Source organism: Notolepis coatsorum (assembly GCF_963971535.1).
Source record: "Notolepis coatsorum genome assembly, chromosome: 19".
In the NCBI taxonomy this organism is placed as follows: Eukaryota; Metazoa; Chordata; class Actinopteri; order Aulopiformes; family Paralepididae; genus Notolepis; species Notolepis coatsorum.
The window spans coordinates 92,658,798-92,796,988 of record NC_140183.1 but is presented as its reverse complement, the minus strand read 5'-3'; the positions used below and the strand labels follow the sequence as shown (position 1 = coordinate 92,796,988).

General features: G+C 43.3%; 3 protein-coding genes across 3 annotated transcripts; 1 reads left to right on the top strand and 2 right to left on the bottom strand.

The window, feature by feature from the left end:
- Positions 1-36,153: 36,153 nt before the first annotated feature.
- Positions 36,154-46,716, bottom strand: ceacam1 (CEA cell adhesion molecule 1). Its single transcript, XM_084336143.1, has 13 exons — positions 46,563-46,716; positions 43,968-44,261; positions 43,236-43,517; positions 42,594-42,857; positions 41,940-42,206; positions 41,595-41,846; positions 41,177-41,452; positions 39,582-39,833; positions 39,190-39,465; positions 38,707-38,958; positions 38,270-38,563; positions 37,492-37,752; positions 36,154-37,102 (listed from the first exon to the last, which is right to left on the bottom strand). Exons 1-13 carry the CDS (start codon positions 46,615-46,617, stop codon positions 37,002-37,004), a joined length of 3,126 nt encoding a protein of 1,041 aa, XP_084192269.1. The 5' UTR covers positions 46,618-46,716; the 3' UTR covers positions 36,154-37,001.
- A 4,932-nt stretch (positions 46,717-51,648) lies between these two features.
- LOC311246634 (cell adhesion molecule CEACAM6-like) lies at positions 51,649-101,276 on the bottom strand (the record flags this gene model as incomplete). Its single annotated transcript, XM_084336782.1, has 6 exons — positions 51,649-51,689; positions 51,945-52,019; positions 52,368-52,634; positions 55,116-55,394; positions 56,256-56,564; positions 101,108-101,276. 6 exons carry the CDS (start codon positions 101,274-101,276, stop codon positions 51,649-51,651), a joined length of 1,140 nt encoding a protein of 379 aa, XP_084192908.1.
- On the top strand, positions 100,646-122,887 carry cxcr3.1 (chemokine (C-X-C motif) receptor 3, tandem duplicate 1). The gene is made up of 3 exons (XM_084335760.1): positions 100,646-101,413; positions 115,167-115,526; positions 120,960-122,887. The coding sequence occupies exons 1-3, from the start codon at positions 101,411-101,413 to the stop codon at positions 122,043-122,045; spliced, it is 1,449 nt and encodes a 482-aa protein (XP_084191886.1). The 5' UTR covers positions 100,646-101,410; the 3' UTR covers positions 122,046-122,887.
- Positions 122,888-138,191: the final 15,304 nt, after the last annotated feature.

The following is a 138,191-nucleotide window of genomic DNA, read 5'->3' as shown; positions in this document are numbered from 1 at the left end:
TAGGATGGAGTTTTGTCTCTTCCGAGTGCCAGTATACTAGGTTAGTCTCGATGAATTCTCGTTCATCTCTGGGGGAAGATAACGGAATAGATCAAAGCATTGGCGGAGGGGTCTCACGCCTTTGGGGTGCGCCACCGGGAGCGGTCCTTTGTGTTCTGACCGTCTTGGTGGCGCCCTCTGTGATGTTTTGGATCGACGCGCGTACCTACCCCTCTCCTGGGACTGGGGATGGCGGCGTGATTAGGACACGGGACTGGTTCTGGTCGCGCCGGAGCAGGTCAGTTAACCTGTTGTCCGCCGGGGCGCAGATCTGCTGTTCTGGTACCCTGAGGGACTTGTGCTTTTTCGGGGGGGAAATGCCGGGTCGGCCCGGGCGTTGCAGGGTTTGATGTTATGGAGGTGTTCGTGGTTATGTCACTGCGTGTTATCCTTCACTGTTGCTTGGTCCATATTGTGTTGTACCTTCCGCTGTGCTAAAGGAGCCTGGTCCTTCTCCATTATTTTTCGCCCCTCTCTTCTCCTGCTTGGCGGGGCTGTCGAGGTGGTTCTTGTACCCCTCTGGCATCCCTGTATACGTCCCGGTCTGCCGGGCCCAGGTCCGGACTCGTTCTCGTCGACCTGTTGGCCTGGGTTAACCCCTTCTTGAGAATTGAAACACTTGTACTGCTGTATAGCCGGTGTATACCCGCAGTTGAGTTTTGGAGTTTTAGGAACAACCGCCTCCTGTTAGGTGGTGGTTGGTTTCCAGGTGTGTTGGTAGCGGAGTCGACTCTCGGGTTAGGCCGGGCTTGGCCCCGTCTGCCTGTGAGTGTGCCCCCGCACCTTTCATGACGTCTGCCAATCGTGTCAGCCTTCTCTGCCTCGGCCCCTCTAGAGGGTCGGTTTTTTTGTGGAGGCTGCGACATGGTGCACAGCATACCGAACGCCCCTTCCGCCGGGGTGCTGTTTTCAGCAGACCCCTTTGGCGCCTGTCTAGTCCGCAGTGCTCCAGGCTCAGGTCGAGTCCTTTTGACCTGTTGCCTGGATTGAGGGATCAACCTCTTTGGGGTTTGTCTCCCCAGTGCGCTGCCTCGTCCTGCTGTAGGTGTGTAACCCCTTGAGTGCTTCAGGGCGGCGTGCTGTAGGGGGAAAGGGGCGTGCTCTTGGATGGGCCCTGTCCGATACGCTGGCGATGTGGGGGTGGTGTCACTAGTGACCGCCTGGTGGGGTCTCGATGCTGCGGCGTTGTTGGCCTCTCCAGGCCCCCTTTTCCGGGGGGTCCAGTCCCTTCCTGGGTCTGGGTCCTCCTTCGCTCTCCACTGCTACGGTTTTGCCACAGGGTTGGGTTTTTGCCCTTGACCCCGTGATATTAGGGTTTGTAACAGGGGTTTTGTTTCTTCCCGTTCGTTCCCTAGTGGCATGTGGGTTGCACGTTTGTGTAGTCCTGGGTTCTTCTGTGGGAAGGTAAGTCCCACGGTCTGCTCACCCTGTGCGTTTGAGTTGCTAAACCCTCTTCGCACAGTCGGATCCGATTCCCTCCCGTCCTCCACTAGGGGGGTCCGGGGGCTCGGGTCCTCCCTGGTTCTGATGGTTGTGGGGTGCCTCAGCGGGTACATTTGTCGAGCTTCCGCTCTGCTCAGCTCCTGTGTTCCAGTAGAGCGCAGAGCGTAAGCTATGACGTAATATAACATACGGTTATCTATATAACCATAGTTATATGAGTAATAGCGAGCGCTCTGCGCTGGACTTGTGGTCTTCGCCTTCGGTGGTGAAAGACTTGGGAAGGAGCTGTTAGTATGGCCACACCCCTGCTTATGTAGAGGAGCGGATGGGGGTGTGGCCAGGCGGATGGGTGTTTACAGGTACATGTGGAGAAATGTATTCAGTATATAGGCTGATATGGGATATGTTCCAATAGAGCGCAGAGCGCTCGCTATTACTCATATAACTATGGTTATATAGATAACCGTATGTTTTATACCCATGAACAAAGAAAACTGAGTAGTTGCCAGGTATTTCTGAGTATTGATTAAAGCATGAACAGGAAACAATTAATCAAGGGGTGTCTTGTTTTTAAACTTGCCTCCACAAGCTTTTCCACAGCATCAGTCCAAAAACCTCTTCCGATCACACAGTAAAAGGAAAGATGAAGAGATTTCTGTTGTCTCATCTTGGCTCTGCCTGGACTGTAGTAACTGTTGGGTAGATATTATTTACATAGGGGTGAGTGATTTTGTATATGCAACGGAGAGGTGTGGACAGTGCTGTTAATGAAGCACCATCACCATGACTGATGGCAAGCATATCCACTTAGCATGAAGCAGTTTTGCTGAAGAATCTTCATGCTCCTCCTCCGCTATGTCCTACCAAATAATGAGTCACCAGTTCTGCGAGGTGAGAGACTGATGTTTTTTAACCTCTCATCTCAACACATTTTAATACAAGGGCTCAAAACAGATCTGGCACTTGGGTGCCACACATCACCATCAACAGGTAATGAGGTTTTGCAATGGAATATTTGTATTGGATGAAAGCCAAAGGACAAGAGCACATTTAGTCATTCTTGTTTTTTACTGTCATGTACAGTAGGTCAGTATCATGAGGGCCCAGTTTGTCTACCAGTCATCATTCAACAGGGCACACCTGTTATACTTGTTCTCTGCCATCATGCAAATCGGTATCATGAGGGCCCTGTTTGTCATCGTTAGTCATCGTTCAACAGCATGAGCTGTTATTTTGGCAAAGGTCCACTTTTTTCACTGACACACAACAAGCCACTGGGCAAGTGTGGAGAGACATGCTTACATAGAATATGGCAATCATTGAATGGGCCATTAACATCATAATATGAGCCACGCAACACAACACTTTATAAAGAGGCTCACTAGTCTCATCCTCACAGTAGAACCTGAAGCATCTATCTGGGCATATTGACTTCAGTACGATACGGGATCATGGATGATGAGGCTGTACATTTCTGCACTGGTATCCATCATTGATCATGGCCAAGGTAATGCATGTTATTGTGTTTTGGAATTAAATTCTACACAGGGTTCTGACTACAACATTTGATACATTAAATTCCTTCCATGTTTTTATTTAAAAATGCATATATTTCACCAAGGAATTCCTGAAACTATGCAACAGTCTTTTGAAGTCAGCGCATTCACTGATGGTATGTGATTGATTGAAAACTTTATTAACAGATTGCAGAATGGGTACAGTACAGTACAGCTCAATACATACAATTGTTAAGGGGATGCAGACCAGAGAAAGACTTTCGTCTTGTTTACATCAGGGTCCCCCATTTTCAATTCATCATAACATATATGACATACACGACATACAGATACAGTACTGCTACATCTATACATGTATGACATACCAGATTTGCAAATACAGTACTGTTTGTGATACAAAAAGTGTCCAGAAAAGAGTGTATATACATTTGACGTAGAAACTGTACATTGGAGGAGGTTGGGTAGGTGGGGTGGGGTTGGGTGGTGTGGGTGGGTGGGGGGGGGGGAACTGTACATTGGAGATGGGGGGGGGGGGGGGTTGGGTAGGGGGTGGGGGGGGGACACTGTACACTGTACATTGGAATACTGACAAAGTTTGGTAATTTACTGTACAACTGGGTTAGGACATTTGTAGGGGCCAGTTTCGAATTGCAGTCTCCCGTAGGTGTTCTTTGAGAGTGTTTTTGAAAGTGGGTAGTGATTCACATTCCTTTACAGCTTTGGGTAGGGCGTTCCACATTGATGTGGCATAATTGCTAAACGTGTTTAGTCCCTTGTTTGAGCCGAATCTGGGTTTAACATGATTTGTTGAGCTTCCTCTGGTGTAGTGATCGTGGTATTCACTGACCTTTGGGAAGTATTTTGACATGTACATGGGTACCATGGTCGTGTAGTGTATCTTGTAGACCAGGCCCATTGCAAGTTGCTGTACTCTGTCGTCTACTCTAAGCCATCCTAGGTTGTCAAAGTGGGCAGGGGTGAGGTGGGTTCTGGGAGTCAGGTCAAGCAGATGTGCATGTGCAAGCAGATGTGCATATAGATGTGCAATATCTAAGATGCAGTGATGATGGCTTCTTCACAGGATTGTTATCATTTGTCATAATTGTGCCAGTTATCTGCTTGGACCTTTTCAGTAAGCACAGTGCTCTATTATTTCAGCCTCTGTCCCGGGAGAGTCACTGACAATTGAGGATCAAATAAGCATCCACAGGCAGCATGACCGATCATGCAACTGTAAAGATTAGTGATAAGTGACTCATGAATATCCAGGAATGTCAAAATTGTTTTATAACAACTATTAGCTTAACAAATGTACCCGTTGAAACAAACAAGCTAACAAAAAACAAAAACGTATCCAGAATATCAGTCTCCTACTAACTTAATCTGTCTTGTGTTTCGGTTTTTGCTCTTGTGACTGTTAACCCAGGAAGGAGAAGAGGGGGGGTGGTTGGAAGTTGCCTTTGCCAGCGTCCTGTTCAAGCCCACCACAAGCGTGGTACGTGAGAATTAGTGAATGAGCGAAATGAGCAAAGCAGTGATTAAGTAGCATGCTGAAAACATGAAGCAGTCAAAATTGGGTCTCATTCACCAACGGACTTAGGACAAAAGATCTGAACAATGTTGGTCTTAGCACCACTTAAGAAATTTTCGGGCAGATTTTGGGATTCACGAACGGTCCCTTCTCCTGGATTCGGTTCTAACTAAGATCAGGATTTAGGATAGCTGAATAGCAGTCGTAAGTTGACAGACTGGTGCGCTGTGTTCTTAAGGGCTTTATTTGGGAGGAATCATAGTGATTTCGTTCATGTCAACTCTACAGGCCTCCTTGGAATTAATTAATCATAATTAAAATAAATTACAATATTTGTATGATAAATGACATTTTATATTTAAAGCCATGCCTCAACGACGCATTTGATGTCCGAAAATAAATAATAGCACTACACCAACACTGGAAATGACGGTGGATAAATAAATAAGAACTAAAGCTAATCGCGTGGATATATCTATAGTGGAATAGACTGTATTAATATTCCATATTTATACCGTCTTGCTGTGCACTCCTGGCCACCTATTTAGCACACACGCTCAATGTATAGCCTATACGTGTCTGATGAATGAACAGTAGGCTTATATTATTCTAATTACTTGTTTCATTAGGATTTAGTAGATACTATATGCTCTGCCCTATACGTACAGTAAGTACAGTACACATTAAGGCCACCAGAGTCGGGCGTACTGTGAGCGGACCGGACTATGTGGAGATGTAACGCTAAGATGTGTACTGTACTGTACTGTAGTGGAACTGTGAACATGACTACTATGGCCGTGCAGTATCTGTGATCTAATAAAACAAGTCATTAGAATATTAATATAAGCCTACTGCGTTCATTCATTACGCACGTAGACTATACAGTGCGTGGATGTGGTGTGTGTGTGTGCGTGCGCTGCAGCAGGTGCACGGCCAGGAGCCACTATAGGTATATATAGTGTGCTACTGTGCTGTGTAAAGAACCAAATTCCTCTGTTTATAACGTTAGACTTGATTTTACGTGGAATTGTTTTTTGCTGTCTTTTATTTTGAAAACACTGGTGGTTCCCCTCGCGCTGTGGCTACTCTTGCGTAACAACGATATCCGGTTAACTTTGCAGGGTTTAGAGAAATGGTTGACGAGAGAGTGAATAACGTAATTAATGGATAGCTCTCATTTATAACCGTTCATGAAGGAAAACCCCCTTTTTACCTTGTTAGGGTTCGTACGGGTGCTGGAAATCCTTGAAAATGCTTGTATTTCAATGTGCTGTTTTCAAGGTTTTAAATGTGCTTGAATTGTGTATAAAGTGCTGGAAAGTTATTGAAATTGCAATTGCACTTTATGCTTTCATAATAAATCGCTATCTGACTGAATAGTTTGGTTTTTAGATAAAGAAATAAAATAAGTCGGAGCGACTCGAGCGAGCCTAATTGCATTCGCCTTTCACGCAAAATGAAATGTGGCTGGGCTCGACCCGTAGTGTTATATTTTTACCTGTGCCATCTGAGAACAGCGCGCGCGTGTGTGTGTGTGGCGAACATGCCGGGAGGCTGTCGTTTTAATGAGCTCTGGCTTGGAGATATAAAATATAATTCATGGTTAAAAAGAGGAGAACATCCCAGAGTAGCCATGTGCAAAATATGCAGAAAGGACTTGCAGATTTTTACCATGGGGGAGAGTGCACTTTCGAGCCACATGAAATAACAATAATGCCAGTCCAGTACTTAAATCAAAATAAATGGCCTACCTAGTACCTACAGGAATGAACTAACTACCTTAACATTATTATCCATGTAATTTACTGTAAAGTTCACGTTAGCTGTTAGATTGCATATTCCATAAATTAACATGCTAAAATTGGCCTGGCTCGTCACGTTTGATTGATTGATTGAAAACTTTATTAACAGATTGCAGAATTGGTACAATACAGTACGGCTCAATACACACAATTGTTAAGGGGATGCAGACCAGAGAAATACATTCGTCTTGTTTACATCAGGGTTACATCGGCTCAGCCAGGTTATATATGATGCCAAGTCTACATAATTTTGGTTATTTATAGCACAATAACATCTGATTTAATGTGATGGAAGAAGTGAAATAATCATCTTGAGTAAATATTTAATTTACCACAGCCATAAGATGCTGGAAAATCTTGAAAATGCACCTTGAAAATGCTTGAAAAGTGCTTGCATTTTGCCTTGGAAAAGGTGTACAAACCCTAGCTAAACCCCCACCCCCTCCTAATAGACAGTCTCCTCCCCACCGCATGTGTATATTCTCTCCCCACCGTATGTATATTTCTCTCCCACCCACCCACCCCCTCCTAATGTACAGTCTCCTCCCCACCGTATGTGTAACTGAGGGGTACAATTCCCTGACTGTATTGTTAGATATGATATTTAATACCACTACCTCATGTACTTTAACTTCTGGCCACCCAGTACAAGATATAAGTATGATGAACACATTCCCACCTGATGAAACGAACCAACACAAATGTACAAAATCGAATATTTAATACAGCAAAAGGTGTATACAACATTCACTTAATTACATTTATGATTTGAAATATTGAATATGCACTTTTATGGCAAATGAGTATTCGTAGGTAAATCAACATTGAATGTCCAATCTCTGGTTGCGCAGGGAGTAAGTATACAACCTGGAATATTTAGGAAACGATAGCGATGGTACTTAAATGATTATAGCTGGATACACTAAGGGGGGGGGGGGGGTCCCGCTGGTTGTAAGACAGTAGGAGGGGGGGGTTAGAGAAGCCGCTGGCGGTATCCCATCTGGCCGACGGTGTCTTGGGAGAATCCAAAGTCTTGGACACGGTGCCCACAGAACCTCGGGCCGCAGACGAATACAGCTGGACCCTCTGTGGAACGGTATCTGCCGGTCCACAACGGAGAGACGTGGTGCGACCTCACGTGTAGAGCGCCGCCTCACCTGGAGTCCTCTCCGGGGGGTAATTCCAACACTCGGCAGTGTTGGCCTTTATCCATGGAATAATCAAAGCACACAAAGCATAATCCAAGAGCCGTGGAAGGCTCGCCGTCGTCAGGGTAGAGTAATCCAATATACAGGTCCAGTCGCTCTTGACCCGGAGCTCCTCGGATGCAATCACCACTAGGGGTCTGACCAGCCTGGTTAAGCGTCCAGATAACGTCAGGAACGATGGGGGTGCTGATAACTGTAGAACTCTAACCGAACGATGCACCATACATAAATAGACTATTATTAGCTTAATAGAATACGTCCAACTCGACGGTATGGTGCCAAACTATGACCATTCAACTATTAATCTACACGATATCTCAATGCCTATTCTGGGCCAAGTAGGCCTTACTACACCGCACGTGCGTCGTGGGGAGGCTTTTGCGTCTGTCACTCTGTTGGAGGGTAATAAACTGGACTAAAAGAAAGTTCTACTTTACGAGCGCCATATATATATGCGCTATGAACAAATAGTACCATTCGTATTTTACTGCGCGGAACCGGGGGTTGCCTCGACATGTTAGGCGGCACGATTGAACTTGGACCTAGGGGTATGGCAACCTGGCGCCAGGTTCTCGTCCAATGGTAGAATGAAACTATTATGGGCTGTTTAGTAGAAACGGGGATATTCAATGCATATTGTACAAGGAATATACAGGGGATATCAAACGATATACAAATACAATTAAATATATATATATAAATAAATATACATATTCGGTTTAATCTGATCCTTCACAACAGCCGCCCCCTAATTAGTCCCACCTAATTAGCTAAGCAGAGACAGATTAACCGCACTGTCTTCCACTCAAGGTCCGCTGTAAGGGTCAGTCAACTCACAAAGTCATAGGGTCATGGTCATCATCGATAGTATCTGGGAGTCGGGGCAGTTCTATGAGCCTCGCCACGGGACGTGTGTAGGTGCGCCCTTGGACGAGTACTTCAGCTGCTCGGACCTTGCCATCGGCACCGGTGATCACTTTGCTTACGCGGCCAGCCGGCCACATAGCTCTGGGTAGTGATTGATCAATAATCATGACGACTGTTCCCTCTGTCAAATTGTCTCTCTCTTTTACCCACTTCTGGCGGGTCTGTAGAGACGGTAGGTAGTGAAGTAGGAAGCTGCTCCAAAACTTGTCAGCTAGTACTTGGCTGTACCTCCACATTCTTCGGCCGTTCGCTTCTTCGGGCCTGTACATTGTTTGGGGTAGCGCGGGGTCCAGCCGCCCCATTAGGAGTGTGTTGGGGGTGACTGGGTCGACATCTGCTACATCACTGGAGACGTAACCGAGGGGCTTTGAGTTCAATACTCCCTCGATCTCCGTGAGGACTGTCATTAGGACTTCCTCTGCCACAGTCTGGGCTCCGAGTACGGCATACAGGGCTGTCTTTATAGAACGTACTTCTCGTTCCCAGGTTCCACCGAAGTGGGGTGCGTTCGGGGGATTAAACTGGAAGTCAATCTGGGCTGGAGCGAGGTGGGTCTTAAGTTCTGGGCCCATAGCTTGGAAGCTCTCTCTCAGCTCTCTTTCTCCGCCTTTGAAGTTGGTCCCGTGATCAGACAACAATGTAGACGGTTTTCCTTTCCGTGACATGAATCTCCGGAAGGCCATAAGGAATGAGTCTGTGCTCATGGTCGGAAGGAGCTCGATATGTATCGCTCTGGTGGTCATGCATTTGAATACAATACCCCACCGCTTCTCGGTGCCTCTTCCTCTCTTTATATACAACGGGCCAAAACAGTCCATGCCTGTGGAGTGGAATGGCTTGTCGCCGATTCGGAGGCGACAGGGGGGTAGGTCAGCCATCCGTGGTATGCTGGGCTGCGCGCGCCACTTACGGCAGTCTAGACAGGTTCGCTGGAAGCGCCGTACTGCTTCTCTCCCTTGCAATATCCAATAACGACGTCTGATCTCCGCGAAGACTCTCTCTGCTCCTGCGTGGTGCACATCCTCGTCGTATTTCTTTATGATCAGCTCTGTGACCTTGTGTCGGCTGTTCAAGACGATCGGGTGCTTAATGTCATCTGGTAGATCGGGGGCTCTCCGCAGGCGACCACCCACTCTGATGAGATTATGTGCGTCACTCTCTGGTGCCAGGTGAATCAGTCTGCTGTCTGATGGGACGGGGTTTCCTCCCTGTAGACAGTCTAGCTCATCGGGGAACGAGTCTCTCTGGGCTCGTTGTAGTAGAAGAAGTTCTGCTTCTTCGTAGTCAGCTGCTGACATGTCAGTGGTGGACTGAATCTCTGGGTGGTGACGCAGGAATGTTCTTTGTTGCGCACTCTCTAGGGTAATGCAATCATCTATGTTGGGGTCTGTGGAGGCGACAGTGCTCAGTCCACAGAACATAGGCTTCTTGTTCTCAGCCTCCTCGTTACTTGCTTCCCTCGGGGTGGGCGTAGGCCAATCTCCTTCCGGGAGCTGGAGGAATGCTGGTCCGTCACTGTAGATGTTGCGACGGGTTAGGTCATCCAGGGACATTCCCCGGGTGATGACGTCAGCTGGGTTGTGTTTGGTATCCACATACCTCCAGCTTGCTTCTTCTGTTAATTCTTGAATCTCGGTGACTCTGACTCCCACGAAGACTTTGTATCTGCATGAATCAGACTTAATCCATGTGAGTACTGTCGTGGAATCTGACCACAAGATTGTTCTATGCACCGGAATGGTGAGTTCACGTTGGATTAACGTGGCTAGATGCGCTCCTGCGAGGGCTGCGCAGAGCTCTAGACGTGGGATAGATTGTTGCTTACGTGGGGCTATTCTTGAGCGGGCCAGTATGAAAGCAGTGTGTATCTCTCCTCCCATCTCTTGGGCACGCAAATAGGCAACCGATCCGTAGGCTACTTCGGAGGCGTCGCTGAAGACGTGTAGCTCAATCTCGCATGTCTCTGGCCTCACTGTGGATGGGAAGTAGCTGCGGCGTATATTGACACCTGGGAGTGAGCGGAGTTCCGTCTCCCACTCTCTCCATGTTGAGGCAAGGTGTGCGGGTATTGGGTCGTCCCAGCCCTGGTCCTTGTCCCATAGTGCTCGTACAATCATCTTTGCCCTGGTGGTGTAAGGTAGAATACATCCCAACGGGTCATATTGTCTGGCGAGTGTTCTGTACACACTCCGTCTGGTGGTCGGTATCGCCGCCGACCTTCCTTGCTCTGGAGCCAAGGGTTTGTGTCTATAGTGGAGCGAGTCTGTTTTGAAGCGCCAGACTAATCCTAGTGTCATTTCTTGGGCTTCTCCTGGGATTGTCGCCATCCAGGTCTCGCTGCTGGCAGCCTTGTCTGCGGAGGAGAGGCTGCGCAATACGTGCGGGTCACTGCTGGCCCACTGCCTGAGATCAAAGCCTCCTTTGATTAGGGAGGCGCGTAACTTGATTAGGAGAGCCTCGGCTTCTTCTTGAGTCGAGACGCTTTGTAGACAGTTGTCCACGTAGAAACTGTTCTTCACACTGTGTTGGACCTCTTCATCTGCTGCTGGGTCCTCTGTGACGTGTTTCTGTAGTGCAAAGGTAGCACAGCACGGGCTGCATGTGGTTCCGAAGGGGAGTACTTCCCACTGGTAGATGGATGGGTTCTCATCTCCGATCTTCTCTCTCCATAGGAACCGTAGCAGAGGCTTGTCCTCCTCTACTAGTCTCACCTGCAAGAACATCCCTTTGATATCCCCGCTTATAGCTACCTTGTCCTGGCGGAAGCGCAGTAGCACGCCTAGTAGGGAGGGGCCGAGTGTGGGGCCGGGCAAGAGCTCTTTATTCAGATTTTGGGATCCGATCTGGTAGCTGCAGTTAAACACAATGCGATCCTTGCCATTGTGATGGACCTTGTGATGCGGCACGTACCATGATTCGGTCGTCTGATCGGCCTCTTTAATGTCAATCTTTGTTACGTGTCCCGCTGTGATTAGCTTCTCAATCTCAGCTCGGTACACACTCTGTTGAGCGGGGTCTTTGGCTAGGCGCCGCTCTGTGTTCAGTAGATAGCGCTCCGTGGCGTCTTTCTTTGCGTGAAAGGGGGGCATTCCCTCTCGCCTCAGGAGTGGAGTTGCGTATCTCATCACTCCGCCGACTGTGACTCTCTTTGTCCCCTGCTCGAGTAGGTTGATGGCGTAAATGTCTTCTTTAGAGCGAATGTCTTTCTTTTCGTTCTTAAAGGGCATTGTCTCTAGGGTCCATAGCCTCTCAACATGCTGCAGGAGAGTGGTGTCTTCTTCTGTCGTTCTGGAGTGGAAGCAGCTAGTGGCTGCTGTTCGGTTGAGAGATTTAGCGAGGGGGCCTTGCAATGTCCATCCTAGGCGGGTCTCGACTGCTGCAGGACAGCCTCGGGGGCCTGTATGGACCCGGTCAATCGGGACTATGAGTTCTGCATGGTCGGAGCCTATCAACAGGGTCGGGGTAGCGCCGTCTATGAGCGGGATAGGTAATTGACGCAGGTGCACATATTTATCCATCAACTTGGTGACAGGGTAGGTGTACTGCGATAGTCCTATTTCTTGGCTGGTGAAAGCATTTGTGATCTTGTACCGTCGCTCTGGCTGCCCGTTGGCTGCGATAGTGAAGGAGACATTCTCGCCCTTTATCGTCTTTAAATCTCTTCTTATTGTCCGAATCGTCATTTCGTTCTTGCTCCCCCGCAGTCCCAGCTGAGTCGCAGCGGAGGCGAGCAGAAGGGTCTTCTCTGACCCGTCATCAAGGACGGCGTAAGTGTCCATGACTTTATCCTGGTAGCTCAATGTCACACGGACTACCTTTAAGAGCACTTGAGCTCCGTTGCTGCTGGCGGGGTCAATGTACATGACACTTGCCTTGGTGCCGCTCCGTGGTGCAGGTATAGGCCGTCTTCCGTTACTATCGTGTAGTATATCTAGATGGGCTCCATCGCACCGGCTGCACCTTTTCTTTAGGCGGCATTCGGCTGCCATGTGGGGCCGCGCACATCGATAACAGCGCCGGTTGGACTTTATCCATTGGCTCACTTCTTCTGCATTCATCTTTGTGAATGAGTCACATTGTGACAGCCAGTGTTCTTTCTCACAGTAGGGACACGCTATCTTCCACTTCTCCTTTCTCGAGGGGGTGCTGTGACTCTTACTGCTCGGTACTGACTCTGATTGGTGCATGACAGTCACCGATCTTCTTCCATCACTTATTCTCCTGGGTCCCTCTCTGGAGCTTGGCGTGCTCCGCCCGAAGGTGTCCAGTCGTAAGCTGCTGACCTCTCTCGCCAGGAAGTCGGCCAGATCAAGGAGGGATGGCTCGGGGCCGTCGGGATCTCGGTAGTCCCTCTGCCGCCGAAAGCGCTCCTGTCTTGCGGGTGGCAGCTTCTCCAAAATCCTCTCAACGTTAGAGTTGGCGTACAGCTCATGCATGCCCTTCTCCCGTTGAGCTCCCAGCGTCCCCACCAGGGACTGCACTTTGATTGACAGGTCGTCTAGTGAGCGATTGTCTGTGGCTGGGGGTAGGCGGTCAATATGCCTTATCTCCTGGATTACGTAATCCCATATACGTCCATATCTTTGATCCAGCGCTGCAAGGGCCGCTGTGTATGGGGTCGAGGAGGTAGCATAGGCTAGCGCTATATTGTGCGCTCGCGGTACTTTCAGGTGCTTCAATAATATTGCATACTTGTGGCGTTCATCAGCGACCTCCACCATCATTGTCTCTAAGCACATCCGGAGCTCCGTGTACTGTGCTCGACTCTCATAGGCGAAGTCTGGGAATGACGGCGTGGCGTTGTATGACGCCGTGGATGGCTGATACATCGGCGAGCGTTGGGGGAGAGACCTCCTGGGCGAGTCCCCTCTTGCGCCTCGCTGTGGGCTGGTACTGGCAGGGTACCATGGCCCGCTGGTCCAGGTACTGTTCCTCGGGGCTGGTCGTGCGTCGTGCTCACCCGTAAATAGAGTCGGGGGTCTGTAGCGCAGCGCCGCGGGGGTATAGCCTGGACTGTATGGGACCTCCTGGTCCGGTGGAGTACTGTGCTGTCGTCGGGCTTGGTTCTCCTCTTCTCCCTCTTCTTCTTCTATCAAATCTTCCAGATCCTGTAATCGTTTATTTAGCTTCTCCGCAGTGTAGGCCGCTCCTTCCTTGTAGCTGGGTCTCGCTTGGACCGGTATGGGAAGGGGATCTGCGGGGGGTCTAGACTCGGTCTGTTGGTCAAGTTCAGGGTCGCTTGCTCGTTGCGGTGACGCTGCTCTTGACTGTTGTCTCGACGAGTTCCTTGAGCCCCTGGCGGAGGGAGAGGGAGTTGTCCTTTTGATCAGCTGCTCTATTAGTTGCGCTTGTAGTCTGTCTGTCTTTGGGCACCGGCAGCGGCGCGCTGGGCGTCGGCCCGGTCTCTTGCCATATTCTCTTCCATCTGGAAGCGTCTCATCTCCAGACATGTGCGCTGTTCTTCGCTCCGTTGCTGCGCTTGGAGGTGTTCGCGCTCGCCAAGCATCTGTGCTTGGAGCCGATCGCGCTCGGCGGAGGCTGTCAGGCTGACGAGGAACGCCTGTTGTAGTGTCCTCTCCGCTTCGTTGGGGGAAGGCGGTAGTGGAGGTGAGCCGCTCCTGCGTGAGCCGCTCCTGGGGGTACTCGTTGGGGAGTCCTGGAGCTCTAGTTCCTCGGCGCTCTCCTCCTCTTCCTCCGTGCAGAGTTCTCTCTCTGTAGGGTTGTCTTCCTCCCGGGGCTTGTCGGGGACTACTTCTTTAGTAGTGGCGGGGGGTAAAGGCATGTCAATTCCCTCCTGGTCCCCACCGTGGGCTTGGTCAGTTACATTAGGACCTACTAGGGCCTCTGTGGTCGGGGAAACCTGGTCGTTAAGGTCAGACATAATTTTACTTTCTACTTTTACCACGTTTACCGTTTGTCGAAGGCTAGGTAGTTGACTGACAGTGTAAGCCTCTAAGTACTGAGGTGTCTGTCGTCTGCGCCGCGGGCGTTCTAGGTTAGGAGGATCGTTTCGTGGAGTGTTCATCATAGGCCATTTCGATATTAATAACACTATATTAATATTACACTAGTTACCATCCGGCTCGAAGGACCAATTGTAACTGAGGGGTACAATTCCCTGACTGTATTGTTAGATATGATATTTAATACCACTACCTCATGTACTTTAACTTCTGGCCACCCAGTACAAGATATAAGTATGATGAACACTTTCCCACCTGATGAAACGAACCAACACAAATGTACCAAATCGAATATTTAATACAGCAAAAGGTGTATACAACATTCCCTTAATTACATTTATGATTTGAAATATTGAATATGCACTTTTATGGCAAATGAGTATTCGTAGGTAAATCAACATTGAATGTCCAATCTCTGGTTGCGCAGGGAGTAAGTATACAACCTGGAATATTTAGGAAACGATAGCGATGGTACTTAAATGATTATAGCTGGATACACTAAGGGGGGGGGGGGGGGTCCCGCTGGTTGTAAGACAGTAGGAGGGGGGGGTTAGAGAAGCCGCTGGCGGTATCCCATCTGGCCGACGGTGTCTTGGGAGAATCCAAAGTCTTGGACACGGTGCCCACAGAACCTCGGGCCGCAGACGAATACAGCTGGACCCTCTGTGGAACGGTATCTGCCGGTCCACAACGGAGAGACGTGGTGCGACCTCACGTGTAGAGCGCCGCCTCACCTGGAGTCCTCTCCGGGGGGTAATTCCAACACTCGGCAGTGTTGGCCTTTATCCATGGAATAATCAAAGCACACAAAGCATAATCCAAGAGCCGTGGAAGGCTCGCCGTCGTCAGGGTAGAGTAATCCAATATACAGGTCCAGTCGCTCTTGACCCGGAGCTCCTCGGATGCAATCACCACTAGGGGTCTGACCAGCCTGGTTAAGCGTCCAGATAACGTCAGGAACGATGGGGGTGCTGATAACTGTAGAACTCTAACCGAACGATGCACCATACATAAATAGACTATTATTAGCTTAATAGAATACGTCCAACTCGACGGTATGGTGCCAAACTATGACCATTCAACTATTAATCTACACGATATCTCAATGCCTATTCTGGGCCAAGTAGGCCTTACTACACCGCACGTGCGTCGTGGGGAGGCTTTTGCGTCTGTCACTCTGTTGGAGGGTAAAGAACTGGACTAAAAGAAAGTTCTACTTTACGAGCGCCATATATATATGCGCTATGAACAAATAGTACCATTCGTATTTCGCCCGGCATATTACTGCGCGGAACCGGGGGTTGCCTCGACATGTTAGGCGGCACGATTGAACTTGGACCTAGGGGTATGGCAACCTGGCGCCAGGTTCTCGTCCAATGGTAGAATGAAACTATTATGGGCTGTTTAGTAGAAACGGGGATATTCAATGCATATTGTACAAGGAATATACAGGGGATATCAAACGATATACAAATACAATTAAATATATATATATAAATAAATATACATATTCGGTTTAATCTGATCCTTCACAACAGTATGTATATATTCTCTCCCCACCGTATGTATATTTCTCTCCCACCCACCCACCCCCTCCTAATGTACAGTCCCCTTCCCATCATATGTATATACTCTGTCAGGATCTAGGGGTAACAGTACTGTATATTTGCATATCGTATATGTCACAAATGTAACAGTACTAAATACCTGTATGTCCCTATGCCATAAATGTCATGTATGTTGTGTATGTCATAAATGTCACTATGAATTGAAAATGGGGGACCCTGATGTAAACAAGACAAACGTCTTTCTCTGGTCTGCATCCCCTTAACAATTGTGTGTATTGAGCCGTACTGTATTGTACCCATTCTGCAATCTGTTAAATAAAGTTTTCATTCATTCATTCATTCATTCATTCATTCATTCATTCATTCATTCATTCAGCTGGAAGGCGAAGAGGTATGTGTTTATTTATGGATTGTGTTATTTGTGTTATATTTGCAATAGGGATGTCCCGATCGCATTTTTTTGCTCCCGATCCGATCCCGATCATGTGATTTTGAGTATCTGCCGATACCGATCTTTCCCGATCCGATCTTTCACATTAGTAACTAGGGGTGGGAATCACCAGTTTCATCACGATACGATACGATATCGATTCTTTGGACAACGATACGATATTTACCGATATCACAAAGTCAAAGATACGATACGATTCATTCAGGTGCCTGCGATCGATATGAGGTGATATTATGTGCCCATTTAACACAATCAGTCACATTTAGATCAACTAAAAAAAGGCTACGGAAATATCAATTGACGTTTTTATTTTTGAGCTCTTCTAGACATTTAAATGAAAAACAATCTATTGTTTTTAATACAAATAGACCTCCTGTTCACTGTAAAGGGCCACGTTTTTATATATTGAGCTTTAAACTTTAAGTAAAATGTTTTGGAACTCACAACACGCAAGCTAAAACCCCTTCCTCTCCCAAACTGTTCCTACAATTGTTTTATGTTGCATGATGATCATGTTTAAATATCAACATTATCTGTCCATCCTCAGTAACACACATACACGCACACGCGCACACACACACACACACACACACACACTGTCCCTCCCCCAGTCCCCCACAGAAAGGTAGAACGCCCCCGCCCCTCCTCCTTCCCCTCTCCTCTCTCCTGTTCTCTCTCACGGTTAGCTGCTTAGCTTAGTTAACTTAAGCAGTCAACGTAACGTTAATTTAGATCTGCCCACGCGACGTGCGCATAAAGGAATGGCGACGATGCAAAGCATGTTAGATGCATTTGACCCGTTGCGGGGGAAAAACTGCACAGACTTATATCGGGTTGCAAAATAGACGCTCTGTAGCGCTGTTCTGCTGTAATGTCTACACAGAGTTTCACACTACTGGGTGCGGGCGGATATGACTGAATGACTTGCCGGATTTTCAAAATAAGAGTATCGCAATATGAATCGATCTTTTTACGTTGCATCGATCCTATTTGATTATTGATAATAGATCGTATCGTCCCACCCCTATTAGTAACCGATTTGACGCATTTTTGTCAGAAACTGGCGAAGCGAGACAAGCCCCTCTGTTGCCTCAATAGCCCCTCGAGTGCGGTGGCTCACATTACATTCACCCTGAGACCCTGAGAATGTGCTTCATACGAGAAATATTCAAAGTTTCAATCTGTTTGCACATTAGTATACATTCACAGTGTTCGACTTATGTAATGAGTTGCTCCATTTTGGTCTGAAACCCCGACGATAATCCTCACAAAGCGAATGTTGACGTTATCCAGTTGAACATTAACTTCATTCAAGTGAGGCATTGCAATCAATACAGCTGTTTGACAAAGCACCAGCCGCCTCCCCATCTTGTTGTTTGTGGCTGTTTCTCAGGTGGCGTAATAGATTGGTCGTGTTGAACGCAGCGCTGTTCGTTCCTCTACGCGGAACGTCCGCCTTGCAAACATTGCAACTGGCTATTGGACTGGCTTCGGTTTCAATTTAAAAATGCTTCAAAACTTCTGACATTTTGTCTAGCTGCTCCGAGTCATCAGGTGGACATAACCTGCCTGTGTTGCGGGAGCGACGCGTTGTCAGCTTGTAGGTCTGCTATTTTCGACATACAGTACGTCACTGTCGTGCGATGGTGTAAATCAAAGGAAATGTGTTTGTTTTGGCAAATTATTCTGCTCTGTGCGACAATAAATAATTTAATGATGATATGTAATTTAAAACCAAAACTAAGGCCTCAGTATGAGTTTAAGACGTGAACATGGTCATGTTTGTTGAATACAATTTTAAAAAGTATTATTTTGCTCCCGATTTTTCCCCCCGATCTTCTGAAAATCATGTGATCGGTCCCCGATCCCGATCACGTGATCGGATCGGGACATCCCTAATTTGAAATCTTCATATTTTATGTATTGAGCTGAACTAGCTAAGATGCTAGCCAGTGCTACACCTTTTCTATGGAAACGTGGTCTGGATAAACAAATGACTGTATGTCTGTTTCCACTTTCAGCTCTTACGGTGTCTAATGGTGAACTTTTGTCAATAAATGGTTGGCATACTGCACCATGGCCATCAGTCTCAAGGAGTTCATTTTGTCTGAAGTAAAGTCCCGCTGGGAAATGCTACAGTAAGAGCTAGGCCCCTCATCATCCCTGCCGCCCGCTGCACCAAGGAAGCCTGGTCTACGACGACAAACCACAGGGCTGAGTTGCTACTCACAATGGACAACGGACAATTCATCGAGCAACTCGGCGCTATTCCATGGGTCTTGTAGACAAAAAGACTTCACGTGATTGATAGCTGGCTAAAGGTTTGATGCGACGGTCAGACAAAGGAAAAGGAACAATTATTTCATTAAAAGGGAACAATTCATCTTCAACAAGAACATTGATAGCTGGCTAAAGGTTTGAGCGACGGTCATACAAAGGTATGGAACAATTACTTCATTAAAAGGGAACAATTCATCTTCAATAAGAACATTGATGCTCACATTGACAGTTTGAAGAAGAAACCTTATATAGAAACCTTGTTTTTGCACTGTGATTATAACTACTGTTGTTTACCTGATCACCTTGACTGTAAAATGCTTCTATGGATAACTATGTGCTGTCTAAATTGTAACATAAATTGTAACATAAATTGTAACATTAATTGTAACAACTTGGTAAAAGATTAAAATAAAAAAAACTCTAACCCTAACTAACCTTACTGTCATACACTTGTCCTAATAAACTAACCTACACTGTAACACGCAACACTTTGATGAACATTGTTACTCAGCTGATAGAGTTGTACCCTTCCTGATGACTTGTCGTACAGAACTTGTAAGTCGCTTTGGATAAAAGCGTCAGCTAAATGACTAAATGTAAATGTATTCACTGGAATGAAAAGAAATGTTTATAACATTCATTATTCAGCACATGTGTTAGGTTTTGGTTCTCTCTGAGTAGTCTAAATAATTAGGATTCTCTGTGCAGTAAAAAATAGTAAGGATTATCTGATCCTTTATAGTAATAGTAAAAACAACGGTTTATTATTCAGATCAGATTTAATTTTGCATATTTAAAATGAAGCAAGCAGAGTACCTTTCTCCACAATTAGAGCTGGAAAATCAAATAGATAGCCTACAGCTTAAAATTAGTAAGCTTAAAGTGGCTCTCGAACAAACGCTAGAGACTACTGAGATGGAACGTATAGAGAAGGAAATTTTAAACAAAAAAGAAACCCTAAATAGCCTCAAAGGTCAAATTCATGAGGACGGCGAGGAGCACCTCCGACGCTCAGGCCGAATAAGGTATCCAACCCCTAAAATGCTTGAAAAGCAACAAGAAGAGGCACAGAGGAAGGAAAGAAAACTTGCCTCAACGTATGAAAGGTGAAAAATTGGAGTCTGTGAGCAGCTCAAGTCGGACCTTAATGAAAAGGAATTGGCATTAATGGCCGAAGCTCTGGAGAAAGAGAAAGAGGCTACCTTGAAATACGAGGTCACAACACACCATCAGTTGAACTGAGAAGCCGCATCGATACATGTGAGGCAGTTACAACGGAGATTAAGAAAATTGTCTATGAGAGGATTTTTGACATTGAAGAAGAATTCGATGTAGAACAAGTACAATGTCGTCTCAAAGAACTGCTTATAGGCAGCTATGCTCGGTCCATCTATGGATCCACTGTCTCGAGCCTCCACACTTTAGATCACACAAACACACTTTATATTTATTGATAAAGGATTTGCACTACAACTCGTACACCTACTGTAAATTGTACCTAAATTGCACCTCATCCCATTTCTGCCTTGCACTATATAGTATTGTATACTAGTACACTGCATAGTATTGTATATTATATGGTAACTCAGTTATGTCTATTCTGCATCGAACATTGTACATATGTCTATACTGAACACTGTGACCTCATTTTTTTTACTTCTAATTTACATGCTATACTATGTTATTTTATTTCATACTTATCTTGTCTTGCACAGTCTCTGGAGAGTAACAGTAAGAAGCATTTTGTATAAAAGTATTCTGTACTTCTGTATGACAACTATTAAAGAAACTTGAAACTTGAGAGTGAGTCACAAATCATTCATCACTCATGAAAGCGCCACTTTGACAGTCAAACTAGTGGACGCTGTGGCAGATCTGGCCGCTAAGGAAGAAAGGAAGAAAACAGAGAAAATAGAAGATTTAGAGGGGCAACAAAGAAAGCAGCTAGCAGTTGAGAAGCGCAAGCTTGTACGCCTACAGGCAGAGAAGGACGTGAAGACAGCCCGGGCCAGACTGCAAGTTTACAAACAGGAAGGCAGCGTCTACTCAAATAGTCCCGAAGGAATTCACTATGCCCCCTCGGCGGCAAGCAGACAACCCCCCAACGTTACAACCTTGTCAACTGATGTAAATGTATCGTCCCTAGCCAAGGCCTTCCAAGATAGTATAGCTCTGAATAGACTTCCAGTGCCAGAGCCATCTGTATTTAATGGCGATCCTATCCAGTTCCTTGAGTGGAAAGCCTCATTTATGTCACTCATTGACACAAGAGCCGTATCATCTGCTGATAAACTTTATTATTTGAGGAAGTATGTAGGAGGCCCTGCTCGTAAAACCCTGGAAGGAACCTTCTATAGAAATGACAGCAAAGCCTACAAGGACGCATGGGACAAACTAAACCACAGATATGGCCAGGCCTTCGTCGTACAGAGTGCCTTTAGAGACAGGCTCGCAGATTGGCCAAGAATACAACCAAAGGATGCAGAAGGACTAAGAGATTTTTCAGACTTCTTAAACGCCTGTCAAGATGCAATGAGGCATGTGAAGAGTCTCGAAATATTGAATGACTGTGAAGAGAATAGAAGGCTAATCCAAAAGATGCCAGACTGGGCAATGTCACGCTGGAACAGAAAGACTACAGAAGCCTTGAACAGGACTCAAGAGTTCCCCAGCTTCAAGGACTTCGCCACATTCATGGCGATGGAGGCAGAAATCGCTTGCAATCCGATCACCTCATTCCATGCTTTCCGCACCCCTGAGTCCAGCACAGAAAACCGAAACAACAGGGACCCCAAGAGGAACAAAGCGAGTGTTCTCAGTACTCAAACTGAGGCCGACAGTTACAAGCAAAGGCCAGCCAAGGGAAACGTAAGCCCCCCTTGTGTGTTCTGTCGGGACAATCAACACAGGCTACATGGATGTCCCAAGTTAATCGCAAAGACTCTGGCGGAGCGACGGGAATTTGTGAAAGAAAATAAGCTCTGCTATGGCTGCACAAAATCAGGTCATAGTGCCAAGGACTGCCGCCATCGACATTCCTGCAACACCTGCAAAGTTAAACATCCCACTTGTCTTCATGATGACAGCTATGTGAGGAGGGAAAGGCCTGCACCACGGGAAAACACTTCCCAAAGCAACGCTGTTCAAACAGAGGCTGCCGCAACGTCACTGGCAGTCACTACTGCTGGAGCAGGACAAGCCACCAACACGTCCATGATTGTGCCCGTGTGGGTGTCCTGAAGGAACACGGCAGGAACGGAAAAACTGGTCTACACCCTGTTGGACACACAAAGTGACACCACTTTTGTCGACCAGGAAGTCAGTAACACTCTAAAGGCAGACTCCTGTCCAGTTAAACTGAAGTTAACTACCATGATAGGACGAGACACAATAGTCAAAAGCCAAAGAGTCTCAGGGCTTCGTGTATGAGGTTACAGCTCCTCCCTGCACATCGATCTTCCTCCTGCCTATACCAAGGATTGCATACCGGTGAACCGCACCCACATTCTAACAAAGGAAACGGCCAAGAAATGGAATCATCTCTCCACAGTCGTAGACGAGATTCCACCGCTACAGGATTGTGAGGTTGGTCTCTTGATAGGATATGACTGTTCAAGGGCCATGGCACCAAGACAAGTAATAACAGGAGGAAATGATGAACCTTATGCAGTTCGAACCGATTTAGGATGGAGCATTGTGGGGTGCTCTTCACCGCGCCGTGACACTCCAAGCCAGGCGAGAGAATGCTTCTGGATCGCGGTAAAAGAGCTCCCACCAGTCACCCCTGCAGATTCCATTCGCGTTCTGGAGTCCGACTTCAAGGATGCCAAGGAGGATGGAAAAACAGTCTCCCAGGATGACATCCTGTTCCTAGACAAACTAAAGAACGGAATCAACAAAGAGAAGTCGAATGGTCTCTCCACAGTAATGGAACGAGAGGACGTGGAGTGCCTCATAATCAAAGACCTACAGAGACAAACATATCCAGAGGAACTGAAGTTACTGAAGAAAGGCTCTCGGCTGCCACTCCATAACAAGTTGCATCGCCTCAACCCCTTTCTAGACAAGGATGGTGTAATCAAGGTGGGAGGAAGGCTCTGTGACTCCAATCTCCCCCATGCAGTCAAACACCCTGCGATCATTCCAAAGGAACATCACATCACGAAGATGATCATCACACACTGCCATGAAAAGGCTAAACATCAAGGTAAAGGAATGCCCATAAACAAGATCAGATCAAAGGGCTACTGGATCTTAGGGATTGGTCGGGTCGTGGCATCTCATCTCCGTCAATGTATGACCTGCAGAAAGCTCAGGAGACACAGAAGAACAAAGACTGGCCGATCTCTCTCCAGAGCGTGTGGATCAATCTCCCCCATTTACCTACTATCGCCATCAGGCAACGCTGGCACGCGCCAAAGAGAAACCTCCAGATGGGTGATATAGTGATGATGAAAGATGATGATCTGCTGAGAAATGAATCGAGATTAGGTAGAGTTTCTAAAACTATAGTGGATAGAGATGGTCTTGTTAGGAGGGTGAAAATATGTCTAGGTGACAAAAAACTGGGAAAGAAAGGTGAACGTCTCACTAAGCAGTTCAGAAACGGGTCTTATTGCTAGATAGTGACTAGATGTTTACTAAATAACGCACATAAATAACGCAATCAAATAAAGATGTATTTGATTTGATTTTGTTTGAAGTGTTTGACAAAACTTTAATACCATATTTTTGGTTATTGCTTATGGTTTATTGAGAAATCATTGTGTTTGCTTATGCATGGTTTCCTACAATATTTGAAACACCAATGATTTGATGGGAGTGTAAAGAACCAAATTCCTCTGTTTATAACGTTAGACTTGATTTTACGTGGAATTGTTTTTTGCTGTCTTTTATTTTGAAAACACTGGTGGTTCCCCTCGCGCTGTGGCTACTCTTGCGTAACAACGATATCCGGTTAACTTTGCGGGGTTTAGAGAAATGGTTGACGAGAGAGTGAATAACGTAAATAATGGATATCTCTCATTTATAACCGTTCATGAAGGAAAACCCCCTTTTTACCTTGTTTAGCACCTAGCTGGAAGGCGAAGAGGTATGTGTTTATTTATGGATTGTGTTATTTGTGTTATATTTGCAATCTTCATATTTTATGTATTGAGCTGAACTAGCTAAGATTTAAGATTTAAGATTTGTTTATTAAGGACAATGCAAATTAATGAACATCATTTACATGAGTGTATGCATAACATCACAGCATGATAAGGACGTAAATATGCCGGGAATAGCACAGGGCTAATTTCCACCTGTAGTCCTAACATAAAACAAACACAAAACGGACGATACAACGTTCATTCATAAACACTGACATCACTGACATGACATTCAGTCAGTACAACATCACTAACATCCCTAATGAGTGCATATCAGGCGGGTCCTACTAATCACCCCAAAGTACCAGAAAATACCCCAAAATACCCCAAAGTATACCCCAAAATACCAGAAAATACCCCAAAATACCCCAAAGTATACCCCAAAATACCAGAAAGTACCAGAAAATACCCCGAAATACCCCAAAATACCCCAAAGTATACCCCAAAATACCAGAAAATACCCCAAAATACCCCAAAGTACCCCAAAATACCCCAAAGTATTTATGGATTGTGTTATTTGTGTTATATTTGCAATCTTCATATTTTATGTATTGAGCTGAACTAGCTAAGATTTAAGATTTAAGATTTGTTTATTAAGGACAATGCAAATTAATGAACATAATTTACATGAGTGTATGCATAACATCACAGCATGATAAGGACGTAAATATGCCGGGAATAGCACAGGGCTAATTTCCACCTGTAGTCCTAACATAAAACAAACACAAAACGGACGATACAACGTTCATTCATAAACACTGACATCACTGACATGACATTCAGTCAGTACAACATCACTAACATCCCTAATGAGTGCATATCTGGCGGGTCCTACTACCAGAAAATACCAGAAAAATACCCCACAAGACCCCCAAAATACCCTAAAATACCCCAAAGTATACCCCAAAGTAGCAGAAAATACCAGAAAATACCCCAAAATACACTAAAATACCCCAAAGTATACCCCAAAGTACCAGAAAGTACCAGATAATACCAGAAAATACCCCAAAATACCCCAAAGTACCAGAAAATACCAGAAAATACCCCAAAATACCCCAAAATACCCTAAAATACCCCAAAGTATACCCCAAAGTACCAGAAAATACCCCAAAATACCCCAGAATACCCTGAAATACCCCAAAGTATACCCCAAAGTACCAGAAAATACCAGAAAATACCCCAAAATACCCCCAAATACCCTAGAATACCCCAAAGTATACCCCAAAGTACCAGAAAATACCAGAAAATAACAGAAAATACCCCCAAATACCCTAGAATACCCCAAAGTATACCCCAAAGTACCAGAAAATACCCCAAAATACCCTAAAATACCCCAAAGTATACCCCAAAGTACCAGAAAATACCCTAAAATACCCCAAAATACCCCCAAAGTACCCCAAAATACCCCAAAGTATAACCCAAAGTACCAGAAAATACCCCAAAATACCCTAAAATACCCCAAAGTATACCCCAAAGTACCAGAAAATACCCTAAAATACCCCAAAATACCCCCAAAGTACCCCAAAATACCCCAAAGTATAACCCAAAGTACCAGAAAATACCCCAAAATACCCCCAAAGTACCCCAAAATACCCCAAAGTATACCCCAAAGTACCAGAAAATACCAGAAAATACCCCCAAAATACCCCAAAATACCCTAAATACCCCAAAGTATACCCCAAAGTACCAGAAAATACCAGAAAATACCCCAAAATACCCCAAAATACCCTAAACTACCCCAAAGTACCAGAAAATACCCCAAAATACCCCAAAATACCCTAAAATACCCCAAATTATACCCCAAAGTACCAGAAAATACCAGAAAATACCCCAAAATACCCCCAAAGTACCACAAAGTACCCCAAATAGTGTGTAATAGTGTAATAGTAGTAATAGTGTGTAATAGTGTGTAATAGTGTAATAGTGTGATAGTGTGTAATAGTGTAATAGTGTGTAATAGTGTAATAGTGTGTAATAGTGTAATAGTGTGTAATAGTGTAATAGTGTAATAGTGTGTAATAGTGTAATAGTGTAATAGTGTGTAATAGTGTGTAAAAGTGTAATAGTGTGCTAGTGTAATAGTGTAATCGTGTGCTAGTGTGTAATAGTGTAATAGTGTGTAATAGTGTAATAGTGTAATAGTGTGTAATAGTGTAATAGTGTAATAGTGTGTAATAGTGTAATAGTGTAATAGTGTGCTAGTGTGTAATAGTGTAATAGTGTGCTAGTGTAATAGTGTGTAATAGTGTAATAGTGTAATAGTGTGTAATAGTGTAATATTGTAATAGTGTGTAATAGTGTAATAGTGTGTAAAAGTGTAATAGTGTAATAGTGTGTAATAGTGTAATATTGTAATAGTGTGTAATAGTGTAATAGTGTGTAATAGTGTAATTGTTACAAAGGATCAGATTAAACCGAATATATATATTTATTGATTGATATATATTGCATAGTATTTGTATATCGTTTGATATCCCTTGTATATTCCTTGTACATATACACGGAATATCCCTTTAGTCCAGACCATAATATTTCATTCTCCTATTGGACAGCGGTCCACAGGCGCCAGAGCCATGCCTCCGGAGTCAGGTTCAAAGTCACCGTCAAGACATGTCTGTGCATGCCCGGCCTTGCCCAGGGATACGCGACAGAAATGAGTTTGGCACTAGATTGTTCGCCGTGCATATAAATATGGCGCAGGTGAATACAGAAGCACTTAGTCTTACTTAGTCAGAAGTCAAGAGTTACCCAATAAGTTGAAGCCTCACCCACGATACTCCGTGCGGTGAAGTATGGCCTGTTTGGCCCCAAAATAGAGCATTGAGACCGCGTGCGAATTAATAACTGAATTGTCAGAGTTTGGCGCTATACCGTCGAGTGCGACATATTTCTATTAAGTCAGTAATAGTCTATTTGTGTATAGTGTATCGTGCGGCTAAAGTTCTACAGTGACCAGCATCACCAACGCTTCCTCGTATCAGCTAGAGTGCTTATCCAGGCTGGGCTGCTTTCATGGCGCTTTCACCCGAGGAGACCTAGACGAGAACCGTGTGGACATGTACACTGGATTAATCTACCCGACGACTGCATAGCCCTTTGCGGCTGGATTATATTTGTTTTGGTCCTGTGATTTATGGAGCGGAGAATCGCCGACGCCTACACGTGTGGGATTTACCCTGTGAGGAGCCAGGTCGAGTCGGCGCCTCAGAGAGCCTGAGGCCGGCTAGCTTTCTTCACTGTGGAGCTACAGTCTACGGAGAACAGCTGTATTCGTCTGTGGATCAAGAGACTATTGCACCGTCTCCTGTACTTGGAGTCTCCTTAGTCATCGTTGACCAGACTCTCTACTACCGACAGATCCTCTACCCCTGCTGGCTTACAACCGGGGGGACCCTTCCAGTATCTCCCGCTATATATTACTAGTGTACCATAGATATAATTCCCTAAGATTCAGGTTGTATAATTACCTCCTGCGTAACCAGAGAATGGACATTCATTGTTGATTTGCCTACGCACATTCCTTTGCCTTACAAGTGCATTCAAAGTATAATAGAGAAGTATTATGTACCTTTTGCTGCAATAAATACTTAAAGACAACTTTGTATAGAACCGGTTCATTGTGGGAAGTGTTCATTATATTTATATATCATGTACTGTATGGCCAGTAATTAAAGTACATAAAGCGGTAGTGGTTTAATGATACCATACTTATCAATACAGTCAGGGAATTGTACCCCTCAGTTACAGTAATAGTGTGTAAAAGTGTAATAGTGTAATAGTGTGTAATAGTGTAATAGTGTGTAAAAGTGTAATAGTGTAATAGTGTAATATTGTAATAGTGTGTAATAGTGTAATAGTGTGTAATAGTGTAATAGTGTGTAATAGTGTAATAGTGTAATAGTGTAATATTGTAATAGTGTGTAATAGTGTGTAAAAGTGTAATAGTGTGTAATAGTGTAATATTGTAATAGTGTGTAATAGTGTAATAGTGTGTAATAGTGTAATAGTGTGTAATAGTGTAATAGTGTAATAGTGTGTAATAGTGTAATAGTGTGTAATAGTGTAATATTGTAATAGTGTGTAATAGTGTAATAGTGTGTAAAAGTGTAATAGTGTAATAGTGTAATAGTGTGTAATAGTGTAATAGTGTGTAATAGTGTAATAGTGTAATAGTGTAATAGTGTGTAATAGTGTGTAATAGTGTAATAGTGTGTAATAGTGTAATAGTGTAATAGTGTGTAATAGTGTAATAGTGTAATAGTGTGTAATAGTGTAATAGTGTGTAATAGTGTGTAATAGTGTAATAGTGTAATAGTGTGTAATAGTGTAATAGTGTGTAATAGTGTAATAGTGTGTAATAGTGTAATAGTGTAATAGTGTGTAATAGTGTAATAGTGTGTAATAGTGTAATAGTGTGTAATAGTGTAATAGTGTAATAGTGTGTAATAGTGTAATAGTGTGTAATGGTGTAATAGTGTAATAGTGTAATAGTGTGTAATAGTGTAATAGTGTAATAGTGTGTAATTGTGTAATAGTGTAATAGTGTAATTTTGTGTAATAGTGTGTAATAGTGTAATAGTGTGTAATAGTGTAATGGTGTGTAATAGTGTAATAGTGTGTAATAGTGTAATAGACACTATTACACACTATTACACTATTACACACTATTACACTATTATACTATTACACTAGCACACTATTACACACTATTACACTATTACACTAGCACACTATTACACTATTACACATTATTACACTATTACACTATTACACACTATTACACTATTACACACTATTACACTATTACACACTATTACACTGTTACACTATTACACTATTACACACTATTACACTATTACACTATTACACACTATTACACTATTACACACTATTACACAAAATTACACTGTTACACTAGTATACACTATTACACTATTACACACTATTACACTATTACACACTATTACACTATTACACTATTATACACCATTACACTATTACACTAGCACACTATTACACTATTACACACTATTACACTATTACACTATTACACACTATTACACAAAATTACACTATTACACTATTACACACTATTACACTATTACACACTATTACACTATTACACTATTACACACTATTACACTATTACACTATTACACACCATTACACTATTACACTAGCACACTATTACACTATTACACACTATTACACTATTACACACTATTACACTATTACACACTATTACACTATTACACTATTACACTAGCACACTATTACACACTATTACACACTATTACACTATTACACACTATTACACTATTACACTATTACACACTATTACACTATTACACACTATTACACTATTACACTATTACACACTATTACAGTATTACAGTATTACACTATTACACACTATTACACTATTACACTATTACACACTATTACACTATTACACAAAATGTGCACATTTTTGATTTTAGTTATTTTGTGGTACTTAGTGGTATATTTCCAGGCACTTTGGGGTATTTTGGGATATGTTGGGGTACTTTGGGGTATTTTGGGGTATTTTCTGGTACTTTGGGGTATTTTGGGGTATACTTTGGGGTATTTTGGGGTATTTGGGGGTATTTTCTGGTATTTTCTGGTACTTTGGGGTATTTTGTGGTACTTTGGGGTAATTTGGGGGGTATTTTCTGGTATTTTCTGGTACTTTGGGGTATACTTTGGGGTATTTTAGGGTATGTTGGGGTATTTTGGGGTATTTTCTGGTATTTTCTGGTACTTTGGGGTATACTTTGGGGTACTTTGGGGTATTTTGGGGTATTTCCTGGTATTTCCTGGTACTTTGGGGTATACTTTGGGGTATTGTAGGGTATTTTGGGGTGTTTTGGGGTGTTTTCTGGTATTTTCTGGTACTTTGGGGTATACTTTGGGGTATTCTAGGGTATTTTGGGGTATTTTGGGGTATTTTCTGGTATTTTCTGGTACTTTGGGGTATACTTTGGGGTATTTTGGGGTACTTTGGCGTATTTTGGGGTATTTTCTGGTATTTTCTGGTACTTTGGGGTATACTTTGGGGTATTCTAGGGTATTTTGGGGTATTTTCTGGTATTTTCTGGTACTTTGGGGTATACTTTGGGGTATTTTGGGGTACTTTGGGGTATTTTGGGGTATTTTCTGGTATTTTCTGGTACTTTGAGATATACTTTGGGGTATTTTATGGTATTTAGGGATAATTTGGGGTATTTTCTGGTATTTTCTGGTACTTTGGGGTATACGTTGGGGTATTTTAGGGTATTTTGGGGTATTTTGGGGTATTTTCTGGTACTTTGGGGTGTACTTTGGGGTATTTTGGGGTATTTTGGGGTATTTTGGGGTACTTTGGGGTATTTTGGGGTATTTTCTGGTATTTTGGGGTATACTTTGGGGTATTTTGGGTATTTTCTGGTACTTTGGGGTATTTTGGGGTATACTTTGGGGTATTTTCTGGTACTTTGGGGTATACTTTGGGGTATTTTGGGGTACTTTGGGGGTATTTTGGGGTATTTTCTGGTATTTTCTGGTACTTTGGGGTATACTTTGGGGTATTTTATGGTATTTTGGGATATCTTGGGGTATTTTCTGGTATTTTCTGGTACTTTGGGGTATACGTTGGGGTATTTTAGGGTATTTTGGGGTATTTTCTGGTATTTTCTGGTACTTTGGGGTATACTTTGGGGTATTTTGGGGTACTTTGGGGTATTTTCTGGTATTTTGGGGTATACTTTGGGGTATTTTGGGGTATTTTCTGGTATTTTGGGGTATACTTTGGGGTATTTTGGGGTATTTTCTGGTATTTTGGGGTATACTTTGGGGTATTTTGGGGTATTTTGGGGTATTTTCTGGTACTTTGGGGTGATTAGTAGGACCCTATCTGGCTGTCTAACAGCCATTTCCTGAGTTGGCCCCTAAAGGTGGACAGGGTGGTACATTCCTTTAAGGGGACCAGAAGGCTGTTCCATGTTCCACTTCCCTTTATCGATAGAAAATTTTTGCTGAAGGCGGTCTTTCTAAAATGGACCTCACAATCCCCTCTGGTGTTTGACCTAGTGGCTAATCCAGTGTTCCTTTTCTCGTGGATAAACTCCTTGAGAGGGGGAGGGGCTAATCTGTGCAGGCATTTATATACAAAGCAGGAACTTTTATAACGTCTGAGGTTTTCAAAATTAAAAATGTGATGCTTATCCAGGATTTTACAGTGGTGGTATGAGTACTGTTTCCTGTCATATACCTTCAATGCTCTGTTGTAAAGTTGTTCTATGGGTTTCATGGCTGTGGCCCCAGTAAATGACCAGTTTAGAAGGCAATATTCAATGTGGGAGAAGACCATACAGTGTAGGTATGTCTTTGCGGCTTCAAGTGTTAGGGAGGTAGCCAGTGCTACACCTTTTCTATGGAAACGTGGTCTGGATAAACGAATGACTGTTTCCACTTTCAGCTTACGGTGTCTAATGGTGAACTTTTGTCAATAAATGGTTGGCATACCGCACCATGGCCATCAGTCTCAAAGAGTTCATTTTGTCTGAAGTAAAGTCCCGCTGGGAAATGCTACATGCTGTGTGATGGTAATACATTTGACTCTAATCTCATTTTGATCTGTCACAAACAGGGGCATTGTATTTGGTATGTGGCACTCGCCATACCTTGGCTTCTAGCCAAATTTGACATTTGAAATCAATCTGAAATACTTTTTGTCATTTGTGACAAATCATCTCATTTGCGTGTAATTTGCTCCGTAGCGATATCGCTTTGCGACTCCAAATGATAATCTTTTATATAATCTCCCAAAATGAGATTCAATTAGATTAAAATGTATTGTCATCATACAGCACAAGTACAATACAACGAAAATAAGTTTGGCATCCAACCAGAGTGCAAATGTAAGTACAATCAAGAAAAAAAAATCTAACCCTAACTAACCATACTGTCATGCACTTGTCCTAATATACTAACCTACACTGTAGCACTCAACACTTTGATGAACATTGTTACTCAGCTGATAGAGTTGTGCCCTTCCTGATGGCTTGTCGTACAGAACTTGTAAGTCGCTTTGGATAAAAGCGTCAGCTAAATGACTAAATGTAAAATGTAAATGTAAGCCGTTTCTACATTGGCTCGCCTCGTAGATGTGCGCAATCAATGTAATAATTAAATAAAACCAACAATAAATAATATAAGAATAATAAGATGGTATATGGAATATTAATAGTACTACTATAGCTATATCCGCGGCGATCGGTTTAGTTTTTATTTATTTGTTTATTTTCTGACATGGTTGTTGAGTCATGGCTATACAAGCGCTTCCACTACCTGTTGAATACGGGGCAATTCCGAACCTCTATTTCCACACTGTTGTGTTCTGTAATGCATGTTGAAGATGTACTTCCCAAGAGTCTCCACTATGGGGCGTAGTTGACACAATGCCATGTTATGCCTACAGGAAGTGAGAAGAAGAGTACACGTTGCTCGATGATGAAAGAACAGGCTGTACCCTGCTAGACCATGCTGTACCATGTTGTAACCTGACGTGCTTAACTAAACATGCTAAAGGCTAAAGAGTAATCCTGTATCCGGAGTCTTATTACTACACCTCTACCTACATACAAAATACTACGTACGTACAACATAACAATTGGCGACGAGGACGTTGAACCGGGGAATTTTTTAACAGACGTTTTTACTGCAGGATAAATGGCTAATCTACATGTAGCTTCTCCGACGTCGTTCTTAACCTGCCCTGGAGAACCTACCATGCCGTTTAAGACTTGGCACCAGATGTTCGAGAATTACATGCAGGTAATAAATGCGACTGGAAACGGTTGGTCCGAAGCTCGGAAGAGAGCTACCCTTCTACTTTGCCTTGGTACCGAGGGTCAGCGGATTTTCTACACATTGCCAAATACAGGTGATTCCGTGGCTGACGCGGTGGCAGTGTTGAATGCACATTTTACTCCAAGAATCAACGTAGTAGTCGAGCGACACAGGTTCAAAAAGCGTGCACAAGCACTGCATGAAAGCATTGCACAATACGTTGTTGCTTTACGTGACCTAGCTACCAGATGTGACTTTGATAATAAAACTGAGGAAAATCTCCGGGATCAGTTGATTGAACATGTAGCTAGCCCACGGATAAGGGAACGTCTACTGCTTGAACCAGGTTTGACGCTGGACAAGGCTATCAATCTAGCTACGCAGTTTGAAGCGGCTACACTCCACGCTAAAGCTATGAGTACCGAGCGTGCGGCTCCAGTACAGGCCGTGATGCCGCAGTCTCAGAATACTTTCAAGAAACGGGACTGGCAGCGCTACCGTCCAGCTGAACCTGCTGATGCTACTGATTCTGCTTCCACTCGCTCTTGCTACCGATGTGGTTCGGGGAGTCACCTGGCGAACTCTTCACAATGTCCAGCAGTAAAAGTGACTTGCAAACTATGCCAGAAAACAGGACATTTTGCTCGTGTCTGCCGTGCTAAAACACAGTCGGTGAGTACAGTGGAAATTCCTGAAACTACAGTGCTATGCTTGGGAGCTTCTGACATTACAAAAAGGATTGTATGCAATGTGCATGTACACACACCTACCACCCAGGCTCAGGAAGTGAGACTGGTTGTGGACACAGGTTCAACAGTATCCATAATGCCACTGTCTACTTATGAGAAATACTTCAGTGAAACTACCCTATCTGCACCTACTGTTCGGCTGGTGTCGTACACCAATGCTAGCATACCTGTCATGGGGTGCCTACAGGCTCAGGTGAGGAGAGACAATGTCACGGTCCCTGCTACATTTTACGTCGTGGATAAAGGAACTCCCCTGCTGGGAATGGACCTGTTGACTGCACTCCACCTCTGCATTAGTGGAACTACTGTCTTCCCCTCCTCCGCTCCTACACCGTCTACACCTGCCCCTGTGATGGCTACTACTGTCACAGCTCCTACGGCATTTGGCTGTGAAAAAGGCTTTCTGCATTGTGTAAAAATGTACCCTACTGTTAAGCCAGTCCACCAGAAGCTACGCCGCTTGCCTTTCACGGTCAGGGACGCCGTCTCTGCGGATACTACTGCTACTACGGATACTACTACTACTACTACTGCTGCTACTACTACTACTGCTGCTACTACTGCTGCTACTACTACTACTGCTGCTACTACTGCTGCTACTATTACTGTTTCTACTGACTGCTATGGATGTGGAGCCCAAGATAGTAGCACACATCACTGCTACACTCAGTGCCCTGTCGGTGACTGAGTTTGGGGCTGCTTGCTCTACCTGCCCTGAAGTGACTGCTGCACTGCATGGTCAGATTAACAGGGGTTGGCCTCACTCAGAGAAATCAGTGAGCCAAGATCTGATCGCATACTTCAAGATCAGAGAGGAACTGTCAGTCAAGGACAATTACGTCCTCAGAGGCAACCGCCTCATCGCACCAGTGCCCTTGCAGCCTACTGTGAGTGCACAGGACGAGACTGTGAGAGAAACGGTCCAAAACAAGCAAGCCAAAATGAAGCGCTACACAGATGCTAATGTTTTTCGGGAGGGGGAGAGAGTCAGGATTAGAATACCACATCACGTCCCCAAAGCACACCCGAGATACAGTGCACCAATGACAGTGAAAAAGAAGATTGGCAAAAGCACCTTTCTGCTCAGTGATGGAAATAAATGGAACGCATCCCGTCTGGCTCACACTTCGAACACTCCAGATGAGCAGGACTTAGGGATCCGCCCTGCCCTGACAGCGCTCAGCGGTCACACTCCAGCACAGTCGCGTGCAAGAAACAAACCTAGTTGGCATCAGGACTTTGTTGCACACTGAGTGAGAACTAAGAGTAATATTGGTTGAGCATATATAATTATATCTTGATAATGATTGAATAACCTGTGCTCCCTTTGTTTAATGATTACCTTGAGTTACCCGTTTTATGATACTGACTGTTGGTTCAGTTTACTTAAGAAAGTGGAAAAAGCAAAAGTTCTAAATTTGCATAAGGCTGAGTAGCAAGTAACATTCTATTACAGAAAAGGGAGATGTTGTGTTCTGTAATGCATGTTGAAGATGTACTTCCCAAGAGTCTCCACTATGGGGCGTAGTTGATACAATGCCATGTTATGCCTACAGGAAGTGAGAAGAAGAGTACACGTTGCTCGATGATGAAAGAACAGGCTGTACCCTGCTAGACCATGCTGTACCATGTTGTAACCTGACATGCTTAACTAAACATGCTAAAGGCTAAAGAGTAATCCTGTATCCGGAGTCTTATTACTACACCTCTACCTACATACAAAATACTACGTACGTACAACATAACACACACAGCCCTCGCATTATAATGAGCTGGACAGGCGTGTCTGTATGCAAATGAAGTAAACGGGAACACACGTTCAAGTTTGTCAATGAGTGACGTTCTGGGCATCTCAGCTGTGATCATTTTGGTGAGTTAAGACAGCCTTGTAATTGTTGTCGAATTGTTGTCGAGTTGACATCACTGACGAGAAACATTTTGGTAATAATTCTATACAGGTTTGGGTCAGTCTACTTAATCTTAGTCTCCTTCTTATCCCATGTCTACACCTGTCCCGTGCCATACATTATTCTAACATGGCAGCAATGTGCCGGAGGAAGAAATCTAAGAGCCATGGGATCTGCCGTGAGGTTTCTCCAGTGAAGAAGAGAGACACCAGCAACTCCCATAGCATTCCAATCTGAATGGCCTCCTGGAACCTTTATTTCTCCCTATAAATATCTTATACATTCTTAATCGGCACACATATTTCATTGCTGTATTAATTTTGTAATGGTTATTCAATATTTCAAACTTTATGACCATGTTCTGATTCTAGATGCTTACACTCAAGTTTGCTTATTCACTGCAAAGTGTTGTATGCTACACAATAAAATCTCCATTAAAGTTTGATTCTTAAAGTTTTATTTATGAAAATAATTATATTGAATGAAATTAACACACTTTATAAAAAGTGGGGGTCTTGCATGTTTGAGGTTATGATGCACGAAACCTAATGATAGATAAGCTGCCGGTGAAGCTAAAACTACTTGTTTAATAAGGAGAAGAAGAAAAGGTGTGATCAAGGTATTTTATGAGAATTTATCTGTAAATTAATTACCCCCCCCCCCCCCCCCCCCAAGTATATTTACTGAAGCAACTTAAAATAACTTAATAATAGAATGGACTCCTGGGTGTAAAAAATAATCAGACATAATTACAGAACACTATTATAATATAGTCAAGTCGATTTTATTTATTTATATAGCACATTTCCAAGCAGCGGCAGCTGGCACCAAAGTGCTTCACAGGCAGGTTAAAAAACTAAATAATACGATGCAAGATATACGATTAAAAACACAGTAAAACAATGAATGTAATAAAAACACAGTAAAACAAAGAGGATAGAAGGACCAGGGGTCTAGTGGTGATTAAGTGGGGGGGAAGGCCAGGGAGAACAGGTAGGTTTTTTAAAGTGATTTGAAAACCTGCACCGTCTGGGCGGTCCGTACGCTGAGGGGGAGGCTGTTCCACAGTCTAGACGCTGCGGTGGAGAAAGCTCTGTCTCCCCTGGTCTTGAGCCTAGTTCTAGGCACCACCAATAGCAGCTGGTCAGCTGATCTGAGGGATCGTGGGGGGTGTGGCGGTGCAAGAGCTCGGATAGATAGGGAGAAGCCGTGCCATTTAGTGATTTAAAAACATTTAGGGCTAATTTAAAATCTATTCTAAAGTGAACAGGCAGCCAGTAATAGTGTAACAAATAATTATAAACAACCCTTTCACAGCCCATAAGGATACTAATGTGTGTTACCTAACCTTGACAAAGATAAATCTGATGAACATAGACGTGATTTTTCACGAAAACAATATATTAACTTATGCCAATGAAAGCCAGGCCATTCCTCTGCATTCTACTCATCTACCGGTACAATACTGGTCAATATGACATCCATAAAACAAGAAGATCTGTTTTTAGTTATATATTGACCACTTGAATTCTCAAACCATTATTTTTTACGACGGCAAGATTGTTGGGTGAACAAGAGGCCTATAGAATCCCATAGACAGTCTCTGTGCCCAGGCTTCAGTGGAGCAGCCAGCTGTTGATGCCAGGGAGAGACAGGGCAATCAGGGCCATCAGAATCAAGCCTCCCCTGGACTGGAGTGGGAGTGCAGATGAGTCTCCTGGAAGGGGAAGGGGAGAAATGTGGTTGAAAGTTTAATTGTGAATGTTTCACATTTTGTTCCCTGAGATGATACAATATGAGCTTTAAGCTGATTTGAAAGGTGCACTGTGCAGTTTGAGGGAGATCAAGTTGAAATACTGTCCTCAGAGGAAGATTGGATCCCAAGAACACTGTTAAAGCTACCTGAAAAGTTACCTTTCCGCTTTACTATTCAAAGAAGATTTTCTAGGCTCACATTGCCTCAAATTGTGTTTTGATTTATGATGACACAAGATATAATAACTAATTGCAGACTCTGCAAAAGTAAATTAATTTATCTCCACAAACTACGCAGAGACTTTAGAGAAACCAATGCTGAATAAGCCACATGAAAAACACCACACTCACCAGTGATGGTAAATTCTTTCGTCCGAGACATTGTAATGTGGGTCAAGGGGTTTCTGGCCTTGCATGTGTAGTTCCCTGCGTGCGGTGGCGTCGCCCAGATGGTGAGGGTAGGGCTGGTCTTCAGCACCGACGGTTGGCTGTTGAAAAACCACTGGTACTCGCAGTTTGGCTCCGAGTCGGAAGTGCATGTGAATGTCACGGAGGACACAGAACCGAGCTTGGCCGAGTCTGGACCTTCAACTGTCACATTCAGAGGACCATCTGTAGAGACAGGTTCAGAGATGTGATGTGAAATAGCAGAAGGCTTTCGCGCCTTTGTCTAGTGTTAATTTGCTCGGTAGAGACCAAACGAGGGGTGCATTGATACCACATTCTCACAGCAGATACTGTTTCTTAGTAAACGTTTAAGTATTGTTCCGATTCCGAGTAGGTCTACTGATCCAGTCTGTTAGTTTTACTGAACAGTATAGATGTAGACAAGATGTGACAGACATCACTGGACATAAATTATTAAGATATAATCCCTTTTCTCCACTGACCATATTCACATGGCCTTGGGAACAGGGTGAAAAGGAACCCAACCTGAGCATGACATAGGTGGTAAATTAGACATATGGTAAATTAGAGAGATCTAACATCGATCAATACACTGTTTTAGCCAGGTATCAGCCCAATATATGATACCGGTAAACATGTATCATTGCATCCTTAGACCGTCACCACACTATCGTTTATTTATTCTCATGTATCACCAACAGAGCATGTCTGCAGTACTCACAGTTCACCACCAGGTGGTATTCAGGGCTTCTATGTGGCCCGAAGAGATTGGTGGCGACACACTGATAGTTCCCGCTGTCTGACACTTTGACGGGACTGAAGTCCAGTGAGTTGTTCATAATGTAGGAAGACATGTTTGAGTTGATGGTGGAGCTGTTCACGTCGAGGTGCACGTTGTCGTTGTCCTTCACCCAGTAAATGGAGTCGTACTCCCCAGTCACCTCACAGGTGAGCGTTAGGTTATCAGAGTCTATTGGCGTTGTGGTGTTCTTGACCATCACCGACTCGATACCCTCTGAAAAGAGGAAGGATTGTTACTTATCGAGTTTGTCACGATTAAGACTGCTCACGACACAACAGTCATATCTTAACAGCGTAATCGAGAACAATATTTGGTTACTTGAGATAATCTGAACAAGAAGCAAGCAAGTGTCTTACCCATGACTGTGAGCATCATGGAGTCTGTGCTGTTTATTCTAGTTGCATTGTTGTACACAATACATGTGTATCCTCCGCTCATGTTTAAAGCCAATGGTCCAGTTTCAAACTCTGAAGTATTGGCCACCAGGGACCCGTTGAAGTACCAGCTGAAGTGACCTGGAGGCTGAGAGGAGGCTGAACAGTTGAAGGTCACGCTGTGTCCTTTCTCAGCAATAGGTGGTCCATAAATCCTGGGTTTATCTGGTCCATCTGTTATAACACAAGATGGACACGTACTGTAAGAAAATGTAGGACCTTGGACAATGTGGCACAGACACAGGTGTCAGCAACCAGTAAGACATGATAAGATCACCAGTGAATTATTGTATTAATACATCGTCATAACCTTGCAATAACTGTATTACAGTACAATTCACTATGAACAAATCAGGTCAATGGGGAATTGCCAGTTTGCACAATGTCACGTAGTGTAATACTCACAGTTCACAGTGAGTCTATATGAAGGGCTGGTCATGTTGTTTACAGCACTGACAGCTACACACTCATAGTCTCCAGTATCATATTTTTCAACAGGCTTGAAAGTGACTGTCTTGTTGTCCATGGAGACGACTGTTCGGTTGTCCGTATCAAGCAGTCCACCGTTCTTCTTCCAGTGAATGAAGCTGCTGGGTCCTGTCACGCTACAACGTAAAGTGTAGGAGTGGCCTTCTGTGGCAGATTCCAAAGCATGTTCTATCAGTACATCCACTATTGGGTCTGTAAGTTGAGAAAAAACAGAATGATATCCAAAACGGTTACATGACAAATAAATTGGTCTATCTTTGTCTGTTTTTAAGAGGACGAAACATAATGGTATAGGCACATGTACACACCGAGCACAGTGAGCGTCGTGTAGGCAGTGCTGTTTCGGCCTGACATTTGGTTACGGGCCATACAGGTGTATCTTCCGCTCATGTTTACAGCCAATGGTCCAGTTTCATACTCCGAAGTATTGGCCACCAGTGAACCGCTGAAGTACCAGTTGAAGTGACTGGGCGGCTGAGAGGAGGCTGAACAGCTGAAGGTCACGCTGTGTCCTGCCATGGCTATTTCTGGTCCTGTTATATTTGCCTTTTCCGGTCCATCTAAACACATAGAAGTTATGAATATGATATTGTCACTGAACACATATTAATATAAATGTCAAGCTACAGTATGCATGCATTAACTCTTTGGACACCAGACCCGATGATAGTCGGGTTATCTCGCCGACGGTTCAGCGCCAGACCCGAGTATAGTCGGGTTTTCATCGTTATTTTTTGTATTCGATATTTCCATTCATTACAGACACACGGACTCGGGGTTAACATGGGGAATCATCCTGAGAATGCCAAAGTGCAATATCGGCCGCATCCACCCAGGTGGCAGTATCAAGCACCCTTTGAAACATTATATCTTGGCCTGTGCGTCGATCAAATGTCTCCGGGCCCACTTTTCTTTGTTGGGCGAGGCGGGCGGGCATCCCGATCCCATTGAGAAGCGTCAAATGCCTCCGATGCATCTGTTGTGGTGGATTATGTTGGCGATACGATGGACACCGGGACTTGGACTCGCGATCAGACAATTGGAATATTCTTTTTGGGGTACCTCCTAGTGAAGGTAAGGATTAAATGATATCAATCCTGCTGTGATCCAACCATGATTTCACCTCGATCGCAACGTGTGTCTGTAACGTTACTCCACAACGTATGCCCTTGGTGACGATCAAAGCATCAACCCCCCCCCCCTTTCATGCATTCATGATGAAACATAATACCTATTTTATATATTTGATTAGGAAATAGTAGCGTGTTCAGGAACGGCAACGCTTTTAGTGAAAATCACATTTTACTGTATATATCGTCGTTTTCTGGGATTAGACGGATCACTCTAAAACTATATTCATATTCACCACGGTAAGTGCAAAATCCACGAGCGAGTAAGAAAGATGTTACCACCAGTAGTTCACAACAAATATGACATTTCATGAAGCATCAGCAGGGCTGAATAGGCTGAAACTATCCACTTGTCTTTGAGTATTCGGAAAAGCGCTATACAAATTTGATGTATTGTTATTATTATTATTATTATTATTATTATTATTATTATTATTATTATTATTATTATTATTATTATTATTATTATTATTATTATTATTATTATTATTATTATTATTATTATTATTGTTGTGTAATAGGTGCATAAATGGTGTCAGAATCAGAAGCACTTTATTCTGTAAACATGAATGCACAAGAAGTTGCCTTGGTGATAATTGTGCGGAGGTATATCAACCACTCAACCTCGGTATGTACTGACACAGAAGGTAGAATTCCTATCTATCCTACAATATATTTCCTCTTTCACAAGCATGCTTAAAAAAATGGTCTACCATGTTTATACCAATAGCATGTGGGTTAAAGGTGAACTTTATATTTGGTAGCCTACTCACAGATAACTAGGAGCGTGTAGTTGTCACTGCGCATGTAGCTGAGTGGATTGGAGGCATCACATTGGTAGTATCCATTGTCAGAATGCAGGACGGGGTCAAAGGTGAGAGTGATGTTGTTCCGAGAGAGGATTCTTCTGGTATCAGCATACAGGGGCCAGCCGTTCCTCATCCAATAAATGGACTCAACACTTCCAGCAGTCTCACAGGTTAGAGAGAAATTATGGTTGAGTATTGGCTGAGCTCCAACCACTGTCACCACAGTCATGGTCACTGGAGCTGTAGAAAGATTTCAAATGAGAGGTTTTTAACAATTCTGCAAACAATTTCAATGTATGACCTCCAGTATGAATCCCGTTTTCAAATTAATCAGAGTGAAACAATAATAGGTACATTAGGTAGGTGCAGTTATTTGACGTACCAAAAACAGTGAGCATCTTGTATACAGTGCTGTTTCGGCCAGTAATGTTGTTGTGGGCCATACAGGTGTACTTTCCGCTCATGTTTACAGCCAACGGTCCGGTTTCATACTCTGAAGTATTGGCCACCAGGGAACTGTTGAAGTACCAGCTGAAGTGACTGCGGGGCTGAGAGGAGGCTGAACAGCTGAAGGTCACATTGTGTTCGGTCAGGGATGAAGATTTTCCTGTGACCATGGCATCCTCTGGTCCATCTTTTAATACAAAACAGGGAAAAAATAAATAAGTTGTTCTTTTGTTTGTTTCTTCAAACACCCTAAAGTATCTTTTGTGTTTTGGATACTTACAGTTTACAAGGACTTCATATGACCTACTGGTCATGTTGCTGACGGCATTGAAAGCCTCACATTGATAATCTCCATTGTCTGAACGCTGGACTGAGTTGAAAGTCAATGTCATATTGGGGGCTGTTGTGTTGTCAGTGGGGACGATCCCACCCTCCTTCCACCAGTGGATGTAGTCCACCGGCCCAGTCACCGCACACCTCAGTGTGAATGACCCGTTCAGTACCGGTGGTCCACCCGCACCATTCACCTCAACTGCTGATATTGGCTCTATGGGAGGAAGTGAGGAAGTGGGTAAAGTGATTTACTTTCACACACCATGTCAAAACTATAAATTCAACAAATACAGTATGGCTACTACTGTAAACACATCTTCAAACTCCAAACGGTAAATGGTGCATTTATATAGCGCTTTTATCCAAACCGCTTTACAATTTGTTCCTCACATTTTACCCATTCACTCACACATTCACACACCGATGGCAGAGGAACCATGCAAAGGTGCCAACCTGCCCATCGGGAACAGTTAGGGGTTAACTGCTCAAGGACACTTCGACACGCTGCCCGGGAGGAGCAGGAATCGAACCAGGAACCTCCGAATTATCAGACCTCCTGAGCCACTGTCACCCCAAATGGACGATTTAGACACCGACTTACCCACAATCCTGATCCTGGCACTCGCGCTGGCGAACCTGGATGTGACGGTGTTGTGGACTAGGCATTTGTATGTCCCCGTTTGGTGTTCTTTTACATTTTCCAGTTGAAGCTGTGAGCCGTACTGGTCGAGGTATCTCCCCTCAAAGAGCCACTGGGTCCTCGCAGGAGGGTTGGACACGGCCAAGCACGACAGCGTGATGTTAGATCCCGTTTCGTAGACGGCCATCGTGGGTGTCATCATCATCATGACGTCGGCTGGGCCGTCTATAGGAAGGAGAAGCAATGGACCATGTGAGCACTGTCTCCTCCATATAAGACGAAGAAGAAGCAGAAGTACTGTGCATGCTAGTGGTCAGCGGTGTCGTGGGGTAATGCGTTACAAAGTCACATTAAGTCAAGTAATTAGCTACTTTCAATAGAAGTAATGAGTAATAGGCTTGCATTAGCAATGACCCCATCGCACTTGGTCAGACTGTTGTATGCAAACATAAGAACTTGTTCCTTGGGCTTGATGTTATGATTATTGGTACAGTATTTATTATTGGTATTTAATATTTGAAAGACAATTTATTAAGAAGTCCCTCTTTGAATCCCGTTGATACCGTGTGCAGTGCATGTCTGAGCCCCTCGGAGCAAACTCACAGCTGATGTTCAGGAGTACAGGCTGGCTCATCTCATCACTGATGGCGTTGGACACGCTGCACCTGAACGGTCCCTGGTCGTAGCGGGTCACATTGACTATGGTGAGAGTGATGTTTCCATCACCAAACTGAACTCCCTCACTGGCTGTAACCTCAGAGCTGTCGTTCAGCCAGGCGTACGAGCGGGAGGAGCCAGTGGCCGCGTGGCAGGTGAGAAGTGCTGTGTCATTGGACTCCACCAGGTTATATCCATCGGCCCTCAGACTCACATTTGAAATGGGCTCTAGAGCAGAGAACAAGACAGTTGTGAAGTTGTTTGATGACAGGGTCATAGCTTTGATCATGTACACCTGTAGCACACACATGTACGTAGGCTATAGACACTTGTCAGCATATGTTAGCTTTCCATTGCTGTTAAAGGTCAGTTTGTATTACAATAACAGGATTGATTATTGATAGAGAAGGAAGGAGGGAAACAGTGTGCACATGCATGTAGAGTACTGTATGAATATGCGTGTGTACACGTGAGCACATGACTGTGTGTGTGTGTGTGTGTGTGTGTGTGTGTGTGTGTGTGTGTGTGTGTGTGTGTGTGTGTGTGTGTGTGTGTGTGTGTGTGTGTGTGTGTGTGTGTGTGTATGCACACATGACTTGTGAATGTACAAGAAAGTAAATTAGTGAATGAGCAAGTTAGAGTGTGACAGGGGGAGAAGGACTCTGTCAGGTAGCTTACCCTGGACTGACAACGTTATCTGAGCGCGAAAGGAACCCTGTAGTATGTAGTCTCCCGAGTCTGCCATCTGGAGTGACCTTATTGTCAGCCGTCCACCGGTACTGTTGTACGTGATCCTGTTTTTCCAGTTGGGATATCCATACTGTCCCCCTGGATACAGCATCATAATGTTATCTGTTCCATGGGACCAGGTCCCCACGGTGATAGTGGTGTCGTTGGACAGGCTCAGCGTGACATTGCTGCCCACAGGTAAGGGGTTCTTAGAGGCAGTTATCCTCTGGCTGCAGACATGCTCTGGAAAGAGAGGAACGTGTGCTGTGAGAGGCGAGCTCTGTTCCGTTTTTATCTCTAGAAGTGCCTCAGAGATTGACAAATCAAATCATGTTCACACAGAATCAGTCGGCTGAAATATATTAGAACAGGGCTGCCCACGCCTCTGTGACATACAGAGGGCCAGAGACATTGACCAAATGTAAAACGAAGGCATTAGCGCGTATAATTAAAATTGCAATGAATCTGTTTTTCTTTCATTCTTTCTTTCTTTCTTTCTTTCTTTCTTTCTTTCTTTCTTTCTTTCTTTCTTTCTTTCTTTCTTTCTTTCTTTCTTTCTTTCTTTATTTGTCTCGAAAATCAACATTAACACTTTGAGTGCCGGCGACGTGTTATGTCGTTATTTCATGCTGACCGTTGAATGCCGACGACGCTAATTGTCGCTTTATTTTTTTATTAGCGATCTGAATTCATATTTCATCAACCGAGTCTCCCGTTGGTACAGCAGCCCCTCTAGGAGCTTCGATGGGAAAATACCGCCCCCTATCGTCTATCCCTGTGTAACTGCAGGCCATTCAATTACACTGGTGGATCTGTGATGGGGGGGAGCCTACTGGCTCCACTATGCTGGCGAGCCGTCTGAGGGAAGTGATCGCGAGATGGAAAGCAGCCTGGAATATATATTTACAGCAGCCAATAATCAATCAATAAACGCGATCGATATTTGGAATGGCGATCAGGAATTGGAATAATCATTTTGGAGAACATCTGATCTAAGGTAAGGAGTCTATGTTACCAGTTTTAGGATAATCAGAGCTGTTTTCACTGAGATAACAGCGTGTCCCGTATGTGTATATGTGTGTGTGTGTGTGTGTGTGTGTGTGTGTGTGTGTGTGTGTGTGTGTGTGTGTGTGTGTGTGTGTGTGTGTGTGTATGTGTGTGTGCTATTGAGGAAATAAGATAATCGATTTCTCAGCTCGCTTCTATAGCGTGCATAAGTACACATATACTATCGATAATCTAGCGTTTATTTGAAAACGATTCATAAATAGGCCGACAAATGACAACGTGTCTAGTGTATTCGAGAATATTCCAATAAATGCCGTTTATGACGGAATCTTTCTATTTTCCTGAAATTTTTGAGAAAACGATAGCTTTTCTAAATGCTATAAAAAGGATATGAACCGATTAAAAAACAATCCGTTTCGACAATGTTGACTGCAAACAAGTCATTGATAAGCGACGGGCAGATTAGACACATAGCCATAATTTAAAACATAGATTATGCGTTTTTAACGCTATCATTGAAGTGGATGCTGGCATCCAAGGACATTAATCAACGTTAATGGCCGGCACTGAAAGTGTTAAAACATCACAATAAAACAGTCAAAGATAAAACACCAAACAAATCAATCTCCATCAGAAAAAGACTAGACAATGGGTGTGTTCAAGAAGGAGCAGGAAGAAGTAAGATCCTGTCCTGCCCCTTCATCAGCAGTGTCATATTAATAATACAAATAAAAAAGATATCTTATAAATAAAAAATTATAAATATTTACATCATATTTACACCATCACACAATACAGTACCCTTGCAAACAGTTTCATCATTTCACTATTTTCTTATAATCCGAGGCTCATACTGTTTCTACTCAATTCAACGGTTTCAACTTGACAACATAAACATTATACAATTGGACTACATTTGATTTCCTGTCAGTTATTCATATTAGCGAACATGGGAAACCCGGAAACCAACTGCAGTCAGAGTAATTCCGAGTTTACATAGTAGGTGTTGGCTTCTTAGGTATTAGGTATTAGGTATTAGACTGTACCACTCAAGTTTCAACACAGTTTGACAAACATTGTTACTTAGCTCAAAGAGTTGTACCCTTCCTGCTGACCTGTTGTACAGAACTTGTAAGTCACTTTGGATAAAAGCGTCAGCCAAATAACTAAATGTATTATGTCATTATAGGGTTTGCTAATCGTATGTGTTGTAATCATTGATGTAGAATAATGAACATTATCATATTTCTATGGTTGTAATAAACATGATATTGGTATTGCAGAATTGCTCCTCAAATACAATTAAATTACGGGCAAAATAGTCAAAAAGGTACATCTTCTCACTCTTTGGAGAGTCAAAAGGATTTTTGTAGCAGCCCTGTGTTAGGACATACTGAAATATATTCAGTGCTACAAGCTGGGGAAAAACACACATTTAACACCACAGAAACTAAAATAATAAATAAAAATGATCACATCACCATATGACAACCATCTAAATGTGAACCGAAATAATTGTGTGTAATTCAGCCTCACCTGTTAGGAGGGTCAGCAGGGCCAGCGTTAGAGCAGACACCATAGGAGACTTCATGCCGCTGCCTAGGAGACAAATCCCTTCTGGTCAGAAATGAGCTGGACTCTGCTTTCAGCTGAATTTACTCCGCCTTGATCACTCATTTGTTCTCAGTCATCAAAGGTTCCCTCGTCTCATGATGCAAATGGTTCACACCCACTCAGCCATCCCCACACCACTCTGACGCAGCGCACCTTATTGTGCCATGGCGTGACTTATTATTGGTAGACATACAGTAACGGACACAACATGTCATATGTACATATGTCTATACTGAACACTGTGACCTCATTTTCTACTTCTAAATTACATGCTATACTATGTTATTTGATACTATCTTGTCTAGCACAGTCTCTGGAGCGTAACAGTAAGAAGCATTTTGTATGAAAGTATTCTGTACTTCTGTATGACAACTATTAAAGAAACTTGAAACTTGAACACAGTCCAGCAGTATTCAAGGATGTTTAACCACAACTCGACTGTACTTTGATAAAAAATGTATTACATGACAAATGCCATGTAGCAATATGCAACATCATTATGTCACATGTGCTTCCTTACAAAGTGTGTGTGTGTGTGTGTGTGTGTGTGTGTGTGTGTGTGTGTGTGTGTGTGTGTGTGTGTGTGTGTGTGTGTGTGTGTGTGTGTGTGTGTGTGTGTGCGTGTGCGTGTGCGTGTGCGTGCGCGCGTGTTCATGGACTGCCTTCCAAACAGCAATATTGACAGGATTTCATAGACAAGTTTCTGCTGACTAAGGCCTTGTCCACCCGTACATGAGTCTTTTTGAAAATGTAGCTTTTTCAACGTGTTTTTTCCCACAATTAAATGGTGAGTTTTAGGTCATGCCATCAGGTAATTTAATGTGAGCATTTTTGCGTTGTTATCATATATCATGTTGTTATCATAGATAATGTTGACTTCTCTTCACATTTATGTGGCCATTGTTGACTGTATTCAAAGAGGACCCACAGTTAAACATTAGAAGGTAGACCTAATGTTTTCCCTGTCCCTGAGCAAGGGAGATTGACAAGATTATCTGAAAGACATAGGTCAACAGTTTCCAAGGAACCCCAGACAGAATACGTATGGATAGTGATCTTCTCTGAACCCGAAAAGGTGTTCCAGAGTGACCCTGTGCTCTGACCTTTCTGATTAAATACATATGGGGGACTTTGTGCATGTGTAACTAGGTATTTATGAAAAAACTAATAAATTGCCTTGTGTAAATTGACAATAATAATCTTATTCTTAAAGTGTATTTTATTTTATTATAAGGATGTTCAAGGTCTTTTCCATTCGATGTAGGGTTTTGGTAAAAATGTCAGAAACACATGCATTTTTGCTTTGCAACTATTCATCAACTTCACACGCACACCTTTAGGTTGACAGACAGATAGGATGTTGCGCCACCAAGAAACATTGAACAAACATTTATTGAACATCTCTCTATCTTACTCAAACAATTACAACATATTGGATATTGCACCCTTGGTATACAGTTCATAAAATAAGACACAAGACACTCAACTCACAATAGTGGCCTTGCACAGAATGTGTGTGTAGTTCTCTTTCTTCCAGTGTGGCTGGCTGCAATCACTGGTGACCACTTTCAAAAGAAAACGCCTACTTCCTGTGCAGTGGTAGAGCAGGTAAAACACTGTAAAAGCATATGACTGTTCTACTGTGACTTGTTAACAAAATCCAGCAATACAACAACAAATTATTAACCCTCTATGGCATGACTATTTATTTTAGGGAGGAAAATATTAACCAGATATTGGTTTGTTGCCTCAGGGCAACAGTGTGCAATGAGGGCACAAAAACACCAAGGTTTTCAACCCCTCTAACCAGATATTGGTTGTCGCACAATATTGTCCTGAGGCAACGGATGAAAAAACACTGTTTTAGTAGAGAGAAAAAAAGAAAAAAAAACATATTTCTTCTAGTTATTTCAATTGAAACGTGTAGAAAAGTAATATTTATCTTATCTTTTGCTGGCACTGTGCCATGTGTGGCTTTGCTTCCTGAAAGACCTGCTGTTGGGGTGGAGCCACATATGACACAGTGCCCAGACCCACTGCAGACCCTATTCTATTGGACAGAGACACAACAGTATCCCAGAGGGTTACGTTTTAATTGATACATTCTCATATATCAACACAGCAACCATTCTTTTGCACATAGCAACCACTGTCTCTATGTACAAAACAATGGTTGCTACCGGTATGTTACAGGCAGCCATGTTGGAAGACAGAGAACTACACAAACATTCCGTGCAAGGCCTCTATTAGACCGTAAAGGCTCATGGGTGCTGAATCAATGAAATAGATCATGAAAAAGAAACCAGGACAGCAGTCCAATTCGACTTTTTATTTGTATTTCCTTCAACGTTTAATAATAATAATAATAATGCAGGACTTTGGAGAAGTCTTTATTTGGCATGCACACACACATGCAATTGTTGGGTCGCCGATGCGATTGAGTCTCTGCACTTGACCCATCCCGTCGTCCTTCCCCCCAAGGGCAGCTGGGAGCAGATAGGGGCGTCGGCGAGGGGCCGCACCCCGGGGACCAATCCAAGTGCTCCTGCCCGTCTTCGTCACGGACGCGACAGCGCCAGCGGTCTGTTGTGCATGTTTTTCCATTGGGTTTCTCTTATTGGGGGGAAACCCTTGCGAGCACAGAGGGGGAGAACATGCAAACTCCACACAGAAAGGCCTGGGAGATACCCCACCTGGGTACCTGGCAACGAGGAAACCTGGTCCCCAAGCGGGAATCGAACCCTGGAGCTTCTTGCTGTGTTAACCACTACACCACTATATACTATACACTACACTATACTACAATGTGATTGTGTATACAATGTGTATACAATGTGTATAAGGGTGTCTTGCCCAAAACATCTGTGTGACAATAATTAATGTAAAATGTAACTGCTGTCCTTGGTCTCTTCTCCATGATCCATGGTCCATCAACAACGCTAGCCTACTTCAAGCTTGTATGAATCCTCAGTAGTTTCCCCTACCTAAACTCTACAGCATATATATAGGCCTAGAAATTCTAAACGAAGATAAATAAATGTATTTCCGGTATTAAAGTATTTTGATTCACAGTTGATCAGCCTGAACAGTGCTTATGGCTCTGTGTAGTTACAGCCAACTTGAAGTGTTTCAGTCACCAGCCATCACTAACAACAAGGTCAATGGCAGAAGTATGACTTGATATTAGCAAATGTCAAACAACAAACTCTCTGTAGTAGCAAATAGACTATAGGCTAGCTGATCTGATATAATTACCTAGAATATGGTGCTTTTTCTTTTCATTCAAAAAAATGTAAATGTATGAAAAGTGTCTTTTCAATATTCTACACAGCTTACAACTTCAATGTATCAGATGTATACATTCAGGAGAGAGAAGCAGCAGCACAAGCCTTAATTAGTTGTACTGTGCTAATCTTTATACCAGTGAGTGAGCAGGTTGAGGTGATGCTAGTGATGAAATATATATGTTCCATCTTTTTCCAACCCTGTCTGTTAATGTTTAACTGTGCTTGAATGCCACGGTGCTATTATTTCATACATTCCTCTTTGCAGGACAGAACACCATGTAAACACCATGGCTGGTCTTGTGTTCTTTAGGTGAAAATCTGTCACATTTCAACAGGATACATATAATTTCGCCATATGGGTGAACCCTGTGAACGTGGATTATTTAATCATTACACCATGTCCCTGTCTAGAATGGATCTAGTCTAAACAGGACTTCCTGTCTTTTGTTATGTAAGAGGACGGGGGTAGTAGACCCCTCTTAACCGTTTCATTACTGTAAGTGTGGAGAGAAGATTAACGATCCTATTGTCCTATTAAATCAATCACTCCTCAGTGGTTCTCGCATCAATGTTTTTGTCTCTGAGATTTACACACAAGTCCTTTCCTACAGGGGTAATACATACGACAGCTGAACTAATGGAAGTACATTGAAAAGTACAGTGTTAAAGGAACACTCCACCAAAAATATAAAGCTAATTTATTATGCCCATGCACAATTTCACACATATCCCAAATTGACTTGTTATTTATTTATTTGCACATTTGTATAAAATGAGACTACAACAATTGTAGAACAAGAAAGTGAAGTCCAACATATGTGCAGGAGGGATAGAAAGCCCAAGGGCTTATACATAGACCTCTCCTAGAACTTAATTTCTCAAAAAAGCAAGACAAAAAAAGGATAACACACACACACAGGTCAAATAAAATACATTCCATAGATGTGTTGTCTTGGGTTGATTTCCAAATTGAAGATAGGGGAGGGGTGGGGGGGGAGCTTGTGTGGCTGAAATATATTTTATATGTAAAAAAAAATCTATTCCTTTCCATTTCCTTGTCAAGAATAAACATTGTTATATGAATAAAATGAATAACAACTATATGTCCATGGAATGATCAGTGTACCCTGGGCACACGCCTTACAATACTATCCAAATGTGCAAGGGACAACTATGTACACATTCACGCGTGATTGCTGGTTGCTATAGAAATTCCACTGATCTAGTGCCTATATGTTTACACATTAGTTCTGAGGAACACAGTCATAGCACAGAGTAACACAGCCTGACTGACTCAACCCAATGCATCACGAGTCTTCATCTCACCCTCAGTAGACTCCACAACCGTGAAAAACGGGTAGAGGACTTGTGGACTGTTGGACTTTTAGGACTGACTGACTCTTAATTACTAAACACTGCACAGACTCTCAGACTATATATACCATGTAGTGTATTATTATTATTATTATTATTATTATTATTATTATTATTATTATTATTATTATTATTATTATTATTATATTATTATTATTATTATTATTATTTCCATTTTATTATTACATTATTTGACTTGACTTCAGCCAGCTTCAACTAATGGCTACCAACAACAGCAGCTGCTTTCAACATGGAATAAATAATCACAGAAGACATTCAGTGTTGGATTTATCATTATGGGTTTATTTGACAAAGTCTCCATAGAAACACTGCATTTCAAGGCTGGATCAAGGCTTCTGAAATGGATACGATCGCACCAGAGCCCACACTGGAACGGCACAATGGTATCAGTCTGGGGAGAAACAACAGTTAGTCTCTATGCAGCAGTGTTGTATATGATAGCATCGACCCCAGGGAGCTTGATTAGTAAATCAATAGTCCAGACCTCTAAAAAGATAGCTCTGGAGATTCTCTTAAGAGAAAACAGTGTACTGTAGAGATATCCTATGACAGTAGGGGATATATAGGCTACTTCTATAGAATTTAAATATATGATGAATTGTAGTATCTCTAAGACTTATACCTGACAGGGTAAGCAGAACTCCAGACAATGAGAGGAGGGGGAGGAGCCACACACAGACTCTCAGGTGTTCTGATCCTGGAGAATATAAAAATAAAACACAATTAAAGCAAGGGTGAGATAGCAAATGGATAGATTGATGGATGGATGGGTGGATTGATGTATACATATGGATCATGCATGGATGAATGGAAGGAATGATGGGATGATGGATTGATGCATGGATAGATGTATGTATGTATGTATGTATGTATGTATGTATGTATGTATGTATGTATGTATGTATGTATGTATGTATGTATGTATGTATGTATGTATGTATGTACAATGTGTATGCATACATGGATGGATGGATGGTGGGAGGGATAGACAGAGAGACAGGATGGACTGATAGGTTCTCATTACTCTACTAAGACTTGATCTCACCAGCTATGGTGATATGCTTGGTGATGTTGCTGTTCATATTGGTCTTGTTATTGGAGGCCAGGCAGGAGTATGGACCGCTCTGGTCCTCCCTGACACTGTAGAACTCCAACTCTGGACCTGTCTCATTCAGAAAGTCCCCATTGAAAGCCCATTGAATCTGAGCGGTGGGGTTGGACTGGGCTGAACACAACATGATCAGGTTGGAGCCGGTGATGAAATAGGATGCGTCCTGTTCATTCACGGTAAGGGCCATACTGTCTGGACCATCTAGACAGAGAGAGAGAGAGAGAGAGAGAGAGAGAGAGAGAGAGAGAGAGAGAGAGAGAGAGAGAGAGAGAGAGAGAGAGAGAGAGAGAGAGAGAGAGAGAGAGAGAGAGAGAGAGAGAGATGGTTAATGTTTTGAGATGAGCTTTTACAGTATCCCTGCATTTATTTAGTGTGACATGTATAAACAGCTCACAAAGGACGTGGGTGCAAGAATTGCAGCCTCCTAACCAGTTTTAACCTATTAAGGTTTCCTGTGAAAGTAATAAGCATAAAAATATCTCTAAAACAGTGCAGTGACCCTTTATGTCCATGAACCACCGGCAGAGCTGACTCATAATGAGCCCAGATGCAAGACTAAATTGTGGGTTCCCTCTGTAGCCCTATTTTCAGATTTTCGCCTAAAGGTACATGCCCAAGTAAATGGAAGATTGCTCCACTTCTACAAGGTCAATTTGCATATCTAGGAACATCTATGGGGGTATGTATTCCCAGTGTCAGAAATATTGTTTCTGTTATAGGCTTGAGTAAATTGTAATGAAACAAAGGAGAATATAAATTATGATATTTTTGTGCATCTGTGCCGGTGAATAACACCAACACTCACTGAGCTCATTCAGCACCTTCTTGAGATCAAGTGTACAAAAAACTAAGCAAATGAATAAAGGGAAGATGATTAAACAGAAGGATTTGTAGATACAGTAATAAATTATAATCCATTTTAATTATAAATTCATATTTGATCTTGAACTTGACTTTATTATGGCCAAATCATACATCTATGGATAGGGAAAAAGCTCCTCTTCTCAATGGCAGTGTTGGATTTCCTCACGGTTGTATAATAAAAGAGAGATAGAATTAGCATTTTTCTTCGATAAACTCTTATTTTCAGTAAATCTAAAAAATCTGTAAACAAACGTAGTGCTGAAAATATACATGTTGACTGCTGTTTTGATAGGGTTAAGGTCTTTACTCTTGGCTACAAAGAAACACAACATTAATTAATACAGTCTGTATTGATCGATTTATGATACAAACAATTGGCTTAACTGTTCATGGGGCCTCCTCCATCAGCGTATACCTGTATTTTTACCAAGAAGAAACCCTCCTGTCAGCGGTTAACCTCTTGTTGAAGTGACTACAGTAAGTCCACTTCAATGTCTCTTGTGTGCTTTTCAATGTTTACTAAAAGAAGAACTATGAAATTATAAGAATTATTTAAAAACCTGAGACTAATTGGCCTGCCCTTGGCTCATTTTATGTGACAATTATAAAATAAAAAATTATATATTTTCATTGAGTGCACACTGTGTACCCCATACACATAGAAGAAGCTTCTATCCCCAGGCCATCAGGCTGCTAAACGAACAATAAACACTATGCAACAACCATCAAATGCACACAGCACACACACCCACACGCACACACTCACTCAAACAAACAACACACTGCAGCACCCACTCTCCACACTTTAGATCACACAAACACACTTTACACTTTATATTTATTGATAAAGGATTTGCACTACAACTCGTACACCTACTGTGAATTGTACCTAAATTGCACCTCGTCCCATTTCTGCCTTGCACTATATAGTATTGTATATTAGTACACTGCACAGTATTGTATATTGTATGGTAACTACGTCTATTCTGCATCGAACATTGTACATATGTCTAAACTGAACACTGTGACCTCATTTTTTTACTTCTAATTTTACTATGTTATTTTATTTCATACTTATCTTGTCTTGCACAGTCTCTGGAGCATAACAGTAAGAAGCATTTTGTATAAAAGTATTCTGTACTTCTGTATGACAAATATTAAAGAAACTTGAAACTTGAAAACTTGAACTTGAAACACATTTATATTATATATGTGGTATAGACATTTTTGGTGAAAACAAGTAGTATATGGTAAAATGTTTACAAAAAGTACATTCTGTACCTTCATTGTCTGCCTCCACCTTGTTTCATTTATATTTTTCAAGATAAACATGATTTATGCCTTTTGATTATAATAGATTACATTTTTTACACATCGCATTTTATCACAAAAACCAAATAGCACTTTTATTGATACATGTGATGTATCAGAGCTAAATGGTAAATATTAACCATATGTTGTCTTGATTGCTTGTAATCACTGTAATAAATTAAAAAAAAATCCCGGGAAATTCACTGTATTATTTTACAGATCTACTTTAAGTGTAAATGCCATAAAAATACAGTAAATTACCTTTTATCAAAATATTAACCATTAAATAAAGGTTGTAATCTGTACATTTATTTGATTTTACTGTAATTTGACAGTAAGTATTTGTCAAATTACTGAATTACATGAATTGTTATTATGACTTTATTGTTTTAAAATCCCAGTAATGTTGTGTGTCCACCAGACCTGTGAACATTGGGTGAGTAACAGAAGCGCGAACACCACACAAGAGTTGACAGATGGATTGGATTGATATTGAATCCAACTCACAGTTGATGATAAGATTCTGAGGTTGGCTGACTGCATCACTGATAGCGTTGGACACGTTGCACCTGAACGGTCCCTGGTCGTGGCGAGTCACATTGACTATGGTGAGAGTGATGTTTCCATCACCAAGCTGAACTCCCTCACTGGCTGTAACCTCAGAGCTGCCCTTCAGCCAGAAGTAAGAGAGGGAGGAGCCAGAGGAGGAGCAGGACAGACTGACAGAGCCGCTGAACTCCGACATCTCTGTAATGTTGGCAGTCAATTTCACAGCAGTAACCGGCTCTGTTGAGGAAAGTAAAGAGTGTGAACATGAAAACAATAACAAGGGAGGGGTAGGAGAAGAGAGGGCATGAGAGTGACGCGGAAGAGAGCAGAAACTATCGAAAGGTTGTTTTTGCTATAAATGGTAAATGGTAAATGGCTGCATTTATATAGCGCTTTTATCCAAAGCGCTTTACAATGTGTTCATCACATTTGACCCATTCACTCACACATTCACACACCGACGGCGGAGGCGACCATGCAAGGTGCCAATCCCTATAAATATGCTGTAGCTATAACACCTCCAACTGGGAATGGTGCTGGTCCAGAATTAATTCAATAGGCTTGATGGTGGTTAGGCAGCAGCTCCCAATAATACACTGCAACAGTAACATTTACTCAAAGCATGTTACTAGAATCTGTCAGTTTTTATATTTTTTTGGTCTGACGTGTGGTTTGGCATTTAGTAACTTATTATACTGTGAATTTCTCCAGACCTCTCTTGCCAGAGCCTTAGGTGTGGCCAGCAGTAGCAACCCATCCCCATATACTCACTGAAATCCAACCTATGCATCAAACAAAAACTAAAAATGTAAACAAAGTGCATACCAAGAGAAACCTAGAGGTCGCAGTTTGACAACATTGCAGATTCTACCTTTAAAATAAAGATTTTTGACAAAGACCACAAGGTAGAAATGCATCAAGATTAGTTGATAAAGGAGCAAAATGCTTTGAGGAAATGCTTCTCTCACAGTACCTCACCATATAAAAAATCCATACAGTAACTTGCTTTTTCTTTTTTACAGCATCTTGTTTTCTCTCCTTTTAATCAGATTACAGTTGCAAATGTCTCAGTCTAACACCTGTTATGTATAGTCTCACCCAGAACAGCGATGGTGACAATAGCCTTGAGTTGGGGATCGCTGCTTGCGACCACGTACACCCCCGAGTCGGCCACCGTGACCGAGGTCAGACGGAGGGCCCCCGTGGCGAGGTCAACCGATGCCCTGCCGCTGTACGCTGGGAACGGAGCCTGCTGTGCCCCCTGCCAGGTGACAACGAAGGAACCCCCCACGGACCAGCTCCCTGCACTCAGGGCCATGGGAGGTGCCAGAGCCAGAGTCACCGCGTCACCCACTCTGGCCGGGTTGGTGGACGGTACCACCTCAACGCCGCCGGAGGCCGGTACACCTGGAGAAGGGCATAGTCATGATGATTGTGGCGGTCAGCAACCCCCTGGCAAGATGGAGGCACTCACAAAAGTGATCGTGCAAGATAGTGTTGGTCAACAAGATGTTAGATTGGATCTGTTTAATGATAATCTTCCAGTTGCACGGCTATTTACAAGTAATGATTGGTTTGAAATACTGACTTTCTATTGCTGTTATTTACACTTGCATGTCTTCATGTACTACATCCACAACCTACATTACATTTGCATAAGATACCAATAAGAGCTTACCTGATATGAAAGCAAATAGGAAAATAGCATAATATCCTCTGCCTGTCCTCTCCATTTCATATAGGTGTTGTGAGAATGCTCTTCCTATTCTTCCTATTATACTTGTGTTTGACATGTCCTGCCCCCTTCCCAAAATTGTTAGACAATAACATCAGTTTTTATCTGTATTTTATTACTCATGCAAATATTGCCTCGGGGCGAAGTGCTGTAAATGACCAATTAGCAAAATGATAAATTCTGACACAAGGTATGTTCTCTGGAATGGAATCTCTGAGTGACACAACCAGCTATATTCGTCCAGTGTCTTACACACAAAGATCTAATGGTAATATTTCATAATCCATCTTCTCAGTAGAGCTCTTTTAGTGCAAGGTTTTTAACCCTTGTGTCTGATAAGGACAAAATTGTCCTTTGAGATTCTTTTTTTTTTTTAATAACTTTGCAGTGGTTATGTTTGTAGCCAAGATATGTGGCAAAGGTGTGTATCTTTGAATTATCTTGGAGTTCTTAAACTTTTTTTTTAACACCACTTTCATTCAGCCAGTAGAATTTTAAGTTACACTCTTACCATTAAAACCGGTTAAGCTGTAGCCCTATTTTCAGAAATTTCGCCTAAAGGTACATGCCTAAGTAAATGGAAGATTGCTCCACTTCTACAAGGTCAATTAGCATGTTCTTGGTATCTAGGAACATCTAGGGACCCGGGGGTATGTATTCCCAGTGTCAGAAATATTATGTCTGTTACTAGGCTTGCGTAAATTGTAATGAAAAAAAGGAGAATATAAATTATGATTTTTATTTTGCATCTGTGCCGGTGAATAACACTGTCTCGCTCACTGAGCTCATGCAGCACCTTCTTGAGATCAAGTGTCCAAAGAATCTAAGCAAATGAATAAAGGGAAGAGGATTAAACAGAAGGATTTGTAGATACAGTAATAAATTATAATACATTTTAATTATAAATTCATATTTGAACTTGACCTTGACCTTATTATGGCCAAATCATACATCTATGGATAGGGAAAAGGCTCCTCTTTTCAATGGCAGTGTTAAATCTGGATTTAGTCATTTGCTCGCGGTTTTACGATAAAAGTGATATAATTAACATTTTTCCGATAAATTCTTATTTTCTGTAAATCTTAAAAACATCGGTAACAATGAAAATAATACACTTTAACTGCTGTTTTGATAGGGGTATGGTCTTTACTCTTGGCTACATTTGAAAAAGAACCACAACATTACCCTCTTAACATCCAAGGGCGCACATGTGGGCCCTCTTGTGGACGATTCGGGCGCCCTCGAGTCGTGTCGCACCGCGTAGTGCCTCGCACACCTACGCGGCCGTCCCGGGTCCGTGAATACTTTCGGCAAGCAACAAGCCCTTCCGCGTTGCTCTGATTGGCCGAGCGCGCGCATGCGCATGAGCCGCGACAAGCCCGTCAGCCAGGCAGCAATACTAAGCTCCAGTTAACCTAATCTATACCGTAACGAATCATTAAAAAAATATACCGTTAACTGGAATATGTTGTTTCTTTACACATATGTTGGATTATGTAATTGGTTTGTCATGACAAACCAATAAAAAATCGCGCGACTCAGGCTTCATCCTCGGCTTGGCGGCTGCGTTGCGGGTCCACGACCCTCCGTGCTGCGATACGGCTTTCAACAGCGGGGAGAGTGTGCTGCCGTGAGCGGCATCGCTGAGCTCATCAACGAGAAGCAGTAACACAACAGTGAACACATAGTTAAGTACGACTGACAGATGCATTTGCAACTATGTGTTCACTGTTGTGTTACTGCTTCTCGTTGATGAGCTCAGCGATGCCGCTCACGGCAGCACACTCTCCCCGCTGTTGAAAGCCGTATCGCAGCACGGAGGGTCGTGGACCCGCAACGCAGCCGCCAAGCCGAGGATGAAGCCTGAGTCGCGCGATTTTTTATTGGTTTGTCATGACAAACCAATTACATAATCCAACATATGTGTAAAGAAACAACATATTCCAGTTAACGGTATATATTTTTTAATGATTCGTTACGGTATAAATTAGGTTAACTGGAGCTTAGTATTGCTGCCTGGCTGAGGGGCTTGTCGCGGCTCATGCGCATGCGCGCGCTCGGCCAATCAGAAGGGAGGACGGAAGGGCTTGTTGCTTGCCGAAAGTATTCACGCGTCCCGCGTTCGCCTCCCGCTCCCAGTGACATTTGCTGCATGTCTTCCCCACATCTCCTCCCGTTCGCCCTCTCCTCTGTCGGTCCTGTGTGACCAATATAAGCTGTAAAAATGCTAAAAATTATAATAATAAAAAAACTAAATAATACACTTTGACTGCTGTTTTGATAGGGTTATGGTCTTTTCTTTACTCTTGGCTACATTTGAAAAAGAAACACAACCTCTTAACATCCAAGGGCGCACATGTGGGCCCTCTTGAGGACGATTCGTGATGCGCCACTTTGCCGACCTCTAGCGGCAAAGTGGAATTTATTTTAATACAATATAGAATTAAAGGCCTATTTGTTGCCTGTCGACTGCCGTTTCATTAACCCCTGACTCCCGGGGCTCTAGCTCCGTCAATCATTTGGCGATCTCGAAAGTTTTTGGACAGGGTTGTAGCCAACGATTTATGATAAACACAGCAGGGTCCCCCAATTGGGGGACCTTAGTTTAACAGGTAAGCTAGGGACTAAATTGTCCTCTTCAAAAACACCATACAAATATTATATGTTGTAATAATTTCTTTCTATAAATGTTTTATTCAACTTCATAACCACCAATTATTACATTTATTTTAGAATGGTAACCCTTTAAATGCCAGTGTTTGTGATGACATCACAAATTATTGTTAAAAAAACACAATTATTTTTATATTTTCAATATATCAAATGCAAAACATTTCTGCTGGGGATTATTACAAACTAGCATGTGTCAATGATTAGCTACAACACTGATTTTTATGGATATTTTAGTTTTTTTGTAATGTCAGATTTAACAACAAGAGTATTTAATTTTTAATCTGACATTACAAAAATTCAAAATCTGTGTTGTTGCTAATCATGACATATGCTAGCCTGTAATAATTCCCCCCAGAAAAACCTACTTAGCATTTGATATATTGAAAATATTTATTTTTGTGTCTTTTTTAAACAATAATTTGTGATGCCATCACAAACACTGGCATTTAAAGAGTTACAATTCTAAAATCAATTGAATATTTGGTGGTTATGATCAGGGCTGAAGTTGAATAAATATTTATGAAAAGAAAATTGGAAAATTATTTCAACATATAATATTTGTATGGTTTTTTGAAGAGGACAATTTAGTTCCATAATGGAGTGTAACACTTTAGTTTTCAGACACAAGGGTTAAAAGTAGGGATGTTCGATATTATCGGCCTACCGATATTATCGGCCGATATCGGCATTAGAATGTGATATCAGAAAATATCGGTAGCCTATCGGTTTTCAAAACAAAAACAAACAAAAAATTGTTTTGTTTTTACATTTCTATAACCTTTATTTACCCAAGCAAGCAAGTACGAAAAAATTCTGATTTTATTTATTGTCAAAAGTATGCATAATGTTGTGTTAATTCCACAACAAGAGATATGTAATGTTAATTACCTGAAATGATTCAGTTTTTGGGGGAGGAAACCCTGCATATATCGGTATCGGTTGATATCGGTTGATATCGGTATCGGAAATTAAGAGTTGGACAATATCGGTATATCGGTATCGGTAAAAAAGCCAATATCGAGCATCCCTAGTTAAAAGTGAATATTTCCACAACCTTCCACCCTCTAATTTTATGACAATACTATATTTGCATGCTGAGTATGTACATTCCAGTAGTGTAGTTCTACAGTATGCTGAACATCATCTGACAGTACCTTCTTTTAGTGCATTGCACATATTGTCAGACATTGAGGCACACCAAACTATGATTACAAACTAACACCTTTTTTGTACTCCTCAGTTCTGATTTTCTTTCTGAAACTGCTCTTGTCAATATGTGTGTAAGACAAACCTTTCTCACCTCTCCTTTGGCAAACACCTGTGGCATTCTCAATAATATACAAAGCACACCTCTGTGTGTCCACTGACACCTCCAGTGAAATGAATGGCCCGACAAAGGTTATGTGCAACACGTGAGTGTGAGTGGGAAGGCTGAGACCACCTCACCTACTGTATAACGTGTAAGTAGCTGTAATGCAGCATACACTATCGTCTACTACACATACACTTTTCAAGTCAGGGACCCAACTTATTATTATTTTCTTTTTTTTCTCATGGGATCCAGGGTCCGATAAACACATTATTTACTGGTACATGTTGTCATGTGGGGACCCACCAGAAGAAGGCCCACAACCCTCTTCTGGTCCCAACCAGTGATGCCACTTGTAAAAATAATCTGATTACTGATTACTCCTTTAAAAAGTAATGTAGTTACTTTACTGATTACTTGATTGAACGTAACTAGGTTACGAAGTTGTCGTCGCCTCGTCGTCCCCCCTGCTGCTGCCACAACATAAGAATGACAACCGTTTTTTTTTATTTTTTTTATAATGCTTTATTGAAAGTGCATAATGTCATAAATCATGATTGGCTGCTCAGACATGTCATCATGAGATGTCATCAGCCATCAGCCCATATAAGGTCACATCTGTCCACTTTTCAGGCACTCTAGGACAGTGGTTCCCAAACGAAATAAAATAGAAAATGTATATAATATAATTTTAATTAAAAATACATTTGTAAAACCGTTGTGTAATATAAAACATGGTATTAAAGTTTATTATTCTCGTGTGTGGCTGTGTGCGTGCGTGGGCGAGCACACGTCCCATCTCCGGTCTAGCTGACTGTACCCTTGGCTCTCTTATCATCAGCATTATGATATAGTAACTAAATAGTAATGCACAGCCACTTGGAAAAGTAACTGTAATCAGATTACCTGTCCTTGGAACAGGCCGTCATCCCCACCTGTCTGAAGAAGTCCACCATCATGCCTGTACCCAAAAAATCTACGCCCGCTTGCCTCAACGACTACCGCCCTGTAGCCCTCACCTCCATAGCCATGAAGTGCTTTGAGAAGCTAGTGAAGGGCTACATCTGTTCCTCCCTCCCCATCAACCTGGACCCTCTGCAATTTGCATATCGCCCCAACAGGTCCACGGAGGACGCCATAGCCCATGTGCTGCACACAGCAGCATCACATCTGGACAAGAGGCAGGGGAACTATGTGAGAATGCTGTTCATCGACTACAGCTCAGCATTCAATACCATAGTCCCCTCCAAACTCATAGCCAAGCTCAGGGACCTGGGCTTGAACTATGACCTGTGCCAGTGGGTCCTGGACTTCCTGACGGGCAGACCCCAGGTGGTAAGAGCCGGCAACTGCACCTCCTCATCCATCACGCTCAACATAGGGGCCCCCCAGGGCTGTGTTCTGAGCCCCCTCCTCTACTCCCTGTACACACATGACTGCGTAGCACAGCGGAACAACAACACCATCATCAAATTTGCTGATGACACAGTAGTGGTGGGCCTGATCTCTGCCAACGACGAAAGGGCCTACCTGGAAGAGGTAGAGAACCTGTCACAGTGGTGTCAGGAGAACTGCCTCTCCCTGAACGTCAGCAAAACAAAAGAGATGATTGTGGACTTCAGGAGGTCGGGGGTCAAGGACTACAGCCCCCTCAGCATCGACGGGGCACCAGTTGAGAGAGTGAACAGTTTCAAGTACCTCGGAGCCCACATATCCGAGGACTTGACATGGACCACACACATTGACAGTGTTGTGAAGAAGGCACGACAACGCCTCTACTTCCTCAGGCGCCTAAGGAAGTTCCAAGTCAGTCAGAAGATCCTTAGGAACTTCTACTCATGTACAATAGAGAGCATCCTGACCGGCAACATCACCTCCTGGTTTGGGAATAGCACTGCACAAGACCGTAGCAGACTACAAAGAGTGACACGTTCAGCCGAACGCACAATTAGAGGGGGGCTTCCCACCCTCCAGAACATTTACAACAAGCGGTGCAAGGGGAAGGCTAAGAGAATTATTAAGGACTCGAGCCACCCGAACAACTGCCTCTTTGAACTGCTGCAGTCAGGCAAGCGATACCGGAGTCTTATGGCGAGCACAGAAAGACTCAGAAGGAGCTTCTACCCCCAGGCCATCAGGCTGCTAAACGAACAATAATCGCTAAACGAACAATAATCACTATGCAACAACCATCAAATGCACACAGCACACACACCCACACGCACACACTCACTCAAACAAACAACACACTGCAGCACCCACTCTCCACACTTTAGATCACACAAACACACTTACACTTTATATTTATTGATAAAGGATTTGCACTACAACTCGTACACCTACTGTGAATTGTACCTAAACTGCACCTCGTCCATTTATGCCTTGCACTATATAGCATTGTATATTAGTACACTGCACAGTATTGTATATTGTATGGTAACTACGTCTACGAACATTGTACATATGTCTAAACTGAACACTGTGACCTCTTTTTTTACTTCAAATTTGTACTATGTTTTTATTTCATACTTATCTTGTCATGCACAGTCTCTGGAGCGCAACAGTAAGAAGCATTTTGTACAAAAGTATTCTGTACTTCTGTATGACAACTATTAAAGAAACTTGAAACTTGAAACTTGTAAAAAGTAACAAGTTAGATTACTATTTACTGAAAAAAGTAATCAGATTAGAGTAACTAGTTACTTAGTAACTAGTTACTGGCATCACTGGTCCCAACCCATAGTTTACAAAACCAGGGAGAACACATTTTCTGATTTTCTGAAAAACATTTTAGATAATTTTGTGGAAATGATTAATTGAAGGTTGTCACGTACGTGGGTTGTTCATTATCATTATTGCCATATTTGAAACACCATGTAAACATCAGGTTGGTATATGTAATATGTGTTATTTGTATTTGGTGTGTTTCACCCTTCTAAACCCTTTTTCTTTCTCCCCTTCCCAGATGCCACTCGTCACTGATTGGGCTGATTGCCTGAGGAGTGGCACCTGTGGTTATAGTCTGCCCGATGACACACATCCAGGCGCCTCATTGTGTCATTTTGTCAGTGACTACTGTGTTGGAGGTTGCCTTGTTTGCACTGCTGTGGAGCTGTGCCTATTTCCACTCTGTGTGGATTCCCTATTGTGGGATTGCTATATATATTGTTGGCCTCTGTGCCGAGCCCTCTAATAAGGGGACATAATATACGTATATTGTTGGCCTTTAGGCCATTTGCCACTGTTCCCCTGTGTGGAACTGTATGCTGTGTTGGCCTTATAGCCAATACTTGTGTTTATTATTATATCACCTGTTTGTTCTCCCCTACCCCCTTTTTCTCCCATTATTTAATATTGCAGTGGGTTTAATTCCCCTTCTTATTATTTAAATAAATACTAATTTACCGTTGGGAAAACGCGTGTATTATTTCTTGCCTACCGGGACCTGTGGTAAAGCACTTACTGGACGGGCTGGTCTCATGTACAGCCCGCTCCAGGTATATTTATTTGGTCATCAGACCTTTGTACATGACAGAGGTAGAATCTGTAATGGAGTCATATAAGTTCCTTGGGGTACACCTGAACAATAAACTGGACTGGTCGGACAACACAGAGGCCCTCTACAGGAAGGGACAGAGCAGGCTGTTCTTCCTGAGGAGACTCAGGTCCTTCAATGTTTGCAATAGACTGCTGCAGTCATTCTACCAGTCTGTAGTGGCCAGCGTCCTCTTCTATGCTGTGGCATGCTGGGGGGGCTACACCAACTCGAGGGACACCAACAAGCTAAACAAACTGCTAGCTCCGTGGTGGGAGTCGAGCTGGTCAGACTAGAGGGGGATGAGAAGGAAGCTGGCTGCCATCCTGGAGAATCCCTCCCACCCCCTCTAGCACGTTCAGCCACAGACTCATACCCCCCAGACACTCAACTAACCGCCTCGGACAGTCATTCATACCAGCGGCCATCAGGCTCCACAACAGTGGGCAGGGACTGCGGCCAGACATCCAACTAGAACTAATAGGAACCCAAGGAGGACAATAACACTACCCAGGCCTCGGGCGGCTACGTGGCGTAGTGGGCAAGGCGCTCGCCACGAATGCGGAGACACTGGGCTCGTCAGTTCGAGCCCAGCGCTCCACATTGCTTTCAGTTTAGCTGGTCGTCCGTACTAATACACATTGGCCGTATTAGGGGGTGGGAAACTGATGGGTGGGGATCGGGCGTTGTGGACAGCGACTCCTACAGGTCGGTTGGTGCGCCTGCGCAGTAGAATCAGGAAGTGTCGGGGGCAGCGTGAGCCTCCCACGCGTTACTCCTCGCCACTGAGTGATTGAGCTGCGCAGGTGAAAAGATGCGACTGCTGTTACCTCAAGTACCGGAGGGGACTTGTGCTATGTATGACTTAGTCCACATTGCAGCCGGCTTGTGGGAGGCAAGAAACAGCGTTCGTGACAGGGGAGGGTTGAATTGGATGATACCAAATTGGGATGGGAGAAAATATAGAAAATGGGAGAAAAAGTGGATAAAAAAGAAAAACACTACCCAGGCCTGGACTGGCCATCTGGCATACCACTTGCCCGGTGGGCCGACGCATATTTGGGCTGTTATGATTTGATAACAAAAAAAAGTATTTATAGTTGTTACGACCCCTGTGGGTCTAAGGGTAAAGGGCTGTAACATAACGGTTGGTTGACAGAAAAGATGGACCACGTTTGTAAACAACAATGATATTTATTGATAGATGCAAAGGAAGCACATGTAGCTCAAGGGTGAGCCCAGGCCAAAAGAACAAACAAACACCACTATACTCCAAATAAACCCAATCTAATCTATGGTAAAAGAAATTACATTACCTAAACTACTCTTACCTAACCAAAACAGGAGAAAACAATATCCAAAGGAAATGGCAGCTCACCCCATCTGTGCTTCCTGAGAAAGAGAGAAAAACACATTAATGATACATAAAACAAAGGCAGAATATATACAAAAACAAACTATAACTAGCAATGCTCTCTCTGTGGCCATACACACACAAGGCAATTTCCACTAAGCACAAAGGCCAATAAACGAAATGCAATATTGTCAAAGTCAAGGTTACAAAATCACACTAGGCCTAGCCTCATGCCAGAGAGAGAGAGTGACTGAAGTGAGAAGCCATGTTTTAACAGGTGTGTGGTGATCCATGATTGGGTGGTGTTGATTGAGTGTTGGAGTCTGGAAAACCATCCACCAATCGGTGCTGTGCTGGGTAATGGAAGGGCAGGCCTGGCAGGGACCAATGGTGGAGGGAACAATGGCTGGAGGGAGGAAAGAAAAATGGAGAACACACACACATGGAGACACACCCTGGGGAATATATACATTGGGATGTAACACCCCCATACATAAGACAAAAACATGTTTGACACCAACTAAACATGTTTTTCTTTAACAACGAGATCCTCATCTCCGAGATAACTGGTACTCCAAAGTAAAAAGCTATGAAAAAAACAAAAATAAGCCGTCGGTACAACAATGAACCAGTCAACAAACAAGTCGACCGCACGAGAGAGGAACAACCACCGCATTGGGTAACGACAAGGTGGTTGATTCCCTGGTGTGTTGGAGCAGTGTCAACTCCCGGGTTACCCGGTTGAGGGTGCCCCTGCACGTTCATGACGTCTGCCAATCATGTCAGCCTTCTCTGCCTCAACCCCTCTGGGTGGGTTTTTTTTAAATGTGGGCTTGGTCATGCAACAACGCCAGCATACGCCCCTTCCGCCGGGGGGGCTGTTCAGCTGACTCCTTTGGCGCCTGTCTCGTCCGCAGTGCTCCAGGCTCAGGTTACAGCCTGTTGCCTGGTTTTCCCCGGTGCGCTGCCTGCTTCCGTTGGTTAACCTTTTTTGTGTGCTTACGGCCATGCTGACTGCCTGTTCTGCAGGGTCAGTGTGCCAGGCGGTGTGCTATTGGGGGGAAAGGGCCCGCTCTTGGAGGGGCCTTATCCGAATACTCTGGCGATGTGGGGGGCGGTGTCACTAAGTGACCGCCTGGTGGGGTCTTGATGCCTGGCGTCATTGACCTCTCCGGGCCCCCGTTTTCCAGGGGATCCAGTCCCTTCAGTGGGTCTGGGTCTTCCTTCGCGCTCCGCTGCTACGGCCTTGCCACGGGGTTGGGTTTGCTCTTGACCCCGTGATTCTGGGGGCAGTAACGAGGTTGTTCCCTCCGTTCGTTCCAGAGTGGCATGCGGGTTGTGCGTGTGTGTAGTCGTGGGGTCAGGCCACGGTCTGCTCACCCTGTGCGTTGAGTTGCTTGAGTGCCTCTTCGCACGGTCGGGTCCGTCCAATAGGGGGGGTGCCCTCCATTAGGGGGGGTCGGGGGGCTCGGTCCTCCCTGATCTGATGGTTGTGGGGGGCCTCAGCGGGGTGTATTTGTCGGCCGATGGCTCTCGCTCGGCCTCCCTTGTGCAGAGAGTGACGCCGAGCGAGAGCCATACGATACAGAACGATAGGTTATAGCTATAACCAAGTTCTGTTAGTATTGGTGACGCTCGGCGTCCGACGCCGCTGCAGCCCTTGATCTCACCTTGTGGTGAAAGCTTGGGAAGGAGGCGAGTATGTGGCCCCACCCCTGCTTATGTAGGTAAGCTGATAGGGGTGTGGTCAGACGAATATTGGGATATAAAGGTACATTGTGGTCTTTATTTAGTGCGCGTGCACGTGCGAAGTACAGTGCAGAGAGTGACGCCGAGCGTCACCAATACTAACAGAATGGTAAAGGGAGAGGAAACCAGCTGCATTTCATCCTCAATCTTTTTGAAATCTTGAAAACGCCTTGAAAATTCATCATGCAGTGCTCCCAGCATGGATGAGTACCTGTGCCGGTGATCAGCTGATGGTTTGACTTCTTTCAGGGTTTTCATGTGTTTGAGATTGTTGCTGCCTAGTTGCCTTGAAATTAATTGCAACTTTGTCATGAAGGCTTTCACATGGCTATGCATTTCATGAGCAAAAATGCCCTTGCCCTGCAGTTGTGTGTTCAGTAGGGATGGGTACCGTTCACATTTGAACCGATACGGTACCGGTACCTGTGAATCGATACCGGTACCCAACGGTACCTTTTTTCTGTACTTTAGTCTCTAAAAATTTAATCTACCTACCTCAGCTGTAAAAAAAAAAATCCAAACTTCAAATAACCACACTTTCGACCGTTTTCGGCTTGCCCCGACTGCTTTGTTGTTGAATCAAGTCAAATCCTAGGTAAGCGTATATTGTGCGTGTGAACGTTGACATGAAAAAAAAAAGTAAAAAAAAAAAAAATTGAATTATCATGTAATCTTTCGCGGGCCGGTCAGAATCATCCCGCGGGCCGTACACTGCCCAGGTCTGGTCTACAGCTAGCACCTTAGCCCTTCCTGCTAGTGTAGCATCTACAGCTACCACCTTAGCTCTTCCTGCTAGTGTACCCGCTACACAGCTAGTACATTCCCCACTGCTAGCAGACTCTCTGCAGCTAGTACTGCTCCTGCACCTAGCTTAGCCCCTGCTAGCTTACTCCAGATTGCCTATGTAGCCTCTGTAGCTAGCACCTTAGCTCTTCCTGCTAGTGTACCCTCTACAGCAGACCTGGGCATTGTAATATATAATATATATTTAGTTTTTACTTTTTTTTTAAACTTTTTTCTTTTCATGTCAACGTTCACACGCACAATATACGCTTACCTAGGATTTGACTTGATTCAACAACAAAGCAGTCGGGGCAAGCCGAAAACGGTCGAAAGTGTGGTTATTTGAAGTTTGGATTTTTTTTTTCACAACTGAGGTAGGTAGATTACATTTTTAGAGACTAAAGTACAGAAAAAAGGTACCGTTGGGTACCGGTATCGATTCACAGGTACCGGTACCGTATCGGTTCAAATGTGAACGGTACCCATCCCTACTGAACACACAACTGCAGGGCAAGGGCATATTTGCTCATGAAATGCATAGCCATGTGAAAGCCTTCATGACAAAGTTGCAATTAATTTCAAGGCAACTAGGCAGCAACAATCTCAAACACATGAAAACCCTGAAAGAAGTCAAACCATCAGCTGATCACCGGCACAGGTACTCATCCATGTTGGGAGCACTGCATGATGAATTTTCAAGGCGTTTTCAAGATTTCAAAAAGGTTGAGGATGAAATGCAGCTGGTTTCCTCTCCCTTTACCTGCAGTGTTGATAGTTGTTCAGCTTGAACTCATTGACCTGCAGTCTGATTCACTACTGAAAGAGCACTTTAAGTCAGCATCACTGCTAGAGTTCTACTCTGCTCTCAAGGAGGAGAACTTTCCAAACATGAGGAGACATGCTCAGAAGATGTTGGTTCTCTTTGGATCCACCTACATATGTGAACAGACATTCTCAGTCATGACGTTTACCAAGTCCAGGTACAGATCCTCTCTCACTGATGAACATCTGGCAGCTGTGCTTCGCATCTCCACCTCAGACATGCAACCTGACTTTGATGGACTTGTTAAAGCTCAACAGAGACTGGATTTCTCACACTGAATAAAAACTAAAAAAACTGAAGAACACTAAAATGTGGAAATATAACAAGTGAAATGGGACACTCGATCTTTTTATTTCTTATTTTGCACGGTTCTGAAAACATTAAATGTTTAATATAGGCATGTAAAGTAAAAAAGGCTACAAAACTGGGACACTTTTCTTTACACAGTTCAGTGACATGTCTTGTTTATTTTTGCTATAAGATGATGTGATGTCAAGTCAAGTCAAGAGTTTTATTTGTCACGGCATACAAGTATACAATGAAATGCGGGTGGTCTTGCCCGCAACGATGTGCAATACAGTGGTACAACATATAATAGAATCCAATAAAAAAACAACATTGTAGGGGCGGTTAGGTGGCCGAGCGGAGATTGCGTTCGTCACCAACCCCGGAGCTGTGAGCTGGATTCGCCTGTTCGAATCCAGCTCACAGCTCCGGGGTTGTCACCAGCTTGGCTGGCCGTTCACACTAATACAATTGGCTGTATTAGAGGGTGGGAGAAGCTGGCGGGGTGGGTCCGGGTCGTTGTAAACAGCGACTCCTACAGTTCGGTCGGGGCGCCTGCTAAGCGCGGATAGGACCTGAGGGGGATAGTGTGATCCTCCCACACGCTACGCCCTCTCAATGAGGATCCGCGCTGCCAGGTGAAAAGAAGCGGTTGATTGGCTGGACGTGTGTCGGAGGAAGCACGTGATAGCCTCCACTCTCCCAGATGATCTGACTGTGGGGGGTAAGTGCGCAGCGACCAGGAAGGGACTGGGAATTGGCATACGACTAACATTGGGATGGGAGAAAATCGTAGGAAAATGGAGGGGGAAAAAGATTAAAAAAAAAAACATTGTGCAATAAACAGGTAACAGGTAACATGGTGGGACATCTCGGTATCTGTACATAGTTATTTACAGAGCATATAGGACATGCTGGGTCCTTTGGTAGTGCAATACACTGTTACTGTTGTTATATTTCTGAAGTGACCTTTCCTTTTTGGCCATAAGTGTGGGCGTGTGCGGCATGAGTGTGTGCCTGCTCATGTTAAAGTGGCTGCTAGTGTGTGAGCGTGCACAGCGTGCGTGTCGTGTGTGTGCTCATGTGTGTCTTTAGAAAGCTAAGAAAATCCTTGTTTCAATAGTATATGAAACTCAAAATGCCCTTTGTTATTAATGTTTCACATTTTGTTTATCATTTTGGAAATAAATTCTATTTGAATAAATTATATTTTTGAAAGCTAACCTCACCTTTTAATTGCCAAATAATAACATACACTCTTACCAGGGGTCAAAACAATGCCATTTACTGCTTTTTATATAGAAATAAAATGTATATTATGCATAATTGAGTTTGGAATTTTGGCCCGGCCCTCCAACATATTTTCAGTTGCTCATTCGGCCCCCTGGGAAAAATTATTGCCCACCCCTGCTCTACAGCTAGCACATCCCCGACTGCTAGCAGACTCTCCGCAGCTAGTACTGCTCCTGCACCTAGCTTAGCCCCTGCTAGCTTACTCCAGATCGCCTATGTAGCCTCTGTAGCTAGCACCTCTGTCTCATCTGCTAGAGCCCTTGCTGCTAGCCTTTTGGCCACGTCCGCTAGAGCCCCTGTTGCTAGCACCTCTGTCTCGGCCGCTAGAGCCCCTGCTGCTAGCGTTTCAGTCCCGTCTGCTAGGGTTCCTACGCCTAGTCCCTCAGTTCCGCACGGTAGAGTTCCTACTGTTAGCGCCTTAGCCCCGCTGGCTAGTGTAGCACCTACAGCTAGCACCCAAGCCCTCTCAGCTAGTGCCCCCTCCGCAGCTTGTATAGGCCCTGCAGCTAGCACTGCCAGCCTAGCCCCCGCTAGTGTAGTCCTAGCAGCCAGCACAGGTCCTGCAGCTAGCACTACCCAGGTAGCTAACCCAGTCTCTACTGCCAGTTTAGCCCCTGCTAGAGTAGCTCTAGCTGCCCCTGTTCCTCCTCCGGCTCCCGGGGAGACCCCGACGTCTAGTCCAGGTCGTGCTCCTGCTCCTGTCCCCGGGGAGTCGCCTGCCTCCGGCTTCTCGCCTGGTCCCGTCTCAACATCCGGCCCAGCCTCCGCGCCCGGCCCTTCCACGTCGTCTGGTCTGGCTCCCACGTCGGGTCTCGTCTCTACGTCCGGTCCGGCCTCCACGCCCGGGCCTTCCTCACCGTCTGGTCCAGGCTCCTCGTCTGGTCCCGGCTCCTCGTCTGTTCCCGGCTCCTCGTCTGATCCCGGCTCCTCGTCTGGTCCCAGCTCCTCGTCTGGTCCTGGCTCCTCGTCTGGTCCTGGCTCCTCGTCTGGTCCTGGCTCCTCGTCTGGTCCCGGCTCCTCGTCTGGTCCCGGCTCCTCGTCTGGTCCCAGCTCCTCGTCTGGTCCCGGCTCCTCGTCTGGTCCTGGCTCCTCGTCTGGTCCCGGCTCCTCGTCTGGTCCCGGCTCCTCGTCTGGTCCTGGCTCCTCGTCTGGTCCTGGCTCCTCGTCTGGTCCTGGCTCCTCGTCTGGTCCCGGCTCCTCGTCTGGTCCCGGCTCCTCGTCTGGTCCTGGCTCCTCGTCTGGTCCTGGCTCCTCGTCTGGTCCTGGCTCCTCGTCTGGTCCCGGCTCCTCGTCTGGTCCCGGCTCTTCGTCTGGTCCCGGCTCCTCGTTTGGCCCAGCCCTGCGCCGTGGTCTGCGACGTGGTCAACGCTGAGGTCGGCACCGAGGTCTGCGCCGAGAGGGATCCCTGTCCGGGGTCCTGCGTCCGGTCCCGAGATCTCCACCTGGGGTCCTACTCCGGGGTTGTCGCCTTCGCCCCTCTTCTCCGGGCCCCCTGGTTCGATCCCGAGGTCTGCATCTGGAGTGGCCCCCGTCCGGGGTCCTGCTCCGCGGTTGTCGCCTCCTCCCCTCTTCTCCGGGCAAGTTGTGGAGTTGTCACCCTTGCCCCTTTGTTCCGGGCCCCATCACCGGGCCTTTGTCCCGTGTCTGGCCTCCGCTGTCGGGCCTTGGTCCCCGTCTCCAGCCCCCCTCACCGGGCCTCCGTCCCCGTCTCCAGTCCCCCTCTCCGGCCCTCTGTCCCCATCTCCAGCCCCCTTCACCAGGCCCCTGTCCCTGTCTCCAGCCCCCCTCACCGGGCCTCTGTCCCCATCTCTAGCCCCCCTCACCGGTCCTCTGTCCCCGTCTCCAGCCCCCCTCACCGGGCCCCTGTCCCCATCTCCAGCCCCCCTCACCGGGCCTCTGTCCCCGTCTCCAGCCCCCCTCTCCGGGCCTCTGTCCCCGTCTCCAGCCCCCCTCTCCGGGCCTCTGTCCCCGTCTCCGGCCCTCCTCCCCGGGCCTCCTCCCCCCTCTCCGGTGTCCCTGGTCGATCTTGTGGGTTGTCTGGGAGCCGCCCCTTCGGGGGGGGGGGGGGTAGTGTCATAATCTGCCCTTTGGACTCAAGAGCTCTCTGAACATACACTCCTCTGCCGCCCTCTGGCGGTCTGTTCGCGGTACTACAGGTACTACAGGCCACCACCCTTTGTATGGGTCTTTATTTACCTATTCTGTCAAGTCTGTTGTCTATCATTTCTATCATGCTCCCTGTGTATCTGCTATCAGTCCTGTGTTCTCAGTGTTTGTATTGATATTCTTATGTTCTAGTCTAGTCCTGAATTCCCAGTGTTGTTTTGATATTCTTGTGTCCTTGTCTGTCAGCTCCAGCTGTTTTCCATCATAATCAGTGTCTGTATATATACGTGCCACCCACCTGTTACCAGTGTTGCACCATTGTTCTGTTTACCCTGTATTCCCAGTCTATCGTTATTCTTGTGTTTGAAGTTCGGTTTTGTTTGGTTCCCCTGTAACTTGTATCCTCGTGTCTTGCTCAGTAAAGTCTATTATTTTGGAACGTCGACTCGTTGCCTCGTCTCTCTCACCCTACACTGTCCTGCGTTTGAATCCTACACCTCTCCTAAACTTCCCATTACGACACTGACTATTTAATATCATGGAGACGCGCAAACTGGCGTCAAACGTTTCCATGGAGACCGCAGTGCGCTCCGCTGCTAGCGGTGACGTCACTGGGAAACGTGTTGTTAAAATGACTGCAAAGGCTATTGCAGAAAAATGTGGCAAATTGGAAGCCAGCAGAAAAGGTAAATTTAACATGGCAGCCAACATAAGGGATGCAATACAAGGTTTCCTGTTAAATAATGAAAAGGCAAAAGTAGAAAATGCTCTTACAGATTTGAGTCAGGTGTGTTATGAGGCGAAAAGCATGCATGACAATCTGTTGGGTTATATGTTACAGGATGAAAAGGAAAAACAAGAAACCTGGTAACTACAGTACCGAGTCGCTGATATCGCAGGCACGATCAAAGGGGAGCGGCCGGGGATTCAGGTCCTATTTGTCGAGTTTTGGGCGAAACGACACCATCTTTTCAGGTCTTATATGGAAGACCTACCACTACCAGCACACCAAGTATTCGTCCGCAGGACTTAGAGGAACTATATAAACGCGACACGACGGGCGGGTTTTTTTGTAGATTTTCCCAGAGCGTTCGGTCATAGAATTTATTTCTGCTGGGATTCAGCGTGTGCTCTTGCATTTCGAAACGACCATGTAAGTACTATTTATACTCATTTGTTGGACTTATGATAGCATTCGTTAATGTTTATGACCGTCTATAGTGTTTGTGAGATGTTTTTCCAGAGATTCTGGTCATATTTTCCACTCAAAAAGCTTGTTTCAAAAGTACCGTGGTAAAGTACGAATTTCCCCCAGGAAGCCCTGCTTTGTGTTGAGGTAACAATAGCGCTAGCTGCGAGCTAACGCTTCACTAACGTGAACACAATTGACATATTTATTTCGCAAATGCAGTGTTTTCAAATAGCCACATTGCTGTATTTAGTGTATTCATTAGTGGCTCATATTCGTATATATAACATATTTCATTTTATCAACCTAGAATTGACGACAAGGCCTGCTGCTTGACGCTAGCTCCCATGCTAGCATTGGCTAATAACATACAGCTGAGAACCAGGGAGAGCCAGGAAGAGCCACGGTACTTCTCTACCCAGGAAATATGGTTCTATTGCGGCAGAGAGTATGGAGGAAGACAAGGCTCTATGAAGAGAATGGGGTAAGTTTGAAGAAAATGTTTAACACAAACATGAACGTTTTATAATCTCCATCACAATACGTAAAAATCTTTTTTTTTTATTCTTTTTATCTAATCTAGTTTAATTATTAATTCATAACTTTTGAACAATAGATGCTATTTCTAATCTGTCAGCTGTTCTATATTGCCAACAAGATTGTCTACATTCTATTCATTACACATAAATCTGAAATAAGCAAGGAAAGTGCTTGAAAATAAAAAGAGTTCTTTCAAGTTTAATTTCAACAAGTTCAAGTGCAACTACATATGAACCATAATAATACAATTATGATGATAATCTACACTTATTTTATATCATTGGAAAGCCCTAGTTGTTAGCTTCAAAATGGTACCAAATATGAGGTACTTTGAAATACCCAGTAACTAATAATCTATCACAAACTGTTACGGACGGTGTCCTTATGTCTGTATATAGAGGGAGTAATGTATGTTATCTGTTGTATATATAAGCATGTTCAATGCAAGTTCAAGTTCAAACTGATTTCCTAAATGGACCACAACCCCGAAGTGTGTTAAGCAAAAATGTTGTCAAACAATGAGTGTATTTCAAATGCAATTTCAAAACTGTGGGTTTCAAACAATGAAGGTAGATATACTGAATGCATATGATGAAATTGATGGTAGAACAACTGAAGGTGATTTGCATTTAAGTGATGATGGTATTGCTCCAAATGACACTGTGTCAAACATTGGGCCTCATTCATGAAGCGATATAAGAACAGATTTCGTTCTTAACTAGCATTTCCTCTTATTTTGTTCTTACCTGGGATTCAGCAATGTTTTCTTATTGTTGCTTTTCTCTCAGGCAAGACCAAATTCTAAGAGTGGTCGAGAGCACTCTTACAGACAGGAAACTCTTACCCAGATGAGAAACATTTAAAAAAAAAAAGCCTACCATTCATAATAATAATAATAATAATAATAATAATAATAATAATAATAATAATAATAATAATAATAATAATAATAATAATAATAATAATAATAATAATAATAATAATAATACATAAGATTTATATAGCGCTTTTCCTAATTCTCAAAGATACTTTACAAAACAAACAATATAATACAATACAGTTTTAGTAGATAAAATAAAAATATATATATAAAATGTTGAGAGAGGAAGGAGTTCATGGGTTGAAAGCAAACTGTTGTGAAGGATCAGATTAAACCGAATATGTATATTTATTTATATATATTTAATTGTATTTGTATATCGTTTGATACCCCCTGTATATTCCTTGTACAATATGCATTGAATATCCCCGTTTCTACTAAACAGCCCATAATAGTTTCATTCTACCATTGGACTAGAACCTGGCGCCAGGTTGCCATACCCCTAGGTCCAAGTTCAATCGTGCCGCCTAACATGTCGAGGCAACCCCCGGTTCCGCGCAGTAATATGCCGGGCGAAATACGAATGGTACTATTTGTTCATAGCGCATATATATATGACGCTCGTAAAGTAGAACTTTCTTTTAGTCCAGTTCTTTACCCTCCAACAGAGTGACAGACGCAAAAGCCTCCCCACGAAGCACGTGCGGTGTAGTAGGGCCTACTTGGCCCAGAATAGGCATTGAGATATCGTGTAGATTAATAGTTGAATGGTCATAGTTTGGCACCATACCGTCGAGTTGGACGTATTCTATTAAGCTAATAATAGTCTATTTATGTATGGTGCATCGTTCGGTTCGAGTTCTACAGTTATCAGTACCCCCATCGTTCCTGACGTTATCTGGACGCTTATCCAGGCTGGTCAGACCCCTAGTGGTGATTGCATCCGAGGAGCTCCGGGTCAAGAGCGACTGGACCTGTATATTGGATTACTCTACCCGACGACGGCGAGCCTTCCACGGCTCTTGGATTATGCTTTATGTGCTTTGATTATTCCATGGATAAAGGCCAACACTGTCGAGTGTTGGAATTACCCCCCGGAGAGGACTACAGGTGAGGCGGCGCTCTACACGTGAGGTCGCACCACGTCTCTCCGTTGTGGACCGGCAGATACCGTTCCACAGAGGGTCCAGCTGTGTTCGTCTACGGCCCGAGGTTCTGTGGGCACTGGGTCTAAGACTTTGGATTCTCCCAAGACACCGTCGGCCAGATGGGATACCGCCAGCGACTTCTCTAACCCCCCCCTCCTACTGTCTTACAACCAGCGGGACCCCCCCCCCCCCCCTTAGTGTATCCAGCTATAATTATTTAAGTACTATCGCTATCGTTTCCTAAATATTCCAGGTTGTATACTTACTCCCTGCGCAACCAGAGATTGGACATTCAATGTTGATTTACCTACGAATACTCATTTGCCATAAAAGTGCATACTTAACATTTCAAATCATAAATGTAATTAAGTGAATATTGTGTACACCCTTTGCTGTATTAAATATTCGATTTGGTCCATTTGTGTTGGTTCGTTTCATCAGGTGGGAAAGTGTTCATCATACTTATATCTTGTACTGGGTGGCCAGAAGTTAAAGTACATGAGGTAGTGGTATTAAATATCATATCTAACAATACAGTCAGGGAATTGTACCCCTCAGCTACACAAACTATTGGTCAATTGCCCCCAAATACAGTACCCCCAAATACGACTTTATAAACGCAGAACTTTTCAATAATTTTTATTATTATAACTTATTGTGTGCGTTCTGCTTCTGAAATGGATTATATATTGCTGTTAGAAGAGTTAGATGCATGGCTGCCCAGGCCGCATCTATGCTTTAAGCAAGTGGCTTGTCCTTCCGCATTCCCGTTTTGCGCTCTGATTGGCCATGCACATTTCTGGTCGTGTGACATGTGCGCCAAAATTTAAATATCTTTTATAATTTTTTTTTTTTTTTTACTTTTTTTTTATGTCAACGTTAACACGCACAATTGAGCCAAAAGTCACTCAATTAATGACAGATTTCATTGATAAATTGAGGGAAAACTTTGCAAGTTGATTTGATGAATTTGACATGTCCAGATAATTGATGCATTTTGTGAGCAACCCATTTGCCAATGTAGCTGCTATTTCCACAAAAGGACAAGAGTTCCTTGCATCACTTCACATTGATGAAGGTCTCCTGCAACTTGAAATAATTGACATGCAAGCATCATCTGCTCTGAAGCAGGCACTTGAGAATGAATCCACCACAACATTTTGGATAAAGTGTATTCATGTCAAGACATTCCCCAAAATAAAAACGCTGGCAATATCTGTGCTAACAATGTTTGGCTCAACATACACCTGTGAATCCAGTTTCTCTCACATGAATGCCATTAAAACAAGCAACCATGCCTCCTTGACAAATGAGCATTTGCATCACTGTTTGCGGGTAGCCCTCACTTCCTATGAACCCTCTTTCTCTGCCATTGCCCAGTCAAAGAAGTGCAATTGCTCTCATTAGATGTGTGTATGTAGGCTAGGCCTGTCTGCCCCCCACCCCCCTGATGTTTGAGAGTTAAGAGTCGACAATAAGTGCTAATAAGATGCTGTGATTTGCTGTTGTTGCACAGACATGAAGCACTTTTTCATAAGCTCAGCTGCACTATAAATGTGTTTTTTTGTTCAAGTGTTGATGTTAGAATGTTCATATGCACATCATGCACTTGTTTGTTTTTTATTTTATTTTTATATTGAAATGTTGAAGAGGAGATGTTGCAGTTGTTGCACATAAATGAAGCACTTTTTTTGAAAAGTATACTACTTTTGCAATGTAGTTAAAGGGGATCTTATAAATGGCCCTTTTCAGTGTTTAGCATTGTTTCCTAGCTATGTGGACTTATATTAATATGATCTATGTCTCTAATTCTCATATTGGCGCATTCTTCCAATTCTCCTCTCACAATATTCACCCTCACTGAACTGAGTCATCTGAAAATGTGCTGATTTGTGATGTCAGAGAGACACTGCTGCATGATAATCAGCTGAGTTTCCACACAGTTCCCACAGTGGTTGGAGCCCAGGCTCAAAACATGTTTTGAGTACTTGATTAGAAATACAAAACAATGAATTAAAAAAAAAAAAATTACAGAGGTGTTCCATAAACCCACAGGAATTGTGTAAAAGTGCCCAAATAGTGAAAGAAATAGTAAAATAGTTCCCCTTTAAATAAAAGTTGTGAAAATGTGGTTGCGTGTTGTGTCAAGTGTACATATATTCATAGCACGGGGAGGCGCTGTGGCAGTCCGGCCCCTGGCCCCTTGGGTTTCTGACAATGTGGCCCCCTGAACAATTTAGTTGAATAGCCCTGCCTTAACAATTGTGTGTATTGAGCTGTACTGTATTGTACCCATTCTGCAATCTGTTAATAAAATTTTCAATCAATCAAAACTCTGCTCACCTAAAGTTCTGAGCGCACTCTGAGTTTTAGCCACGGACATTTGAGAGATATAGGTTAGGAAATACCGGATCTGTCACCTGTCATCTCTCTCTGAAAGGAGAGAGCATATGGATCATAAACATCCCCCACTGTGTGTGTCAGTGGTCAGTGGACATAGATGAAAACATATTAACATTAGGTGACGGCGCACCTGACCAGACACAGATGCAAAAAATTACATATTCAGTGACGTCGCACCTGACCAGACACAGATGCAAAAAATTACATATTCGGTGACGGCACACCTGACCAGACGGATGAAAACATATTAGGTGACGCGTGATGGCACACCTAACCAGACACAGATCAAAACATATTAGGTGACAGCGCACCTGACCAGATCAAAACATATTAGGTGACAGCACACCTGACCAGATCAAAACATATTAGGTGACAGCGCACCTGACCAGATCAAAACATATTAGGTGACAGCGCACCTGACCAGATCAAATCATATTAGGTGACAGCGCACCTGACCAGATCAAATCATATTAGGTGACAGCGCACCTGACCAGATCAAAACATATTAGGTGACAGCGCACCTGACCAGATCAAAACATATTAGGTGACAGCGCACCTGACCAGATCAAAACATATTAGGTGACAGCGCACCTGACCAGATCAAATCATATTAGGTGACAGCGCACCTAACCAGATCAAATCATATTAGGTGACAGCGCACCTGACCAGATCAAAACATATTAGGTGACAGCGCACCTGACCAGATCAAAACATATTAGGTGACAGCGCACCTGACCAGATCAAAACATATTAGGTGAAGGTGACAAGGAAAAGGAAAGATGAAATTACCTACCTGGGTTCCATCCTAGAGGCAAATATTTCCTGTGACAAAATGGGATCCAATGTAATAAAACTAAGTCAACCAACGAACTAGATTCCTGTACCGGATCTCCTCTCTGGTAAACAAGAATACCTTGAAGACTCTAACAGGAGCACTCATTCAAGGGTACTACGACTATGCTTGCACCTCATGGTACCAAAGCACCTCAAAGGCACTAAACAAACTGGTCAGACTACTGCTTGACCTTACTCCTAAAACCCACCTCACCCCTGCCCACTTTGACAACCTAGGATGGCTTAGAGTAGACGACAGAGTACAGCAACTTGCAATGGGCCTGGTCTACAAGATACACTACACCACCAAGGTACCCATGTGCATGTCGAAATACTTCCAAAAGGTCAGTGAATACCACGACCACAACACCAGAGGGAGTTCCACAAATCATGTTCAACCCAGATAAAATCATTTAAAAAGTTTTTTAAAAGAATTGTATTACCTTTTTTTTTTTTTATAAAAAAAATCATCATAACTTAGAAATGAGATTGCATAGGTCTATGAATCGAGATCGCGATTTTTTTTCCGATTAATTGCCCAGCCCTACTGTGTACAGTAAGTTAGCTTGGTGATCATCATTGTGATGTAATATAAGCTAAGCTAAAGGTTTATTTGTTTATTAGCAAAGGATCCCCACTAGCTGACGCCCAGACGTGAACTAGTCTTCCTGGGGTCCGAGACAACATTAAAACATTATTTACAACATATACATTGCAATTAAAACATAATACAATTAAAACATAGCAAGACATACCAACCAAGGAAACACAACATAGCAAGACGTACCAACCGAGGAAACACAACAACATTAACACACAAACATATTATATCTAAATATATACATCAACGGTAACATATTGCATAACTCAACGTTATCAATATTGGCTCACATGTAAGATTTAAATTTATTTTTGAAGCTTGCTACACCACTTATTATTATTATTATCTGCCCTCTACTTGCCCCTCTGGTAAAATGCACGTGCACATTTGAGGTGTAAATTATTTTATCCGTGATATATTTAGGACTGTGGGTTGTGATCACTTTATGAAAACAAATTAATAAGTTGGCAGAAAGTCTTTTCTCAACACTCCGACCAACTAAGACGTTCATGCATTTGAACAACACTAGTCCTATATGAACAACCAAGAATGAGTCTTGCTGCCTTATTTTGTACCACTTGTAACCTATTTAGCAACTGTTTTGAAGCAGAAGCCCACACTACCAGGCCCGGACTGGCCATCGGGAGCACCGGGAGTTTTCCCGGTGGCCTGGCCTGCACAGATTTTAAAAAAAAATTATATAAAAAAAAAAAAATATTATATATTTTTTTTATTATGATTTTTTATTTTTTTTTTGCCAGGCCATTGTTTCTAGTTGTGGCGGCGGCGCTGCACGATAGTTTTTAGATAACCAGGTGGGTGGGTAACAACCAGGATTTCACTGTCTGCGACAGAGTTGGAGAACTATCTGACTCTCTCTCCCTCACGCGGACACACACACACACAATGGAGCCGTGCTGCCGCTTGTGATTGGTGGAGGCGGGACCAGGCGATACAACTGATTGACCGTGGAGGCAACGAATGGAATGGCAGATGGCACACTCCCAAAAGGAGTTGTTAAATCTGACATTACAAAAAACAATATGTAGTGGTTATGATTGGGGCTGAAGTTGAATAAACAATTTATGAAAGAGAGAGTCAAAATAATTCCAAGATAATTCAAAGATTACACACCTTTGCCACATTGGCTACAAACATAATCACTGCAAAGTTATCAAAAAAATAAGAATCTGATCAGACACAAGGGTTAAGTTGTTGTTCCCTTTCTAATTTCCTCAAAAACATCTAGTCTAGTTAATGTGATCAATATTATTTGACAATTGATGCTTTTTGTTGGAAATTTCAGTCAGTGAGCTCATACTTTGAGCTCATTTTATAGTTAAAATGATTGAGACAACGCAATCTTCTGTCTTCGTTGTGCATGCATGCGTGTGCTCACCACACGTGATACATGTGTCACTATTCTGGCAGTGGCTACTGTTATTATAGTATTGTAATGAAAGGTCTGTTATTTAATGTTTGTGTAAAGGGCTATTTTAACTGTTGATGGGTAGTGCATCAGTAAAGTGAATATGGTATTGTGCTCTTGCCTTGTTTGAATAGGTGGAGAGAGTGGTTAACTGTATTATAATAGTAAATAGAAAAATATGTTGTGCTCTTGCTTTTTTCTTTTTGAAGGTGGAGAGAGTACCATTGCTAATGCCACAACAGTTTTATTTGAGGTTCATAACAGTACATTGTACTAAGCAATTGTTGGCTCATTAGTTTGTGATTCACATGCACTAAAATTCACCAGAATGCAGGAAATTAAGTCTTTGTAACTAAAATTTTCCGGGTGGGGGACCCCCAGACCCCCCACTTAAAAAGTGGCCTGATTGGGGCTATATTTCGCGCTATATCTCCCGGTATGAATTATTTCCCCAGTCCGGCCCTGCACACTACAGAACAGTAATCCAAGTGGCACAAAACCAAAGCACAAACAATCTGATTAAACAATGCAAATGGAAGGAATGGTGCACATTTCCTGGCAGTAGCAACAGCTCTACCCATTTTAAAAACGGTTTTGTTTATGTGATCAGACCATGATAAAGTACTATCAAGCCAAAGGCCTAGAAGCTTAGTTTTTTCAACCTGCTGTATAGGTTGACCTGCAATTTGTAGAACCAATGTAGGTTTACGTGCCAATCTTTGATTGGTCCCAAAAAGCATACAAACAGTTTTTGATATGTTAAGCACCAGCTTATTTGTTTTTATCCAGTCATATAAAATGTCCAATTCACCAGCCAAAACCTGATTAAGCTCAGAGTTTGTAGCTGCAGCATAATAAAGGGTTGAATCATCAGCATATAAAGTCAGACTAGCCTGATGAATAGAAAAAGGCATAATCATTAGTAAAAATAGAGAATAAGAGGGGCAACAGGCAACTCCCCTGTGGGACACCGCATTCTAACCCTCTACTGCCTGACAAAGCACCATTAAAATAGACCCTCTGAGACCTCGAGGACAAATAACTCCTGAAAAATTAAATTGCTGAGTTATTAAAACCATAGCAGATGAGTTTTTGTATTAAAAGATTGTGATTGATCACATCAAATGCGGCACTGAAGTCTAACATAATAGCACCCACCAGCATTGAACTATCGATAGCTGAAAGCCAACTATCAGACATTTGTGTCAAAGCAGTACTGGTCGAATGACCGGCCCTGTATGCATGTTGGTGTACAGTTGTTATGTCATAAGCTGAAAAGTAGGCCTGGACTTGCTCAGACACAATCTTTTCCAGTAATTTACTGAGAACAGGTAAAATGCTAATAGGCCTACTGTTGGGACCTCCAAAAGGTAATTTAGCATCTTTAGGAAGTGGAATGATCTTTCCCCCCTTCCATAACAAAGGACACATGGCACTGATTAAACACCTATTAAAAATGTGACAGATTGGTGCAGAGATATGAGACGCAGCTATTCTCAACAATTTGCTATCCAGTCATTACCCGTGGATTTAGAGACTGGTAGAGAGCGCAATAGCCTATCCACAGTCACAATATCCACCTGTTGGAATTCAAAAACACAGTTTTTATCCTTCATAATGTGTTCTTTTATCAACACCTCAGAGTTGTTATTGACAATATTATCCATTCCCTGCCTAAGCTTGGACACCTTGTTTACAAAATAGTCATTAAAATAATCAGCAATGTGAAGAGGCTTAGTCAGATAAATACCACCATCTGATTCCACAAACGAAGCCAGGGCAGATTTTTTACCCATGATTTCATTCAGTACATTCCAGAGTTTTTTACTGTCCCTACTGCTTTCTGAGATTTTCTGCTTATAATAGGTTCTCTTACTTAATCTGTTAATTTTAGTAACCTGGTTTCTTAATTTACAGTAATGATTTCTATCTTCAATTAGACCTGATAAAAACGAAATCTTCTTGGCCTCATCTCTTTGCAACATTAAGTCCTTTAAAGAGTTATCAATCTAGGTCAAGGTAGCTAACAAATTGGCTAGCTACTGTTAGCATACAAGCTTTTACAAACACTGTACTTACTTTTTCATCCTCAACTTTTTTTCTGATCCAGGTGCATAAGTCCTCTCCATGTTGCTGATTTATACTTCGGTCCTTTGGTGCAAAGTTTCATTTAGCCTACAGTAGGGTGACCATATTTTGATTTCCAAAAAAGAGGACATGCCCCCCCAGCCTCGAGATGCTTAATGATACTCAGGCATGCGTTGCTCATGGGACGACTGGTTGCACTATGTTTTAATGACGCTGCGCACGCGCGCTCCCGCGCATGCACATAGATGTTCCCTCGCATAGCACAGACTAAAGACAGTGCCTAATTGCCTCTACGAATGGATGTAACACATTTCATTCACAAGTTTTGTGTGAATGTATCTGAGAACGTATTTGAACACACCCGACGACCGGCCATATTGTTATGCAAAGTAGTACTTAGCGAGTTGGCGCATCAGTCGGGTGCAGCGCATTCCTGTGTGCACGCGTGTGCACATCCGTGCATGTGCGTGCTTCTGCTCACAGACTGGTTGCACGGCGTGCAACTCCGTCCCATGAGCAACGCATGCCGATACTCAACTTTTACTCAAAGATGCATTATTGTTTTAATATATTTAAAGTATGCCTCCTCTCTATGGATATACAATTATTATTTATATTATTTTACTGTATATAACACAACACTATCTCTCTATAACCAAAGACACACCAAACCAAAGTTAACAATCAGCATGATTGATGATTATGCCTAGAATTATCTGACAAATCTCAATGGCACAATAATTACTTAAAAATCAACCTGTAACAAAATAATAGCTCTCTTTTCAAGTCTTACTGGACAAAAATAAATAACAAAATATATGAAATAATAGAAAATAGAAAATCCTGTTAACAAATATCTTTTTCAGACGAATCGTTTTTTTTGCCATGTTTCAATGAGATATTATGCAATGGTTTCTGCTGTCTCATTTGGTGTATTTAACCTCGATTCATTTTGTTTGCATGCCACCCATCTTCCAGTCAAAGTACTATTATGATTGGGAATAGTGTCACTGCTCCGTGGTTACTCCTGTCTGTAGAAACACCATAGTACTGGATTTGATTTGAGTGCTTCATGTGCGACATCAATCGAGTCGAGTGGGGCGCTATAACACATTGGCTTCGGATTTAGTGCGCGCACTAGTGAACTTCGCCTCCCATTTGTTCCGACGGGTCGGTACATTTGGAATTTCTTCTGCAGTTCATCTGTAAAAGTACATTCTTTGGCATTGTGAATGTGAGCTACGCTCCACTCTGTCCCCTCTTCCTCTGTTTGTGTGTGAGTGTAGTTGTAGAGCCGCCCACAAAGCTTCTCAGGGATTACGTCACACACGCAACAGATTACCGTAGTATTCTGTGCAATGCGCCAGTCAATTTAAGTATATGCAAACGGTCCGTGAAAGCCGGACATTTTCATGCATTTATAAACCCCCCCCCGGACGGCCCGGACAGGGCGTGAAAAGAGGACATGTCCGGCCAAAAGAAGACGTTTGGTCACCCTAGCCTACAGTGCTACTGCCTACACAGTAATGTTACTGACTGTACATGGCTCTCCAAGCCCTCTCAAAGCATTGGATAGGAAATGGTGTTCTCTGATTGGTGTAAAAAAAAAAGTGTCAGAACTGTCAATCATTCAAGCCCCATTCAAATTAATGAGTGAGTCTACGCCTCACAGGTGTGCACTTACCAGTTACTGTCCAATCAAAGGTGCTATTTCACTGCCATTCACTTACATTAGCTAGTGAGGCACTTGAGGAATGTGCCTCACTACTAGCCAATGTGATTGGGAGCTGTGTATCACTTGAAAAAAATAAAAAATCACTGGCATTTTTTTTCACAGAGGAAACCATTTCTAACAAATAAAATAATTTTTTTTTTAAATATATATTATGTATATTAATAATATATTATTATAATAATATATATAATAATATATATATATTTGTTTGTATACTAGTGAAGCACTAGTGAAGTAGTCATGCAATAACCTCCACTGGATCAGCGGCATATATATCCGTATACTGCGATTGGTTCTTGACAAGCGCGCAGCCAGTCGTTCAGTATTGACAAAGTGTGAGGTTTGGTTCTTTCCCCACCATGGGCTTCTTAAAGTACTGTGATGATTGGTCCGCTGCTCACCCACTCGCTCTGTTCCTTTAAGATATTCGGTTAATTAATTGCATTCTCCTCTCCACACGCTTCTTCCTGTAGATGCCGTTTGATTGGTGCTCCCCCAACCACACGCTTCTGGAGCAATGATCAATTCCATCCCGCAGCTGTCACAGCTTGTCATTAAGCACCCCTTGGCTTTATATACCCTGATTCCCCTATTATCAATGTTGGATCGTTCTGAAATATTCTCAGCATTTGCCGTTTCCTTCCGTCACTGCTTTCCCTGTTCTTTGCCTTCCAGGACTCTCGAGAAATATTCCGTTTGGAGAACCTGCTTCCCCGTTACGAAGCGCTCGCCCTGTTTGATCCGCCCGCTTCACGCACAGCGCCCTGGTGAGTTTTTGTAAAGACAGTCTTTTGGATTCAATCGTTTTTGTGTGTGTTAAAGCACTGAAGAGATCCTGTTTTTCGTTCAGACTGCTCTCACCCTTTTTGCCTGTTTGGATATTCACTTTGGATTTATTATTGTTTGGACATTGCTCACTGTGTGTTTCACACCGAAGATTCTGTCACTTGGATTTATTGTTTGGACATTGCTCACTGTGTGTTTCACACCGAAGATTCTGTCACTTGGATTTATCTGTTTGGACAAGTCACTTCACCTGTCACCTGTCAGTTTCCAATTGTGCACTGAGCTAACTCGGACTCTCTCTCTCCCTATCCGCCACCACCCCGGAGTATATGCTGGGAGGATTCTGCAGAGCGGCTCAGACGTCACGGACAGATTCCACAAACGTAACCCCCCGGGAGAAGCTGCAGAGCAGCAAACATTCCTCACATGCCTGTTTCCCAGTTTGTTCTGTTCTCCACCAAATTCTTTCTGTTTACTCAGTAAATAAACAAGCCCTTGATTTTGGCTAACTCTGAAACAACTCTCTCTGTGCCGTTTGCGTTTGGGGTCGGTGTCAAACCATAACACAAAGCCTACTTTGCTGGAACAATTTATTTCGCACTATACAGTACGTATACATATAAGTACAAGTATAAGTCTTTATTTGTCATCAGATTAACACACACACACATGCGATGAGCGACCCACAGGAACACACACACACACACATGCACTGAGTCGCAAGTCGTGAGACGTGTGTGTCATGTGTCATTTTGAGATCGCAAATCGCTTCCTGTTGAATATCAGACAGGGATAAAACTGGGAACAAGGTTAGATCAGATGCCGAACCACGGTTGTTTTACACACGCCCCATTCGCCTTATAAAGGAGATGGTGGGCGTGTCTGTATGCAAATAAATTTAGCGCAAACTTGCTTTTGAGTTTAAGAATGAGTGGGATTCATCATGCAAATCTCCTGGGTACGCACAGATTTCGACGTTAAGAACGGCTTGATGAATGTGGCTGTGGCTTTTCTTATTGTTCTCTTAACAGCAGGTAAGCAAGAATATAAGAAAAATAATAAGAGTATTGTTGAATGAGGCCCATTGCCCAAGCCAGTACTAAAAGTAGTAGATCGAGTAGAGCATCCGCTCGTGCTGAATCTCTAAAGGAAAACATGCTAAGGAGGAGCAGGAACAACAACTGAAGGAGCAGGAATTAAGGCTGAAGAGAAAAAAGGAGCAACTTGAGGTGGATGCTGAATTGGCTGCAACCACTGCAAGGTTGGCTGTATTGCACTCCTCTGAAAATAAACATTCATCCCGTGCACCTTCCAATGCAATGAATTCCTATTTTGAAAAGGAACATGTCAAGGTCTTAAATCCTATTACAAGAAAATATCAATCTGGGACATTAATGCAATGAAGTAAATTGACACAATTGTCAACAAACAAACCTGTGGATGTGAGACCAAAGGAACGTGGCCAATGGCATAGCACTGCTACTAACCGCCAAGGAACAGGAAAGCAGAATGGGAACAACTAATAATGTTCAAATCAATTCAAACCAACCTGCAAACATGCTTACCATCATGGAGAGTCATTTATCAAAGCACAAGGAGTGGAGGAAAAGGCAACAGAAGCTGATGCTTTGTATTATTTGGAGCAATTCACAAGAGGACAGCCACAAGAATTGGTGCGTAGCTGCCAGCATATGGCTCCTGAGCGTGGTTACGGAGTGGCAAAGGGTCTTCTTAAAGGAAAACTCCAACATTTTGGGAAATTAGCTTATTTGCCATCTACCCTGGAGTTAGACAAGAAGATACATACCTTTTTCTTCTCTGTGCATGCAGTAGGAGTAGGAAGATGTTGGGAACTAGGCTAATGGAGGAACCTACTTCCAGTGACTGACGCTAAGCTAGGCTAACGGTGCGCGTCTTCCTACTCCTACTGCATGCACAGAGAAGAAAAACGTATGTATCTTAACACTCCAACATTTTGGGAACCCTGGAGTTAGACAAGAAGATGCATACCTTTTTCTTCTCTGTGCATTCAGTAGGAGTAGGAAGACGTTTGGAACTAGGCTAATGGAGGAACCTACTTCCAGTGACTGACGCTAAGCTAGGCTAACGGTGCATGTCTTCCTACTCCTACTGCATGCACAGAGAAGAAAAAGGGTATGTATCATCTTGTCTAACTCCAGGGTAGATGCCAAATAAGCTAATTTCCCAAAATGTTGGAGTTTTCCTGTAAGGAACATTTTGGAAACCAGTATAAAATAGGAAATGCTTACATGCAAAAGGCCTTGGCATGGCAAACAATAAAATTGGAGGATGTCAAGGCACTTCAAGCCTACTCCTTATTCTTGCGTGGCTGCTGCAATGTAATGGAGGAGCTTCAATACATGCCTCAACATGAGAGGTAGAGGTAAATTGAGGTAGAAAAATGCTGTTTTTGAGTACTTGATTAAAAATTCAAAACAATGATTTTTTTTTGAAAAAAGACTTACACATGTGTTCCATAAACTCTCAGGAATTGTGTAAAATTGCCCAAATAGTGAAAGACATAGTCAAATAGTTCCCCTTTAAATCATATCCACCCAACAGAGTGAAAGGAAATATTGTCGCCACCACAGTAACAACCATGGACATATCTGAGAGAGCCAAAGAGCTGACATAACCAACATCAGGTACAGAGAATGCTAGGAGAGCTGGATGCCTTTGCTGTCACTCATTGGAGGAGTGCAAACAACTTCAGGAAAAGAGGCACAAGGAGAAAATACACTTTCTGAGGGAAAAGGGAGTTTGCTTTGCATGCTTATGTGTTGGTCACATGAGCAGAGATTGCGAAAGGCGCTTGATATGCAAAGTTTGTGGTCAAACTCACCCCACCCTGTTTCACATCAAAAGGCAACCATCTTCTCCAGAACAGTTAAAGGAACCATCCAATAAGCAACCAACTTCACTGCAAACATGTGGACATACAGGGGCTGGTAAGGACCGGTGTGTGTTATCCATTCTCCCTGTACGTGTGAAAGCAGCAAAAGGAAATACCATTATACAAACCTACGCCTAGACCCTGGTAGCTCAGCCACATTCTGTTCCGAACATCTAATGCAGAGGCTGAATATCACAGGCAGAGGAACCACCTTCCTACTGAGCACCATGGGGCAAGAGACGGTTGTTCCAGCTTACTCCTTGACTGGGTTGGAGGTAGCTGATTTGGACAGCAATGACTTTCATGTTCTTCCGGAAGTTCTCACACAGAAGAAAATGCCAGTCACGGCTGAGAACATGGCGACACCTGAAGAACTGTCGGAATGGCCATATTTGTCCAACAAATACACATCCCACGCCTAAAAGCAAATGTCGACCTGTTGATTGAAACCAACGCTCCCAAGGTATTGGAACCTTGGGAGGTCATCAACAGTCACGGGAATGGCCCGTATGCTATAAGGACGGTGCTGGGATGGGTCGTTAATGGTCCACTGAATGGAAACAGTGGTGTTGTGGAGACAGAGTTTCCCTCTGCTATGGTGAACATGATCTCAGTGTGCAGACTAGAAGAAATGCTGGCCAATCAGTACAATCATGACTTCAACGAAGTAGCTGTGAAGGAGAAGGAAATGTCCAGAGAAGACCTAAGGTTTCTGGAAATTGTGGAAAGTTCAGCAGTGCTTCAGAAGGGGAGGTACTGTTTGAAATTGCCTTTCAAGAACAAGGAGGTCTGTCTGCCCAACAATGTGGGAGTGGCTAGGCAAAGGATCCAGGGTTTGAGGAAACGATTCCTAAATAACAAAAGCTTGCACCAGGAGTATGCAGCATACATTAACAAGCTTATTGGGAAGAACTATGCGGAGCAAGTACCACAGCAACAACTGCATGGTGAGAAAGGAAAAGTGTGGTACATCCCACACCATGGTGTCTACCATCCGAGGAAAGGAAACCTCTGTGTGGTGTTTGACTGTGCAGCCACATTCCAAGGAGCATCTCTGAACAGTAAACTTCTGCAGGGTCCTAACCTTACCAGTTTACTGCTTGGAGTGCTAACTCGCTTCAGAGAGGAACCAGTGTCATTTATGGGTGACATTCAAGCCATGTTCCACCATGTGAAGGTCGCTGAGGAAGACAGGGATTTTCTGCGCTTCCTCTGGTGGCCAGAGGGAGATGTCACTAGGGACCCTGGGGAGTACAGGATAACTGTGCACCTGTTTGGCGCTGCATCATCTCCTAGTTGCACAAGCTATGCCCTGAGGAAAACTGCTGATGGTCACTCAATCTGTCAAGCAGAATTTATATGTGGATGACTGTTTGAAGAGCGACTGAAGGAGAAGCTATCCAGATGATAATGGATCTTATTGTTCTGTGTCGCAAGGGGGGCTTCATCTTGGAGAAGTGGATCAGCAACAGTTGTGGTGTTTTACAGTCCATCGTAGCAGAGCAAAGGGCCAAGGATCTAAAGGAGTTGGATCTGGACAGAGACAAACTTCCAATGGAAAGGGCTCTTGGCATACTATGGTGTGTGGAGACGGACTCTTTCAGGTTCAAGATGGAGTTGAAACAACAGTCTCTCACCAGACGTGGTATGCTGTCCATTGCCAGCTCAGTATACGATCCTCTAGGTTTCCTGGCAAGTCACTTTGCGTGCAAAAATAATGCAGCAGCAACTCTGCAGAAGAGGATGTGGGTGGGATGATGACTTACCACAGGACATCATACACCAATGGAAAATGTGGTTGGAGGAATTGGAGCAGCTGGCTGCATTCCATGCAAGTAGGTACATCAAGCCAGTGGCTTTTGGGAAGGTCAGACATGCCCAACTACACCACTTTGCCGATGCCAGTGAAGGTGGATACGGAACTGTATCGTATGTCCGGATGTTGAGTCAGGAAAACCACATCCAGGTTACCTTTCTGCTTGGCAAAGCCAGAGTAACACCACTGAAGGCTGTAGGGCTGTCTTAAATACTTCGAAGCTTCTCAGTGGATTCAACTGACCAGGAGGTCAAAAAGGAGGCAACAGTAAATGCTATCAGTGTGTGTGACATGGCCAGTCCTACTTACCAGCTCATTTCCTACTTCTCAGACTGGAAGAGGCTGAAGACTGCAGTTGCCTGGTTCCTCAGGTTGAGGGTCATGTTGTTGGAACAGAGCTGTCTGAGAAAGCAGGCTGCAAGTCAAAAGCTCACAGCAACATCTATGAGCGGCACTTTACAAGATACAAGATACAAGATACTTTAATGCCACACAACGATGGTTGGTGGTAATTGTTTTCGGTACAGATGTTGAGCACTGGTTATATCAAACATGAAACAGACATCAAACATCAAAAACGTCAAAACATATATACATAAATACATATAGGACAGTCACGGTAACAGTGTCGGTCGGTGACAGATGCTTGCCCGTTTGTGCCAGGGTGTTCAGTGTTCGGACTGCTGTGGGGAAAAAACTGTTTGTGAAACGTGTGTGTCTGGTTAGGATGGACCTGTAGCGACCTGAGGGCATGTGCTGGAATAAGTGGCGCTGGAGGATCTGCAGGGAGCAGAGGTTGCCATCATTGGCTACTGTCAGCGACTGAGATTCAGTGAAGAGATTGCTGCTTTAACATCTGGGAAGGCAGTGAGTGGACAGAGTCCCATATATAAGCTGGATCCAGTGTTTAAAGATGGACTCTTGAGAGTTGGCGGAAGATTGAGCAGAGGATCAATGCCAGAGGAAGCTAAACATCCGCTCATTCTTTCCAAGGACCAGCATGTTTCAATGATCATTCTCAAGCATGTACACCAGAATCTGGGACATGGTGGAAGGACTCACACACTGTCCAAAGTGAGGAAGAGATTTTGGATCACCAACGCCCATGCAGCTGTTAGGAAGATCATCGCTGAATGCAGCTTTTGCAAACGCTACAATGGCAGGGCAGTGGAGAAAAAGATGGAAGATCTTCCAGCAGACAGAATCCTTCCTGACCTACCACCTTTTACCAACACAGGGGTAGATTACTTTGGACCAGTCGAAGTGAAGAAAGGAAGATCAACCTGTAGAGGTACGGAGTCATATTTACCTGTATGGCAAGCAGGGCCATCCATCTGGAGGTAGCCGTGTCATTGGACACAGACGCATGCATCAACGCTTTGAGGCGTTTTATCAGCAGGGGGCTTAACATATTGACCACCACAGCTAGGTATTTATTCAATGGATATAGTTTTAGACTGTGACATTTGCAAGTGCTTAAAATATATCTTATAATATATCTTTGGGTCTAATAACGCTGTTGAGTCTCAGTGAGTCGCTTCTAGTCAACATTGCCGAGACAGATTGTTTTTTCATCCGTACATTTCCGTTTTATACCGTTTTGAAAAGAGTATGGTTTGGGTGTTTTTCAGTAATTCCAGGAAAAGGCGAGAAATGCATTTTACTGTAATCCAGTCATCACGTTGTAATTTTTCGGCTGATTATCTAATCATCCTGAAATCAACGCTAGATTATCACTATTATGTCTCCTCGTCCATACATGAAATTACCGTCGTAGCGGGGGGCTCCCCCCCCACCCCCACCACAGCCAACGGTAAACAGCCATACACGGTCCACACATAGCTGTGATCACGGTAGAAATAAATGTCAGATCAACGATCAAATTCATATATGATGTTCTTACCTTGTATCTGATGTAATGCAAAAGAGATAATCCAAATATCTTATCGCAATTCCAAATAATGTTTGTGGAGGTCCGCACCACACTACCGACCGTTTCACAATGACGGGTGGGCGGGCGGAGTTACTGATGCCATCGTTGTATAGAAGTGGCTCGCCTGAATATTTAAACCCCGCCCACCCGGCTCAGATCGCCTCCTAAAAGACACAAGCCCATTTTGAATGAGATGCAATAGCTCCGCCTGGCAGTAGAGGGCGGTGTTGACCGTCTGCCTGCTCAGACAGGCTCTGAAGACTATACCAGAGGCTGCAGCTATGAATTATGAATAGTATAGCGAATAAATGAAATATCGATCCCAAAAACGAGTTAACTCGTGTCTGGCGCTCAACAATTGGCGGCCAATAACGAGTAAACTCGTTTTTGGCGGGGAATGTGTTAATAATGTTTATCTTGAAAAATATAAATAAAACAGACAGTGAAGGTACACAGTGAACTTAAAGGAACACGCTAACTTTTGCAGAAATTAGCTTATTTGCTATCTACCCTGGAGATTACACGTTTTTGAACAGGGCTTTTGAGGTGATGAAATCACTGCGCCCAGGCAACAGTGGTTCGGCAAACATTTTGTTACGTTTTTTTCTCCATGTGGTAAATACACAGGTTTACAGGAAAGGTTTGGAGTTGTATTTGGAGTGTATTTCGTGACTGTTGGGAACTAGGCTACAGTGGCACACCTACTTCCAGTGAATTATGCTAAGCTAGGCTAACGGTGCGGCTGTTCCCTAAGCCTAATGCATGCACAGAGAAGAAAGGGGTATGTAATCTGCTTGTCTAACTCCAGGGTAGATGGCAAATAAGCTAATTTCCCAAAATGTTGGCGCATTCCTTTAGTAAACAGAATTGTCTCTAGACTCTAGACTCAAAACACTCCCCACAGTGTAGGGTGGAAATGGCCTCCTTCACCACCACCACAGTGAACACCATGTAATATAAATGTGTAGGGAGGTGCAGTGTGTACTCAATGAAATTGTGTTCTTTTTAGTGCTGTCAATAGATTAAAAAAAATGAACGAATTAATCTCAAAATGTTCTGTAATTAATCTAGATTAATCAAGACTGAAGATTGTGATTTATTTACTTGAGTAAAATCACGGAATTCATGTCAAATCAACACAAAGAAAGTATATTTAGATTCAAAGACTATTTTAATAGCTTTCTTAAAGTTTGAATACAGTTTGTCTCCTGTGAAATACAAACAACCATCAATATTGACTCAGCTAGACCTCTTTCTTATATCCGCGGCGCTAACAGAAATAAAAACAACCCAGGCCTATGTTAAAGTGCAGATTGGCTTAGAGGACGATAATGTCTTGTATGAACTACCAGTAATATAAATCATATTAACAACAAAAATGTGTTCCATCTTCATGTCAGATGATTTTCAAAAAGGTGCATGAGTCAATGCAAAAAAAGAACAAGCAAATATACTGCTGAAAGTTCAGAACGTTGAAGATTTTTCACTCCATAGATTCATCTAGATTAATTTATTTTAATGCTTTAAATAATTTAAATTAATCTCAAGTTAAAGCATTAACTTTGACAGCCCTAGTTCTTTTATATGTTCTTCACAGAAAATGAGTATCAGGTAAAAATATGTAAATGTATTGTACCATTTATCTTTTAGTAAACATTGAACACAACACCACACAAGGGTAAAGATAAAACTGTATATATATATATATATATATATTGTATTCTGCAGTGATAACACAAGTCATGTACTTTCCATGTTGCATTTTGGAATTTCACAAACAAACTAGGCAAATAGGCAAGATTGGCAGACAAAAAGATATTTCAATCAGATTGAAATATCATTTCTAACAGTAGAATGTCTGATAGCTTTGACCCTTATAACAGGGACAATAACATAAGAATGACAGTAGTGAGATTTGAAATGGTGTTTTATAGTGTAGTCACTGCATTATATCCTCAGACAATTTAAATCAGATAATTTACAACACAGCACACATGTTCTCATTTAGTCTTCATTCATCATAACCAGGGCCCTATTGCACTCCATTTGAAACGATATGGCGCTTGTTGTCTGGGCCGAGCTGCGGCGTGCGTGCGGGGTCTAAATACTCCGGCAAGACAAGCGCTTATAACGATGCATCGACGAGGGTCACCCCCCCCCCCCCCCCCCCCCCCCCCCGCCGTTCATGTGCAATGCTGAATAACGCTGGAAACACGATCGCGATCAGTATTTGGAATGGCGATCAGATAATTGGATTATTCTGTAAAGTACTTGAGTAATTGTACTTCGTTACAATACTTAAGTACTGTTTTGGGGGATTTGTACTTTACTCAAGTATTATTAGGTTTGTATACTTGTACTTTTACTCAATTACATTTCAGAGGGGGAAAAAACATACTTTTTACTCCTTACATTTAAAATGCAGACCTACAAAGTACAAATCTCGCAAGTCCAACCATTTTAATTAGTATATTTGTTTCTCTGGCCGAACTAACGTTAACGTTATTAATCCTGCGGCCGCACTTTATTTAAAAACAGCCAATCAAATCCCCATCAATGGAAAATGAACCCGCCCAGCCCCATGCTGGTTGGTTTTTGTGCAAGACTAGAAAGCGGGGATCTTTGATTAAACATCTGCGCCTATCAGAATAATATACAGTCAGAAAAAATGTTTTTACTTTTTAGTACTTAACTAACTCAAGTGGTACTTTTTCCGTGGGACGTCTGTTCCTCGATTGAGTGAACTTCCCCTTTATACACACTTCACATTCTTTGTTCGGTCTACGCTTTTCACCTTCAATGTGCATGCCTTCTGTCACTGCTTGCAGTTTCAGTAAATCCTCGTAATTACAATGACCCATGATCTCATGACTGGATATCATGACTGACAGTCACATTACACATATCGTTATCATTACACTCTGTTTGTAGATAATACATTCTCTTGTACACCTCTATGTTAAATCGCATACCGTTAGGCTCTACAAGAACATCTTTACCTTCATTGAAGAACACTTTGGCACAGATTTTACAGAGAATAGTTCTTGTTGGAACGAGGGTATGTAGAGAGCGTTCTTTAACGTCACTGTACACCAGCGCCCCTCACTGTCTATGAGGCATACCCAGGGCCGTGGCCCGTGGGCCTCTGGTGATGAGGGACAAAAAAAAAAAAAAAAAAATTAAATTCTTTATTTTTATTTTTTTTGAGGCCCCTCGTCACAAGAGGCCCCAAATTAGTATTATTATTTTTGTAACTTTTATTTTAAATTTTTTTGGAGGCCCCTCGTCACTCGAGGCCTTTTGGAGGCCCCTCGTCACTAGAGGCCCCAAATATATATATATTTTTTTTTTCTTTTATTTTAAAAAAATTTGGAGGCCCCTCGTCACTAGAGGCCCCACACTTTATTTTATTTTTTTTTCTTATTTTGGAGATCAATGTCATACTGTGACACTGAAATGAAAACATATTTTCAACTAAAAATATTTTGTCAACAAAAATATTTCATCAACTAAAATATACAGTACGTCACACCCTGCCGTCTGCAAGTGGCTAATCTTGAGTATTTTTTCTCCTCTTCATAAGAGTTTGAGGTTTTCCGTTCGAGGTAAAAACAGCAATAAAAAGTCAAAACTTGCATCTCCACATCCCAGCCCCGACGCCTGAATACTTTTACCAACGGATTTCCAGTTCCGCGTTCGCGTTCTGCGCTCTGATTGGCCACTGACGTTTCTGGTAGCGCCAATCGTGTGACGCCTCTTTCTTTCACCGGTTAAGCTTAGGCACTCTTTCGAAGTTGGTTAAGGTTAGAGTTTGTCTTAGAGCAGGGCGATAGAACACCAGCCCTGATTCCATACTCTAACCTTAACCAACTTCGAAAGAGTCGCCTAAGAAACGTCAGTCAATATTTCTATTGTATTTTTTTTCTTTTATACATACATACATACATACATACATACATACATACATACATACATACATACATACATACATACATACATACATACATACATACATACATACATACATACATACATACATACATACATACATACATACATACATACATACATACATACAGCCCCACCCCCACCTAATAGACAGTCCCCTCCCCACCGTATGTAATGTATATTTCTCTCCCACCCACCCACCCCCTCCTAATGTACAGTCCCCTCCCCATCATACTCTCTGTCAGGATCTATGGGTAACAGTACTGTATATTTGCATATCATATATGTCACAAATGTAACAGTACTATATACCTGTATGTCATGTATGTCCCTATGCCATAAATGTCATGATGTCATATATGTTGTGCATGTCATACATGTCACTATGAATTGAAAATGGGGGACCCTGATGTAAACAAGACAAACGTCTTTCTCTGGTCTGCATCCCCTTAACAATTGTGTGTATTGAGCCGTACTGTATTATTTGTACCCATTCTGCAATCTGTTAAATACAATTTTCATTAATTCATTCATTCACAGACAGTAACACAGGACAAAAACACATTTCAACCCCCTCCCTTCCCTAATTATAATTTAAATTGACATTCACGAAAAAGTAAGCTTACTATTCTAATATTATATTCTTGTCTCCAAAGTGTGTGCATGTTTTTTTCTTCCTGAGGCTGGCACCATCCCCCCATCTAAACATGATGCGTTTCTTTTCTCTTCTTGATTGATTGATTGAAAACTTTATTAACAGATTGTAGAATGGGTACAGTACAGTACAGTACAGCTCAATAATTGTTAAGGGGATGCAGACCAGAGAAAGACTTTCGTCTTGTTTACATCAGGGTCCCCCATTTTCAATTCATCATAACATATATGACATACATGACATACAGATAGACAGTACTGCTACATCTATACATTTATGACATACCAGATTTGCAAATACAGTACTGTTTGTGATACGAAAAGAGTCCAGAAAAGAGAGTATATACATTTGATGTAGAAACTGTACATTGGAGGAGGTTGGGTAGGTGGGGTGGGGTTGGGGGGGTGGGGGGGACTGTACATTGGAGGTGGTTTGGTGGGTGTGAGGGGTGGGTGGGTGGGGGACACTGTACAACTGTACAAGCAAAACTGTACATTGGAATATTGACAAAACCATACTTGGTCATTTACTGTACATTGGAGGGGGTTGTGTTAGGACATTTACAGGGGCCAGTTTCGAATTGCAGTCTCCCGTAGGTGTTCTTTGAGAGTGTTTTTGAAAGTGGGTAGTGATTCACATTCCTTTACAGCTTTGGGTAGGGCGTTCCACATTGATGTGGCATAATTGCGAAACGTGTTTAGTCCCTTGTTTGAGCCGAATCTGGGTTTAACATGATTTGTGGAGCTCCCACTGGTGTTGTGATCGTGGTATTCACTGACCTTTGGGAAGTATTTTGACATGTACATGGGTACCTTGGTCGTGTAGTGTATCTTATAGACCAGGCCCATTGCAAGTTGCTGTACTCTGTCGTCTACTTAGTCTAAGCCATCCTAGGTTGTCAAAGTGGGCAGGGGTGATCAAAGTCCTTTTAGCTTGGCCCTCAGAGCCCACCACTTCTAAATATTCTATATATTTTTTAAAGTGACATATAAAAACGCCACTGTGTGTGCATGCACGTGTATGTGTGTGTGGGGGGGGCCTCCACAAGAATCTGGCCCAGGGGCCTCTGAAGTCTTAATCTGGCCTTGGCTGCTCTTATTTGTAAATAGAAGAAAAAGGAGTTTTTCATTGTTCAAGAGTGGATATATGTTGCAGAACATGCCTGTTAATTACCTTTTAAATATCTGTTATGTGGTTAGGGTATGTTTTTTAAATAAATGCCCAGTTTTGTAAATAATAATAACAATAATTGCGTTGTGAAACCTGTGGTGCTCAAGTGCAACATCCCTATATACTATATACTCATGTACCATGTTCTACAGTAAGTGGGGAGTGTAAACATTTATAGTTAAAGACAGTAGAGCTTGAGTACTTTCGATAGGGCTTTGATTCAAACCGGTGCATGAGATGAGGTTCTATATGTAGAACATGGTACAGTAAGTGGGGAGTGTAAATAAACAGTGATTCAAACCCCCTCAATGTATGTCTGACAGCTGGGCTGTGTTGTCACGCGGAATAATGTTATGAATAAAACGCGAAATAACATTATATTACGTTATGTTATATAACGTTACAATGTACAGTTTCTGACAGCTGGGCTGTGTTGTCACGCGAAATAACGTTATGAGTGAATCTAGTAGTTGTTTTGATAAATATGTATTCTACGGATTCGAACATAACATTACATTTCCGCGATTAGCCTCGCTTGGCGTGTGAGTGCCGTCAAAAAGAAAATGCGCATGCGCGGGTTACCGGCATAGGGGGAAAACAAGCGTAGAGGGCTGGCCGATCGCTGGCCAATCAGAGCAACGCGGAAGGACATGTTGGTTGCCCAAAGTGTTCACGCGGCCCGGACCCTTCCCCGTCGGAGTGGCCATCCATAAGCGGGTGTGGGCAACTGGGTGCTATAAACTGTCACTGTTTACAATACCGACATTTGCACTTTTATTCCTTATTACTTATTTACTTGTCCCTTTATTTTATTATTATTATTATTATTATTATTTTTTTTTGTTTATTTGTTTATTTGTGTGTGCCTGTACGTGGGCAAGTGTGTGTGTATACCTGTATGCGTGTATGTGCGCGTGTACGTGTGTGTATGTCCCAGTGTGTGTGAGTGTGAGTGAGAGATGGGAGAATGGATTGAGTGGGGAGCACAAGGAAAATTGTTAAAAATTGTTCATGAGAGTGACACTGAACATTCTGTAGATCTGTCGATTGAATGTGTAACCTCATGAAAAATAAAAAGATTTAAAACTAAATAAAAATACAAAAGGACTGTTCTCTTGTCTCGTGTGTCCACTCTCTGACGGGGTGTGCTGTTGTGGATGAAGTGGCTCCAGCAAATAACATTACCACACGTTATATCTTCAATACTGCTACCTTTTTCAGCTTCTCTATTTCAAGGCAATATTTACAAAAACTAAACTAAAACTAGTAATTTCCTATAGAAAACATGTTTCCTACTATTTATGCATAATAATAATAATCTGTTCTGTGTGCACGCGATGGAACATGTATGCGTGCGCGTGCACGTGGCGTCATTTAAACAGCGTACAGGCAGTTCTGATATTACGACTGCACCCCTGGTCAGCCCAGACAAAATGTGTGCCCTGGCCTTGACACTGGACTAAGGAGAGGCCTGAACAAACTTCCAATATGTCATAATACACACTCAATATTCTATATCAATAATGAGATTGTACCTAATAACACATAATAACTTTGAACTTAGATCAATGTCCCCAATTTAATAAAGTAACTGCAAAGTCAATGAACCATTCTAAAGTCTGAAAATATTTGTCCATACTAGTTTCTTTGAGTTGTTCATCCTAAACCGTGGGAGTCACATGAAATCCCCATATATAATAGGTCTAGTTTTATTTGTACACATAACAGCTACAATATTGCCACCTAGTGGACTATAACCGCGTGTGCGTATTGTTGGTCTGCATTGCTTTGCTTTGTGCTCAACACAGTGGCCATTGCTCAACCATGGCTGGCAGGCATACTTCGAAAAAGGTAAAAGGTATGATGACGAGACTCGATCAACTCTGTGTGACTGGACCCCAATTATCACTTGATGATATATAATATAGTCTTTGTCGGATGCCAAGGGTAAGACATTAATTATATTTAGACCTTAGCTCGTTTGGACTAGTGACTTAGTATACGACTTCCCCGCATGAAGACAGCTTGTTCTGGGACTATTCTCTTCCTCTTGTATCTTAGGTAGGTAGGTCATCTCGTTTTGGGACTAAACAGTCGTGTATTTGAGGTTCCAGAGAAGGAGCGTGCGAACACAGAGCAAGCTTTCTGTTCGCCCCTTTCGTGACTGTGCTGCACCGAGTGAAGCCACGGTCACTTGCTCCTCAATAGGAGACCAACGTATGTTGACCATGAAGGACTGGTTCTGGCCGAACCGTTCGTTATACAAGTATCATAGAGACATTTCAAATGTACTCACAGCTGCACGAGGGTTTCGGACAGAGATACGGGATGGGTTGAAAGCTCTGCGTTGCTAATAAACATTTTAAATATGTTTTTATAAACTGGTCAACACTGCATTGTTTCCGGCGTTGGGTGCATGATGCGCATGCGCTGTGATCACGGTTCGGCCAGAACCGGTCCTTCATGGTCAAAAAACTCTAACGCGATCTGAGCTTCTTCTTCCTCCTCCTCAACAACTTGACCACCGTGAACAACCCACCCCTAGGCATGTTTACAGTCTCAGCACTAGAGCCAAGGACTAGTCAGCAGCTATAAGAACATGGTAAGTGACATCGCTATTTGTTTTTATTACAAACCGCAGTCATGGAAGGTTTACTCGTGAATGAATGAATGAATGAAAACTTTATTTAACAGATTGCAGAATGGGTACAATACAGTACGGCTCAATACACACAATTGTTAAGGGGATGCAGACCTGAGAAAGACGTTTGTCTTGTTTCCATCAGGGTCCCCCATTTTCAATTCATATAGACATATATGACATACATGACATACAGATAGTCAGTACTGCTACATCTATACATTTATGACATACCAGATTTGCAAATACAGTACTTTTTGTGATACAGAAGGAGTCAAGAAAAGGGAGTATATACATTTGACGTAGAAACTGTACATTGGAGGAGGTTGGGTGGGGGGGGTTGGGTACACTGGGATATTGACAACCATACTGGGTAATTTACATTGGAGGTGGTTGGGGGGGGGGGGGGGCGGGGGGCACACTGTATAAACAAGTAACACTGTACATTGAGGGGGGGGGGAGGAGACACTGTACAAACAAACACAATTGTACATTGAACTATTGACAACCATACTTGGTCATTTACTGTACATTGGAGGGGGTTGGGTTAGGACATTTGTAGGGGCCAGTTTCGAATTGCAGTCTCCCGTAGGTGTTCTTTGAGAGTGTTTTTGAAAGTGGGTAGTGATTCACATTCCTTTACAGCTTTGGGTAGGGCGTTCCACATTGATGTGGCATAATTGCGAAACGTGTTTAGTCCCTTGTTTGAGCCGAATCAGGGTTTAACATGATTTGTGGAGCTCCCTCTGGTGTTGTGATCGTGGTATTCACTGACCTTTGGGAAGTATTTTGACATGTACATGGGTACCTTAGTGGTGTAGTGTATCTTGTAGACCAGGCCCATTGCAAGTTGCTGTACTCTGTCGTCTACTCTAAGCCATCCTAGGTTGTCAAAGTGGGCAGGGGTGAGGTGGGTTCTAGGAGTAAGGTCAAGCAGTAGTCTGACCAGTTTGTTTTGAGATGTTTGTAATTTTGTTTTTAGTGCTTTGGTACCATGAGGTGCACGCATAGTCATAGTACCCTTGAATGAGTGCTCCTGCCAGAGTCTTCAGGGTATTCTTGTTTACCAGAGAGGAGATCCGGTACAAGAATCGAGTTTGTTGGTTGACTTTTTTTATTTCATTGGATGCCATTTTGTCACAGGAAAGATTTGCCTCTAGGATGGAACCCAGGTAGGTAATATCTTCTTTCCTCGTGACAATATTGTCACCCACTCAGGCCTGTACGCTGCGACGAGATCGTCGCAAATTGCCCCCTAATTTGGCCGGTGCGAATGAAAAATTATATCTACTCGCAAGCTTGCGAATAGTGATTTCACCCCTTCATTCGCATTTCACTACACTAACATTAGCCTACAACCAGGGCTGTACAGGCGACATAATGTTGCGGTTGTAATTTCATTAGACAGACCAGCGCGGACATTTAATAACATGCAATTTAATTGACACGAGCAATGGGCTAACGTTAGCTGGTGGTCCCGAGTGAAGCAGGGACGGCGGAGCTATAGGCTAACGTTAGCTGGTGGTCCCGAGTGAAGCAGGGACGGTGGAAAAGTGAGGAAAGGGGGTGGGTTATATTGACAAGTGACAACGCTTGACAACAGAAGTTTAAACATAACTTCATATTTATTAGTTATTCGTTTCTGTATATCATCCACTGTGACTTTCCATCTCCGTGTTAGACTCTTCCTGTTTACATTCGAGTGTGACGTCATCACCTACGGCAGCTTAGACGATCAAAACGCGAACCTAGAACAAAACCCGGGGGGGGGGGGGGGCTGGCTCTCTTGTGCGTTCTCGCCCCCTCTCTCTCTCTCGCTCTCTCTCTACATTCAATGATTTAAAGTAGCCAAACGTTACAGACAGTATAAATACTAACTGGATAGTTGATGATAAACATTTAATTTCATTATCTGAAATATTCTAAAATCATTAAGTCTGCTATAAGCCATTATCCCTTTGTGTGTAATTATTATTTTCTCACAGTAGTATATATATATATATATATATATATATATATATATATATATATATCACTGATTCTTGAGAGTCGGGACAAAACACTTTTTAAATATTATATTTTGAGAATGCACACTATATTAATTAGAGTTATATATTCATGTAGAGAAAGGTCTGAGCTATTTAACCATGTAAAGGTGCAGGCTCTACATAGAAAAACATTTTCAACAAATTCACATGTTTCCCTTTGAAACTTGATTTGTGTTAACTCCGTCAGACACACAAAAAAGTATATAATTCTAATTATTCCAGTCCAACAAGAATCTGAAGTTCTGAAGTATGTTGTAATAGTGTTTAGTTACTCTGGTATGCAATACAATATAATATATAAACCTCAGGTGTAATTTCACACTATTATGAAAACCCAGAGTTAGAAATATTAGCATTTTCAAACTTTGTTTTTAATTTTGATATGATAAAAAAAAGATCATTAAGTAAATAAGACACAAGAGGATGAAGATCTAATGCTCCTTTATTACTTAAACAACATAAACTGAAGAAGGAATTTGTATGTTCCCCAAGATTAACAAAAATAAATATCTGACGGTGTTGACAATGATCTGACGGTGTTGACGAGAAACTGACGGAGTTGACAAAATTGGATTTGCATCTCTGCTCAATTTTTTAAACAGATGGAAGTGATAATAATAAGAACTAATAACTCCTTGTCTTATACTGAACATTTTGTTAACTCAATTGTAATAAACAACAAACTTTACATACACTGTTTCCAACTATTACAAAATGCACCGTTTCCAACAACAAAAACAGTAATGGAGAACAGGACCCCTTCTTCTCGTCCCTGTTTTCTACACCACTTCCTGATCTTCACTTTCTCACCCACTTCTCCTCTTCCTTTCCTTCTGCATTTCTGATTAGTTTCACTATGATGTCTTGAACTGGGCAGAAACAGACATCCTTCTTGCCACATTTGGGCTGAACCACATTTCTGTTGGACCATGGGGTTGCAGAAATTCCACTTTCACATCTTGTTGCTCATTATCCACATCGATGGTCTTGGCTAGCCACCAGTGGTCATCATATACTACTGCTAACCAGTCTCCATTACTAAGGCTGCTAACAGTCTTTACTGTCACCGTACCCTCAGGACCTTTCAAAGGTTCTTCGTCCAACTCCTCCATTACATCTTCCATCTCCATACCCTCTTCCATCTCATTTTCCATCTCCTCCCACAACATGGCCAGATGTCTCTTCTTCCTTGCCCTCCGTGTATCACTCTGCTGTTCTCATGGGTTGCCATGGTAATATGAGGTAGCTGGGCAGAAGCACTGGCAATCCAACATCTCGCTGCAAAAGCAGGATAGTTGTCTGTTGTGGATCCTGTCCTTATGTGCGATGATCTGGTGTATTTGTCTTGTTGAGGGAACCGGTTTGAGAGGATTCATGAGAAGTGTGTCGTATGTTTGCATGTCTTCTTCCACAATATGATACAGCTGAACACCATTCAGACTGTTTGAGACCTTTTTGAAGAATATGTGTCCATCAGTCACATAATTTCCTCTCAGGACCAGGTTGTCAGCTGTTCTTTTGACTGTTCCGCCAATGCCGTCTGGTGCGCCCTTACCATGAGAAGTGGGGAAGAAGTTCCACGTTGTCCTTTCAAACCCCAGTGTAGGTGGGATACCAGACAGAAGAAAAAAGTTCTTCTTGTTCTTGTTTGCTTGGACCATCAGACCAAAAGTGCACGGTGGTAACCTGTGGATATTTTGTCTTGATATCTTTTAGGACTGGATCCATTTGTGTCCAGATTGCTGCAGCATCCTGTCTCTTTGACTCTGACAGTGTGCAAAACCCTGCCTTTCCACCCTTAGTGTAATACATTCTGGTATGGAGTGTTATCTGTGGCAGATTTTGTCCGAAATGGCAGGCCTGAACTTCAGCTTTATATTTGAATTTCCAGGATTCTGAAAAGTCAACATGGACGATTGCTGTACTCTCATCACAGGACTCAATTGTGTTGCTGTATTCTTTTGACTGGTTTCGCAATGAACACACATGTGTTGTGGTTTCCTATCTGAGTTTTTGCTCATAGAGTTTGATGAGCAATGAAAGGCTGCCTCTGTGTTCGACGAGCTTAGTGTTCATGTCGATTCCATTGCATGTGTCTTCTTGAACTCTCTCCCACTGCCTCCATTGAACATCGATTTTGTCTTGCTCTTGGGTTGTAACTGTACCTTTGTTTAGACATTGTGAGCAGGCGCGAAGAAGGCAGGCCTCACTTGCTGGAGAGCAACAAACTAATTGAAAACTGTCATCCAGTTTGTTTGACTTCACAACACCAGACATTTTAAGGACCTCGAGCATTAAGCATGCATTTTCATGTATTTGACACAGACATGTCTTCCGATCAGATGCTTTTGGTGCTGTGACATAGAAGGGCCTCAGAGCACAGAATGAAGAATAGCTCAGCTTTACAGTGGGGTTCTTAATCTGGAATTCAGTGTGGAGGTTGAGCATGGAGTCTAGCAGGATCATTATGTGCCGCTTGATCTTGTTCCTGGTGATTGTGTCAGTCTTATCCGTTGTCGCACGTGTAGAGTTCAGGAAGAAATCCCGAACAGTCTGTGTTATACCCTGTATTAATGTTGGCTTTTTCTGAGGCTGCTCCTTTTCTCTCATTAACTTGTAGGTTAACCCAAACTCTTTCATTTGTTGAAGAAGACGATACTTTTTAAGAATCGTGCCTGATGACACACTCAGTGCTGGTTTTTGGCGCCGTGGGCCAGGAGTTTGTTTGTCTTCAGCTCTCTTCTGGGGATGTTGTGGAATAGAAGGGTCTTTTGGATTTTTGGATTCCTTACTTTGCTTCCTGATAGCATCTTCTTTGTTTCTGTGCCTGGAGAGTCCAGTGGTGATGTATTTGTAGCCTTTTTTCTGCGCATTATTGTTTTTATCAGGTTGTTTCGTTGCTTTGTTACATTTGTAATATTCTCTTTCATAGTTTTTATTTCTCTTGAATGCCTTTTTCGCATTTTACTTCGTTGCTTTTCCTGTCTGAGAGACTCCCTGCACTGTCTGGCATTGTTATCTAGAATATCCTGATCTGATCTTTATCTGATCCTGATTTTTCTTGAACTCTACACTTGTGACAACTGATAAGATTGAGACAACTGACTGGCAAAATATTATCCTGTTGATCACTCCATACCATAATGTATTACACTATGGATGGAAAGAGTCAGATAAAGGATGATGTAGCAATCTACAGTAGACACACATGGACCAGTCCTATATTAAGAATTATTATAAAGATATTAAGATGAAATATCCACAGTTTACCACCGTTCACCTTTGCTCTGATGATCTAAGTAAACAGTATAAGAACAAGAATAACAGTTTTCTTCTGTCTTGTATCCCTACTGGGTTATGAAATTTTACATCAATCAATCAACCACGTAGACAAGTGATATATTTATGTATTAACACATGTGCTGGGAAAGTAAGACAATTATTCAATAAGCAGACCACAGCCTGCCCATGCTCTAAAAGTCAGAAGTGTATTGTAATGCATGTTATTATATGCACACTTCTGTGCAGATACAACTCTGAAATAACATTTAAATCCTTTACCATGTTCAAAAATAGTATAATAATAGCATATTATGAGGTTATTGATGGATTTGTCAACTCCGTCAGCTTACACGTCAACTCCGTCAGACACAAAATCTGACGGAGTTGATGTCTGACGGAGTTGACAAAAAGGCACACATTTTCCCTCCAAGCCTGTATTGTGCACTGCAGCTAGCTAGTTTTTTGGCAGTTGCTAGCTGTCTTAATAATCTCACTGAAACACTTGAATTCAATCCACTATTGTTTTTTAAAAGTATAATAACGGAGATATGGTGTTGACATGTTCCAGCTGTGACCATAGGAATATTGACATTGTTTGTCTAAAATATCAAAACGTATCAAATTTACCAGACCATGTGTGGTAGTGTTGCATTCACCACAGGCAGGGAAAGGAAAGGGGGTCCTCAGGGATAGAGCTGGCCATGCTATTGCCTGATTTAATTAGGTTTATGAAAAAGTCTGACTGAGTTGACATAAACTGAGGACACAACTTTGATAGGCAGATTTCTATGGAAAATATTATTTGAGTTTCATGGCATGCATTGTTTTATACATTTATAACCCTTATCCTTGATTTGATATGTATGTTTTCACAAGTGGAGAGGTTTTTCAAGCTTTTTTGGGCTGGTCAATAATGTGACCCTTGCTGAGGACAAGGAAATTAACATGGGAGCTTCTAACCACAGATTATACATTTAAAGAAATATCCCCCAAAAAACAAATATATGTGCTAAAACATAACATCAGTATACACAATACCTTTAGATTGAACTTTGTGAGTATGTCAATCATTATTAATTTCTTTATTTTTTATATAAATTTGACTTTTCTATGTAGGACATGTTTTGTCCCGACTCTCAAGAATCAGTGATATATATATATGTGTGTGTGTGTGTTTGGCTAAAGTGGATAGAAAACACAGTACTGTGCAAAAAAAGGGCACCCAAGAGTTTTTATATAAATAGTCTTAGATGTAAATAATTTTTTTTATTAGTGTGTCAGTAGACTACTCTTAGTACATTTTCATTAAATAATTTTTTAAAGCATCTTCATGGTTTAATAATGCAAACATATGTTGCAGGGACTTATTATAATCATCATATTGGCGTGACTGTATGCATCAAAGGGTTAAATCAAGCATTTTTAAGTGCTTTAGGAAATGTCAAAATATTGCGATATATATTGTGTATCGTGATATGGCCAAAAAATATCGCAATATCATTTAGAGGCCATATCGCCCAGCCCTACTATAATGGTAAAATAGTTATTTAAAAATTTGCCCCTAAAAAATATTCTTTGCCCCTAAATTTCTCATTTAGGGGCAAGTGTGCCCCTAGTGAAAAAGCTTAGCGTACGGCACTGTAACTGAGAAGCCGTCGGTCTTGCTGAGTTTGTTATTTGAACCGAAGAGAATGGACTCTGTTTTGCCCATGTGTAATGATAATTTGTTATCAGCGAGCCATATGCAGATTTTGGCTAGTTCCAAGCTGAGAGTTTTTTCAACCTGTAACTTGTTCTTGTCAGAGACCAGCAGGGCTGAGTCGTCCGCAAACAGGAACAAGTTGCAGTCACAAGCTGATACATGTCTCAAATGTGATAGTCTTTAACAGAGGCCATACATACATTATATTACAGGGATTACTCACCTTGTAGAGAGAGGGATCTCACACAAATTCTTCGGTGCTCATTTAGCATTTGATTGATTGATTGATTGATTGAAAACTGTAATTAACAGATTGCAGAATGGGTACAGTACAGCTCAATACACACAATTGTTAAGGGGATGCAGACCAGAGAAAGACTTTCGTCTTGTTTACATCAGGGTCCCCCATTTTCAATTCATAATGACATTTATGACATACACAATATACAGATATACAGATTAGGGGTGCACGATATTGATTTTTTGACCCCGATACCGATAACTTTCTGCTCCTCAAGGCCGATACCGATAACCGATATGTATTGTATTATAAAAGTTTTTTTTAAATGTATATTCCTGTAGTTTTGACCTAACCAGATTTATCATGACATGAGCGTTACTACTATGAACAAAACAAAGCCAAGACAACAGTTTTGACTGATAAAGTGACCATATTTATTTTTCCAAATAAATATAATTTGAATCAGAAAATTCACAATCCGTCAACAACTTATAATACATCCAACCTAACAAGTCACCTGCAACATCACCACCGCTACGATGGTGTGTTAAAAGCCTACGACGACGCGCGAGCAGCTAAAGCTGCTGTGAATCCAAAGCCAGCTACAAAGGAACCTGCAGCGTTTGTACCTATTGACGAGGCGTTTGCTAAATTAAAGAAGTTTGACAGAAATGACCCAAGGGCTCAAGCCGCTAGCTTTTAAGCAGTGCTTGGTGGTGCAAATTAACCTGGCTACTACGGAGCAATAAGCTTTAGCTGCTCGCGCGTCGTCGTAGGCTTTTAACACACCATCGTGGTGATGTTGCAGGTGACTTGTTAGGTTGGATGTATTATAAGTTGTTGCCCTTTTCCCTCCTCGTGGAACTTCTGCATTGCATTTGTCACAAATAGCAAGCAAACTTTTTTCCTCTGAAACTATTCCCACACTACTGACTAGAGCTGCCGCGATAACCGCATTACAGAGAGAGACGGCAACATTATCGTGGGTTTGCGTGACGACTCTCTCTCTCCACCTCCCAACGACTTATTTGCGAGAGTATATTGGCTCTTTTCTGGCTCTATCTGGGGTAATTACCGGCTAACGGAAACGCTGATCGGGTTGACGTCATAATTGCTGATATCGGCCCGATAATTATCGTGCATCCCTAATACAGATATAAAATCGAATCTAATCATCTAATCATGACATTTATGACGTACAGATATGCAGTACTGTTACATTTGTGACATACAAGATATGCAAATATACAGTACTGTTAAACAGATCCTAACAGTAAATATATACATACGAGGGGGAGGGAACTGTACATTAGGAGGGGGTGGGTGGTAGGGGGGTTCAGACATTTACGGGGGCCAGTTTCGAATTGCAGCCTCCCGTAGGTGCTCTTTGAGAGCGGTTTTGAAGGTGGGTAGTGATTCACATTTCTTTTACGGCTGTGGGTAGGGCGTTCCACATTGATGTGGCATAATTGCGAAACGTGTTTAGAGATTTAAATTTCGCATTAATAGCCCAGACTTTCATTAAAATCTCTTTCAATCCGTGTTCAATCTTTACTAGAGCCCAATTTGAAACCTCCTGAACCCCCCCCCCCCCTCCTCTCTCTCTATCTCTCAGCACCATTCGATGTATTTATTATACTATTTATAGACTATCTATTACTAACACCTAGTGCTTCTAGGTGTGTGTTAGCTGGTACCCAACCTCCTGGTTATTTATGTTCAAACGCATAGTATGAGGTTGGGTGAAAATGCCATAGGATGCCATTATCATATTGCTTATCATCTTTTCCTCAAACTGAGCGACGCACTCTGACACGTGACAGCATGTCCAGGTGATCTGACACGTGACAGCATGACAGGTGATCTGACACGTGACAGCATGACAGGTGATCTGACACGTGACAGCATGACAGGTGATCTGACACGTGACAGCATGACAGGTGATCTGACACGTGACAGCATGACAGGTGATCTGACACGTGACAGCATGACAGGTGATCTGACACGTGACAGCATGACAGGTGATCTGCCACGTGACAGCATGACAGGTGATCTGACACGTGACAGCATGACAGGTGATCTGACACGTGACAGCATGACAGGTGATCTGACACGTGACAGCATGACAGGTGATCTGACACGTGACAGCATGACAGGTGATCTGACACGTGACAGCATGTCTCCAGGTGATCTGACACGTGACAGCATGACAGGTGATCTGACACGTGACAGCATGTCTCCAGGTGATCTGACACGTGACAGCATGACAGGTGATCTGACACGTGACAGCATGTCTCCAGGTGATCTGACACGTGACAGCATGTCCAGGTGATCTGACACGTGACAGCATGTCTCCAGGTGATCTGACACGTGACAGCATGTCTCCAGGTGATCTGACACGTGACAGCATGTCTCCAGGTGATCTGACACGTGACAGCATGTCCAGGTGATCTGACACGTGACAGCATGTCCAGGTGATCTGACACGTGACAGCATGTCCAGGTGATCTGACACGTGACAGCATGACAGGTGATCTGACACGTGACAGCATGTCTCCAGGTGATCTGACACGTGACAGCATGACAGGTGATCTGACACGTGACAGCATGTCTCCAGGTGATCTGACACGTGACAGCATGTCCAGGTGATCTGACACGTGACAGCATGACAGGTGATCTGACACGTGACAACATGTCTCCAGGTGATCTGACACGTGACAGCATGACAGGTGATCTGACACGTGACAGCATGTCTCCAGGTGATCTGACACGTGACAGCATGTCTCCAGGTGATCTGACACGTGACAGCATGACAGGTGATCTGCCACGTGACAGCATGACAGGTGATCTGACACGTGACAGCATGACAGGTGATCTGACACGTGACAGCATGACAGGTGATCTGCCACGTGACAGCATGTCTCCAGGTGATCTGACACGTGACAGCATGTCTCCAGGTGATCTGACACGTGACAGCATGACAGGTGATCTGACACGTGACAGCATGTCTCCAGGTGATCTGACACGTGACAGCATGACAGGTGATCTGACACGTGACAACATGTCTCCAGGTGATCTGACACGTGACAGCATGACAGGTGATCTGACACGTGACAGCATGACAGGTGATCTGACACGTGACAGCATGTCTCCAGGTGATCTGACACGTGACAGCATGTCTCCAGGTGATCTGACACGTGACAGCATGTCTCCAGGTGATCTGACACGTGACAGCATGACAGGTGATCTGACACGTGACAGCATGACAGGTGATCTGACACGTGACAGCATGACAGGTGATCTGACACGTGACAGCATGACAGGTGATCTGCCACGTGACAGCATGTCTCCAGGTGATCTGACACGTGACAGCATGTCTCCAGGTGATCTGACACGTGACAGCATGTCTCCAGGTGATCTGACACGTGACAGCATGACAGGTGATCTGACACGTGACAGCATGACAGGTGATCTGACACGTGACAGCATGTCTCCAGGTGATCTGACACGTGACAGCATGACAGGTGATCTGACACGTGACAGCATGACAGGTGATCTGACACGTGACAGCATGACAGGTGATCTGACACGTGACAGCATGACAGGTGATCTGACACGTGACAGCATGACAGGTGATCTGACACGTGACAGCATGTCTCCAGGTGATCTGACACGTGACAGCATGACAGGTGATCTGACACGTGACAGCATGTCCAGGTGATCTGACACGTGACAGCATGACAGGTGATCTGACACGTGACAGCATGACAGGTGATCTGACACGTGACAGCATGACAGGTGATCTGACACGTGACAGCATGACAGGTGATCTGACACGTGACAGCATGACAGGTGATCTGCCACGTGACAGCATGACAGGTGATCTGACACGTGACAGCATGTCTCCAGGTGATCTGACACGTGACAGCATGTCTCCAGGTGATCTGACACGTGACAGCATGTCTCCAGGTGATCTGACACGTGACAGCATGACAGGTGATCTGACACGTGACAGCATGACAGGTGATCTGACACGTGACAGCATGTCTCCAGGTGATCTGACACGTGACAGCATGACAGGTGATCTGACACGTGACAGCATGTCTCCAGGTGATCTGACACGTGACAACATGACAGGTGATCTGACACGTGACAGCATGTCTCCAGGTGATCTGACACGTGACAGCATGTCTCCAGGTGATCTGACACGTGACAGCATGTCTCCAGGTGATCTGACACGTGACAACATGACAGGTGATCTGACACGTGCCAACATGAGGGTTTCCCTAATTTAAGTTATCTGCTGGTCAGTCTTGTATTTGCATGGCCAGTCACCTGGAAATACACTACACAGATAGTGTAGCTCAGTTTGAAGAAAAGCAGGATGCTAACAGTGCTGGGATTATAAACATTACACTTGACTTTACAAATTATTGACTAGATAAGATCAAATAATATTATCCTTTATTAATCCCCTTGGGGAAATGCGGGTGTCAAAGCAGCATGGGGTGGGGGGGTACAGAGCTTCACAGTCCTATACAGTCCAGTATCTATATACACTATAGATACAATATAAAATATAAATTTAAATACAATATAATATAAAAAAGTACAAAATACAAGATAGTCCAGTGATAAGAGTCCAGTGATATGAGTCTCTAGTGCAAAATACAAGATAGTCGGTACGGTGATGTGAGTCTCTAGTTCAAAATACAAGATAGTCGGTACGGTGATGTGAGTCTCTAGTCCTCAGGTCCCGAGTTGTGACAGTGATAGTTCTGGCAGCAGAGCCGGCCACCCGAGCCCTTTGTTGTAGAGCCTGATGGCTGCCGGTATAAAGGACCGGCCCAGGCGGTTTGTGGTGTGTCGGGGGGCTCGGGGGGGGGGGTGAGTCTTTGGCTGAACGTGCTCTTCATTCTGGCCAGCTCCTCGTAGAGGGGGTGAGAGGGGTTCTCCAGGATGGCTTCTAGCTTTTATATATTATTGCAATAAACTAGGGGTGCACGATATTGATTCTTTGACCCCGATATCGATACCGATAACTTTCTGCTCCTCAACTGGGTCGATACCGATAACCGATATATATATATTTATTGTATTATAAAAAAAAAAAATTATGTATATTCCTGTAGTGTTGACCTAACCCAACTGTACCTTTTTTCGGTACTTGTAAAATGTAATCTACCTACCTCAGTTGTGAAAAGAAAATTTTTGACCGTTTTCGACTTGCCATTGCCCCGACTGCTTTGTTGTTGAATCAAGTAAATTCCTAAGTAAGCATATATTGTGCGTGTGAACGTTGACATGAAAAGAAAAAAGTAAAAAAAAAAAAAAAAAAAAATTTATCGGAGCTATCAAGAATTTTATCGGGATGACGTCATAATTGCTGATATCGGCCCGATAATTATCGTGCATCCCTACAATAAATGCAATATAAGAATATTGCAACGCCAATGAGCATTTGTTTTCTGGCCTATGGTATTTTGCACTTTACTGCTACATTTGCACTCTGGTTGGATGACAAACGTATTTTCGTTGTACTGTACTCTGCTATATAATGACAATACATTTGAATCTAATCATCTAATCTAATCTGTTCACCCAACCTCATACTATGCGATTGAGCACAGTGGAGGTTTGGTATACCAATATGTCCCTATGCCATAAATGTCATGTATGTTAAGTATGTCATAAATGTCAATATCAAATGAAAATGGGGGACCCTGATGTAAACAAGACGAAAGTCTTTCTCTGGTCTGCATCCCCTTAACAATTGTGTGTATTGAGCTGTACTGTACTGTACCCATTCTGCAATCTGTTAAATAAAGTTTTCATTCATTCATTAATTTAAGTGTCAGAGGCGAATTAGGCTTCGGTCGTTTGATCGGGGCTGATTAGGCTACATTAACCCTTTCACTACCACACGACAAAGGGTTAACCCTTTCACTGCCACACTACAGACGGTTAATAGTGTGGTAGTGAAAGGGTTAATGCCATGTGTATTCTGGCAATGTGGTGTTCAGCAGCTCCAAGGTAAACCTTACCAATCACCCTGTTAGACTGAAATGGCAGTGGTTCAAAGCAGATTTGTATATTATTAACTGTGTAAAGTATCCCCAGTAAGGGGAACGGTACTTTCCAGTGTAAGCCTTCCAGAGTTGCCTCATCCCTAGAGTGACATCGACACCATGTGGGGTGGGAGTCTGAGTGTTTATAAAGCCTGAGCTGCCATTGTGAGGAAAGATTGTCACGGATATATTACTATTCAGTGTTGGGCCACCCTGAAGAACCACAGAGGAAAGGGAAATAGAAAATTAAATGGTGAACCAGCTGATTTGAGGTCCGACTTAATAGCATCAAGACAAAGTGCTAATATCTGAGACAACATAGGATTTGGGCCTCAGATTCTGTCTGTGTTAAAAAAAATTATTTTCCTCTGTAGGAAAACATGGATCTGGATCTCGATGGAATATTCGTTGAAAACATCACCTTTATTTACGACGGAGACTATGAGTTTAAAGAGGACTACTCCCCAGAGGGCTGTGGTGGTTTAGAGGCGGTGTTCATACCGGTGCTGTACACCCTGGCGCTGGTTGTGGGTCTCCTGGGGAACGGTCTGCTCCTGGGGGTTCTGGTTCAGAGGAGGCGGAGCTGGACCGTGACGGACACCTTCATCCTCCACCTGGCTGTGGCTGATAGCCTGCTGCTGGTGACCCTGCCCTTCTGGGCAGCGCAGGCCGCTCAGGACCAGGGGTGGAGCTTTGGGACCCCCCTCTGTAAGATCACTGGAGCCATCTTTAATGTAAGTACCAGATAAGGAGGTTTTTAAACGATTGACCATATTCACATGGTATGTCATGCTCAGTTTGTGATTCCTTTCCACCCTGTTCCCACCTTGAGTGTGACATAAGAGCAGAATGACCACCGTGTGAATGTGGTCAATGGGTCGTGACTTGTTCCCACATGGCAGCCATATTTCGCAAGCTGCTGATTACTTCACGCTAGGAGTTCAAACTACTTTGTAAAAAAAAAAAAGATCAAATCCACATATGAAGTGTAATACCAAATTATATAATCATATAACACAGTATATTACAGTGGCATGACTGCATAACTCAATTGAGTTTATTGCAAAGTGCACGCTTCTCATTTAATAGCCGCCTTCCCGTCAGATGTGTAATAATAACCCTATCCAGGCTCAGAAAGAAAGTGAAAGTGCAAGGAATGTTGGCTTTCCGTTGTATGTGCCTTGCACAATCTGAACAGTCGAGACAGTCAGACAAAAAAGTTTAACTTGCACCTTTTATGACTATTAATAAAGCATAATAATGGTCTGAACAATGGGCCAGCTCAGCTATCAGAGCAGTCTCTTGTTTATATGACACGAGCAGCCTGTCAAAGTTCCTGCTCCTTCCTTTTATAGACATTAAACAGTTTGTAGTTGCAGTAGTTAACTACACTTCAAAGTAGCGCAAAATACCACAACTCAGGGTATTAGTATTTTTTTTTAATGAGCTTGGGTCTCAGCGTGTGATTAAATTCACTCAGTTTGGGTTCTACTCTACCTCTAGTACATAGAGTAGACAGAGATGGGAGGGGAGTAGCAGCTGGTTGCAGTTCATGTGGAGGAAAGGTTATTGAATGGAATGTGCTTGGGCTGTAGAACAGGGGTCCACAAACGTTTTTCTGTGAGGGCCACATATCTTTCTCTAATGGGGGGCCGGGTTTGGTTTGTTACAGAATATATAAAATGGGCCGGAGTGACTACTGGTATTATTGTGGAGATGGATTTGATCCCGGGAGATTTTATTATGATTATATATTTGTTTATTATGGCTAATGCTAGATTACTTTATTATTTTGTTATGCACTGTCTCAAAGACTGATGGAAATGTCCATCAGTGAGTCTTGATCTCGTCAGAGTTTTCAGAAGTACCATGCGTGAAAAGTAGGGATGCTCGATATTGGCTTTTTTACTCTTAATTTCCGATACCGATACCGATATATGCAGGGTTTCCCCCCCCCCAAAAAACTGAATAATTTCAGGTAATTAACATTACTTATTACATGGCGTTTTAACATTAGCAGAAATGCTTGATTGTGATTGGTCAATAGCGCTCGTCAGAGGTCCGTTATTACTCGATAACGGACCTCTGCCGAGCAATAATGACCGCTGTGCGCAGCTGTAGCAATCAAGCCCACTGACACACACTGCATCAGTGCAGCCAATCAGACACACCTGCCGGCTGCTGGCGAAGCTGCCGGCGATGACAGCGGAGCGACGGAACAGAACTGCGTCTGCATTTGATCTTGTCTTGTCGATGGTGTAAAATGAATTAGGTATATTGTTAGTAAGTTAGCCATGTAATAAGCAGGATAATGTATAGCTATACTCGGTCATTGTCGCAAAATAATTGACCTTCACTGCGTTTAAAGAACACCTCGGCGAGGCGCCTCGGTGTTCTAAACTCCTTGTCGGTCAATTATTTTGCGACAATGACCGAGTATAGCTATACATTATCCCTTACATATCTCTTGTCGTGTAATTAACACAACATTATGCATACTTTGACAATAAATAAAATTATAATTTGTTCTTACTTGCTTGCCTGGGTAAATAAAGGTTAAATAAATGTAAAAAAATGTAATAAAAAATTTGAATACCGATATTTTCCGATATCACATTTTTATGCCAATATCGGCTGATAATATCGGTAGGCCGATAATATCGGACATCCCTAGTGAAAAGGTTTGCTCGCAGATATAAGTGTTGCCAAAAAGTGTGGACATCTCTTCACTGCATGCTTTTTGATAAGTGTGTTTGGCATCGAATTCCATGAGACTGTTGAGCTCAGAGCCGGTTACAAGGTGTCCACTATAATACCGGTACCAAAGAAATCCTCCCCAACAGGTCTTAATGACTACAGACCGGTGGCACTCACCTCTGTGGCCATGAAATGTTTTGAGAGGCTGGTTAAGGATCACATTTGTGCCTCCCTCCCCAGTGATATGGACCCTATGCAATTTGCATACAGGCCAAACAGGTCCACTGATGATGCGGTCTCCCAAGTACTGCACAGCACCCTCTCTCACCTGGACCGTCAGAAGGGGGGCTATGTGAGACTGTTGTTCATTGACTACAGCTCAGCGTTCAACACCTGATCGAGCTGGGTCTGAGCTCCACTCTGACCGCCTGGATACTGGACTTTCTGAGTGAAAGGCCCCAGGCGGTCAGGGTGGGGGGTCAGACCTCCAACACCATCACCCTGAGTATCGGGTCCCCCCGGGGCTGTGTCCTGAGCCCCCTGCTGTATTCACTATACACACATGATTGTGTGGCCAAGTTCAGCTCCAACTCCATAGTGAAGTTTGCGGACGACACAGTGGTGGTGGGGCTGATCTCTGACAACGACGAGAAGGCCTACCGGGAGGAGGTTGATGTACTGGAATGCTGGTGCCAGGACAACAGCCTGCTCCTGAACATTGGTAAAACCAAGGAGCTGATCGTGGATTTTAGGAGAACACAGCAGGGGACACCACTGAGGATAAACGGGGCTATGGTGGACACTGGACAGGGTGAGCAGCTTCAAGTACCTGGGGGTCCACATCTCAGAGGACCTGACATGGACAACACACATAGACTCAGTCGTAAAGAAGGCGAAGCAGCGCCTCTACCACCTGAGACAGTTAAGGAAGTTCAGAGTATCGGGGAAGATACTCCAGTCCTTCTACTCCGGAGCTGTAGAGAGCATCTTGACTGGAAACATCACTGCCTGGTATGGAAACAGCACGGCACAGGACAAGAAGGCCCTACAGAGAGTGGTGCGCTCAGCTGAGCGTACTACGGTTATTGCACTACCACTTATATAACAAGAGCTGCAAATCCAGAGCCTGCACAATAATGAAAGATCCTCACCACCCCAACAACAGCCTGTTCAAGCTGCTGCGGTCAGGCAAACGCCTGCGAACACCAGCAACTAGGACAGAGAGACTTGGGCTCAGCTTCTTCCCCCAGGCTAGGCCTGCCACGATAACACATTTTGCTGGGCGATTAATTGCCCCCGAAAATATCGCGATAAGCGATATTATTGCGACCGGTTAGAGAATTTTTTTTTGAGAAATTTATTTCCCCAAACTTTTATTTTGAAGCCCACCGCTCCGTCTTTTCCGGTGTTTTAGACTTTTATTTTGAAGCCCACCGACCGGACCGGAAGTATTGTTGTTATTATCCTAGCGGCACCTATGAGCGGCCAACTTGTCTCGTCCGGTTGTTTTTGAGCTAATGATAAAACAAATATTGAGATTGTTGGTGAACAACTAACTTTAGGTTAGTTTTAACGTTAGCTACTAACGTTAGATGCAGCTACTACAGGCAATCAACGATGAGGAGGAAGCGTCAAAGCAGTATATAATAGAATAGCTGTGGTGCGTAGGCACTGCAGCACGACTCGAAACTACCTACTACGTTATAATAAATGAATTCATGTTTAACTTGTCCCCGTCTCCAGTCCTTTGACTAGCCCCACCCGTTCATTGTAAACAATGATGCATGTAATTGTATTAACGTTATTCTGTGTTGTAGCTATGCTATACGTTGTATTTCGTTTGTTAGCTATTTAGCTAATGTTGTTATCATTGAATGAGAATCAACACTCGATCTTTCATCTTTATTTAGCAGTCCAGTTTCTCCGGGCAGTAGCGAGTAACTACTTGGGTCTAAAAATGGCTAACGTTACACTACAAAGAACGCTACTTGGTTAAAAGGAGCAACACCATTGAGAAATGTAGTTAAGCTATATGTGGCGTTGCTACTGCCCCACGGAGCTCCCGTGCTGTGCTCTGTAGTAAGGCCAGCGGCCCCCCACACGGAGAGTGACTGCAAGGGGCACTGGTTCCGCCTCATTAAAACAAACGCGCAAATAGCAATTAATCGCGCCCGTCAAAATCATTGCATTAATTTTAATTATCGCGGCAATTAATCGATTTATTGCTTATCGCGGCAGGCCTACCCCAGGCCATCATCTTGAACACTGAACTCTCCACACACAAGCACACATGAGCACACACACAACACACACACTGTATACGCTCACACACTAGCAGCCACTTTAGCATGGACACACACACACACACATGCTGCACACGCTCACACTGAACGGTCACTTTACACAATGAAAAGGTCACTTTAAAAACAAGAACGGGAGTGGTTCTTGTATAGTAAACGGATGGATATAGCAAGCTAGCATAAGGACACATAGTACAACTGTAGATTGTATAGTATAGCATTGTATAGTAATGTACATAAGACCCAGTGCCTCATCCGTATCTAACAGTGTATTGCACTATCGCAGGACCTTAGCATGTCTTACCATGCTTTTTGTAAACTTTATGTACATTATACCTGTTATGTCTTATTCGTATTACTTGTATTATTGCACAAATGTCTTATTCTCATCCTATTCTTATTACTTGTATTATTGCACAATCGCTGCGGGCATGACCCCCCCGCATTTCACTGTATGCTTGTATGCCGTGACAAATAAAACTCTTGACTTGACTTGAGCTGGAATGCATTTCATTCAGAACATTGCCAACTCAGACTAAGAAGGCGGGGCACGATGAATTTCAGAGGGCCGTAATTTGGGGAGCCCTGCTGTAGACCATCCTCTCCAATCAAAAGTCCAAAAGTTACTATGACTTAGCATGTATACTCCCTGAGGTCTTAATAGGTTAATACTATGACTCAGCATGTATACTCCCTGAGGTCTTAATAGGTTAATACTATGACTCAGCATGTATACTCCCTGAGGTCTTAATAGGTTAATACTATGACTCAGCATGTATACTCCCTGAGGTCTTAATAGGTTAATACTATGACTCAGCATGTATACTCCCTGAGGTCTTAATAGGTTAATACTATGACTCAGCATGTATACTCCCTGAGGTCTTAATAGGTTAATACTATGACTCAGCATGTATACTCCCTGAGGTCTTAATAGGTTAATACTATGACTCAGCATGTATACTCCCTGAGCATATTCATCATTGCCAGCCAATTCTAACATGTCATATGCAGTTCTGATAAAAAGGAGGTGGGGGATTCAGTTTTGGGCTAATTAAGCAACAGTTTTGATTGAAGGATCTGGAAAAGAGGGCAGGGTTTGAGATGGGTCAATGGTTAAATTACCTCTGGTTTTAACCACATGATGATCATCCCTCTCTTTCTTCCCCATAGATCAACTTCTACTGTGGGATTTTCCTGCTGGCCTGCGTCAGTCTGGACCGCTACCTGTCCAGCATCAACGCTGCACAGATGTTCTCCCACCAGAAGCCCTGGTTTGTCCGGGCCGGCTGCCTGGCGGTCTGGCTGTCCTCCCTGCTCCTCTCCGTCCCCGACTGGGTCTTCCTGGAGGCCGTGAAGGATGAGCGTCGAGGCAAAACGGAGTGTGTTCACAAATCCCCGCTCGTCTCCCAGTCGGCGTTTGACTGGCGGTGGGTGTCCTGCCTGCTCTGCCACCTGGTGGGCTTCCTCCTGCCTTCCGCCGTCCTGCTCTTCTGCGGCTCCTGCTTCCTGCTTGGGATGCAGCGTGGCTCCCAGGGTCTCCAGAAGCAGAGGGCCTTCAAGACCCTACTGGCCGTGGCGGTGGTCTTCATCTTCTGCTGGACCCCGTACCACATCACTCTGATGGTGGACACCTTCCAGAAGGAGCCCAAGATGACGGAGGAACCTGCCGCTGACTCCTGTGCCACGAGCAGAACTCCCCTGGAGACCGGTCTGGTGGTCACGTCTGCTCTGGGCTGCTTCCATGCCTGCCTCAACCCGCTGCTCTATTTCATCCTTTGCAGGAACTTTAGAAAACGCTCGCTGGGGATGCTCTGGTTTGCAACAGGGGCGCTGGTGGACTCCAGGCTCTCTCTATGGGAGTTGGGTGTTGGAGAGCCCTCGCCCGCCCCGGGCCAGGAGAAGGTTGTGCCCTCGCCCGCCCCGGGCCAGGAGAAGGTTGTGCCCTCGCCCGCCCCGGGCCAGGAGAAGGTTGTGCCCTCGCCCGCCCCGGGCCAGGAGAAGGTTGTGCCCTCGCCCGCCCCGGGCCAGGAGAAGGTTGTGTTGAAACAGATGACAAGCAGAGAGGAACAGGTACAGCTCACCGCCCCGGGCCAGGAGAAGGTTGTGCCCTCGCCCGCCCCGGGCCAGGAGAAGGTTGTGCCCTCGCCCGCCCCGGGCCAGGAGAAGGTTGTGCCCTCGCCCGCCCCGGGCCAGGAGAAGGTTGTGTTGAAACACATGACAAGTAGAGAGGAACAGGTACAGCTCACCCACAGCTGACAAGTGGGGAAAAAGTGACGTTTGACTCATAAGTGGCCTTTCTGCCATTCCGTCACTGAGGGGAAGTTGATATAAGGGAGGGTTGAGGGGTTCTACATCACCATCAGACATGGGAATTATTAAGAAAAAGGTAAACGCTTAATAAGAGGGGTTTCTCTGAAATTGCACTTTTAAGAAACGTTTTGGTGATTTTGAACGCCAATTGTGGTATTTTTCTTTTTTACTCTGTATGTCATAGCTTTGTCTGGCTATTTCACTATCAATCATGATTTATTAACTTGTGAAGATATGTGAAGATATGTGTGGCTTGGTATTGTATTGGACTATTGATGTTTTAGTAATGTATTGAATGAAAGGTAAGGGACTCAGTTTGTTGACTGAAAATGTTTTTCTGTTGTCACATGTTCAACATGCTATGAACTTATGAAGTCACTATTATGACTATTGGATTGGTACAGATTATAAGCTGTTGCTCTCGTCAGTGTTACTGTAACTCTGGACCACACGGTTTGATCCACTTCATCATTTCATTACTGAAAATGATTACTGACTATATCTTCTCTTACAAGTTCAAGGTTTATTTGTCGCATACAATTGAACAGTAGTGAAATGCTTCCTCTGTGCACCCCCCCCCCCCCCCCCCCCGGACTGCATTGCAACAAGAAAAAAGAGTCTGAAGAATAATAATACTTTTTATTTTTTAAACTGTAAAACAGTCAAACTAAAAGTAGTAAAATTTGATAAAGGAAACCAATTGTTTCACTTTTCTTTCATGTTGTCATACTGGAAGTTGGCGTCCTGGAAAGTCCCATGACTCTATTTACATTGAGTCTGTAGGGCATCATTAGAACTCATTGTTGTAACGTTGGATGACACAAACGGGCTGTGATGTCATCAGTCAGGTGACAGAGCAGAGCAGATGTAGGAAGGCGAAAGAGGGTGAGGGCGAGATGAGGGGGGGGGGGGGGGGGGGGGGGGAGAAAAAAAGCTCTGTTTGTGGTGTGACCTTTTCACAGCTTGTGTGTTTATACTGTATGATGCCATTGCCCACGTGAAACACTCATGTTTGTCTGGCGGAGAGAGAGAACTGTGTCCTGCTTTGTGCACTGTCCCAACGTGGAAGACGCAGCAGACGGCTGGGAGCAAACAATGGAGGATGCGGGGAAAGGGGGGAGGGGAGAAATAGAAAAGGGAGAGATGATTCATTTTTAAGATCAGACAACGTGCCTCGACTTGTAGGCTACTTTCATTTCCACGTTACTGTTCGGTCTGCGGTGTCTGGCAAACCTGGGTGTTTTTTCATCTATGTTCAGTGTCGGATTGTATGTAGCATACAGTCATGTTAATGGGAATACATTTGACATTAAATAGAACAAACTTTATTCAGAACCAGGAGTTTTTTCTGATGTAAAAAAAATAAATGTATATACCCTTTCACTACAGCAGTATAGAAGGTTAACCCTTTCACTACCACACTACAGACAGTTAACCGTCTGTAGTGTGGTAGTGAAAGGGTAACCTTCTGTAGTGTGGTAGTGAAAGGGTTAACATTACATTTACATTTAGTTATTTAGCTGAACGCTTTTATCCAAAGCGACTTACAAGTTCTGTACAACAGGTCAGCAGGAAGTAACAACTCTGAGTAACAATGTTCGTCAAACAGTGTTAAAACTTGGGTGCTAGTCTTGAGTGCATGGTAGTAAAGACATATTAGTATAGTAGGTAGTAATATAGGCAAGGAAGCTTATTTAGTGGAAAAGTGCATTTTATTTCTTCATTTCAGATATTGATTGAAGAAGTGTGTTTTTAGTCAATGGCGGAAAAAAATTCGGGTTTCGGCTGTTTTAACTGCGGTGGGGAAGTTCGTTCCACCATTGTGGAGCAAAGAACGAGAATAGCCGACTTTACATAATCTTAACAACACCATTTCCCACAATTACAAGACACCCACAATGCCAAACACATTTCAGTACACTTTGTTTCCTTCTTCTTTCTATGGTAACCAGCGTGGTGCTTCGATGATGTCCACCCTGCATCTATTCTACAGGCTAGAGCTGGAAAATGTGCTGTACAATACAAACATGTTTGCCTGTGAAAGCAGAAACATCAAATTCACAACAACAATTTCCTGTTAAAGTTAGTCTTGCCATATCGTCAGTGAAGCGATGGTGTCAGATTAAAGTGAAGGGCCATTTCCTCTTTCAGCTAGAGCTTATCTGTGACTTGAAAAAGATTAATGAGAAGTATTTGTTATTGAATGTACTTAAGTAAGTACACATTCTACATGATGTGTATTCCAGTGCTTGGGAGCGTTCAACCCTCAAACCATATATATATTACCATTATCATGTGCATACTGGTGAAGTGACACCCACAGAACCTGAATTGCTATAAGGGCATTTCCTAGAAAGTCTAATGGTAATCTCTGAAATGGCTGTTAAGAATTTGAATAATACTGTCATGGATGTTGGCATTGGTTCAGTGGACAGTACATGATATTCAGTTCAGACGGGTGAGGGCTTTGCCATGTCGACTTTCTGTGTCTCATGCACTAAAACCACACTGACAACACTTTCATTTGTGGCATTATCATCATTCTATTGACCATATTGCTCATGTCATGTTTGGGTTTGAATCCCAAATGACTGCAGTGTTAATACAGTATGGTCAACGAATGCCATCTTATGATTTACCAGCCATTCACAAATCCAGATTTGAATTGGAATAGCCTCTCTATCAATTAAAATCCTATTGTCACCACCACACTCGTATCATATGTCTGGTCACTCTCACACTTCATCTTGTGATACCATGTATGGCTTTGTCAGCCTTTCATTTCAGCCCCGGTCTTGGTTTCACATGGAATTTCCCCCACAGGCTTTACAGGTCAAGAAGAAACATCACAATAGATCGGGAACAAACACCACCATAAAATTCACATATGCAACACCCCAGACTTTCCCCAATGAAGATGCCTATAGCAATAGGAAAAAAAGGAGAGGAGAGAAACCTCAGATGGGCTGTTCAAACAGGATGTTGGTGATAATATAGTGTTGCTATATGGATGATAGATGGATGGAGAATAGAACAGAACAAGCGAATAATTGGTATATATGTATATATACATGTAATGAAACATGTATACATACATTGTAGCAATAGTATCTAAAGTACATAAGAACATTTTAAATTTTTTATAAAATGGAACAAAAAACCATAGGAATACGAGCGCTGGTATAACAAGAGTAAGAGAGAGTAAGGCTAAGAGTCTGAAAGTCAAGATATCTTTCCACTGTAACCTTAAAGGGCAGATGAAGCAGTGAGCAATGTGATCCTAGTTTGTTTGTTGTGTACCTTGTGTAAGACAGGGTCCTATAATCAAATGTGAAATCTAGCTTATTTGTCTGAAAAATATAATGTCCCTGTTTTCAACATGGGCGCCGCCATTTTGTTGCTGACGTCATGGGGCTGGTTGGGTCTGGCTCCTAGTATACACCTGTTGGTTAGATGCCTATGGATGGACATGGATTGTCGGGTCAGCCTGTAAATAAAATGTTGCCTACCAAACATCGGGACCGCGGTGGTGCTTTTTGTATTGCTCCCGGCTGTTCGAACGAATTTTTCCGCATGAAAGAGAGGAACGGTGGTTCATTTCCACAAATTACCAGTGAAAAAACCACTTTTATTGGCGCGTTGGCTGGCTGCACTGAAGCGGCGCGATCCACCTGTTGGACAGTGGACGAAGATCTGCGGGCAACATTTCATTGCCTCGGATTATGTTGTTGAGGGGGCCTTTGAAGAGGATGGGAGGTTTGTCCAGAAGACCACTAATAAGCTGAAGCCTGGTGCGGTTCCCTCGGTCTTCGACAGACAGACCGGCAGTTCAGCGTCGGGACCATTTAGCCTGCTGGCTACATAGCTCCACTTCTACCAGCCGGGTACCGGCGTTAGCTCCCGGGAGCGATGGCTAGCTAGTTAGCACCAGCCGGGAGCGATGCACCAGCCGGGAGCGATGGCTAGCTAGTTAGCACCAGCCGGGAGCGATGGCTAGCTAGTTAGCACCAGCCGGGAGCGATGGCTAGCTAGTTAGCACCAGCCGGGAGCGATGCACCAGCCGGGAGCGATGGCTAGCTAGTTAGCACCAGCCGGGAGCGATGGCTAGCTAGTTAGCACCAGCCGGGAGCGATGGCTAGCTAGTTAGCACCAGCCGGGAGCGATGGCTAGCTAGTTAGCACCAGCCGGGAGCGATGGCTAGCTAGTTAGCACCAGCCGGGAGCGATGGCTAGCTAGTTAGCACCAGCCGGGAGCGATGGCTAGCTCCCGGCTGGTGCATCGCTCCCGGCTGGTGCTAACTAGCTAGCCATCGCTCCCGGCTGGTGCTAACTAGCTAGCCATCGCTCCCGGCTGGTGCTAACTAGCTAGCCATCGCTCCCGGCTGGTGCTAACTAGCTAGCCATCGCTCCCGGCTGGTGCTAACTAGCTAGCCATCGCTCCCGGCTGGTGCTAACTAGCTAGCCATCGCTCCCGGGAGCTAACGCAGGTACCCGGCTGGTAGAAGTGGAGCTATGTAGCCAGCAGGCTAAATGGTCCCGACGCTGGTTGAACTGGAGCTATGTAGCCAGCAGGCTAAATGGTCCCGAAGCTGAACTGCCGGTCTGTCTGTCGAAGACCGAGGGAACCACACCAGGCTTCAGCTTATTAGTGGTCTTCTGGACAACAACAACAACAACAACAACAACAACAACAACATAATCCGAGGCAATGAAGTGTTCGCTGCAGATCCTCCTTCCCTGTCCAACAGGCTGGTCGCGCCGCCTGAGTGCAGCCAGCCTGAGCCAACGTGCCAACAACACTGTTTTTTTCACTGGTAGTTTGTGGAAATTAACCAACTTTCCTCTCTCTTTCACACGGTAAATTAGTTTGAACAGTCAGGAGCAATACAAAAAGAACCACGCGGTCCCGTTGTTTGGTAGGCAACATTTGACTGACCCGACAGTCCATGTTTACTATGCAGCTAACCAGCAGTGTATACACCAAACCAACACTGACGTCAGCAACAAAATGGCGGCGCACATGTTCATAAATGCTACATAAATGGACATTACAAATCGTTTTTTCTTAGAAACGCCTTATTTTTATAACGTGATTTTTTTCTGTGGCTTATCTAAATACTAATGTGATGCTATGAATATGTATTTATCGCTATGCTTCATCTCCACTTTAATGTGGGTGTAATACCACATGGTGTTGGTTGGTGTGTATTTCACATCATCTGAGGCCACCATTTCAGCTGTTTTCAATTAAGATGTTCCATAATCAACAAGAGAAGAAATGCTGCACAATCCTAAAGGAGCATTTTACCAAAAAGAACGATGCTGATTCATTTTGCACACATCCCAAAAACATTTAATTTGATTAAATTAGAATTAAATTAGTTTGAATATAACCACCAGTGATGCAATCAGAGATATTGAATCCTTGTGTTGTGTTTATTACAGCTCCATGAAATGATGTAGATGAAAAATAGCAATACCTTTGTCTTATGGACTGCTACCTTATCATTTCATTGAGCTGTAATTAACACAACACAATGATTCAATGTCCCAGATCACTGGTAACCATATTCAAACAAATTTACTCTCAAATTAAATGAATGTGTGCAAAGAGTGTGATGCAAAATAAATCTGCATTATTTGTGTGTGAAATGCCCCTATTATTTTAGCATGTAGTATATTTTCACTGATACTTCATTACATATTAATTACTGATGTATTAATTATAAATTATGTTTCAAACATTCTGTTCCTGTATATTCATCATGTCTTTGCTTGAGCGGCTCTGTGACTGTGTGCCTGGTATACGTAACCTAATAACGCACGCCATAATTCTCGGCGCTAGCTTGAGTGTTGACAACATTTTTGGTCGACTGACACGACTTCTCACCTTCTCAGTCTTGCTGAAGGCATGCACCAGCATGCAAGGTATCTATCTGCAGGAGGTGTGAAATTATTTTCATGCTGATGGTCTGAATGAATGTGTGAATAAAGTGCCCCTTTAAAGAACCAGTACATTCATGTTAATTCAGTCAGAAAAGGCGTATTGTGGAATGTTGTTATCAGGAGTCTTGTTTTTTCAGCTTCATGATGAATACATCTGCAGTGTCGTCTCACACCGTCCGTGGTGCTGCATGTCTTCGCATTTGACCGCTGTTGTGTCCGTCTGCTTGAGTGTTTGGAGTCATTGCCTTGCATGTACTATATTTTGACTGTAAGAATAGTGAATAAGTATGGTCCAGATATCCAACCGTGTGACCGATGCGCACAGCTCTTTTCTGGAGGATATAATGGGTATAATGAGCATTTGTAATTATTTCCCCAGACTTCAACGCAGTAGGTTAAATATATGGTGAAACTATAGATTATCTAACAGTATAGAATATGGAGTGATTTGTGATCCACCTGCTTTGCTTTGTTTATTACTGAAATGCTCAATCGTGACACCAAGAAATGTTATTTTCAGAAACTCTTTCAATATCCACCCATCTATTTTTATCTGTACACATATCTTTCCTTCAATTTCCAAACAGCATTATTTTGGTCTTGGATAAGTTTAACAATTTGTTGTAATCAAACCAAAATTTTAAGTTTAACAATTTCCTTCGTATAATGTCCTCCTGCAATTTATTTAAATTATCCCCAGAACAGAAAATATTTGTATCATCAGTAGGGCTGTCTTAAATACTTCGAAGCTTCGTTCGATGGCACAAGCTTCGAACAGTAAAAAAAAATCGAAGTTAAAAAACAAACAAAAAAAAATCAACTTTCTTTTTTTAATTTTTCTTTTTACTTCGGTGTGTGTGTGTGTGCATGGGGCCATTGGGTGGGGCCGGGGGACAAATACACTGGAGGAAAGTAACCCAGCTCAGCACTGCCCAAATTATATCATCACTATTGCCTGTTTGAAGGATATCATCCTCAAACACATATACACCACCTACACGCCTATTCTCAGTCCTTGCCCCACAATGGTGGAATGAACTACCCACCCCAGTTAGGACAGCGGAAACACGTCCAATCTTTCGCCGTCGACTAAAGACTCACTTCTTCAACCATTATCTGAAATAAAATAAAATAAAAAAAATCTAACTCTAACTAACCTTACTGTCATGCACTTGTCCTAATAAACTAACCTACACTGTAACACGCAACACTTTGATGAATATTGTTACTCAGCTGATAGAGTTGTGCCCTTCCTGATGACTTGTCGTACAGAACTTGTAAGTCGCTTTGGATAAAAGCGTCAGCTAAATGACTAAATGTAAATGTGAATGTAAATGCCTTGTAGAATTCCACACATAAGAAAGAAAGATACTGGGATGAATAAACAAAATAGGAAATAAAATGTAGAAATGCATGCAATACATAAATAAATATGAATCTCCATATATGAAATAGAACATTTAGATAAGGTGCTACTGAGATGTTTTGGTGAGTTCTTTGTTTTTTTGTGGAAGTAGCCCTTCTTAAAAATGCATGAACATTCACTGATAATTGGTCTGTAGTGGAGTCTACAAGGTCTACATTGCCGGACCTTGTAGACTGACATAATTCTCTGCATAGTTTAGTCTACACAGGCCATATTTCAAATAATCAAAATCTTACTTCATTCATCTTAAACATTCTTGATTTGGGGGATTGGTAGTTCCCATGAAATCTGAAGTTGTTCAAACGACAACAGCGATCCACCTTGAATTAAATCACACAGCCGTGTTGGCTGTGTCACAGTCACGAAAGGGGCTACTTAATTCATTAATCCAATCCACTTTATTTATAGAGCACATTTAAAAACAACAAAGTTTACCAAAGTGCTGTACAAGTCCCACAACATAAGAAAAAAATATATATTATTATAAAAAAAAGAAAAAGAAAAATTTAATTCGAAGCTTCGAATTAAAATCGAAGCTCGGCCCCGAAGCTTCGATTGCCAAAAAAAATCGAAGGTCAGCCCTAATCATCAGCAAACAAAACTAATTTTAATAACTTGGACACTTTACATAATGTCGTTCTGTGTGTTGTTGTAGCCAGCGGGTAAATCGTGATTTTTTTATTTGTTTGTCATGACAAACCAATTACATAATCCAACATATGTGTAAAGGCACAACATATTCAAGTTAACGGTATATTTTTTTTATGATTTGTTACGGCGTAGTCGTTCTATATGAATTGAAAATGGGGGACCCTGATGTAAACAAGACAAACGTCTTTCTCAGGTCTGCATCCTCTTAACAATTGTGTGTATTGAGCCGTACTGTATTGTACCCATTCTGCAATCTGTTAAATAAAGTTTTCATTCATTCAGTCAATACTTCCATGCGTATAAATTGAGGAAGCGAGCGAGTCCGCGGCCGCTCGCTCTGCCGCGCGCGGCAGCATCAGCGCTGGATAGGGGGGGGGGGGGGGGCGGGTCACGTGGCGGTCGCGGCCAATCAGAGGAACTCGGAAACCGAATTCCGTTGCGGAAGGTATACACACAGCCAGGTCTGCCTATGGCGGCCTTTCTCGATGGCTAGGCTGTGCTCGCTGAGTCTGTACCTAGTCCTGTGTTCTGAGCTGTGTGCTGAGCTGTGTTCTGCATGTGTTCTTTGTTCTGAGCTGTGTTCTGAGATGTGTTCTGAGCTGTGTTCTGAGCTGTGTGCTGAGCTGTGTTCTGCATGTGTTCTGTGTTCTGAGGTGTCCTGTGTTCTGAGGTGTCCTGTGTTCTGAGCTGTGTTCTGAGCTGTGTTCTGAGCTGTGTTCTGAGCTGTGTGCTGAGCTGTGTTCTGCATGTGTTCTGTGTTCTGAGGTGTCCTGTGTTCTGAGCTGTGTGCTGAGCTGTGTTCTGAGCTGTGTTCTGAGCTGTGTGCTGAGCTGTGTTCTGCATGTGTTCTGTGTTCTGAGGTGTCCTGTGTTCTGAGCTGTGTTCTGAGCTGTGTGCTGAGCTGTGTTCTGCATGTGTTCTGTGTTCTGAGGTGTCCTGTGTTCTGAGCTGTGTTCTGAGCTGTGTGCTGAGCTGTGTGCTGCATGTGTTCTGTGTTCTGAGGTGTCCTGTGTTCTGAGCTGTGTTCTGAGCTGTGTGCTGAGCTGTGTTCTGTGCTGTGTTCTGCATGTGTTCTGTGTTCTGAGCTGTGTTCTGATATGTGTTCTGAGCTGTGTTCTGAGCTGTGTTCTGTGCTGTGTTCTGAGCTGTGTTCTGAGATGTGTTCTGAGCTGTGTTCTGAGCTGTGTTCTGTGCTGTGTTCTTGTTCTGCATGTGTTCTGTGTTCTGAGCTGTGTTCTGAGCTGTGTTCTGAGATGTGTTCTGTGTTCTGTGCTGTGTTCTGAGATGTGTTCTGAGCTGTGTTCTGAGATGTGTTCTGTGTTCTGAGCTGTGTTCTAAGCTGTGTTGTGTTCTGAGCTGTGTTCTGAGCTTATATAGTGCTTTTACTAACTATATTATATTTCTCTCTCCTCTGGTCAGGGGCATTGCCGGGTCTGTGCAGCGATAACACTGTATATTGACTGTAGAACGGGAGCTCTCTCTCGCTCTCTCTCTCTCTCTCTTGCTATATGTTGACTGTATCATGCCCAGCCTCGGGCAGCGCTATTATTTAAGAATATGTTGACTGTATGAAAAAAATAAAGAATAAAAAATTTATATAATTTTTTTTTTACCTTTAGGGGGGGGGGGGGGGGGCTCGCGTTTAAATCTCGCACAGGGCCTCGCATTTCTCCCAGGCGGCCCTGATACCAGTTAACTGTTTCTCCTAATACCAACTTACACACAGAATTCCGACCCCTGCGAGTGTAGATTCCTTGGGAGAAGACATGTTTCATTTAGATAATATACGACACCTCCATGTACAGTGATAGGTATATTTGTGGTTAGGAGAGATCAGCGGGGTTGCTACCAAACTGTCGTGGGTGGGTTGAATCTGGTCTGGAGGAGCAGAGTGTTGAGATGGGTATGAGGCACATAGTGGTGTCAGAGTAGCAGGGAGAAAGGTGAAGTAGGGGAGGAAGAGAGGTAGATAAATTGCAGAGTGGGAGGGAAAGGAAAACAATTTCAAGTAGAGTAGAGTAATAGGTAGGCTAAAGGTCTAAGTAGCACTTGGATGGATTCCTCCTCTGAGAACTCCAGGAAAACTCGTATTTGCCCAGAAAACCTTTAAATCTCTATCACTAATTACTGACGACTGACACCTGCAGAAAAAGCCACATGCACAATGGCCACGCCTCCAGTCTCTGTCAGCTGGGTGAAACTACTTTTGATTTTAAGATTTACACAACACAATTCTTAGTTACACACTTCACAATGATGTACACAAGTATTATTCAGTTAAATGATCCTACCAGCTCTGCTGTTTATCATCACATCATATATGTGTTTCATTACATGTATACATACATACCAATTATTCGCCTGTTCTATTCTCCATCCATCTATCATCCATAGCAACACTATATTATATTATCATCACCAACATCCTGATGGGGGATCCCCTTTGAACAGCCCATCTGAGGTTTCTCTCCTCCACGTCACCTGTGGTGCTTTCTTTTCCTATTGCTAGGTTTTTAGTGAGTCATTCCTTATCTTCATTGGGGAAAGTCTGGGAGTGTCGCATATTTATCCACTTTTTCTCCCCATTTTTAATTATTTTCCCATCCCAATTTCATATTATCCAATTCTTCACTCCCCTGTCTTGAACGTTGCTAGACTATGCCTCCCACTGGTCGGCTGTAGTGAGGACAGAAGCCTTGCATCATGTGTCCCCTCCGGTACACGAGGAGGCAGCCTGTCGCATCTTTTCACCACAGCAGCTCGAACTCTCAGTGGCGAGGAGTAACGCGTGGGAGGCTCACGCTGCCCCCGCTACTTCCTGCTTCCGCCGCACCGGCGTCACCAAACCGACCTGTAGGAGTCGCTGTCCACAACGTCCAATCCCCACCCACCGGCTTTCCCACCCTCTAACACTGCCAGTTGTGTTAGTACTGTATGAACGACCGGCCAGCCGGTAGCAACGCCGAGAGCTGGGCTCGAACCCAGCGTCTCCTGCGTTAGTGCCGATCGCCTTGCCCACTGCGCCAAGCAGCCGCCCATGCGGATTTTATGGTGGTTTTTGTTCTTGATCTATTGTGATGTTTCTTCTTGACTTGTACAGCCCATGGGGGTAATGTGAAGACTTGTCGGTCTCTGTTTCTGACTGTCTCTGTTTACTTTGCTTATCTGCATGTGTGTTTGCTCAGTTTCTGCATCCTCTCTCTCTCTCTCTCTCTCTCTCTCTCTCTCTCTCTCTCTCTCTCTCTCTCTCTCTCTCTCTCTCTCTCTGTCTCTCTCTCTCTCTCTCTCTCTCTCTCTCTCTCTCTCTCTCTCTCTCTCAGATAGCGATGGAGTGGGACGTGTGTCCTGACTCAGACCAGATGGAACTGCTCTGGTGGAGTTTGATGCCTCCCTTCAGGGACCTCAGGATATCCAGGAGCTGACGTCTGAACTTTGCGCCCACAAAGGCATACAGCACAGGGTTGAGGCTGCAGTGGATGTAACCAAAGGAGGAAGTGACCAGCATGGCTATGTCCAGAGCAGCTCTGCTCTCGCAGGTGTGAGAGTGCAGCGTGTCCACCATGAGGGTGATGTTGTATGGAGTCCAACAGAGGAAGAAGACCACCACCAGAGCCAGAATGACCCTGAAGGCCCTCTGCTTGGCAAACATCAGGGAGCCCTGCCGCAGTCGAAGCAGGATGCAGGAGTAGCAGAAGAGCAGGCAGGCGGAGGGCAGGAGGAAGCCCACGATGTGATAGAGGAGGCGGGATGCCCAGCGGGATGATGACTGAGGTGATGACATGAAAAACATGTAGTTGTGGATGCACTCTCTTTTGCCTTCGTGCCGCACGTCCGACACGTCTTCCAGGAAGATCCAGTCGGGGATGGAGAGCAGCAGGGAGAAGAGCCAGACTGCCAGGCAGGTGGCCTGGGCCAGCCAGGGCTTCCGGCGGGAGTACATGCGGGTAGCGTGGACGATGGACAGGTAGCGCTCCAGACTAATGCAGGCCAGCAGAAAGATCCCACAGTAGAAGTTGATCTGGAAGGGGAAACAGAAACCAACATGGCCAGAAAAAGATTGAATTTATGGTTTTGATTGTCATTTGATTGTCATTTTAAATGAAAAGAAAAAACTGTCCGAAAAGGGTTAAGAAGACTTTCTGGCAATCACAGTGGGCCTCATTCATGAAGCGATATAAGAACAGATTTCGTTCTTAACTATCATTTCCTCTTATTTTGTTCTTGCCTGGGATTCAGCAATGTTTTCTTATTGTTGCTTTTCTCTCAGGCAAGACCACATTCTTCGAGAGCACTCTTACAGACAGGAAACTCTTACCCAGATGAGAAACATTTATAAAAAAAAAAAAAAAAAAAAGCCTACCATTCATAATAATAATAATACATCAGATTTATATAGCGCTTTTCCTAATGCTCAAAGACACTTTACAAAACAAAAAATACAATATAATACAGTTTTAGTAGATACAATAAAAAAAGATATATAAAAAGGTGAGAGAGGAAGGAGTTCATGGGTTGAAAGCAAACCATTGGTCAATTGCCCCCAAATACGACTTTATAAACCCAGAACCTTTCAATTATTATTATTATTATTATTATTATTATTATTATTATTATTATTATTATTATTATTATTATTATTATTATAACTTATTGCGTGCGTTCTGCTTCTGAAATGGATTATATATCGCTGTTAGAACAGTTAGATGCTGGCTGCCCAGGCGTACGCATAGAACGCATATTTACAACATCTCCTCTCCTCTCTTCTCTTCTCTGCTCTTACAAGTTCTGAGCGCACTCTGGGTTTCAGCCACAGGGACCTTTCAGAGAGAGGACAGGTGACAGATCCAGTATTTACCAACCTACTGCGCGATTGGTTCTTGACAAGCGCGCAGTCGTTCAGTATTGATATTTATTTCGCACTATACAGTACGTATACGTATAAGTACAAGTATAAGTCTTTATTTGTCATCAGATGAACTCATTCCGCGCCAGACCCGATGATAGTTGGGTTAACTCGCAGAACGTTCAGCGCCAGACCCAAGTATAATCGGGTTTTGGCAGTTTTTTCTTTTATTTGATATTTCCATTCATTATCCATCCAGGGAGACTGGTGTTATCATAGGGAATGAGTCTGAGATCCCAAAAGTGCAATACCGGCCTCATCCTACCAGGCGGCGGTATCGAGCACCCTTTTAAACTCTGTGTCTTGAGCTGTGCGTCGATTATATTGGTCCGGGTGGACTTTTCCATGTTGGGCAAGGGGAGCGGTTGTCCCGATCGGTTTGAGGAGCGTCAAATGCTCCAGATGGATTATGTATGGTGCATTATGTTCAGTGATGCTAGTAACGCGTTACTAAGTGAGTTAACACACACACACACATGCACTGAGTCGCGAGTCGGGAGACGTGTGTGTGTATTTGTGTGTGTGTGTCATTTTGAGATCAGTCGCAAATCGCTTCCTGTTGAATGGATCAGACAGCGATCAGATGCCGAAACTCGGCTGTTTTACACACGCCTCATCGCCTTATAAGGAGATGGCGGGCGTGTCTGTATGCAAATGAATGGAGTGTGAACGCGCATTTGAATTTAAGAATGAGTGGGATTCATCATGCAACAGACCTGGGTAAGAACAGATTTGGACGTTAAGAACGGCTTGATGAATGTGGCGGTGGCTTTTCTTATTGTTCTCTTAACAGACAGGTAAGCAAGAATATAAGCAAAATAATAAGAGAATATTGTTGAATGAGGCCCAGTGTCTCCTGGTTACTGTGCAGCTCTTACCGTGAACATGGCTCCAGTGATCTTACAGAGGGGGGTCCCAAAGCTCCACCCCTGGTCCTGAGCGGCCTGCGCTGCCCAGAAGGGCAGGGTCACCAGCAGCAGGCTATCAGCCACAGCCAGGTGGAGGATGAAGGTGTCCGTCACGGTCCAGCTCCGCCTCCTCTGAACCAGAACCCCCAGGAGCAGACCGTTCCCCAGGAGACCCACAACCAGCGCCAGAGAGTACAGCACCGGGATGAACACTGCCTCAAAACGCATGCGCTCCTCATGGTCACAGACCAGACCCAATGTGTATTCAGACAAAGAAGTGTTCTCGAAATCGATATCGAAGTCGATATCGAAGTCGATACCATCCTGCATACACAATGCACAAACATACACAGACAGACAGACAGACACACACAAATCTAAATGTTAATGTCTCAGAATAGTCTCATGTACCATGGTATGTAAAAATGCTGTCCTTTTCCTAGTCTTTAACCCGTCTAACCTGTGGCCTATATGTCCATATTAGAATGGCCACAGATGTCTTTTACCACTTTAACCACATGGTGACACTGTTTACTATGTAAACAGCTAGCATTTACTAGGCCAGAGGTTAAATCAGGAAGAAACCAGCATTCACCTTATTCACCATAGACATAGAGGCTAGATGACTCACCACCCGCACTGCTGGCCAATGGAGACCGACGTTGCCACATGGTGGCCATCTTGCCACAGGCCCACTCATAACATGCTTGCAAAATGTTCAACCGATTTTCAAATGGTTTGGTTTGTTATAAACGTCAGATATGTCGTTATCATACTGCATACTTATAATAGTCTTTCATATGAAAATTATTTCAACATGTCCAAGCATCCTGAATCATAGCCACGTTAATAACGTTTGTAATAAACCAACATTTTTGTTTGTGCCATAACAGCTACCATAGAACGTACCAGAATAGTTGACTGTGACAAGTTGGCCGCCCGGTGAACTACGCTGGAGGCGTGATTACCAAACCTAGCCGCATTTCTGGCAGACGTTTCTGGTCATGTGACATGTGCTCCCAATAGCATGACGAGCTGTGTCTTTGCCCATTTCCACGTCAAACAGTCTGCAAACTACCTGGCGTTCTATCGCCATGCTCTAAGACAAACTCTAACCTTAACCAACTTCGAAAGAGTGCCTAAGCTTAACCGTTGAAAGAACTTGCCGTCACGCTCTAAGACAAACTCTAACCTTAACCAACTTCGAAGAGTGCCTAAGCTTAACCAGTGTAGAAACTAGCGTCGGCCAATCAGTGAGCGTCTGCCAGAAATGCGGCTAGGTTTGGTAATCACGCACGCTGGAGACTCCGCCTTGCACCATCTAGTTATATATATCTGTTGTTCACCATGTCGCCATTTTTTTTGCGTAGATCGCTATGAATACATTTCAATGAGGTGATGACTAATTCACTTCCATCCAGATTCAAGATTCAAGAGTTTTATGTGTCACGTACATACACGAGACATGTAGTGAAATGAAGGTGGCCATGCCCGCCTCGATTGTGCAAAATACAAATAGAATAGATAATAAAATAGAATAGACATGATAAAAAGTAATAAGAATAAAATACAATGCTAAGCTTAAGAAATAAAGGTAATGAGTACTATATAGAATAATATACAAATATACAGTTATGTTTTTAAAGTGACCTTTTTGTAGTGTATTTGTGTGGGCTGTGTGAGAGAGTGCGGATGTGTGGTGTGTGTTCATGTGCTTGTGTGTGGAGAGATCAGTGTTCAGTGTTCTGATGGCCTTGGGGAAGAAGCCGAGTCTGAGTCTCTCTCTTCTTGCTGCATGAATGCGGCAGCTTGAACAGGTTATTGTTGGGGTGGTGAGGGTCCTTCACTTTAATTTATTTCTAAACACGAAAACTACGGCAGTTAAAAACAATCAGAGTCCTGTAATCATAATCTTGTAATTCCGTAATTGTCTGTTGTTTTGACTACTTTGGTTCTTGAAGTGGCATTTTTAACATTGAAGTGAATGGGTACTTCCGCATCCATACCTCATATTGCATCAAACTCGACCAATATGTATGGATGAATCTTTATTTCAAACATGATTTTAAAAAACAAAGAATAAAAAAGACAAACAACGTAAAAATATACATATCACTGTTCGAAAATGAGTAGGAAGAAGCCTAAGCTTATCATGCCCCCCCCCTCCCCTATCCGCCACTTCCAAGTGGGAACATTAATTAATGCTTAATGCGTGAGTGTTCGTCTCCTCTGACTGATCAGGTGACTGGTCAGGTGTTG

Bases quoted from the DNA above. Each gene is read 5' to 3' on its own strand.
- ceacam1 (XM_084336143.1), bottom strand. From the start codon at position 46,617: ATGAAGTCTCCTATGGTGTCTGCTCTAACGCTGGCCCTGCTGACCCTC. The intron at 38,959-39,189 runs GTGAGTATTACA...GTGTTATAACAG, and splicing joins ATATAGACTCACTGTGAACT to ATGGACCAGATAAACCCAGG. The intron at 37,103-37,491 runs GTGAGTGTGGTG...TTCCCCTTCCAG, and splicing joins GAAAGAATTTACCATCACTG to GAGACTCATCTGCACTCCCA.
- cxcr3.1 (XM_084335760.1), top strand. The intron at 115,527-120,959 runs GTAAGTACCAGA...TCTTCCCCATAG, and splicing joins TCACTGGAGCCATCTTTAAT to ATCAACTTCTACTGTGGGAT.